Source organism: Desmodus rotundus, chromosome 13 (assembly GCF_022682495.2).
Source record: "Desmodus rotundus isolate HL8 chromosome 13, HLdesRot8A.1, whole genome shotgun sequence".
Classification (NCBI taxonomy): domain Eukaryota; kingdom Metazoa; phylum Chordata; class Mammalia; order Chiroptera; family Phyllostomidae; genus Desmodus; species Desmodus rotundus.
Genome location: NC_071399.1, coordinates 77314858 through 77459036, shown reverse-complemented (window position 1 = coordinate 77459036; position 144179 = coordinate 77314858). Strand labels below are relative to the sequence as shown.

General features: G+C 37.1%; 1 pseudogene; it reads right to left on the bottom strand.

The window, feature by feature from the left end:
- Positions 1 to 57800: 57800 nt before the first annotated feature.
- On the bottom strand, positions 57801 to 124306 carry LOC112310181 (elongation factor 1-beta pseudogene; annotated as a pseudogene).
- Positions 124307 to 144179: the final 19873 nt, after the last annotated feature.

Genomic DNA, 144179 nt, shown 5'->3' with positions numbered 1-144179 from the left:
CCTGACACATAGCAAATTACAAAATTCAAATTTCTAACATTAACCAAGGCATGCATATCTGGAATAAATGCATTTAGCTCCTGTCGAATCATCAGTTTTTTAAACAATGCTAATTTACTTGGCTACTTATTTGGTTAAAGGGTTTTTTCATGAGAAACGTGGGCCTATAAGGTTCATTTCTCATACTACCCAAGTCTGTTTTAGTATCAAAGTTATGCCAGTCTCAAAAAATTGATTTTGGAATGAAACTCTTTTTAAATTTTTTAAATTATTGATTGTTAGAGAGAGGCAGGGAGGAAGGGAAAGGAAGAGAGAGAGAGAGAGAGAGAGAGAGAAACATCCATCTGTTGTTCCACCTGTTTATGCACTCATTGGTTGCTTCCAGTTTGTGCCCTGACCCAAGATCGAAACTGCAAACTTCGCATATCAGGCCAATGCTCTACCCAACTGAGCTACACGGCCAGAGCCTAAAACCATTTTTTGAAATCCCTCTTTTATTTATTTATTTTTTATTGAATTTATTGGAGTAGCATTGGTTAATAAAATTATATAGGTTTCAGGTGTATAATTTTATAATACATCATCTGTATATTGTATTGTGTACTCGCCACCCCTAAATTCCATATATATGTATATACTTATATAATTCTAACATACATATAATTCTAACATATTAGAATTATTTCCTTAAGGCTGAGTCTCTTTGTTTTATGGATATACTACCAATTTAAAATCACTTTAGTTACTTTTTCTGAGCACATAGGAAGCCTGGATAAACACAAACTAAAATGAGGGTATACTGTTTTTCCTCTCCTCCAGCTGCCAAGGTGAAGACAAGTTTTAGTTGCTTTGCTGTTGATTTTGTTTTGTTTTGCTGTCACTTTGTGCTTAGCAGTTCTATTTCCCTTCTCTCCTCATGATGCCAGTGACACCGTCTCTAGCTCTGCGGGAGGGGTCCCTCGTCTGGGCCCCAGCCCTACGTTAGACATTGCATCCTCACTCTCATTCCCGTACAGCCATCGGAGCACGCCTTCACGGCGTTCAGTTTCTTTTCAAGCAGTGGTTAAGGAAAGCAGACTTTGATTGTTGTTTACCTTCTAGCTAGATAGTCTCCATTTGTTCTCTGTGGGATTCTCCTCACTTGCCACCTCAGCGATACAGCTATAAATGTGTTTAGTCTTCCTGCCACATGCACTTACACACACCTCCACACCAGCATGGGAGCTGTTTCAAGTGGGGAAGTCAGTCAAGGTATCAGGTGTACTTAACAGCCACAAAGAAGTGGCAGATGACTCCCAGTTCATCTCTCCTCTTGCTCCTTCACTCCAAGTCTCTGTCATTAGACAGGATCGATTATGTAACTTATTTGTATCTATATAATTAAATTCACACACTACTTTAACCAAAATGTTTACAGCAACAATAAAAAGTAAGAAAGAGTGAATTTCCAGGTAATTACTTCATTTGCATATTTTAAGTGAATATGTTGTCTAAAGAATATACCTGATTACATGACATAGCTTTACATACATCTTTCGACACTCTGTCAACTATAGAAAGCTCCTTCTACTCCTTAGCTGCACATTGAAAGAATCTCAAAAATGGCCCCAGTTGACCCTTCCATAGTTGTCTCTGCAAACCTTTCCCTCAATTCATGTTTCTCTGCATACAGTTTGGTCTACTGCCCAGAGTGGTCCCTATTACTTCATGAAAATTCCCATCATGTTTGTGTTTTGTCGCCTGCGATACCGAGATACTATCTGCATGGACTGGTTTTTATTTTTGTGTCTAACTACCAAAATCTTACTTACCCTTGATGTCTCCACAGCCATGCATAATAGCTCCCTCATCTACATTACCAAAACTTTTTTCAAATACCTTTCAAAATCATCTCATAATTCACATTGTAATCATTGTTCCACATGCCTGTCTCTCTAAACCCTGTCATTTCTGACAATAGAGACCGTACTTTGATCTCATTGGACTATCTCCCCAGGAATCTAGGACTTCACTCAATGTATTAGTCTATATATATATATATATATAATATTTTCCTTTCTGTTTCTTCTGTCAATATACACACATATAAAAAATAATATATATTAAAAAATATATTTTCCTTTCTGTTTCTTTTAAACCAAAGAACAAGAAAAACAGATTCCTAAAGTTATCCATGTCAGGCATTGGATATATTTTCCATTGAGACTTAACTTAATAAAATAAAATAAAGCAAAGGAAGACAAATAAAATAAAAAAGCACAGAGGACACTAACAAAACAACAAGGGCATTTTTACGAGTGGAAGGATTTAGGCTGAAAGGCAGGAATCTCTCTGGGCCTCTCAGAGCTATGCAGCTGTACTGCTGGCTGAGGTTTGTAGTTTAAGAGATATTTTCTAAGTCTGTTGTTGTTATTAATTTGAGGAGAAGAGGTCTCTGTAGAGGAAAAAAATCCAGGATTTTTTGTTTCCTTTTCCATCACTCACAGTCACTGTAATGTCAACACCATTTAGGTCAAATTTCAGGCATTCAAAATGTGCAGCTTCGTCCAGCTGCAAGAACTAAAAGTCTTCTAGAGCAGTATAGCCTGACCAATAAAATATGTCTGAGGGTGTTAGTAACAATTAACAGGTGTGGGCCTTCCCCAGAAAGCTTTCATATGACTTAAAATGTATAAAGTAGTATACTTGGATTTCATAACAATTACATGTAAGCAAATATGTATTTGTTTTTTACTAATGGATCTCAAAGAATTGTAGTTATTCTACCACATATATTAAATCACGTAAATACATGTTAGAAAAGGGCACCTCAGCGCCTCATCAAAGACTGTGCTTGCTGGAGAAGGTCATGAACTATGCTGCCCAACAGCCCGTCTCTGAATCTCTTTTCTTCCATTACCAGGGAGGTTAAAATCTTCTTCAAATTATTTAATCTATCCAACTTTTGGTTTCATCATATATAGAGATCAAAATACCACTGACGGTGATATTGTGAAAATTTACCATGGCAACCCAGGTATCAGTTCTGGCCCAAGATGAGCAATCATTAAATGTTAGCAATAGTTCTTAAAAATCATTTTATTCTTATTAAATCACAACCTCCTGGTAAGCCAGCCTCCTGTCTTTCCACCTCATGTGTTTTCCGCGTGGTCTTCATCTTCATTGTGCTCACTAGTAGCTTATTCATTTGCTGTTTTTCCTGGCTGGGAGCCACACCCTTCTTTTCCAGTCTGTCAAAATCCACACAATTAATCAGGTCAATAATGCATTTACAACCTACCTATGTTTTCCTCCCCTTGGTTCTTCTGTTATTTCCACTTTACCAATCCCCACATTTCAAATACTCCTATTGCCCAATTTCTCTTCCCATATTTGTAAACTGAAGCAAGTCACCAAACAACAATGACCGAGTCAACTGTTGTATCTCAGTAATTCTTTTATTTATCACTTGTTGACTCCCTATTGCATTCCTAACTGCAGCTGTTCCAAATGTTTCCGCTGTGCTCAAACCCCTAATCCCAGCCCTCCTCCCTTCCTTCTTAGCACATAACCTCACCTCCTACTGAGAAAATTGAAACCATCCCAACCTAAGTTTACACAATTTCCCTGCTCTTTCACTCCAAAAGTCTGTGCATCTTTCTCTCTTTGCCTTTGCACTGACATCATGAAATTATTCCCTCTGCAGGGAAACAAGATCATGCCCTGGTGGAGTGCTTTGGGTTTGGAGTCGGACAAAGTTAGGTACTCTGCGTTGACATGGTAGGACGTCGACAAGTTTTCCAATTTCACAGCCTCAGTGTCTTCATCCCTGAAATGGAGGTGATAATGTCTACATGTAGGGTAGCAAAGAATAATTAGCAGATTTTGGCAGATAATAAACATTTAAAAATTATTGCTATTACTATTTGAAAAGCCAAGACTCTTAAACTGCATTTTTGAAGTTATCTGCCCTAATAAAGATGATGATGGTGATGGGGACAAAGGTAACTAATCTCCACGCCTCTCCTATAGAGTTACTACCTCCATTATCTCTTTCCTTTCTTAATTATTTAACTCGATCCAGTCCATTGGACATTTCTTTCTTCCTCATACATGCTCAAGTGTTTCTTTTTCTTTAAAAGAAAAATAAAAGGCCAGCCTTCTTTTCAAGCAGTAATCCGATTGCCCCAACTTTTGGCCAGTATTCTTGGGAAAATTTTCTACCTTCGCTGCTTTTCTATCTTTTCCAAATAGTTCTTAAAACCCTTTAATATAACTTCCTCATCCCACTTAAAGTGTCCCTTTAAAAGCACCATTAAGCTCAGGCCAGCATGGCTTAGTTGGTTGGAGTGTTGTCCCATAAACTGAAAGGTGGCAGGTTCAATTCCAGGTCAGGGCATATGCCTAGGTTGTCGATTTGGTCCCCAGCTGGGCATGTTCGAGAAGCAACTGATTGATGGTTTTCTCCCTGTCTCTCTCCTTCCCTTTTTCGTCTCTAAAATCAATAAGCCTGTCCTCAGGTGAGGATTTAAAAATAAATAAATTAATTAATTGTAAAAAGCACCATTGAATTTATGCTTATCCACTATCATTTCCTCAGTCTTCAGCCTCACCTCTCTTGGAGCTCTTGTTCTGATGTATCCACTCCCTTCTTTGGCTGCTATAACTTTATACAAAGCTTATTCTCTTCTTCCTTCTCTATATTCTTTACTTGCTATCACTTCCTATTACAAAAAGTTAGGCATTTTTTTAATGTTTGTCCTTGGCTTCATGTCTGTATTTTCCCAGAGCAATCTCATTTATTCTCATAACTTTAATGAATAGATTGATTGTCATAGATAGGCAATTTTGTATTCTCTACAACATGATTTTTCAATGTTTTTACCAATACAAGACTAGTTGTAAGTATTTTCGGTTCGGTGTTCACCACAGTGTCTCTTTTTTCACGTTTTAAGTTTCATTGTCCTAATTACCTCAAAATATCTGTACTTGACAGTCCTATGTAAATTGAGCATAAAAAACCAGAAATTTATCTTATTTCATGGAAAAAGTCTCTGCTTTGAGTTCTTTATTTCACATTCAAGTGCACTAAGCTTGAAATAGTAGATATTTAGAGGGTTCTGGTCAACAATGTGATATAGGTAAATGTGGTTCTCGAATCCTCCCACAACCACATCAAAATTTCAACTAAACTACAAAGCAACCATCAACTAGGACCACATGAAACTAGCTAAACAGAAGACCTACAAGTAAGGATGTAAAGAAGAAGCCACCTCAAGAATGGTAGGAGTGGCAGAGACACAGTGGGCTGGTCCCACACCCATGTGAGATGCATAAAATCCAGAAGAGATATCTCAGCTGTAGAGGTTCTCCCTGAGGAGTGAGGGATCCCAGCCCTACACCAGCCCCACCAACCCAGGGTTTCAGTGCTGGGAAGAGAAGTCTCAATAACTTTTGGCTGTAAAAACCAGCAAGGATTGCAGCTGAGTAAGATGGAGCTTTTCTGAAGACTCAGGCATTTATCTTAAAGGGCCCATGCATGGACCTACTTGGACTCATTAGCTCTGAGTCCAGCACTGGAACACCAGGGACATGGGGAGGAGCTGAACTGTCTGGCATGGGAGCAAAAGCTGGAGGAGTAGTTTTCTCCCAGACAGAAGTGCTGGCAAAGGCCATTGTTCCTTTTTTGGGTCCTCCTCCCACATATTTGGCAGGCAGGCCTCATATCTGAGTTTCCACATCTGAGTCTCCAAAAATCTGACTCACACTGCCCCCTCCCACTATGGTGATTCTCTGAGACCCCATCCAACCTAACTTTCAAGCCCAACCCAAATCATTTCCAGTGCCTTTTCAATACTAATACCCTGTCTTGGCCTGTGCTTCAGACTTTCCTAAAATCTCTCAGACAAGCAGCATCTGCCTCAGTGTGCAACATACGTCTCGCTAAGTGGCTCAAGGCCCAACACTAGTGGCAGCTGGCCTTAGTTTGCACCTTAGTCTCTCCTGGGAACCTCTAAGCCAAATACATATAGTAGCCATGCTGGGTAGCCCCAGGCAGGACACAGGTGGTGGCTGACGTTGACCTATACCTTCTAGGACGCCCAGAGCCACCTCCACAAGCAATACACTCAAGGATCAGACTCAGTGGGCAACAGAGATCCCCTGCTCCATGGGCTTGGCCCTGCACAGCTGATCTTCCAAGGTGGTCCCAGCCAGCCTTTGCTGCCAATAGGCCTGGGGGAAATCCCTTCCCATCACCATGGGTCCTCCTCCCACAGATTTGGCAGACAGGCAATCAATGCCCAACAACAACAGAAGGGTGTACACAGCCCACGTAGGGGTGCACCCAGATTGCCCAGATTGGCTGGTCAGGGAGGCTGTGCCACTTGACCCTACAGAATACCTACCATAACAGGCCACTCTACCAAGCTCAGGAGACATAGAAGCTCTATTTCATACATAGAAACCAACACAGAGAGACTGCCAAAATCAGGAGACAAACAAACTTGTCCCAAATGAGAGAAGAGAACAAAATCCAGGAAAAGAACCAAATAAAATGGAGATAAGCCATCCACCAGATGTAGAGTTCAAAACACTGATTAAAAGAATCCTCAGTGATCTCAGTGAGAACTTCAACAATGAGATAGGAAACATAAAAATGGAACTAGAAAACATAAAAAAATAAGCAGTCAGAAGTGAAGGCCACATTAATTGAAATGAAGGATACATTATAGGAAATCAACAGTGGAATAGATGAAACAGAAGATCAAGTCAGGGATTTGGAACATAAGGAAGCAGAAAACACCCAAACAAAACAGCATTTACAAACAAAAAATCCAAAAAAGGGTGGTATAAAGAGTGTCTGGGACAACTTCAAGCTTTCCGTCATTCATATCACAGGGGTGCCAGAGGGAGAAGAGAGAAAGCAAAGAATTAAAAGTCTATGAGTAAAATATAATGACAGCAAACTTCCCTAACCTGGTGCAAGAAACAAATGTACAAGGCCAGGAAGCACAGAGAGTCCCAAACAAGATGAATACAAAGAGGCCCACACCAAGACACATAATAATTAAAATGACAAAGGTTCAAGGAAAAGATAGACTCTTAAAAACAGCAAGAGGAAAGCAGTTAGTTACCTACAAGGGAGTTCCCATAAGACTGTCAGCTGATTTCTCAACAAAAACTTTGCAGGCCAGAGGGAGTGGCATGAAATATTCAAAGTGACAAAAAACAAAGACCTAAAACCAAGATTACTCTACCCAGCAAAGCTATCATTTAGAAATGAAGGACAGATAAAAAGCTTCTCAAACAAGAACAAGTAAAGAAGATCATTACCACCAAACCAGTATTACAAGAAATGTTAAAGGGTATTTCTTCTTTGAGATGGGAGGGAGGTTTGAGGGATGGGTGAAAAAGGTGAAGAAGTTAAGAAGTAGAAATTAGTAGTTCCATATTAGTCATGGAAATGTAAAGTACAGCATGAGAAATATAGTCAATAATGTTGTAATAATTGTGTATGGTGTTAGATGGTAAATTTATCAGGGTAATAATTTAGTAAGTTATATAATGTTTAATCACTGGGTTGTACACCTGAAACTAATATAATATTGTATGCCAATTGTAATTGAAAAATAAAAAATGGTTTAAAGTAAAAAATAAGGATATTGAATCAGCAAGAAATGTTTATTGACCTGTACTCTGTAACAAATCTTGGTACATGGCTGTGAGCAGGGAAGAGTGGTTCCTGAATTCTTAGAAATTACAGTCTAATAAGAAGGCCCACATTGAACAATTAATATGTGTTATCAATATCAGAAAGAGAGAGTACAAGATATAATGAAAGTTTATACAGCAAGGAGATTAGTCTGGAAAGCCAGGAAAAAAGGCTGTCCCTGAAAGTTACCTGAAGCTATGCATGGTAGGGAAGCGGAGGAAGATGAAGGACACAGGCAGAGAGAAGAGGATGTATGCGTGTCCTAGCATGAGAACAACATGGGAAAAAGAACAACTAGAGAAGAATGATTTAAAAGGAAGTAAGCAGAAATATGATGTTAGAGAGTTTCTAAGCCATGTTAAATTTTGGCAATTTATCCTAAAAAGCAAGGGAAGCCATTAAGACTTTTATTGAAGAACTAAAAAGACCCATTTATATGTTTCAAATTTTTTCTCCAGCTTTACTGAGATATAATTGGCATGTAGCATCATTAAATTTAAGGTGTACAATGTGTTCATCTGAATATACTTATATATTGCAATATGATTACAACCCTAGCATTGACTGACACCTCCATTACATCACATAATTACCACTTTATATTGGTGGTAAAAACATTTAAAATCTATCTTCTTAGTAATTTTAAGTATACAATACAATACTGTTAAATATAATTACCATCCATACTCTATGCATTAAATTTCCAGAATGTAGTCATGCTATCATTGGAAGTGGATACCATTTTCCCCAACCACCCCCATCCCTTGGTAACCACCATTCTACTATCTATTTCTAGAAATTTGGCTTTTTTGGACTCCACATATGAGTAATATCATAGTGCATGTGTCTATGTCTAACTTATATCACTTAGCATAATGTCCTCAAGGTCTATCACGTTACCATTAAAGTAAGGATTTCCTTCTTTCCCGTGATTGAATAACTTTTGATTATGTGCACAATCTTCTTTACGTACTGATCGTGACAGACACTTAGGTTGTTTCATACTTTGGCTATTGTGAGCAATGCTGCTGCAATAAACATGAGAGCAGATATCTCTCCAATATTTATTTTATTTCTTTTGTATATACACCCAGCAGTGGGATTCCTGGATCATATTGTAGTTCTATTTTTTAATTTTTTGAGGAAACTTTATACATTTACTTCTGCATTTTTCACAACCTCCACAATACATTATTATTATGTTTGCATTACTCATCCAACATCTTTTAAATGAACTACCTTCATTCTGTTTTCCATAGTGGCTATCCCTATTTTCCAAGCGTTTCCTTATCTCCACATCCTTGTCAACACTTACCTCTGGCGTTCTTGATGATAGCCATCCTAGCAGGAGTGATGTAATATCTCATTGTGATTTAGATTAGTTTTCCTTAATGATTATTGATGTTGAGCACTCTTTCAAGTACCTGCTGACCATTTGTATTTCCTCTTTAGAAAACGTCTATTCAAGACCTATGCCCATTTTAAAATAGAATTATTTATTTTCTCATGATTGAGTTGTATGAGGATTTATATATTTTGGATATTAACCCCTTATCAAATATATGTATGATTTGTAAATATTTCCTCCCATTCTTTAAGTCGTCTTTCATTTTGTTAATAGTCTCTTTTGCTTGGCAAGTATTTTTTGGTTTGGGGGAGTTGTGGGGGGAATGCAGACAACTGTAATTGAACAATAATAAAATAATTTAAAAAAAAGATTCACTCATTTATTTTTGCATTTATTGCTTGTGCTTTTGATATTAAATCCAAAAAAAATTGCCTAGCCAAATATCAAGAAGCTTTTTCCCTATGTTTTCTTCTAGTTTTATGGCTTTGGGTCTTATGTTTAAATCTTTAATACATTTTGACTTAATTTTTGTGAATGGTGTAAGATAGGTATTCAATTTCATTTTTCTGCACATGGTATCCAGTTTTCCCAACACTATTTATTGAAAAGATTATCCTTTCCCCACTAAGTATTCTTGGCTCTCTTATCAAATATTAGTTGGCTTTATATGCAGGAGTTTATTCCTGGGCTCTCCTTTCTGTTTCATTCATCTATATGTCTATTTTTATGCCAGTACCATGCTATTTTAATTACTATAGCTTTGTAATGTAGTATAATATCAAAAAGTATAATTTCTCTAGTTTTGTTCTTTATCACAATTTCTTTGGCCATTTGAGGTCTTTTGTGGTTCCATACAAATTTTAGGAGTTTATTTTTTAAATATTTTATTAAGTTATTGGGGTGACATTGGTTAATAAAATTATGTTGGTTTCAGGTGCACAGTTCTATAATATGTCATCTGTATATTGTGTTGTGTATTCACCATCCTAAGCCAAACTTCTTTTCGTCACCATTTATCCTCTTCTCCCTTCTCCACTTCCACTTTCCTTCTGGTCATACCACACTGTTGTTTGTGTCTCCTAGATACAGAGAACAGACAGACAGCTGTCAGAGGGGAGGGAGGTTGTGGGACTGGGGGAAATAAGTGAAAGGATTAAGCAAAAATAATTATAGACAAGGGCTGTTTTTTAAAAATTTCTGTGAAAAGTACCATTGAAATTTTTATAGTGACTGCATTGAATCTGAACTGAGAAATTGTCTTTGGTCTTCTAACCTAACATGTGTTTTCTTGTGTGCACTTCTAACATTTTCTTTTTAGCCCTGGTTTGAGTGAATTTGGAAATTTTCATGTCATTTTTTTTCTAATATTTTTCAGCTACACCCCTTCCCCTGCCTTAGCCAATCATCTCAGCCAATTGCAATTTCTAATTGTGATTATAATCAGATTTTTTGAAGTTATCCCAAAGCTCTCTGAGGTCCTGTCTATTTTTTATATTGTGTATTTTCCTTGTGTTTCATTCTGCATACTTTCTGTTACTATATCTTCAAGTTCACTAATCACTTCTCCTGCAATTTATAGTCTGCTGTTAATAATATTCAATGCATTTTTCATCTCAGACATTGTAGCTTTCGCCTCTAGAAGTTTGGCTATGTTTTGATATTTTTTCCATAACTGCTTAACATATTCATTTTTTTCTCTAGCTTTTTGAACATATGGAATACAGTTGTAATAACTATTTTAATGTCCTTGTCTGCCAGTCTGGGTTATTTTCAATTGTTTAATTTTCTCCTCATTATGGGTTACATTTTCCTCCTTGTTTGCATGACTGATAATTTTTTATTGGGATCAGACATTTTACCCTGTTCATTTTACCCTGTTAGGTACTGAATATTTTTGTAATTCTATATTCTCCACCTTTGTTCTGGGACACATTTATGGTACTTACTGAGATATAATTCGAGAGTTTTGAGACTTACACATAAGATTTGTTAGGTGGGTCTGGAGCAGTGCTCAGTCTATGGCTAATTATTCACCACTATGGAGGCAAGATCCTCCTGAATACACTACCAAATGTTCAATGAATTATGAGTTTTTTCAGTCTGGCTGATGGAAACTGCTTATTCCCAGCCCTGGGTGAGCTCCAGTTACTCTATTCTAATCCTTCTAGGTGGTTCATTTCCAAGTCTCAGGTAGTTTTTCACATGCTTCCATGGATCACTGCTCTGCTGAACACAGGAGGGATTCCTCTCAGATCTCCGGAGTGTTTTTTTTTTCTTTTTCTTTTTTTTACCCATGTAGCTCTGTTATCTCCATACTGTTTTGTAAACTCTAGCTACCATGTTCTCCATGGACTATTAGTCAGATCTGTCTCCTCAACTCAGGAACTCTCCCAAGCTCTGCCTATGATTCTTCTCCTTGCTCTGTGACCTAGAAACTCTCTCAAGTTAGTAAACTTAGTCAATTACAGGCCTCACCTCATTTGTTTTCATTCTCTATAGAGTCAATATCCTCTGTTGCCTATGTGTGATATCTTGAAAAACATTACTTCATTTATTTTGCCCAGTTATTTGTTTCTCTGCCATAGAATGATAAAAACAGCCTTTGTTACACATTGGCCAGAAACAAAAACTTCTCTAAAACAAATATTTTAAAAACTGGCACAATCTCCATACTGCCTCTCCCATTCATGGAGTGAGAGCAATTTTGACCATAGAAAGTTGCTTGGATTAACCCTACATTTCCAAATTTTAAGCTAAAAACTATATTATACTCCTGGGAAAATAAGTAATGCATGCCTTCCTAAAATTTTTAAAAGATGCAAAGGATGAGATTCCTGTTACCTTCTCATTTAAATTACCTATTGGTTGGTACAGGTGATGATTCTCCTTCTATTTTAGAGTTATTAGAAGCTGAATCAGCTGTTTACTTGAATTAAAAGTGAACACATATGCCAGGACCTATTATAAATTTGTAGATCTTTCAAACACGGTTTCAATAATAATCACTGCACTTGAAAATCTCACCCTAGTTATGTCTCTTTTGATTTTAGAGTTTATATATATCACTTTGGATATGTGGTTCAAAACAAACCCATTTATCAGGTTGACCCTAAAATCTGCCACCCTTGAGTAGGCCCTGAGCAAGAAGAGGCCTTCCAGCTTGTTGAAGTGCCACTGTTCTGCCATTTGGACTTTTTAAAGTCCAATAGCACTTTCACATGTATTAAATGAAAAAGGACTTCAGCTTGTACATATATTTTTAAAAAGAAGTCATGTAATCAAGTCCATAATTAAATGCAAAAATTTTGTAAAAAAAACAGCTCAAAGAAATGGTAAGGAGTAAAACAGAAAAAAAAAAAAAAAGACGGCACACAGAAAACAAAGTTAAGGGTGAATCAGGAAAATAAAAAATAAAGGGACAGTGGATTTTTCTGGATGCACATTCCAATCGAAGTCATGCTCCAAACCCAGACTGCATCTGTCCATGTCGGTTTTCTGGAACACACTCCCACTCACTCAGACCTACCCACCCCTCACAAGCAATTCCTTCCCCCAGACATTCTTATCTCCCACGCTTAGAGCAGCATCACATATCACTGGGAACCTGTGGTGCTTTTGTTTTGAACATCACTAAAACATTTGCCTCTTAGGCAACAGTATAATCACTTTTCTCTCTGCCAAAGGATGTGCTTCTATTCTACAGCTCATCCTGCAGGAAATAAAATCCAGGACAGGAAAGCTGACACCACTTGCATCATCTCCAGGCAGCACGTCCAAAATGCGGACCTGTAGAATCTAAGGGAAGGATGTGATGGGGGGTTTTAATGGAAGTCAAGAAGTGAAAAGTGTGACCTTAAGAACCATTTACTTTAGATGATATTCTGTGAGAACTATTTGAAGGAAGAAAGCAAACCTGTCTGTCTCAAAGAGGTGCTCTTGGGAAAAATTGATTTCTTATAGGGATCTCAGATCTATTTTTTTTAGTATATGGTTAAATACATACTTAATATACCTAACTGGGTGTAGGTAAACATAAAACTTTATAATGACTTGCTCTACATTATTTTTATAATTTAAATAACCACTATTTTTTAAATTAAGAGCATCATTCAATAGGTAGGTAATATTGATATTTTCAATAGTGCCTTTTGGAGGTACAGACTGGTTAAAAGAAGGTGAAGGGATTAGCCAAAGAATATATATGCATGACATGTGGGCATGGACAATGGTGTGGGGATGGCATGAAGAAGTGGGGGTGCTGAATGGAGGGGGAAAGGGGTAAGATGGGACAACTATAATAGCATAAACAACAAAATATACTTTAAAAGAAACAAATTATAACAATAATTTCTGATATAACAAGATGAGATCTTGATCTCATAGTCTTGTATGTAGTGTTAACACTTTCAATATTGCATGATGAAAAAACAAAACATATTTTTATTCTTGTGATACATATTTCAATAGACATGCAATCACTCTTCTGGAAATGCAGTTAAATGAGTATTTATTATTGCTCTCGGTTTACTTTGTCATAAAATGCCATGGAAGGAGAACATATTTGCAGATATCTAGAATTTCTTTGTATGAACAGACCTGAACTAGTTGCTGAATGAATTTATTCAAAATGGACTCTCCCTCTGCTTCTATTCATAAATATTTCCAAAAGTATAATTCTCATAAGCTTTTTCTAAAGAACTGGACAGACCTGAGTTTGAGACCTAGCATCCATCTTTTTATTTTGTGATTAGAAAAAAATTGCATAAACAGTTCTGTTTATGGCACTGGGTGTAATGAGGTACCTACTTGATAGATTACATGAAATCGTTGGCTCATAACAACCAATCAATATATAAAAATTCTCAGGTTGTGCTCCTCTTTTCTTTCCCTTCTCCATCATCACTGGTCTCTCTCCATTCCTGTCTCCCTGTCCCTTTTGTAATCATTGTCATTGTTATCTTCAACATTGTCATCATCCTTTTCCTCATTACTTTTTTTTTTGGAGTATTATGAAAATAAATGACATAATGACAAACTCATCTACCTGTACTTTTTAAACTTAGGACATATAGGTTGTGCTGTGCGGGAATCCTATGGGAACCATTCAGGAGAGGGAATAAGAACCATTTCAAAGTCCTCGGGATTTCTAAGGGATGGAAGCGAACAGGTGGAAATGCAACTGCACTAGGGGAACACTAAGATCTCTGTCCGTATAAATGCCGCACAGGGAATTGGTAATGGGCACTGTTCAGAAACCATTTCGTAAGAAACATACTTACCTGCTTTTCTGTACCTGTGCATGTTTGAAATGCCAGAGACGTTCACTACAGTGAAACAACTCTTTAATAACGACCTGTTGGGGTCCCCAGACATATAGGAGGTTAACTAATCAAGCATGAGAAAACCATTATTTAGAACTAATGTAAGGAGACAAAAACTATAAAAGATGTATTGGAATTCTACAAGAGTGTTAACTAGTATCTCAATAATAGAGTGGAGAAAAAAATGAAGTTCTTAACCAAGAATAGCTAAGTTAATAGTTTTTATTTGGATGAATCCAGACTCTCTTTTGCTCTTTTCTGTACTTGCTGCATAGCCACCTCTGACCCCTCAGGTTCTTTGGAGTGTATTACTGCCACAAGATAAACACTCCATGAATGCCAACGCTGTTATTGTTATTTGAACTGCTGTATTTATTGCTGATACATTTTTATTTTCTGTGGTTGGAAACTATTTTTAGATACAAAAATACCACTATTTGTCTAGCTATTACAACTTAGGTCCACAACCACACCAGGAGTCCAGAAGGTTTAACTGCTCTAGTACAAAATGGGTTTGGCATAGGCACACCTACAACTGACTTCTAGGAAGTCTCTTCTAGCACCGAGCTGAGAGTTAGTTTTTTACTCCCTGGTTTTGGTGAAAATAAGATAATCATCCACATTCAGTATTTGGCCAGTGGGTTCCCAAATTTGACTATGCATCAGAATTGCACCACTTCCTGCTTCGCAACTTCAGAGATTCTGATTCTATAAGTCTGGGTACCCATACCCAGAATGGGTACCCATATTCACTGAATTTTTAAAAACATTTTACATAATTTTTCTACATGGTAGGTGCAAAGTGTCAAAAATACTGGTATGAAATTCAATTATCTTTTAGAAATAGGCCCTTTCCTACATGACTGCTTCTCATCCCTACATTCAGATGATCCCTAATTCCAAAAATTGTCTGTGTGCCCTTCGATGTTTTTTGGTTATTTCACACATTGTACTCTGGTAATTGTACACCTGAAATCAGATTTTCTAATAGCTACGCTATTTCTACCTGCATAGCTGTGAATTTACTGGGGAGTGTTTCCTCAATAAAGAGTACAGACAGCATTGCTAATGCTTCCTTGGATAGATTAGGAAGAAATGCATATCACAGAAATAAACATGCAAGTGGCTTAACTTCGTCCCAAGTTAGACAAGGCTACTCAAATGGTCTACAACACTAAGTGAATGGGATTTTTTAAAAAATATATATTGTTTGCAACAGCAATAACAAAAATATTGTTAAGGTTGATTTACCCAGAGGGATGTTCTGGGAAACCTGAGAACAGTACCAAGGAAGCAATTCATGGCTTTGTGTAGCTTTTTTCTTACAGTGTCAGGTTCTTTGTTTTTTGTTTTTAATTGTAATTCAAATACAGTTTTCTGCCTTTTCCCCCCACCCCAGTCCAACAGAGTGTCAGGGTTTTGAAAGAGCTGGGATATCAGTCTGACACTGTGAAAGGTTTGCTCATAACATCAGGGATCAGACTCGGGTTATCTGGAGGGCTGTTTCCTGCCAGAGGACACTGTCTGAGTTTTAACTGGGAAGATAAGGAGACAGATGAAGCCCACATGTGGATTTTACAGTAACACAGACAACAACATAGACCTCCTACTCACAGGCCAATGTCGTTGATGGCCTGGAGAGAAGCTGATGCCTTTGACAATAATCCTGGGCGGAAACAAAGAAAACATTTTTATTTGAAAACAGCTTGGTGCTCCCTGTTACATTAGCTCTTTTCCTAAATCTGAGGATTCCAGAATGCAGATTCTACCTAGCTCCATCCACCCAGGACACATTTCACCAGGGGACCATGTTTCCTTAGTGTGCTGAAGACTTTCTTGGGTAATACTTATCCCCACATCTTGGAATTTGTGAGGTGGTTTACCTAGACTTTTTGCAATTTGCTATTCCTATGTTTTATCACCTAGCGTAAGTTAGAAGGTTTGTTCAGATATTGAATAGATGGCCTCTAGACTATGCCTTAAAACCAAGATAAGCCTAGAAAAGTATAAAACTACCAGATAAATCACTTTGAAATAGAATGATTCATTTGAAGGTACATTGTTTAACATGATTATTGCTTTGATCCTGGCACAAGACTTCATGTAACTCTGGGCATTAGCACCTCAAGGTGGATCATAACTAGTGGGTTATTTTGATGCCACAAAAGCAACTCAATTCCCATATCAAGTTCTTCAAAGCTACAAATATTTTTAGTAACAAAAACCAAATGAAGTATTATAAGGGGTCCTCATATGTAAATAGGTGCTCTCCATAGCCTCTTCAGGACAACAATAGTTTAGGATTCTAAAAAGCTCCACTCTGGAAGAGAGTAACAAGTAAGAAAAGTAAACAAAGAACCTTTGTTTCTCTAACTACCATACTTGACTATTTTTCTCACAGAATTGTCTGTCTTAAGTGGGTGAATATTACTTTCTCTTTGGAATGTATATATATAGATAAACATATACATACACATACATATATACATATATATGTGTGTATATCTATATTATTTATATAAATTGTTTTTCACATTATTTGCAATTTAAAAAGAATAACAAAATTAATTTTTATGTGGCAGAAAATGCATCATTATCATTTACAAGGTTTTACAGTTATACATAATTCCCAAATGATGACTTCTCTCAAGAGCGTTAGCTCACTGAAATTCACTTTTACTTGATGGGAAATTAATATACATATAATGGCAGAAGGCCCTGATTGAAAAGAACCTGGATGTGATGTAGGTTCTCCTCCATTTCCTCTTCTGGGGAACTGATCTGGATTTTGGAACAGAAGGTATGAATGTATAACATGATGTGTGATTGAGCAACAGCTGTCAGTAATTGGATGCAGCAAAAATTGTAATGAAACGTTAAGTCATGAAAAATTTACTCGATTATTTTCTCACTACAAACACCAAAAATCGATCTAGGTTATTGAAACACCTGGCTCAAGTTTTTGAGTTTTTGCCACCCTGAAAACCCTATCTCAAATAGTTGTGTTTACAATGGGAGACCAGTCGATTTTTTTGTTCATGAAATTGTAGATTAGCTCCTCCAGTGATAGAATGTTATGTTGTTATGTTTTTATATTGAGATATTTGCTGCTCCCTGAAATATAGACCCAGATGATTAAAATTGTTTTTTCCCATGAATAAGTCTTTGTGAATGAAATGGCACATAAGTTTTTAAGAGTTTTAATATATATATTAGGATTTTCCTATTCTTAAACCTATTGCCATTAAATTTCAATATCTTTTCTCCAACCAAAAGGGGAATCTTACCTAATTGTTCAATACCTGTTAAAATTTGTTCAAGTGAGTCTAGTTTTAAGGTGTATGTGTTACTATTAAATGAAAAGTCAAGAGAGCTAAATTCTTCAAGGAAAGTTGACAGCACTTCCACATTCTTGCCTTATTTCTCCTTAAAAAATAAAAAGATTATCAGAATCAGAGACATCAAAATACTACAAATCTTTCTGAAATCATGTAAATATTTAACATCATTGTTCCCAGCTTAGAAATGAAAAGTCCCAGAATAAAGAAACAAATAGAATATTAAAACCCAGGTGTCAAACTTTTAAAGAAAGAATGGAATCACTGGGCATCAAATGAAATAAGTATAGCAACCTGACATTTTGTTAAAAATCATTGTTACATTCCTCAACTCATTCACCTTAAATAATTCCTTTCATAAGTGAATAGACATATGTAACATACATATTCCACATGGACTTATTATCTTTTGGCTTCTGGAACAGGAACTTCCCCCAAATTATTTTTATGGAGAAGATCACATTTAGATGAAAGTGCTTTTACAACATAAGAGCATCCTTCCATCTCAGCACTGAGGTTATAAGATATAACAGAAGCTTGGTTCAGGTAAAGACACATCCACAGAAGACTGTTTCTAAGAGATAGTCAAATAATTGCCAATAAGTCATCCACATGGAACAGGTTCCCTTGTCTCAGGTGGCAGGGGGTGGGGGGAAGCTTACAGGGTAAAGCAAGGTTTAGAACTGTTGTCTAAGAGGGGGCTAAATTCAGTACAAATGGAGAAGGGTCGCCGGCAAAAGGTTACGTATACAAAGAATGACTTAAATTTAATATAATCTGATTTAGTGCTCTGTTCTCATGGGCTATGATTTTACAGTTGGACAACTCTCAGGGTGACTTCCTTCATATAACAGTAAAATAATAGATTGGATAAGAATAGGTGTAACCACCCTGCAACACTGTCGACTGTAGTTGTAAACTGTGATGAATTACACTGTTTGTAAAATAAGGTTTAAAAAGTCAGCCCTTAAGCTTATTTTACAAAGTCACTCAGGTTCAGGGCACTTTAATATTTGTCCTATGTGTTTTGGAACTTATATAATCTTTTCATTGTTTTCCTTCCTGATTTACTTATTGCCATCTCTTTTCTGAGGTATCAGTAACCTAAGTCTGATGACTTTCATTTTGATGAAAAAACTTTATACTTTTACTGTATATCTATGCAGCTATAAACAAAGTTCAGCTTTACTTTGAACATTTTAAAACTTATACAGTATCATACTTAATATATTCTTTTAATCTTGCTTTTTGGCACTAAAAATTATACCTCTAAAATTTGTCCATATTGCTATACATATTGTTAGTTCATTTATTTTCATTGCTGTTCACTAATGTACTGCATTAATATTTCCCACATCATTTATCTTTTCTACTGTTGATAAACATCTAGATTATTACACATTTTCATTATTAAAACCAAACTAAAACTTTGATAAATGATTGTGCATTTTCATCCTCGTTGTTTGTCTGTCTTTTTGCAAATATACTGCAGCATTAGGGTCTAGTGTTTATATCTAAAAGTAGAAAATCAAAATAGGTGATATAAATAACCTCATTAACAAGAAACTGATAATCACTCTGAATCAACAATTCATAAGAGTTACTATTGCTTTGCAACAGGCCAGATTTATTTTTCTTTTATTTATCAAATGAGAGCAAGTTTTCACACTGTTTCAATTTGCATTACTTATGTTTAGTGAATGTTTCTTGGTCTTATTTATTTAATTTTCTAGGAGTTGCCTGTTCATGTCATTTTCCCAACTTTGCATTATTTTTTGTTGCTTTTGTTCTATTGATTTGTGTGCAATTGTCTCTCTGTGTTTGTGTGCACCTATATGTTGTAGCTATTTCTCATTGCAGGTATGAAAACCTTTTGAAAATCAGTTCTTGCTTTTTAACTTTTATGGTGTCTTTTCATATGTAAATGATCTTTTTCATGAAATATCTCTTCTATTCCATAAATATAGAATATATCTATTCAAATGAAAACTTTCAGAAATTATGCCTCTATTTTCAATTTTTAAGCTATCCTTATTATTTAGTTATTTTTTCATTTTTCAGTGTTGTTTTATTGCTTTAAAAATTTTTAATTTCAAATTGTTCATTATTATTCCAAGTCAATTTTGTATGTTAACTTGTTTTCTGTGGCCTTGCTACATTAGCTTCTATAAGCACATCATTTGCTACATTACTTCTATAAGCACATTATTTAGGATTTTCACATGGATGATTATGTCATCTGTGAGAAAATATATGATTTTGCATTTGCTTTTTCCATTGTATTTTTGCACTGCCTAGGATCAGCCTAGTTGGATTCACTGCTTGCTCACATAAACTCTTAAGAATTTTTAAATTGTTTACTTTTATAGATGTTGTATTGCCTCACATAAAAAAAACTACTGGTGAAGAAAAGATACATTCTAGGAACTAATTTTTTCAAAGTTGTGCTTCAACTCTTTAAAAGAAAGAAATACACACAAGAACAGCTGTTACTGCTGTGTCGAGATACTAACTAGTGGACCCAGTTGCTCCTAATTACTGATAGTTTACGACAGCACTAGCCTTGGCTTCTGCAAGAGCATGAGCAGAGTGGACAGCAGGAACACACCTGATTTATTCATTAGGAATGATCTATAGCTTCCTGCATTCAAGCTCTAGGCGCTCACGCTGTACCATGCTATGTCATTCAGCAGGACGAGTCTGAGACAGGAAGCACTTCAGCGTGTTTACAGAAATATCTTTTAGAGCAGACGGAACTACCAGACAACCCCCTTGTACAGGCCTCGCTTTAAGAATCTTGGGGAAAAGACTATCACTCCACACTCACGAGAATCAATTTCAGAGACTGACAGTTGTTGTAGACTGATGGTGAATTTCCTTTTCTTCATTGAATTGAATTTCCTGTGGGCTGTGAACACACTAACATTCACCAGGTGCTTTTCCCTGACTCTAACTAATGATTTTTTAAAAGCTATACAATATTCCCCTTATGTTTTTATCAAGTATTCTATGTACACAGCGGACAATGTTGTGATTGATAGTTGTTTAAGAAACCAACAATTGATGAAAGGCCAGCCTGATAACTTTTATACACAAAGCAGTAATAATAACATTAATGATAATATTGACTAACATTTATTCGAGTACACAGTGAATGTCAAGCATCTTTCCAGCATTTTAGATGCATTATCCCATTTAATCCTCAACAGAAATTCTCTGAAATAATTATTTCCTTGTTACCAATGATCATGCAGGCACTAAGAAATTTTGAGTATACTGCCCAAAGTGACAGAGAAATTCCTGGAGCAGTAATTTGACATTAAACTATTGGAATGCAAGACATGAGTTCTCAATCACTATGTTAAACTGCACTTTTATTTTTAGAATACCTCCCATTCCAGGAAATAGCACATGAATCCATCACCGGAATGACAGAGATCATTTCTATGGGAACGAATTCTAAATTCATTTCCAAATTTTAGCACCTTCCTAAGCTGCTAATCTATATTTCCCAGTGCCTAGAAATGCTCTGCCACACTAACACCCATTTACAAGCACGGTGCCACCCCCTTCACAGACTCGCAAATGCTTCACCTTTTCTTCAAACAAATTCAGGCTCCAAACATAACTTATAATTCATCTTCCTCAAGCCTCAGACAGAATTCTTTTCCTTATCTAAGAAGCAACCATCAAGAAAAGAGAGGAGATGTGGCTGTCAGGGGAAGTGACAGAACATGGTTTTGGTAGTGATAATGGGGGCAAAGTCGTGGAGGCAACGTCTCTGTCTACTCCCGGTCATTTTCGCACTCCTCTCCCAGGTCCCAATGCACACATAGGTGCTTTACTCTGGTGCATCATGCTCCCCCCCTTTCTACATTGTAAGCATATGCTCTTGTAAAAAGATCTAATGACAAAAACAAACAAATAAATGAACAAACAGTGGTACAAACAGCAGTTAACATTTACTTGCAATCCTGTCCTACTGTGTTTGAATTGTAAGAAAAGATTAAAATACGGTTCTAGTGATGGAATTTTATTAATCACAATGCCAATGGGTAGAGAGTTGACTGAACTAAAGAGCTCTTTGCTTATCTTATTTTACCCTCATAAGACATTGATTGATACTCCCTCATTAACACTTTCTCAGTAAAAGATTGAGCCAAAGCAGAGAGATTTAGATGTACGAGTTCTCCAAGGAGTATTGTACACAGTGGTGATGGATGCTATTTGAACAATGACTGAAAGAGCCCCTGGAATGTCAGAAGTGTTGTTCCTTTGAGAATCTCCAAATGGATGAATAGATTTGAAGTGGTTGGTGAAGGAGCAAGTGAAAAAAATTTGAATTCCCACTTCGTATTAACATCACTACTAACAAAAACCATTGATTACCAGGAATTTCAAAGAAGCTGGGAATACAATTGTGCATAGCATGACTTATTAAAGTTAGAATTTTAATATTACCATGCCTCAGCCCCTGGGCACTTCTTGAGAAATTCTCTTGAGTATACAAATTTGTGTGAAAGTGTGTGTCTATGTGTGTGTGTATCAACTCACCTGGAGATTCAATGCTTCTCAATAATCTTTGATTTCCCTTACGCAATTTTTTCTACTTTCTCAAAAATTATTTCAAACGTTAAAACTTTTCCACAAGTCTCCTCCTATTCAAGTGTCTTCCTCTAACCTATTTAATGAAAACCGTCTTGGAGAACACTCAGATGATCACTGTTTGAACCATTTCAAATTTCCACCCCAATTTTACAAATGCATCTACACTTACACTTATCATGCATTTTCTTTTACGACCTTAGAGAATGAGATATTCTTCTTGTTGTTTAAAATTGCCCATAAGTGTAATTCATCTTATACTTTCTCACCTGCTGTATTACTTGGCTTCATCAATTTTTTTCCAGTCACTATCCCAACTGCAACCTATTCTATTCTTGCTTGTCTACTCTGAAGTCTATGAATATAATAAAATCTTATCCTAAAAAAATTCCCCTTGACACATCACATGTCAGTCCTAACCTTCAGTACCTCAGAATCTGACTTTATTTGGAAATAGGGATATTCCAGATATAATGGTTCAGGTAGAATGAGTTATACTGGAGTAACGTGGCCCTCTAATCCTGGTGACTGATGCAATGGAAAGAAGACAGCCACTGTGAAGACAGCACCTCAGGAAGCATGCCATGTGATGACAAAGGTAGAGACTAGGGTCATGCAAATGCAAACCACAGAATGCAAAGGATTATCCAAAGAAACACTAGCAAGAGTACATAGGTAGGTAGAAAGATAATATATTATTATAATATTATATATGTGTGACATAAATATGCCATCTGTATTATTATATCTATTATACGGGATCAGCTCATGTGATTATGGGAACTGAGAATTCCCACGATCTGCAGCGAGCATGCTGGAGACGCAGGAAACAGTGGTGTAGTTCCAGTCCGTAACCAGGCAGGCTTGAGACCCAAGAAGAGCCAATGTTTCAGTTCAAATCCAAAGGCAGGAAAAGATCAATCTGCCAGCTCAGTCAGTCAATTGGGAGCAGCTTCCTCTTACTTTCAGTAGGGTCAGTCTTTATGGTCTATTTAGGTCCTCAATTGATTGGATAAGGCCCACCACCACATCAGGGAGGGCGATCTACTTCATTTAGTCTTCCAATTCAAATGCTAATCTCATCCAAAGAACCCCTAACAGACACACTTAGAGTAATGTTACCCGACATCTGGGCACCCCATAGCCCAATTAAGTTGACACATAAATTTATCCTAGTCATATACAAAGGACATACTAAGATAAGAAGTAATCGTTTACTGCTGAATTATATAATTAAAAGCCCTGAAAATCTACTTCTTAAAAAATAGGAAAAGATTGTTTAGAACAAAAAGTATTCCATATGTCACCTAACAGCTGATATCACACACTTTATTCTTGCCACAGTATTTCAAAATTCAATTGTTCACACCCCAGCCTTAGCCGGGGAGAAGTGAAAGTGCTGGACTAATGAGCCCATTTGACACATTGCTTAACTTGCCAGTGTCGGCTCACAACCAGGAACATCCCATTGCAGGTACAAAAATATATTATCTCCACCCGAAGTCATTTATGTTGCGAACATCCTTGTCTCAGTCGTATTAGAATCTGTAATAAATAGAATGGCCCGAGATTTTTGAACAATGAAGACTTCTCTACCTTTGCATTTTGTTATTAACACAATGACGTCTAATGCAAAAGCATCTGAATTAGCAGAAAGGCAGTAGAGTTCTGGTTACACTTTCACCAGCTTTGAGACCCCAAGTAAGTGAGTTGCTTCCCAGCAACCTCAGTGTCCTGCAGAGTATGGTAATTCTTCCCTCCCAGCTTCCAGTGTTGTTGTGAAAATTAGATGAGATGAGGTATGTGCTTCTACTCAGTAAGTTCTAAGCACTATGTAAGTTATGAGCTCATTCAACCCACAAGGTCTCAGAGTCTTCTATATGGAGGCATTGCGAGGGCTGCTGAAGGAAACAGAGTGAAGATAATGTGGTCTCTGACCTTTAGGGATTCGTAAATGTAAATGCAGGAATAAGTGGGTTTGGTTAAGAGCTGCAAATACTTCAGTGTGGGCGGAACTTGGCAGGTACCTGGAAGTGTGGTAGGAAGTAAAATTATAAATGTAATTACAGTCCAATTTGAAAAGGATCTTACACATCCTGAGTGGGAGTTTAGACTTTTCTATTACACTCGGGAGAGACATTAAAGTATTTGTAACGTGAAAATGACATGATCAGTCTTATGTTGCCAGGCACTCTGTTTGGCAGCCGCATGAGATATTACGCTTTTGAAGACTCAAGTTCAATGGATTAAGGAGTGTTAACCCAAACCTATAACAAAGATATTTTTAATTATGAACATGTATTTTTTATAAATAGAGGTAGTAATAAAACTATTCAGCCAAAGTTTTAAACCTAGTAATATTTTATCTTCACACTTGTCTATACCTGTGTTTCCTTTATTCTGCCCTTTATGAGAAAGTGTTCTTTAGTCAACAGGTGAGGAAAATAAATCAGAAAGATGTTGATAACACAATATGAGATAGCTGCTAGTCCTTTTCAGGGTCAGCAATAGAACCCAGTGTAGTTATTTTCCTAAATCTCAAAAACCAGGTAACGGCGGAGTATCTGCCCTGCCTGTACGCAACTAGAAAAGTCTGACTGGGAGCAGGCTGTGGTTCTCTGGTGTAGCAAGCTCTCCTCCTGCTCCTGCTTCATTCCTGACTCAGAGAGCAAAAGAAATGCATCTAAACGCATCACTAAACTCGGCTCCAGTCTCAGGGACATAGTGCTACTTCGTCTGTATCTCTTCTGTAGGAAAGGAGCACATCTTAGTGTTGGTGCAAATGGCCAGAGAGGACAGTGGAGCAGCCGAACTCCTACTAAGGGAAGGCATTCTGGCCTTGTAGATCTTGGAGGTATATTGTCAAAGCTTTGCAGTGTTGGGAGGGAGAAACTGTGTTTCTTACAAGTGATGTATGTGGTAAATACACAAGAGTAATAGGCTATATTCTAGTCATTAGTCATATGACTAAAACTAGCTATGCCTTAGGAGAAATCTGTACATAAATAATTGTAAAACGAAGACAGTAGTCATAAGTGAATCACATTTAAAAAGGCCAGTTAAGATTCTTTGAAAAATATACATACACATTACATAAAATCTGATTTAGAAGTAATAAAGTTCATTTTGTACCTCTAAGATCAGGAACACAAAAATATGAATAAATCCATAGTCCATGTATTGCCTTGGTTGACTCAAAGGAGAATATGTAAATGAACAAGGATAAGCCGTATTTGTGTCTCATTCATAAAGTGAATTGGGCCAGTAAGTCCCTCGGCCCCACCCTTCCCAGTGCTGCATCAGTGCTCAGTTCCAGGAAGTCACCCAGAATCATTCCACACAATATGTACACTACTGGTTGAATTCACGTTCTTAGAAAGTAAATAAATAAACACATACCTACCTACATGCGTACAAGCAGTTTGACATAGTGGCAAGACTGAAAATGAAGGAACTTGATAAAATTTGACTCTAACTCTACTAGTTATTTACTGACAAATCTTAGACAACTGATTAATTTACCTAAGTATCAGTTTCTATCATCTCCTTTAAGTGAAATTATTTTGGAACTGACAACCCACTGTATAAAACTTACCATCTGATGATATATGACCAGATGTCACTCTGTTTATTTATTCTGCATAACACTGCACTCCTCCATGAGATCGCAACTCTTCCTGTGTTTCTTAGAGTAAAGAGCATGCTATTAAACGCATGTATGCCTGACTTAAAGACTTTGCTTTTATCTTAGCTTTGTGTGCTACCTTTGCAATGACAGTTACTAAGTCAATATGCTCTAATAACACTTCTGGTTAGATTTCTGGTGACAGCATTTCTGAAATAAAGTCCAACTTTTTTCATAAGTTGAAAAATTCACCCTGTGATTTTCATGAGTTTCCTGTGATTTCTTAATGCTATATACTAACTGCTCTCATAAAAATATATATTAACTATTTGGATTATTGACTGTGTATATGTAATGTATGTGTGTATATATATGTATGTCATTACAAAATGTGGATATAAAATGTGCGATGCTTGTATGTTTAGTCTCTACAATTCCAAGGAAAACTTCCTCTAAAGAACTGTACTTCTCCTATAACTACAGCATGTAACAGGTTGTAATGAGATTATAAAACAGAAGGCACAACTGTGTACCCCCAAGTACCTTGAGGACAGAAGAAAAGGGGGGTGGCAGCTGCACTTCTGTCTCCACAGAGAAACACTTAATTTGCATGTTACGGAGAGGTGCTTTGTCAACACAATCTGAGTAATGAAGATAAAGACACAAAGTATACTTTTCAATAAACTTAACCAAAGTATTTTTTAGAGTTTCTTGGTAAACTGATGCATTTAACAAAATCCTCTCCAATAAAAATATATAAAATAGATTCACTTCAAGTTAAAAAAAACCAGTAAAAATCAGCTTTTTTTACAAACCTAAGTTAATTTCAAAGCCTAGAAAAATATTTAAACATGAATGTGTAATCCATGATTTATACCTGAGAAAGATAAAAACTTAAGCATAATAAAAACTGCACAGTAGATTTATATATTCATTTCTGTGGTTTCTGGACAGTTTATTATCTAGTTTTCACTAACCTTAAAAAAACAGTGCCTGTAAGAAACATCAAGTTTTAATATTAAATCAGAACAATAAACAACTCAGAGATAAGGATAACTTCATTAATGATAATAGGAAGCTGGCTCGGATATAAGTAATTTCCTATTCTTATCTTTTGTTTCAGTCTGAACTTCAAAAGAATGATGGGAATCAGCTTTTCCTGCTGCTGTTTCTTCTTACGTCTCCTTGTAAATGTACTGGGGAAGTTTTTGAGCACTCTGTAATGCTAAGAGGGTGCTTGGGAAAGGAATAATATTACTATACTTTGAAAGACTATTTACACTGTCTTAACAACAACATTAAATAATTGCCTCTAAAAGAAAGCCATGACCTGCCTCACTGTTCAGAAATTAAATATAAGAATATGGGTTTGTGATTTTCTGTTGCTATCATACATGTTTTAACCATAAGAATTAACAGTACAAAAATCTAGGTCTCTATTTATTAACTGTTAAGTGTAAAATAATTATTTTTTCACAATATTGCATTTGAAATGATTCATATGCCCTTGAGAATATAGTTCTGTGGCCAAATATGTAATAAATTTGGATAGATTTAAAATTAGAAAAATGTTTTTGCTGAATACTGTTAATGTAATATGAAATTATAAAATTGATTTCTGTTAAAGAGTTAATATTACACTTTTCTCTTTTTCCCTTCTCCTTCTCCTCCTTCTCCTTCTCCTTCTTCTCCTCTCTTCTTTTCTAAGGCCACTTCTAACTCTAAAGATCTAGGAATGGTCTGTGAGTTAGAGAACACAAACCCAATTCTTCACCCAGATTCACTAGTTCCCAGTGCCACCTCCTCTCATCATAAATGTGCCCCCTTCACATTGCAATCCATGTATCTCCCTCAGCTCACACCATCTCTTAGTCCTAGCTCCTAACACCTCAGCCCCAACACACCTGCACCCCGTCTTCCTCTACTTTTCAGGGTCCAGCTCTCCTTTAGCAGTCACTTCAAACATCACTCCCGTCATCGAATATCTGCAGATTCTCCCAAATAACACGGCGAATGCAGGAAACAAAAAAGATGTACATCTTGATATTCAGAGTACTGAGGATGATGTTGAGGCTGGAGATGCAGGCAGGAACCATGTCGGAAACAATTTGAGTGGCCAAACCAACTAACCTGAGCTTCATCATGAGAGTCATAGAGTGCATGGAGGACTTTAAGCAAGAACACAGTATACTCGTACAGAACAGTTCCTCTAGGGAAAATAAAGGATGGCTTGGAAACAAGAAAGACTGGAGCAAGGGGAAATCATTTATCTCTTTCAATAATTACATATCACAGAATAGACTATATATCTTTTCTTTTTTATTGAATTTGTTGCAGTGACATTGGTTAGTATTAATTATATAGGTTTCAGGTGTACAATTCTATAACACATCATTTGTATATTTTATTGTGTGTTCACCACCCCAAGTGAAGTCTCCTTCCATCACCATTTATCCCCCCTATATCTTCCACCTCCCTCATCCCCTTTCCCTTTGGCCATATTAGACTCTAATTTTTGACAGCATAGACTCTGTCATGTACAAAAGGATTTTATCACCAAGTGACACTGCCTACAATTTATAATTGTAAAAATACTAAACTTGGATGGCCTATGTAGAATTTTATTATATTTTAAAGTAGACAGAAACTAAACTGTTGTGGGTTTTTCAACAATTAATTAAAGAACTTTCCTTCTTAAAGACCTTAGTCTTTTTTGCTTACAAGGAACGTGGCTCAATGCATATTGCAAACATACCTCATCTAAACTCTATTAAATAATTCATGAAAAATCTTAAAGGTAAAAAAAATTTGCAAAAACATTTTATTAACCAAATAATAACAAAGCAAAAGGCATTTAACAGGTAAAAATTCAGATTTATTTCAACTAACAAAACAAGCATAAAGAATTCAGTAAATGAAAGAAACTATTAGTGATAGGTTTCAAAAAGAACAAATTGGCCCTGGCTGGTGTGGTTCAGTGAATTGAGTGCCAGCCTGCGAAGCAAAGGGTCACTGGTTCGATTCCCAGTCAGGCCACATGCCTGGGTTGTGGGCCAGGTCCCCAGTGGGGGGCATGCTACAGGCAACCACACATTGATGTTTCTCTATCTCTCTTTCTCCCTCCCTTCCCTTCTCTAAAAATAGATAAATAAAATCTTTAAAAATTTTTTAAATTATAAATTGTCATTTATCTGAAAATTAGTGCATGATTATATCACATAGCCATACATGTACACATAAATCTTACGCCTGAGTATTCTGCATATGTATACATATATGTGAATTGCTATCTCATACATCACAATTGTAAAATTCAAGACAAATATTGAAACAATGCCAATGATAGTTTTACTTTTCATTTTTCCTTCAATGTTGAAGGTCTTGCAAATTGATTTGGGTAAAATTCATTGGCAACGTCAGCACTGAACTAGATGCATTGAATTGCAGAATGAAGAGCAGGACCTGCTGGTGGTGCACATCTGTAAAAACGTCCACCAAACTAAAGCAGAGAAACAGAAAATTGGGCCTTTTAATCAGTCACACTTGGGTTCAAATTCCAGTTTCGCCACTCAGCACTGGGTAACCGTGAGCAAGTTTCTTAGCTTTTCTTGAACTGTTTCCCTATTTGTAAATAAAGATAATAATGCTAAGTTAAAAAAGTTGTGGTAGAGATAGAACGAGGTAACACATGAAGTACAGTTAGCACCAAATCTAAAAGCAGTATGTGTGCGAGGAAATGCAGCTATCATGTAGTTGAAAGCACAATTGTCAAAAAAAGAAAAAAAAAAGAGAGAGAGAGAGAGAAAGAGAGAGAAATTCTATTCAGAATACAAAATACTTAAGATGTGATTATTTCCGGAGGGGTGGGTTGGAAAGAAATAATGAAAGAAGGAAGATTTAGAAAAATTAACAAAAGTGTCCTCTGTAGCTAGTTAGAATTTTAATATACAAGATTGATGGAAAAAGAGATTTCAGACAGATAACAGTAGAAAAAGATGTCAAAATATTTGGATATTTTAATACTGGCAAGGGGTATCATTTGGAGTGGGTTTGGGTATATTCATGAAGTGTCTTGAACGCACCAGAAAGTATAGTTTGATCCTTGAAGTGCTGAAGAGAATTGACAGGTTTGTACAAGTAAATATATTTAAATAACATTTTTTCCTTATTTCAATTTTAAATCTAATGATCCTGGTAAAAAACACCCAACAACTCCACTTTGTACTCAAATGTGCAAATTAAGCAACCATATATATTACTGAACATGCATCACAAATCCAGTGACATGTTACAAAATGCTTGTGAAAATTATTTTTCTACCCTTACCATGTTATTTTAACAATTTTGTCATGAACATGCTGATGACAAGAAGTAGAGCCATAAAACCTTTTAAAAATGCTTTAAAATGCTTTATGAAAATATATTCCCTAATTTGAGGATGTGATGTTATCAGAGCCCCCAAATTTGTTTGAAGTTATGATCAACCGTCCTTCCTAACTTCCGTATTACTGCATAATAAACACAGGCTGATCCCTTACCCAGTAAACATTCAACAGAAAGAAAACAGCTGGTATATGAAAGAGAAGCTTGCTCACACATTTCAAGATAACTTCCGATTAGACTCATCCCTAGATTATTGCAACCCACAGTGTTTCTGGCCTGAATGTAAAACATATTGAGTGTTCAGGAAGGAATATTTGCTTCTGAAAGCCAGGCTCATTGTTCAGCCTAGCAGAAAGGCGTCTTATCTCCTTGGGCTCCCACGGGCTTGTGGAACAAAAGTGAGTTGTGCATCGTTGGTTTGCTGTGGTCTCTCAAGCCATATCAAACCGCCTGTGTCATGCTCTTCATTCAGCAGATGGAAAATATTGCCTTGTAGCTCAGTGCCAGGAAGGGAGGCTCATTGGGAGAGGTGAATAGAGGCCCAGAGAGGCGTACAAGCCGTGTGCATTCCAGGGGGGGTTAACGATCAAGCAAAGTCAGAGTTTACTGAGGCAAGACAGAGAGAAATGGCCAAGCTGCTTTTGTGATTGATGATCAGTGGAATGCAAAGGAAGAGAAAGTAAGCATTTCAGGATGGGACACAAGCATTAATAGTGACTATCACAACTAATTCTGATGATGATTTATAGCGTGGCTCTGAGGCAAATCCATCCATCTGGGGTTGCTCATAATTTGCAAGCCATGAGAAAACTCACAAAAATAAAGCAGTACATTACAATCATGAAAGTTCTTTTGGAATTTTGTTTCTTCTTTCGGTATTTTATGTGCTCACTCAGTATCTAAAGTCATCCATCTAGATGCCATTGCATGGTGCCTATGTGGAATCACAGATAATCTTGAGTGGCACCAGGCAGACCATCTGCCCACCCATCACTCACTCCAAAGTTCCTTGGGTTTATATCTCCTTCTGAAGCTACACTTTCATGTGGTTGCTTTTGTGTTTTCTGATTGTACTTTCCTCCCTTAGCATTCCATGTCATATCAGCCCTCCCAAAACTATACTAAGAAGTGCAGACCTAATGAAAGAAACAGTTTGTTTGATATCTTACACATAGGGCTGATGATGCTCAATAAGCATACTCAACTCCACTGAAGAAAAGCTACAGGCTTTGCACAGGGAGAGAAGACGGTGATTTGCTCAGCTCATGAAGAGCAAAGGTCTCAGTATGGCCTTAAGATGGCGGCTTGCACAAACCGTTTTCAGGGCAAAGCACAGGACAGGTAGCATCCAATCCAGGTGGCTGCTTAAAATATCCGAGTACTTTAATAACGCCCAGGGAGACATACAGGTTTTCTTTTGGTAGAGTGGTTTTGTCCCCTTCGAATGCCTTTTGTAACAAAGCATAAGTTAGATGGATGATGAATAGGTAGGTACATAGATAGATATGAAGATGGTAGCTGGATAGCTAGGTAGATAGATAGGCATAAAGATGATAGATGGATAGATAGGTAGACAGATAGAGAAAGATAATCTTTTCTCTCATAATACTGTAAGTTAACATTCAGTAAATGTTTACTGTGTATCAAATACCTTACATTTATGTTTCCATCTTTACAAAGTGGGCTCCTTTCTCAGCTACTTGTTTTTTGATATGGAAATGGAGACTCTTTCAAAGTCACACAATAACCATATGGCAGGACTGATCAACCCATTCAAGGAGAAGCCACAAGCCCATGCTCTTAACTGCTGTGCCAGGCAGCTTTCATCAGGTAAAAGGACTCAGAATATGAATCTAAGGGAAAAGGGTGGGGGACTGGCTGAAAAAGGTGAAGGAATTGAGAAGTACACATTAGTAGTTACAAAAAATTCATGGGGATGTAAAGTACAGTATGGGAAATATAGTTAATAGTATTATAATAACTAAGTATGGTGCCACCTGGAAATATCAGGAGCAACACTTTGTAAAGCATATGATTATATAACCAATATACCTGTATGCCTGAAACTCATACAAAATAGTATTGAATGTAAACTGTAATTGAAAAAAAATTTTAATTTAAAAAATAAGAATATGAATCTAAGTCCAATCACATTAAAGCCTCATGAAAGGGGCAAGAAGGACCTTTGCTCCCTTCTGACTGGAAGAATACATACTGTGTTTCTACAGGACACAATCAACAAGATGTGGCCATGGAGTCTGAGACACAAGAAAACTGTACCTTTTAGCTAGCGTTGCTCAGCCAAGCTCTCAAGGCTCAAGTCAACCCACTCTGGATTCACTCCCCCGCTGTAATAACCACCCAGCTAAATCTTTCCTCTTCGCCACGAATGGCTACTTTCTTTGTGGGTAGTTGCTCACTTGCTCCACCTCATCACAGTCAGTGTAAACAATTCAATCTTTGACCATAAGATATTTCAATCAAGCTCTGAAAAATGTGTGCAGGCTTACAGGAGAATATTTACAGGTCTGGTCCAATGTTGTAATGGGTAACTATTTCATTTTAAATTTGAAAACAATTCAAAACATACTCAGAACTGGAATTTTGTTAAAGATCTGGATTTGCCTTTGGTACACTCACCTATTTGTATACCCCACCATTTGGGGTGAGAATATGCACTCAGCAGTATACTGATACTGGCAACAAAATAAGTAAACATGGCCATCACTATGGTTGCAAGGAAGAATCTCGATTATGCTAGTTCAAGTAATGGCTGATTTTGCATCAGAAGCTGCATGGATAGAAGGAAAACAGTAATCGCCAACAGGGGGCCAGGTCTCAAAGAAACCCAAAGATTTAGAACCATGACAGGAGAGGAAAACAATGTTAAGGGGTTAAACCGGGATTCCAGGTGTCCTCACCTGGCTGGAGAACTTCTCTTGCTGCCAAGAGCCGGGATTTGCTGTAGTCGACCATTCTACCAAGTTCTACCAAGGCCATGTCCTCTCCTCCACCTCCATCCTGTTTCTGCTCCTGCGCTTCAAAGTCTCACAGCAGCTTGGTGCAAATTCCCTTCCTCTTCTAGTGTATCTCTTTAACTCCAGGTTATTTTCATATTTTATAAGTAGACACTGTCCCCAGCTTTATGTTATAGATGAAAAATAAGTATTGTAAACTCCCATCTTTCTGAAATTAGCCGGATCTTGCCTTTCTGACAAGCAACAGGAGAGATTCATCTTTTTAAAAGTGCATTGAAGAGACAATGACTCACCCAGAGGTAGACAAGCCCAGGACAGGTTAATTCAAAGTTCCAACCACACCCTGGTCCTTGCTTGGTCACTGTGACATTCTCAGTTTTCCTCAGCTGTTCACAGCATCCATTCTTTCACAACTGATAAAGCACAAAAAGAAAAGGTATCTAAATAGTTAAGTATTCAGCCCTGACTGCAGTGGCTCAGTTAGTTGGGAGTTGTCCTGCAAAGCAAAAGGCCACAGGTTCAATTCCACATCAGAGCACATGCTGGTTGTGGGTTGGGTCCCTGATTGGGCAGCTGATACAATAGGCAACTGGTTGATGTTTCCCTCCCTCTCTCCCTTTTGCCCCCTTTCATAAATAAATAAATAAATAAAATTTTACAAAATGATATATTCAAGCCTTAGTGAGCAATCTTTCAGAATATTACATAAGAACAACAATAATAAATATGCTTACTACTTAGGCATATTTTACTTTCTTAGCTTAATTTTGAAAAGTGAAATCCATGCTTGGATTGCTGATTTATGAAAGGATCTTAAATTTCAAATCTCTCTTACTCACTCACAGGAAACTTCTTTATTAGAAAATACTATGTCAAGTCGTGTGTTAGATAAAAGTGATTTCCTATTTTGTCTTAGAAACACTCAACTTGAAAATCATTACCATATTTTTAAATCAGTTTTAACAGTAACCTTCAAGTTTTGAAAAAAGGTCTCCATCTGCTTAGATGTCTGGAAGCAGGAAGGTGGATGAAACAAGAGAGAAATTTCATGGTGTGAACATAGCCAAATATTACATTTAACATTATTCCTTATTTGTATTTCTTGGCTGAGAACACCTAGATATCTGATACCAAACCCTATTTGCTACTCCTTTAGAGAATACAACAGTAATGTGGAATTGGGACAATATTCACTTGGTCAAAGTTTGTTGCCTACAACCCATATGTATAATAATGGATTTATTGTCTTTCAGATGTAAAGGAATCAAGCTTTGTTGTCCAATAAAGGAAAAGACTCACTAAGCATGAATAAAATAAATCATTATATGAACAATGGAGCATATTCAAGTTCCGCACTGATCCATAGCATCAACACATAAGCAACAACATATATTATTAATAAAATATTGTCATAAGTTTTCAGTGTAGAGCTTACCATAAGACAAATTCTCTCACAAGCTATCCTTTCCTGACTCCCTCTCCATGGAGTTTACCTCCCCACATACTCAAACACACACACACACAGACACTTTTGTACATAACTTCCATTTCCTCTCCCTACTCACTTATGTTTTGAATTGCTTCACTTAGAAAGAGAACTTTTTCAACACTCTACCTAAGTTTAAACTAGAAATCACTTGGGGAGGAAGTTAATAAATAAATTCACTGTCACGGTAGTAGTGAAGATAGAATTTTAAGATTTATGGAAATATTATTTGTAACTTTAAAGAAATGTCAGTAGATTTTTCCACACTCTGTTGTAAATTGTAGCAGGATTTTACCTGCGATTCTTGATAGAATGAGAGTCTGAGTGAGAGGAGGAAAGTGAGACTGAGCGAACTCTGTGTTCTCTGTACGTGCATTCTTCTCTAGAATTAGTTGTTTTTGACAACATTTTCAGAAGAAAAAAGGAAAAGAACAACGTTTCTGAAATTTCTTCTTATTTTGTTTTGTTTTTACTTCTTATATCTTTGCCGTACATAATGCTTTGTGTATATTGTCTCATATGTATAAATATACATATATATTTAAGCTAAAAATAAAAATAAGTTTGAAAATTTAAAAACAGATGTCACACCTATGTTTGTTTGACTTGTAAATAACAAAGTAAAACACAATGTATTATTAGCGTGTGTTTTTCACATTGACCATATTGTTTTACTTGTCTGCTCCTAATACTTTCCTATTTCTTTTTTTAAGCTGAAAACTCTGTGTGGTATTTGTGTGTATGCATAAACAGAAATCTAAAAGAAGTTAGCGACTCAAGATTCCATGCAGGAATAAGTATTGAAATAATTGCTAATAACTATAATTTTTAATCTACAATGAAGTATGGTAAGAATTAGAATTAATGACCATAAATTAAAAAATTATGGGCAGCAAGACTATCACTTACTTCCCTCTATCTCTTGACCTAATAGTATTAATACATTTAGAAAATGACATAATTAGAGGTGGACTAAATGACAAAATTCTGCCCTAGCAAAGCAATAGCAATACCCACTGCAGCATTTTGAGACAATACTCAGGGTTGGATGGTTCATTCACACCCTGTATGCATGGGTCCTCACTTCTTTCTGTCCATCTCTTTGGGTAGAACAACATTAGTCAGCTCTGGTACAGAAAGTCTGTTATTGGCAACGGATTCAATATATCTCAACTCTGCTACAGTGAACATGAAAAATAGGAGGTTGAGGCACAGTTTCTCTAAGACTTTCCCATATTATATGTTAAAACTAGTAACCTGGGATTATGTAAAGAAATGTTAAAATCTATGTGACAAGTGCATGGCCTTCTTGGGAGAAAAAGAAAAGCAGGCACTAACTAATATAAAATGAAGGCATTAGAGGCAGAGGTGACTCTTAACCACTTCTGAAGGAAAAAAAAAGGGGGTCACACATAGCAAAATTCTGGCAAGAGCAATTCACCTGTAAGACTACAAGCAGAGGAACACAGTTTAATTTAGAAAATGAATGGCGAGTTTTCCGTCTTTTTCTTCCTGGTGGAAACAGAATCAACATTATCTGCGATGTTAAAGAATAATAACAATGGTAATGATAACAAATTTAGCAGGATTCAAAAGCTCAATTAATAAAATTCTTTTAAAATAGTGTTCAGACCTTCTAAGTGTTGCTGTTGAACAATGGTGGTGGTGATACCTAAGCTAGAAAGAAAGACAGATTGTTTGATAAAACACCCAGGTGAATGTGGAAACTGAAGAAAGCATTACTATTAAATCTACGAGATATAAACCATTGACATGTTTACCCATACGTGTATTTTTTAAGAGAATTGTCTCACATTTCATATGGTGATGATGGCACATGGTTGGGTGAGTGGTGTCCAGACCAGCAGTGTGAGCGTCCTTTGGGAACTTGTTAGAAATGCCGGTTCCCAAACCCCACCCAGACCTACCAACTACAAAACTCAGAGGTGCAGCCCAGGAATCTGTGTTTTAAATGATCTGTGACGCGATCATTTAAACCATTGGTTTACAAAAAGCCACAAAGGAAACTAAATTATTATTTTCAAATTGTAAAAAAGAATGTTAAAATAGGGAGAGGCGTATTACAACACACACTTATTTTATGAGCTCATTTTATCAGAGTTCAGTAAGAATAAGGAGATACTGTGTTAAATAACAACAGCACCTTAATTTCAGAGTGTGTTTACAATACTTATAAAATACTTTTCCATGCGTTACCTAATTAACCTGCTCACACCCCCAGGTTACTTGTCAAAATATGTCTTTATAACAGGTCAATTTTCTAAAGATATTAAACTGTAAAAAGTGCTGAATATCAGGAAATGATGTACACAGATTATAGATAAAATGACACAACAACGAAGGAAAAATATGCAGTAAAATGAAAAAATGCTAAAAAAGCAATGCTACTTTTCAGAGAAGGACAAATCTAACTGTTGCTTTTTGCCTGTTCTATTCTTTTTTTATTATTATTTTTCTAGTCTTCATATCAGGTGACCTGCCTTTACACTCAGAAATATTGTGCAGAGTATAATTTTTCGACAATGAAAAAAAGTATTGTAACCGTATCGCTAATCTTATATGACCCACATCCTTCATAGGGAGATTTCTGAATGAAGCTTTAATGTTTGCAAATACTTTTAGCTCCATGGCCTATTCGTTATCCCTAGGAGGTGGGCATTTAATCTGTCAAGCATTTGTAAAACACCAAAAGCAGTATGGCCTTTGACCCGGGTCACTAAAGTGGTGCTCCATGCTGGTGACTTGTTGATTTCACCCAGCAGGGCCCATACATTTGTACTGTGCCGTTCGAAGCACTCAGGCCGAGCATGATCTTTGACTTCTGGCCACCTGTGTCCCATACTTTTTGTGTGAAAGAAATAAATGACAGGCCTGGAGATTAAGTCCAGCTTTCCTTTTTTATTCAGGTGTATTGCTAGCTGAGCCGAATGACCCATGTGGGTGCTTTAATTTATAGTATTTTTTTTTACTGTTATAACTTGTAGCAGTGCATGTGTTACTGACAAATTATTGTAATGTTCTGTGTTACGAATGAATTCTGTTCTTTGTGAAGTAGGTATATCAACCCCCCAAAATGTAACATATTGCATGCACACATACATATGCATCCTTAATTTCTGCATGTGTTTTCCATATTAATGTCATCATTATTGTTTTTAAATCCAGGGCCTTTGACATTTTGGAATGCTTTCCGTGGGCTTACAAATGGGTTTTATACATCACTAATCCAGAACCTATCCTGGGGATAACATTTGGAGATCCTATCATGAACATTTCCTTTTAACAGTTTTATGAAAATCAACTACAAAGGACCTCACTAATAAAGCATAAAATCTAAGTTCTCTTCCATTGCCTAACACTCATGCAAGAGATAATTATTGAATCTCTACTATGTACCAAGAATTCCGCCAGGCACTGCAGAAAATATGAAGATGAGTTTCTTCCCTCGAAGAGGCTGGTAAAGGACCTAAGACAGAATCATAAATAACTAGAGCATCGGGTCAGGTTGCTCAAGGTCCAAACCAGAGAGCTAAACAATAGTTTCTGAAGGTTTGGCTAAAAATAAAGGTGAGGAGAAGTGTTGGGGTGAGGATGGCATCTATTCTAGGATTTCAACAAATATAAATAGAGAGACAATATAATCCAGGGAGGAGTAAATAGCATGAATTATTAAACAGGGAAAAGAAAATTGGGCCTGTTGTGGAAATAGCATGTTGTCTGGCCTGAATCGATAAGACGACAAGTAAAGAAAAGTGAAAAATATGGAGGGAGCTGGGTGATGGAGAATATTGAAGGCCATGCTCAAAAAGTTCAACTTTATAGCCCTAAGAAATTGGGAATTGTCATATTTTTTTAATCAGGGGAATAAGTTTTGACTAGAAATTTTAAAATTAGATTGTACAAGCAGAAAAGACTCACCTTTTCAGTCATGTAGAGCTGATTTCTGTTTCCAAATTCGAAACTCGTAAGTGATGTGAATGAGCATATTTTTCCTTTTGTGCCTCAGTTTCCTCACTTGGAAAAACTGGGAATAATTACTTTTATATCAGGTGAGACAATTGATTTAGGAGGTGACGCAATGCATCTTATCAGAGCTTCTTGGCTACACCAGGTGCAGGGAAACTTAGCCATTTTCGACAAGGGTTTAATGAATAGGCAATTGCAGACTGGAATAAAATGTAAATATGAGTCAAGGTGGTAACAGAATCTTAATACTTTATTTTTAATACAAGTTTGCATAAATATAATAAGCACTTCATACAGACTCAGTTCATGTTTATAATATATAGATGTTGTAGAATTAGCTGGTCTAATTGGCCCTGCCTCTTTTCCCCATATGGCTGAAAAGTTTAAAGGTTCAATTTATATTTTAAGTCCTAAACCTTAACCATATAGATAATGTGCTGTAATATTCAATTAAACAGTCAAATAAATCTGCTTATTAACTACTTGGTTTGTATTTACATTTGACAACAGCCCATTCTACTTTCTCAGAATTCTTTTTATTTTGGTGGAAACTTTTTTTTTTTACTTTTTAAAATTGTTTTATTTGTTAACAATTTAATTAAGTTTACTGCGGTGACATTGGTTAATAAGATTATGTAGATTTCAAGTGCGCATTTCTATGATACTAGAACTCCATTTGCACTGTGTGCCCACCCCTGGAGTCAAACCGTCTTCTGTCACTATACATTAGGTCCCCTCCACCCTGCACCCCGGGCCCCTTCCCTCCGGCCACCACCACATAGCTGTCTGTGTCTGTGAGTTTTAGTTTTATTTCTCACATCCAAGTGAAGTCACGCGGTTCTTAGCTTTTTCAGACGGACTTACTTCACACAGCATAAATATTTTCAAGGCTCATCCATGCTGTTGCAAATGGCACTGTTTCATCTTTCCTTGTGGCTGAGTGTGTCCCATTGTGCATACATGCCATGTCCTCCTCATCCAGTGCTCTATCGAAGGACACTGTGGGGGCTGCATGGCCTGCCCACCGTGAATCATGCTGAAATGAATGTAGGGGTGCTTATATCTTTGCAAATACATGCTTTTGAGTTTTTCAAGTAGACACCCAGAAGAGGGATTACTGGGTCATCTGGTAACTCTAATCTTAAATTTTGAGGAACCACCAGACTGTTTTCCATAGTGGCTGCACCAGTCTACATTCCCACCAGCAGTGAATGAGGGTCCATTTTCTCTGCAACCTCTCCTGTACTTGTCGTTACTTGTCTTGTTGATAATAGCCGTTCTGACAGGTGTGAGGCGGCGTCCCATTGTAGGTTTTTTTTTTTTATTGTTATTCAATTACAGTTGTATGCCTTTTCTCCCCATCCCTCCACCCCACCCCAGCTGAACCCACCTCCCTACCCCCTCTCCACCCTCCCCGTTGGTTTTGTCCATGTGTCCTTTATAGTAGTTCCTGTAATCCCCTCTACCCACTGTCCCCGCCCCCACCCCCCACCCCCACCCTGGCTATTGTTAGATTGTTCTTAATGTTCATAGCAGCACAATTTACAATAGCCAAGTACTGGAAGCAACCGAAGTGCCCATCAGCAAACGAGTGGATCCAAAAACTATGGTATATTTACACAATGGAATTCTACGCAGCAGAGAGAAAGAAGGAGCTTATACCCTTTGCAACAGCATGGATGAAACTGGAGAGCATTATGCTAAGTGAAATAACCCATTGTAGTTTTGATTTGCATTTCCCTATAGCTGGTGAAGTGGAACATCTTTTCATGTATCTGTTGGCTGTTTTGTATGTCTTCTTGGGACAGGTGTCTGTTCAGGTCCTCTGCCCCTTTTTTAATTGGATTGTTTGTTTGTTTGGTGTAGAATTGTATGAGTTGTTTATATATTTTGGATATTAAACTTTTGTTAGAACTGTTGTTTGCAAATATCATCTCCTATTTGGTCAGTTGTCTCTTTATTTCGTTGTTGGTTTCTTTTGCTGTGCAGAAGCTTTTTGGTTTAATATTGCCCCATTCACTTATTTTTGCCTTTACTTCCTTTGCCTTTGCTGTCAATCTCATAAAATTTTCTCTGTGACCAAGGTACATAAGTTTAGTATGTTTTCTTCAATATAATTAATTGTTTCAGATCTTACATTTAGGTCTTTGATCCCCTTTGAATTAATTTTGGTAGCATAATTCTAAATATTTTTACCCTTTAAAAAAATCTATCTCCCCTCACACACACATACATATTTGTAACATAGTATTTTACATATTTTCCATGTACATCTGTAATAGCATAGCTAATTAAACCAACCTGTTAATTTGTTGTTAAATGCTATACTTCCAAACTCAAATTTGAACAGTTTGAAACATGCATATAACTTTTTTTTCATTTCTTAGTTCTCAATTCCAGAAATGCCTAAGAGTACCAAAATGGGTCAACATTCCTATGAATGAATAAATGTCCCCTGTCACAGTATCTGATTTAGCATTTCAGTTTTAGCAGCGGCACCAAATTCCTTTTTAGTAAATCATGCTGTCTTCTGAAGGATTCTGTCTTTAATAAATAACGTGACTTCAGATTCTACCAGTTTCGCTGTGTTTGCAGAGGCTACCAACCCTGTCAGAAGATATCATCCGGAGGTGGTTATGGGAGGGACACGTGGTGAGGAGATTTAAAAAACACATATAAATAAACAAGATTCTGAAACCTAAAACACTTATGTCTGGGACATGACCAAATCTGACGCTCCCATTTTGTTTTCCCCTACCCATAATCTCCTCCACTATGCCCAACTCTTCTCTTGTAAAAGTCCAAGATTGCAAAAGTAAGCTGGTGAGGGCCTGGGACCAGGACCTGAACCACAGAAGACAGCAGAGCAGGGACGGTGAGGGCAGCGAGCACAACTGAGGGACAGCAGGGCTGCCTGGGAAGCTCTCCAGGCTTCGTATGGGGAGACACATGACTTCACCCGGGCCCTCAGAGTAATAGCTCTTCCACTTGATTGTCAGAATGCTTTTACTAAATGACAAATAATTTTTGCCTCATTGAAGGAGAAAACTAGATAAGCTCCAGTCTACAGCCTACCACCCAGAACACGCCCGATCTAGTCTGATAAGCTCTGCTAAAGTATGTTTGTATTAAGAATACAAGAATACTTTTTTGGAGCAGTTATTTCAGCCTCCATTATTTCTAGTGTACAAATAAGAACTAGAGAATTCTATAGAAACTGGATGATTTGGTTTACAATAATATTATTAAATTGCTTGTGACATAATCCTGGCTTAATATCTGTTACCATTAAAAAGAAATGTCAGCAACAGGGAATTAAGGCATTTTTCTAAAAATACCTTATTTGGTACAAGAAATAGCATTGTGTCTTTGAGGTTAAATGCATCAGTAAGTGATATAAAGTAAATTCAGAAAGAAAGCTGAATAAAACTGTGGCGAGAACAGACTCATGGTTGTCAGAGGGGAGGGGTTCCGGGTGCGTGAAAAAGGTGAAGGGATTAAGAAGCACAAATTAGTAGCCATAAAATAGTCATGAGGACGTAAAGTACGGAATAGGGGATATAGTCAATAATATTGTAATAACTATGCACTCTGCCAGGTGGGTCCTTGAAACATCTTGGGGGATTGATACTTTGTAAAATATATGATTGTCTAACCAACATTCTGTATACCTGAAACTAGTACAAAATAATACTAAATATAAACTGTAGTTGAAAAATTAAATTAGAATGGAAACATAAAAAATGAATTAAAAATTGAAAAAAAAATATTGAAAGGCATGTGGTATAGTGGCGAAGATAGATTTTGTAATTGAACAGAACTGGGGTTAAACAGATTTAGAAGCTTACTGAATTTCTCAGATTATTATTTATTTTGATCATCTGAGGAAGAATGAAATGGGAAATATGTAAAAATGAGAATAACTGCTAACATTTATTATTTATTGTAGCAAGTGTTATACTAAGTAATTTAGATGTTTTACCTCATCCATTTATAAAGCTATCACCCAATGAAGGGAGTGCTGTTATTTCTCTCGTCTACACATGAGACTATAATTACACAGCAGGGCTAATCATCTTTTTCAAGGTCAGCAGACTTAACAGTGGAGAGATCTGGATATGAACCTAGTCCCTTGAGGTCCAGAGCCCAAATTATACTTCACAAACATAGAAGGAAAACGTCTTTTAAGATGAACTACCAAACAGACAGACAGCTGTAAGAGGGGAGAGGACAGGTGGGGACTGATTGAAAGAAGGTGAAGGGATTAGTCAAAGAATGTGTACGAAGGCCCCATGGACATGGGCAACAGTATGAGGATTGACTATGGAAGTGCTGGGTGGGCTGGGTAGAGGGGAGCAAAGGGGGAAAATTGGGGAAAAGTTTGAGAAATTTAGGTTCAAAAGACCCATCCAAGGAGGTTGGCATGGTTGCAACTTACTGTAAATTAATTTACTGGGATTCTGTACTCCATAACACTCTTGAGTACTTGGTTGATGGTACAGTAGGGCAAAAAATTTATCTCCCTTCTGTGTCAGAACCTTGAGCTGAGGCCATCCTGTTTTTTAACTTCATCAGGCTAACAAAAGTCACCTAATGAATAGACAGGGGGAGGGTAAGAATAGTATAGGAAATGTAGAATCCAAAGAACTTATAAGTATGACCCATGGACATGAACTATAGGGGGCGAATGTGGGAGAGAGGGGGTGGGCAGGATGGAGTGGAGTGAAGTGGGGGGATGGGGCAACTGTAATAGCATAATCAATAAATATATATTTTTTTAAATCTCCTGAAAAATAATTCTGGTGGACAGTGTCCACCATGGATGTCTGACATCAATAATAAGTGTGCTTTGCTTTTGTAATTACATTCAGTCTTATTTTGACTTATATTTATCATTGATCAGTGTATATCTATGAGCAAGTGTTTTATATTGACATGATTTATTTTGTATTTGGCTAAAATATATATTAAGGCTATTATGATAAAATAGAATTTATTGATAAAACATTTTATTGCTCACTGTAAAAAAAAAATAAAAGGTGAGAAAATCTTTCAAAATACCTTTAAAATTTGTGCTTCTAAATGAAAAGAACTTTCAGCAAGAATTTGTATCATCTTGTGTACAGTAATAGTGTGTTGCAAATAAACTTGTATGCATTCTTTTTAAGTTATAAAAGTGAACTTAGATAGTGTCATGCGTGAAGCGGAGTTCTGGGTGCTGGGGAGAGTACCTAAAAAAATGAGACAGCCAGTGTGGGACATAGGGCATGATGAAAAGCAATCTTCATCATACCATTGTTAGGACAAATCACTAGTATGAAAGAGTAAGTCCAGATGGGCTCAAGAAAGGATGGAGGTGGTGTTTAGACCAACCACTGAATGCTGACAATTCTCTTTTGAGTCACATTCTTGGATACATCTACCTCATCTATCTGATAAAACATTCTTCTACTTTGTATTAGTTAATAGATCAGAACCACGGTTTCAGCATCCCTGAGTCTGCCTAGTTTAGTCAATACTACATAGCTTCACTTTATGAGATAGGGTGTAGATTGGTATTTGTTTGTCTTTGCCAACCAGAATCAACAGGTATTCACAGGCCCACCTCCCTGAAAGGGCAGTAACATCTTCCATTAAGTGAATATTAAGGGTTACTAGTAGTGTCTGATTTTTAAAAATCTATCTAGTATTACTACTAAATATTGATTAATATTTACATTATAATATCAACAAGTAAAATTGTATAATTAAAATTCCATAATGTTTATTGAACTCCTTGAATCAATTGGAAATAAACTTGGTAGCATAATTTTATATATATGTGCTTTTAAAGTAATACTTAATATTACAAAACAATGCCTACCACATGGTGGAGACTCCACATTATAATCCACATTATTACCTGTTGGATTAATTAAAAATTACTTAATTACATACTTGATTAGACTCTTCTTGGAACCATTTTCTTCAAACAGCCTGCATAAGAACAGCAGAGGACTCAAGTGAAAGGCTTTGCCAGGAGGATCGATGGATTGCTCAGAGTCATGGTTGAAAGGGATGGAGTTGTCAAACACGATCCCTATTCTTATACCCCAAAAAGTCTGAATATGTACTAAATCCAGAACAGAGACTGATGAACAGGTGGATGAGAGAAGATAAAGTAAGTTTTTAAAAACTTGACTATGAGATATTGATAGGCCCTGGCAATGTAAAATAATTATCTGAAATCCATTGGAAGATATGTGTTGGAGACTGTCAATACATTTAGTGGAAACAAAGCTGTGGTGACGACTGAAGATAAAAGCCCTTCCTGAATGTTGTAATCAGATGACTTTGTAATACGTCAGAATGTCCAAGATGACTCCCAGCAGTGCCTTTAAGTCTAAACAATATAAAAAAGACACTGTTTGCTCAGAAGTGATTGACTACCTTCTGTTTTCAGGCATTTTAATCATGGCTAGAAACAGACTGAATCTGCTAAAAAGACAAACGTAATTGGCTTTGTAGGTGTAACTTCAGGGAAACGTAACAACTGGTGCAAACGCAGAAGCTCTGTCAATAGAAACCGTATGGGCCACACGATGTGGTCACTTTAAGTGAGCTCTGTTTATTGTGGATTCCAGAATTCTTAGTAATTACAGGCTAGCTTCTTGAATTTTTCTATTGATTGCCTTTTCTCTACCTCTCCACTGATCAGTTCATTATATTATTTGTATAAATATCTGGTTTATCATTCTAAACATTTCACCCTGATCCAACATTTGGATAATGAATCAATCCAGCTTTATCAATATTACATCGCATGCTGTACTACTTTTGCTATCCTAATTTAATTTTTTATTTTCCGATTCTGTACCTGCCCTTGTACTTAACCTGAAAATTCTTCATAAACTTTTACAACCTCCTGGTTTAAGGTTTTTTCCCTCATTTTGAAACAGATCCTTATGTTTTTATCCTTTAAACATAGCCCTGCCTAAGGGGGTCCCCTGTAACCTCTGGTATGTCCTCACTCCCAACATTGTTTTGACTGGAGATCAAAGGAAGCAGAGCCAACCTTTCTAAACTCTGATCTCCATCCATCTGAGTGTCTTGAAATTAGCATATTAACCCATGCTACTACCTATTAAGACTTGAGTATTTTATAACAGTGTAACTATTCCAGCAAAATAAAAACATTAAGTACAACAGATGAAGTGAAAATTTGTCGAAGACATAGAAATAATTTTTGTGCGCCTGTAATTTATTAAATGTTTCAATGTATATATTACCTTAACACCAAGGATATATTAATTTAAAGTATATCACAGAAAAGTTATAATAATGAAATTACAGAGAATAGATTTCTTGAGTTGACTGACAGATTTATCGGCACGTTTTCAACATTGTGCAATGAAAATTCTACTTCTTCTCATTGTGAAGGCAGTGGCACAAAATGAATGAATAAGTACCTAATTCTACCTGTGCTCCATAATGATGCTTCTATAATAAAGCAATTACTTTGCTCACTTTCATAGTTGATAAAAATCTTAGTCGACACAAGTTTCCTAGACAATTCTTTCACTGTGTCATTAACAGTCATAGTTCCTGGTTTTCTCTCTTTGATTCAGATGAAGCACTAAAAGCAAGGCCACAAACTCAGAAATCACATTATAGCAGGCAGCACGACTTGGGTTCTACAACTTTTTCCATGAGACAGGAAGCAATTGAATGTCTCCATGGCTTTATTGAGGGTTTTTATAAGTCTAGACAAAAACCTACACAAAAACAGCTTGCAACCCTGTAACTACTGAATGAATGTGTATGGAATGACTCTCCATGGAGAGTCAATAATTCCAGTTAGACTCCTGATCTCTAAAAGTAGGCCATTTATTTGTTTGTAGCTTAGTTATAATTCCAAATATTTTTAGGTCTTGATTTAAACCTCACTAAACTGGAAATTTCATAAACTATTAAAAAAAAACATGGTATTATTACTTCATTTTATACTTTACTCCACTTGTAAAACTGTTTCATAAATTAACATTTTGATGTTTTGGCTTTTTACCTACATGCAAACAGATTTTATTAACATTTAAATAGGATAACTATTGCATAGAAATACATAATATTTGAAATGCTTTTCATAAAATGAGAATTTTTTTTTACAGTCTATTGAAAAACTAGGACAGTGTTAGGCAATATCTAAGATGTCTTTGTAAATTATTGGTGCTATTGTTATAATTAATTGTCCATTTACATATTTGAAATTGCCTCTTAAAAAATGTAATAATTCAAATCTCTTTGGCTTCCAATAAAGTGTGGTTCAGTCTTGTATGTTGTATCTGTATTGCTCGGCCTGATAATGTATGAATGGATTATTGGAAGAATGGAAAGTTAGGTGAACTAGAACAAGTAACAGAAAGCACCAGGCCTAGCTTAGGTAGAAAGTGGCGATTCAATACAAGGACACAAAAATTCTCTTGGAATAAAGTCAATCTCTTTGAAGTTTCTACAAACAGAACATTGTTAAAAGTCCAAATTCCTCATTTCCCTGCACATCTCCTAGATATTTTCCCCTAGCAGATTAACTTCCTTTGCTTCTCTCATCCAAAGGGCATGTAAATCATTATTTTCCATGCTACAGGCCCAGCCTTGATCTTAATTCTAAATATGTGGGAGAGACTATTGTAGACCCTTCACTATTCCTTCTTGGCCCAATTATTGATGAAGAGTGGCCAAGGTCACATTATGCCCTAACATAACAGGGCAGTGTGACGTAGGGTGGAGCGTCCCATTGGATTGGAGGTGGTTTTGGACAAAAGGAGAATCACCGTAAACTGGGGAGGTACCCAGTAAAAACTGAGTCATTATGATTACAATTATAAGAACTTATGAGCTCATTAATGAAAGGGTTTTCCTTAAACTGTTTTGAAAGGCGCTCTTGTAGTACACAAAGAGCTTTCCTGTAGATAGAGAAGTATAAAGATTAGGTAAATATGGTCCGTATATGCAAAGTACTTAACAATGAATATCAATACTTGAGAATTTTTCACTGTCTGCTATGAGATTACCATATATTCATTGTACAAAGTGAATATTTACTACCTTAAAAAGTATTTACTTAACTTTTTAAGTGTATGTGTAATGTACACCTAGATATATGTGAATATTTGGTAAAAATGGTGTCAGTGGACCAAGCAAAGCAAAGAGCAAGAAGAGGTAAAATATTTAAAAGCATGGAATCATTACTTAGTGGGTAGTGTGAGTCCTGTTTTACAGATCCAGGTTATCTCTGAGATTTAAAAAACAAGTTGATCCAATAATCCATTTAAAAGGTCAGGAAGGCTGGCTTTTGGTAGCTTACCAACTCTTTTGTTTTTATTGTTTTGCACAATGGTTAGAAAATCAAGTCCATATATAAAGGGTTGAAGGCATGGGGCAAGTCACCGCAAGGCAGTGGCCTCCTGCCGTTTACCCTTGCTCTCACCTTTTAAAGCTTAAGTCAGGTCACACCAGCCTCAACCCCAAATGTCCCTGAGACTTCACATCTGGGAGTGAAAGACTAAGCTTCCTCATGGTCTCCATACCCACATAAGTTGCTCCTCCGTCTTGACTGTCTAAGCTGACCTAGAACTCTCCCTCACCCTTTTCCCTCCAACACACTGATCTTCTCACCGCCCTCCAAACCTCCTCTGAGCTTGCACACTTGCTGGCCCATTTCGCAAGAGTGCCCCTTTCTCAGGGTTTTGCATGGCTCCTTCCCTCACTTTCTTCAAGTCCCAAACAGCCATGCTTTTCCCACATCCCAGGCTGTTCTGTGCTCCCCTCTTTGACTATAAATCTGGCCTGCTGTGTATGCACTGCACCTGAAACAGGAGGGACAGCTTAATTACAACTTTTGTAATAAGGAGCATTTTGAGGCATTCTATAAAAACATAGGGTAGCTGTGAGTTCATATTGGGAGACCATTCAAAAGTGTTAGGGTGGGGGGACTTGTGGAGGGGGCTGGAGACGACTGTACTTGAACAGCAATAAAAAATATTTTTAAAAATCATAAAATAAAATAAAATAAAATAAATAAAAGTGTTAGGTCCTCACCTTTCTGGAGAGTTTATGAGCAATGTAGCCTAAGCTTAGCAAATGAATTGCAATTATTTCAGATGGCCAGAATAAGACAGACAAGTTTTGAGGAAGCCAAAGTGTTATTCCACAGGCAACGAACGGAGTGTGTGTGATTTGGAACCAGAAGAACAGAGTTCAGACATGGTGTTGCCACTTTCTCTGCTTGTAATGTTTGGCAAGGTCATAAAATAGGACAAAAGATATTAATACTAGAAGTTTAAAAATACGGAGTTGGTTTACAGTTGTATGTGGAAGAGTTTATTCTTGTATTATTGCTTATTAATTATTGTATAATTTTCCACACTAAGAACTGTAAACCTACTTTTGTTCCACCCTGTATATGAACCTTTTTAAGTCATGTATACTTCTTTTTTAGAGGGAACCAGAACTTGTACTGCCTAGCTCTTTAGTTGTAGAGAAGATAAAATAAAATATGAAAATGCTCTATAAGCTGATAATAAAATAATTTATATTACCTATTGTTATTCTTGGTAACTAGGAAAGTAATAAAGTGAACACATAATTGAAAAAATTATACAGTCTAATGTGGAGAGAGATACTGGTCAACACCTTGATATGCACAAGCCTAGTCACAATATCACTGTAAAAGTATAGTAAAGAAGAAATAATAGTAGTAATTCTTACCTAAGATTACTGTGTTCCAGCTTCTGAGCTAAGAATCTTACAGCAACATCTCTCTGAATAATAACAGCAATCCTATGAGTCGAGTGACTATTCTTGCAATTTTACAAATGAGGAAACAAAGAGTGAGCAGCCAAATTTCACAAATCTAGTAAATACTTAGGCAGTAACTGGAATTGGAAGTTTATTAGTCATTTGTTATTTTATACGCTCATATTGATATTATTAGTCTAAACCTGTAACAATATGTACCCTTGATACAGTCGATTCATATTTCTTCTTTGTAAATGGAAATATAAAAGGGAAACAAAACTAATTAACATTTAGGTGAAAAAACATGCACATTCCTTCACACATGAGAAAAAGAAAGCTGTTACAGTAAGTCAGAAAAACACGAAGTTGGGGCTGTTTGTATAAATTTGAAGTAACTATATATAATAGGATACACCCTCAGTGGCTTTTGTAAATTTTATTGTAGGATATGCATCTTAAGCAATTTGGAAAAAAAAAAAAGTCTTCAACAGCTCCAGCCCAGCTGGCCCTTGTGGAGCATGCTGGCTCTGTGACCCGCTGCTCCACCAGAGGTCGCTGCACCACCTGCCGGGCAAGGCCCTAAGGTTAACTGAGGGTGGGTCCTCCCTTCCCCAGGGGTGACCTCCCTGCACACAGTGACTTTGTGGGTCCTAAGGGAGGATGATCTGTCAATGTAAGTGAGGTTTCTATTACCATAGAATTCACAGAACATGAAAGAAGGTGATTAATTATCCAGGCCCTAGAAATTACAATACATTTCTTCTCATGCTTGATTATATGAAAGGGAGCAGTAGGAAATTTGAAAAACTATGCTTTGAATGTGGTTGAAACCCAAGGTCTAGAATATAAGACAATTGCCATTATCTTTGATTTCTTTCATCATCAGAAAGACTGGCTCTGCTATGAAATACTTTCAGGTATTACATACCTGCCTTTTTCTCCCTGATGTTATTTTAAAATTCAACATTGATAACAAAGACGAGTTAAATGATTTAAGGAAGGTGAAGAAAACGTATTTGGTGGGGAAACAGCCTTCTGATTGTGAACTAGCTCTCGCATATTAAGCAGGATCGTTTTGTCCCTTGTCTCATAACTATGGAAAAGCAGGAAGCAGATTTTGGACGGGAAAAATCAGAGCTGGGAGCAGGCAGGGATGAGAAGGTCTGGTTTGTCTATGAGACACACTGCTTACCGGCACCATGCCCAGAAAATTGTCCATGCCCCTTTGGAAGGCAGAGGCTGGATAAAAAGCTCTAAAGAGGTCTATGTTCTTGACAGAAGATGTGAGAAACAGGATAGTCAGAGCAAGTCATGAGGCTACCTCAGTCCTGATGGTGGGTTCTGATCGGGGCTGTGGGCAAGAGTGAGATGATGTTCAGAGAAGGCACCCACCATGAGGTTCTCGGAGAACAGGGCGGGGGGAGGGGAGGCAGGAGGCACAAATGGAGAAATCTGTTTTATAAAGTGGGGGCAGGCAGAACAGTAGAAGAAAACACCTGTTACTTTAAGCCAGTGATTAATGATCACACGGAACGGAAGATTTGGAGACTGAAAGTAAATGTGGTAATTTACCATATGGAAACAATGAAATATACATGAAGATTTAAGTACTAGCATTATTTATAATAGTAAACATTTTAAAGTGATTTGTACATCTATATCCTAGAAAAATACATAGTAATTAAAATATATTTCTTACAAAATTTTAAATCTGAAAAAAGTTAAAATATTTATAAAGCAGCACCTACCCATATACTCATATATGTATATACACATAGATAAATTACATATATACACATGTGTACAGATACAAAAGCAGGGAAGAGAATGAAAAAATATGTCAAAATGTCAACAATGATTTTCCTCTGGGTAATGGAGTTGTATATGATTTTAATTTACTTTATACTTTTTCAATGTTTTCAGATTCTTTACAATACTAGATTGCTCCTCTATATTTTATATTTTCTTAAATTTAAATGTCATTCATAGACATTTTTTAAAGTTTCCAGTAATGCTAAGTACTATTAAATAAAGCAGAACGTTCCCCCGCTCCGGTGCCTCTCCAACCCTCACACCTCTTTGAGTCACAGTCTCTCAGGTCACAGTCTCTTGGTGGCACCATATTCATCCATATTGAGAGAACTTGAGTAATCCATAATAACTGGGGATTACTAAAAATATGTGTACGTGCCCTGGATTCATCCCTTCCACCAAAAAGGGAAATTTTGAGTTGAACTCCAAAATCCGAGTAAGCAGTGGGAGCCCAAGGTATATGAAGCAGCTGGATCCTAATAAATTGACAATAAATATTAGAAAGTGATACCACAGCAGATGCTTTAGGAAGTGAAAATTGGACACAGTTGGACTGATTTACCCAACCCCTCCTTAGGTATATCATCCAGTCTTTGTCCATGATAAACTACTGAGCAAATAGTCATAGGCTCAGACATGTAGCAACCTGGGGGCAAAGGGTTTCCCAGAGTCAAATAGAAAAACGGGAGGCTTCTGTGTAATCTTCATGGTTAAATTCTGAGATAAGAAAATGAGTCTTAAAGCTCAAGATTTTACTGGAAAAAATAAATATGCAAATCCTACATAGTTTATGGTACAAACTGCCTGAAAAATTAATGAAAAAATTCATATTACCAACTAACACAGGCATGAGAAAACTTGTCCTGGAAGTTTAAAATATTTGTGTTGTTTCACCAAAGATAATATTGAACAAGCCTATCTTACTAGTTCTAAAATGATGCGTGATTCCAGCTGTAATATTCTCCATATGGGTGGTAATAGGATGTCATATATCACAACAGAATCTAAGTTGTTAAAGAAAGGACTGGTGTCCATGGGAGACGCAGGTGTCCACAAAGACAGCAAGTCCTCGGGCACCATCATACAGTGATGAGGGGTTACTCAGACTGTGCTGACAACTCATGTATAATATATAGACAAATATGTCAGAAGATGGGGAGTCACATGCTGCTCAGTGTGTTTTTTCTATGCTAATGAAGTCAAAATTTTGCCCAACGTATCTGGGGACAAGAGAGAGTGGAAACACTAATTTAGCCGACCACAAATCGCGGTATCACAGAGAGTTGAGAGAACTACGGCCCATCTCTTAGGGTTTTGAGGAATGAGGGCACTGGCCTAACCTCAAAGCTCAGTGTGTTTCCATATTGTTTGCCATAGAGCAAATAATATGGCCCAGACTCATTTTCTACTACAAATTTAGGAGTCTGCAGGGGAAGCTTTTCTATTAAATGAAAGAAAGGCTTTGACCTCCAGTTAGAACTGTAGGGACAATCTGTGCCAGGAGCAGGTAAGAGAAGATGGCCCAGAAAAAAGAGAGCAGAGTACAGCGAAAGAAAGCTTTCAGAGTTTAAGGTAACTACTTCACTCATGCCATTAATGTGTGCTTGGGACTGGAAACCAATTTAAGGTGTTACAGCGAGCCTTCATGTTTAGCTTATGAAGAGTATTCTACTCATAAAACAACGCCTGCCAGAAACCCCTCAGTCTGCCAGCTGAAGACTCTCAAAGAAGGAAACAATGCACTCACAGGCTGGAGCTCTTGGTTTCAATTCACAGAAAAGGTTCGAGCACATTTTTAAGGCTCACTCATTCACCATGGGTATACAACATCACACTAGCATACGAGCCACTACGTTATGGTTAGGTGCTCTGCCAACTTTAAGTTCAATGGCCTGAGAAAAAACAATATGGATACTGATGCTCTGTCCACAGGTCCCAAGCTTCCTACAGAACAGATAATATAAACTGTAATCAATCAGATAATTGAATTTAATGGCCCGATAGGGAGTACAAAAATAACCTGGAACATTTTCTAAAGGTTGTACCACTAATGGCAACACACCAATCCTCTGGGCTACGTTGAACAAAGTCAGTTAATGAGGGAAACTGACATACAGATAGTTCTGCTGTCTAACAGAAGAGAGGATCTCCAAGAGGACATAGCTAACAAAGTAACATTATTCTTACAGGAATAACACAAGTCCCAAGTGAATCCAGAGTAAATTTCCTAAAACTAACTCATGCTGCCTAGAGCTGCTGTTACCTATTTATGAGAGGGCTTCATGGTGACTTTGATTATTGAGACTGGACTCAGGATTGTATGCCCAACAAACCCTATAGATCCTCCAAAATAGTACATAAGAATAAAACATTAAGGCATTTTGCAGATACAATTAACATATAAGTGGAATAGGCAGCTCATCTGGAAAACATGATGTGTATTGCAAATCTCCATGAGACTCGAGTGACAAGAATGTAACCTAAATGTGCTCTAGCAAAAAAAAAAAAAAGGAGAAAAAAGAAGGAAAGAAAGAAGGAAGAAAGAAGTGAATTGTTTCCTTAATTAAACTGAAAAACCCAGGGATAATATCTTTTTTCTCTGCTTGGTTCTGTTCTCAGGCTGATTTCAACAATGACGAAATGGCTCCCAGCAGTTTCAAAAACCCTAGTTTAAAATATGACTTCTTTCTTAGGGACTCTAATGAAAGTTCCCAAACTGAGACGCCTTGGTTTTCATCAGGTTTCATTGCCATCTCTGAACTGCTGTGGCTGGAGGGATGTAAAACTCTGTCTGGGCCTGGAACATATTCCTCCACCTGAATGCAAAGGGGTTAGGATTAACATAAAATCAAAACGAGTAAGGAAATTCAGGGAATAAAAGTGAGAATGCATGTTATGCAGGCAAAAAGGATATAGATTTCATTCTCAACAAACGAGCAGAAATAACATGAATACATCTTCGCTGTGGCCTCTTCCAGGAAGCTCACGCTCCTGTCCTATTCCCTGCACATCTACCAACCAAATGAGCCTGGCTCCAGCCTCCTCCTCATTCATCTCTCTTCTATTGAGAATGGGTCATTGTCAAAGGCAGGAAATGTTTTTTGGCCTCAGTCCTAATGGGTGGAGAGTTTTTGGTGCAAAGTTAAAACCTGAATCAGTAGTAGTAGGATCTGCTCCCACACATTTGGCAGGTGAAACCAGTCTGGGGCCAGTTTTATCTGGTTACTGCCCGAGGAGGTGATATTACATTGGGATTCAGGGCAAAAGCCACACAGCGTTGAATAATAGGCCTTAGCCTGGCCTCACCCTCTGTGCACATATCTCTCGGGCATATTGCATTTGGAGTCGTGTGGGTTGAAGGAAGGATTCAAGTAGTTGGTAACCTGGGTCCTGGCCCAAATACCATCTCTTTTCACGCTTTAACATGATTTACATTGGGCTCGGTTTCTGGAGGTTGTTTATGTGCAGGGAACTTGAAATTAGGAGGAAAGTGCTCCAAACGAAAGAGTGAGACTCATGCTCTAGGAAAGGCCGCGGATGTTTATATAAAACTGCAAGTGCAGCTGCGCCTGCTGAGTAATATCCCACATGCAGCAAGCAGGATCTGGTGTTAGTGGGGATGGGGATTTATTTCTCCTTCCAGACAGGCTCTCTTGGGAACTCTAAATGGTAAAAGCAGTGAACTTCCATATGGGCTGGGGTAGGCCATAAGTAGTCTCTGCATATGGGATTTTTTTGGCCATGAGCCTCCTCACCTCACTTTGAACTCTGTATTTCCTTTCCTTTGCCAGCTGTAGCCCTGCATCCAGGATCAACGGTGGATTTGTGACGGGACTAACGGGGGGATTCTTGTAGCCTGTTTGAAATATCTCCAAAGAATCCATTCTGTCACTGGTCAGTCCATTAGATAAACATTCATCTCTGAAGCCTTACAGGGGAAGGTCAGAGAGAGATGTGAAAAGAAAACATTGTGTTAATGTGCATGACTTGACCACAGAAGAGCTAGAGCCAACCCTGCTCCACTCTTTTCTGTTAGAGATCCATACAGTGCATTCAATAATCCCTCAGCTCGGAGGCAGATTTCAGACACCTCTCTTGTGTATTCAGCCAAACTGAGTAAAAGATTTCGTCACTTGAAATGCGCTTCTTCTTGGAATAAGATTATGGATTGAAGCTGGGGCCAAGTACGGGTGTTGGAATCAGTAGTGATCAATGCAGACGGTACCTAACAAATAAAATCAAAGTAGGAATAGTTGAAGCATTTATATGTACTGCTCACACAACATACCTCAGGAGGAACACAGTCTAGGGCAGGTCTGGTCACTTCTTGTCCTTCAGGCACCCAGTCTCTTCTTCCTGATACCCAACAACATGACACCCAAACTTGAGATTGACTTTACAGTTGACAAGGGCCACCGGATCTCCAAGCACACAAGAATAAAAATGCCAGCTCTCTGTATCGTTCAAGCGCTTTTCCTACTTTCACTAGTGAGTGTCATACCGCCTCCTCGTGCTGCTAGCCAGCTGAAAATGTGTCTTCCATCCTGGTGCAATGGCAATGCCTATAAAGTGTTTTCAAACCAATAGTCCTTGCCACTCACCTCTTCCACTCAAGCAATACCAGCATTCCTAGTTCACTAAGGCATTGCCATGAAGTCTATTGGGTTAAAAGAGAAAAACAAAAGCTGAACAAGATACTGCCCTCTTGAAGGAGTTTAAGATATTATTTCACTTTGTTCTCCTTATTCCAATATTTTTTCCCATCTCCTCCAGAAATTTTTCTAAATCAAGGGAAAAAGTGTATTGGGCCACAGTGCTAGCGTTGGCTTTTGACAAAAAGAAGAATGGCTCTATCCTAGCTGAGGAGTGCACCCTTTCTCTGTGCTCTCTCCCTCAGACTCAGTCTACTCACTAGAGTAGGATAAGCTACTGTGCCCATGACCAATTTGCTTTAAGGTTCATACTATCTTCCCCCAGCTTTGCTACTTATTACAGGAACTACATTCTTCAGCTCCCTTCACCTCTGGATTTTTGATAGGAACAGACAGACGATTAGGGGAAGAGAAGCAGGAAGAATGGCAGATATCCCATCACCTTTGATTTCTATTGCATCTCTTTCTAGTTCCCACCAAATAGCCTTTCTGCTATTGTTCCGGTTTCTATCAGAAGGCCTCCCTGTAGTTGTAGCTTTCATTGTATGGCCTCAGCTCCTGGGTTAACACTGTCTCCTCCCATTGTCCTTCTATTCCATGGGTATCACCTTCTTATACCTAATCTCTGGGTTGCCTTCACTGTCTTTGGTTTGCTGTATATTTTCACATCACCTATGCAACCAATTTTCTGTATTAAATGTACTGCATTTGACCAATCTGAACTGCTTTCTGGCAAGTTCTTGACTAATAAAGTTATTCTTCAATAATCAACAAGTTCCCAAATCTCAGTAGCTTAACATGCAAAATCTTGTTTCTTATTCACATAGTACTGATGCAGGGCAGCCACCTTCCAAATAGTGAATTAGGGGTCCAGGTGGCTTTTAGTTTTATTTATGCCGTTTGTAGTATTTGGTTTTTACATAATTGTGGCAAAGGAAGATAATAAATAAAGAATTCAAATCTGCAATTGTTTGCTTGATCCACAAATGATGTGTGACAATCCCACTTTAGCCCATTGGCCAGGACTAGTCATATGGCTCAACATGATTACTGGAGACTATTGGAAATGACCCTTTTTGTACATTTATATATATGTTTGTGTATATATACCTGTATACCACACACATATATAAATGTTTAAACATATATATATACACATATACATGCACATATACACACAGAGATAAGCTAAGAAAGGTACAAGATTTGGGGAACCTGGACTGTGAATTCAAGGCAAGTATAATCCCCTGTATCTCTTTCTTAAGAACCCAACTTTACATGTGACAATGATTAACCAATTCAACTGATTATTTTTACATCTTTCTTACTCAACATCCAAAGTCTTCTACTGTAAAAATGTAGAATTATTTCTCAGTGTATGGAAAAATGGCACCTATTTTCTTATTACAGCTTCTGTCTTTCCCTCTCTCAGCTCTACTGCAACTTGTCAAAAGTCAATGTGAAATCTGAGCAACATTTGCCCCTGGAAATATGTCATGATTTTTCTTAAGAGAAAGCAAACAGCCCTATCCAAGTTCATAATATAATTACAGGCCCAAGTTTTTAAGAAGTTTAAAACCATGAAAACTTAATAGAAAAATAAATGTTAATGGGAAATAGTTATTGCATATAGTTGAATAAATTCCAGACACACCCAAATAAAAAATTCCCTAGAGTTCCACTCATGCTAACTTTTCATTGGCTTCATCCAAAGATGTAGAGTTTTCACGTGGAGACCTTGCGATGCAGTGTTTCCCTCTATATTTATGGGCCAGATCTCTCCTGTAACTTTTTTTTCAAGCTTTATCTAAGGGCCGTGATCCATGATGAATTTTTAGGTCTTGCTGAATGGGAGCAGCCACATCTATGAACTACATGTAGACTCCAAAAGCAGTGATCTTCTCCTCCAGCATATCTGTTCCAAGTTTATCTTCTTCTACTACACATTGTATTTGAAGTTTTTTTTTTTAAATTTCATACCCACTGGAACTAGTTTAGAGAGCCCCAGACCAAGCCAGCTGCTTGAATGCTCCTGACACACTCCTCTAATTTTACCAATCTGTCTAGTCCTCCCAAGGTCTCCCCTCTAATAAGATGGAAGACTGGGCAACGAGAGCAGGATTTTTAGCTTTCTTTCACTCATACTGTGCAAGGCGTTCTCCTAATCTCTTCACTTCCTTGCTTCCCTCCTCCCCCCTCATCGCATCCGGAGAGATCAATGTCATCATCGTCTTTTCTGTCTGTAGCTCCATGTGCTGTGGTGTCTTCCACATTGGCAGGGCCATACTTGCCCAAGCTTTCTTCACTCCTGGCATGCTGGCCTGTTCCTTTTCATAACACTTGATGTGATTTTACCAAGATAGGGCATAATACCAGTTGGCAGGTTGTGAGCAGGAGTCTGCTTCAATACTGCCATACATGCTTACGATGGCACAGAAGCCTCCATGTAGCTCTTGTCTGCCAGGTCGCCAGTGAGCACCTGGAGGCTGGCAGGGCTTTTCAGGCCTGCAAACCCATGGAGGCTTGTCCCAGAGCTAGCTGTGTTGTCACAGAGGAAAGAGGAGTGCAGGCGGTGGGAGCTGAGTGCTAAGTGGAACAACAAAAAGTCTCTCTTCTATAACTTTTGTGTATTATTCCATTGATATTTAGGGTTTCATTTTACATATGAATGAGATAAGAGAAGCACACCAAATGTAAATACCATATCATCTGATGCAAATCAAATAACAGCAAATGTTAGCCCTAATACAATGCTGGGATTACCCCCATTAAAGATAGTCGGGGCTTTTAATAAATGAATACATTACATTGAGATTAACATATAAATCTTAAAAATACTTGAGCTTATTTTTTTGTCTTCCCTTTCTGTTCTGAGAGTAGCCAATGTGCTCACTGAAAGCAGGTTCACCTGATACTTCCTTATTTAGTGTCTACTGTGAGCCAGCCACTGTCACCGGCACTTAGAGTTCAGTAGGAAAAAAGACAAACATGCTTCCTTCTCTCAGGAACCTTATATTTCAGTGAAGGATATAGACAATGAATAATAATTAACATGAGAATGAAAGGAGATCCAAGATCTTTTTGAGAGGGGAAAAAAAATAAAAAAGCTAGTGTTTCCAGGGCAAAGACTGAAATGGTAAGCTTGAAAATGTAGACACACGTAAGATTACACGTGGCCCTGATACTTTAGAAAGAATTTAGAATTTTATTCTCAGTGGAAAGGTTGTGGAGAGTTTTAAGTGTGACCTGTGTTTTTAAAAATCACCTTGCTTGTTAAGAACAGTGGGTTTGAGTTAGAAAGCGTAGAGGCAAAGGCACCGTTAGGAAGCTAGTAGTTGTTGTACAAGGGAGAGATGATTAGACATGGTTTAGATGGCAGTATCTTTTCATGTTTGAATATTGCCAAGAAAGTTTTAAAAGAAAAAAAAGGTAGGGTAAATATTATTAACTCCTCTAACAGGTAGAAAAACTGCCCTATGGAAAGGTAAAAGTTAAGTCAAAGGTCAAGTTTTTCTTTGCTTCCAAATTTAAAGGGTTTTTTAATCCATTTTATCCTGAGGAAAACAGTTCAGGAAAAGAGCAGATGTGGTGGCATATAAGTCGAATCAAAGCACATTGTGCAGGTTGGGTAGTATTTTATAGGCTTAGCCTATTGAAATATTTTACAAATCATAATGCATTGTATGAAAAGCATTATGAGACAAGGGCGAGGCTTCCATAATCACTGGGGCAGAGACTTCCACCGAGAGTTTTCAGATCGATGCTACCCTGCGTGGGTGCGGGTTGCTATGGGGCTCCAGCTGAGTGAGGCCTTTGCCACCCCCGCTGCGCATGGTGCTTTCCCGTTCTCCTGGGCCTTCCGACGTAGATGGGAATCTGCTCTTGCCCCACTACATTTTTTGATGAAAGAGTCATATCCTCTATTTCTAATGCCATTCTCGATTCAGAGTGGCTTTGAAATGGGGAAAACATTCTAGTAGGATTGTTTATTTAGAAGCTGACATTGTTGCCCAGGGTAGGGGTAAGAGTGGGGATTAACTGTAAAAGAATATGAAGAGTCTTATTGGGGTGATGAAAATGTTCTAAAACTGGATATGGTGATAACTTCACAACTTGGCATATTTACTAAAAATTATTAAATTCCATACTTAAAGTGGGAGAATTTAAGTATATAAATTAGACTTCATTAAGGTGGTTAAAAAAGAGAGAAACCTAACAGAAATAAAGGTACCTCAATTCACCTGAAAATTTGAAAATCGAATGAGAGGCAAATACTTACAAATTGAGAATATTTTTCCAAAATTCAGAAAATATCCCTCAAGGCAAACTGGTTTTAAAAAGAAAAAATGCTTTGAAACAAACATCAAACTATGTGTGGAAAGTTATGTATTTATTTGTGAATAGATACAAAGTGTTTACTTCTGTTTCTGAAATTTTCTGTGTTGCTTTTTATTAGTTCAATAATAGAGCTTACTTTTTAGATAAAAAATTATCTTTATATCATAAAAAATAATAAATGAAATTGCTGGGTTCATTTAAATAGGGAAGTTCATTTTCTGCTTGAGCCAAATGCAACACACCCATTACCTGATTAATACTGAAGGGTATTTCTTGACAGAAGATAATAAAGTGACCATTTATTAAACCCTATTCCTACTTTGTGACATAAATAATGTTAATCATTTTGTAAAGTGTCAAATTTAACTTTCACAAAAGTTTTATTAAGTTCATTTATTAGAGTGTTTTCATTTCAAGGGTAAATAAATATAGTCAAAAATAGTTATTAAAAATATGTTCTGAACTTCCAACAATTATTACCAAAGCTGAGAATTGAACCCAGATATCATTGATCTAATGCACACTCTTTATTCACAACAGTGTATACTGTTGTGTTTAGCAGATAAAAATAGGGGATAAGTTCTCTCACATCTACCTTTAAGCCAATCATAAATACGTGGCAGTCATACTTCTGAGAAATTACATTAGAGTAATGAGTTCCTATCTTTTGTCTAATTGGATTGCATCATTGTGAACTGAGAAAAGTTGAAGGTGAGACTGATAAACTGCTTTTAAGAATCCTTCAGAGATAATAAGAAATAAATGTGCTGCTAATAGGATATGTAATTTATTGCACGAACTAGGACTCTATTAATATTTTTTGGACAGGAGGCATAAACAAAGACTATCTTGAGCAAATTGAGACATGTGGTCACCTTTCTCAAAACTAGAGGACAATAATATACCAGAAATAGAAAAGAGGGATGATACTATTTCTTAAACTATAACACAGGCAATGTTGATGTAAAATTACCAGATAATTAGTACAAAAGAGATTATTAACTAGATGATTAGTAAAGATAAGCATAAGTTTCCAAAGACCAAGTTGTGCAATTCCAACTGTAACTCAGATGTCAGAGGAGATAATACCACCTGTTAATATAAAGACACATCTCCTTCAGTCCAAGTCGTGTGGAAAATCTCAAGCACCCAGCAAGGTTTCTGGGAACTGCAGAGTTTACACTATGTCGGTCATCTCTGGTTTCAGATTTCTGACTACAAACTTTTGCCTGCTAGGATCCTGTTTCTTTTATTACTTTTCAAAGTGATTCTTGATCTCTGCACTGGAATCCATGCACATGGAGAACTCAACATTTGCCTTAGTTTTAACCAAAATAAGCTAGCAAACCCAAAAATCAAGAATGCCAACACACCACTACTACTACTACTACTATTGCTACTAGTTGTTTGTAGAGTGGATGCTGAGAGCAGAGGAGCTGGAAGGGGATAACAGAAGAATAGGAGTGAAAAAATGGATAAGAACACAAATCTAGACTTAGGTTGTGTTACTGACTGCTTGTACGATCTTAGTAACATACTTGTAAAATGGTAACACAACCTCAAATAATTATAATAGAGAATGAATGTGATAGCACATGTTTCATTGACACAATGAATGGGCACAAGGTAAGAAACCAAGAAATATTAGTTACCAACATTGTTACATTATAGTTGAAAAAACAAACAAATTATAATTTATTCTCTGTTCTTAGAAGTCTTTTGGCCTATCTGCAATGATATTAGCCCATTATTTTTTTTTTAATTTAATCCAAGCTACTTTCTTCTTTTCCTTCACTGCATGAGAGGAAAAAAAAAAAAAAAGCTCTCTGTTTTCTTCAGCACCTACTGGGAAACCAAATTGTGAAATTTCTGTTACTCATTCTGAGATTTAACTGAGGCTAATGATGATATAAATACCCGTTTGCACCTGACTCAGTGTTCACACAGCACACCACCCTGGGCTAGCTATAGATGAGGTAGAAAAGGGTTTTTTCTTTTAGTTACATAATCTCACTTCTAAGATTCACAGGTTGATATGAGCAAGTTTTATGTTCACATAAAGATTTCAAGTGTCAAATATTACACTAGTTTATTCTAAGATTTCACATAAAGACAAAAAGGAAAGTAAATAATAATATAGTTTAGTAAATTCATTGCTGGTTGACTATGTCTAAAGAATATAATGATGAAATAGATTTATATGCAATAGTGGGTGTTTGGAGATTGATCTATTGACTCCGAGCCTATTGGAGAATGAAGACCACTTTGAGATTGGTTTGACTATATCAACAAAGGAATAAACTAATATGAATACATATTCACATAGGTAAATGAATATATCTATAAATGTATCTATAAAAAGTCACATGTGATACACATATATGCAGATTTTTAAGGTAATTCAAAGAACATGTAAAACTCATGAAGACTGATAAACTCCAACCTAAAAACCTAGACCAAAAGCAAATCAAGAAATGAACAATGATCTTCTTGGGTTCTGTCAGTGCAATGGACACTTTTGGCTATTACTAAATATTGTTAACAGGTTTTTCTAACAGCTGCCTAACAGTCCAACCAAAAGATACAGGGATGTACTCTAGCTACCAAAGTTCACTAACACAGTGTTCCCAAAGGAAGCCGAATAACTGGATGTAGATTTGTCCAGTGAGGTTAGATAATATTGTATAAGAGCAAAACATAACTTTTGAGTCCAGTGCACTTGCACTTAAATCCTAGCTCTGTTACTCGATACCTGAGAACTAACTTAAACAGTTTAATCTCCCCCCAATCAGTATTCTAATCAGTATTCTATAATCAGTATTCTAATTTGAAAGGTAGTATGTTGTAGAATTCTATAATCAGTATTCTAATTTGAAATGTGGAGGTCATGACAGCTAGAAGTCATAAGACCATCATGATTAAAAAAAATGACATGTAAAAGTTCTACTGTGCTTGGCCCATAATAAGTGCTCAGTGAATGCCTGTTGTTTTCAAGAAACAAGCTGCTGACTTTGCAGGCCGTTGTAGCACTATTACAATGTATATTATTATTATGAAATGTGAATACATTTATAATATAATGTATATTACTATAATTTTAAGGTATTGAAATATTTTTCTTCAACTCCATTGGTAGTATGATTTTTTTAATAGCTAGTAAGCGTTCTAGTAGTTTCTCTCTTACCTTAAAATACTTCCTCACTTCTCCAAGGAGGACATACAGAGGGCCCAGAGACATATGAAAGGATGCTCAGCATCACTAGCCATCAGAAATATGCAAATTAAAACCACAATGAGATTCCACCTCACACTAGTCAGAATGGCCATCATAAGCAAATCAACAAACAGTAAGTGCTGATGAGGATGTGGAGAAAAGGGAACCCTAGTACACTGTTCGTGGGAATGCAGACTGATGCAGCCACTGTGGAAAACAGTATTGAATTTCCTCAAAAAACTAAAAATGGAACTGCCTTTTGACCCAGCAATTCTACTGCTGGGATTATACTCTAAGAGCCCTGAAACACCAATCCAAAAGAACCTATGCACCCCAATGTTCATAGCAGCACAATTTACAATGGCCAAGTGCTGGAAAAAGCCTAAGTTCCCATCAGTAACTGAGTGGATTAAAAAAACTGTGGTACATTTATACAATGGAATACTACACAACAGAGAGAAAGAAGGAGCTCCTACCCTTTGCAACAGCATGGATGGAACTGGAGAGCATTATACTAAGTGAAATAAGCCAGGTCATGAAAGACAGATACCATATGATCTCACCTATAAGTGGAACCTAATTAACAAAACAAACAAGGGAGAAAACAGAACCAGTGATGTGGAAATGAAGAACAAACTGACAGCAACCAGAGCCAGAGGGGAAGAGGGAAGGGGATAACCATGGAAAGAAGGGGAAGGGTGGTCAAGGAACATGTATAAAGGACTCATGGACAAAGACAAGGTGTGGGGGAGGATTGAATGCAGGAGGTGGGGGGTGGGTAGGCAGGGGAGAGTGGTGGGGGAAAAGTGAGCACAACTGTAATTGAACAATAAAAAAATACTTCCTCAAAATCGCTTCACTCCCAAAGGCGTTTCTTTTATTTACCTTCTTACTTTATGGCCAGTTTAGAATGTCAATGTTGAAGTATTGAAATAATCATTCTATTTTTTGTTTTAATCAACACTCAAGAAAAAACAGGGTATATATTTTGAATTTTCCAGTGTGTGTGATGATACAGATTAGGATATATACCTAAATATGACAAAATATTATACTTGATTCAATCAAAATAAATCATACTTGCTATAGTACTTGGTAGAGATATTTAGGTAATTTTAATATATTTTAAAAATACAAAAGCAAAAAGAATACCACATGAAAACTAACATTATATATGAGAAATGAAATATGTTAAATTTATTTTTATTATAGTTGACATAAGACAGCATATTAGTCTCATGTTTACAAGAGAGTAATTAGATATTTATATTTTATAAAAAGAAAAGTAACAAAGTATGTCATTGTTTGGCATTTTGTGCCCATTGCCTTGATTGTTTTATTTTTTTCTGACCACCATTTCACTAATTTTTTTAGAGAACTCATTTATGTCATCTCTAGTGTGCTGTAAGGCTTTATAATGAAGGGATGGGAAGGGCCGTTACCTTGAAGTCAGGAGTCCTGTTTTCAAGTGGCAGCTTTACTGTTTGTCAATATATGACCATAAAAAATTAACTTAATCTTTATGCTGTTCAGCTTTTCACATATAAAATAAGGGAAAATCTTTTTGTTTTTTTTTGAAGTTTTAGATCCTTTCTAGCAAAAAAAAAAAAAAGAAAAGAAAAAGGGGGAGGAGGAAGAGAAAAGAAAGGAAGACTTGGTTTACATTTTCTAAATCATTTAATTGCCTGTTTACTAAAGAGCACTCTAACTGCTAAAATTTTTAACCATACTTCCTTTTTCTCAGAAAGGGGATCTTTGTTTTCTTACATATACAGCAGCCTCTCTTTCCAAGTTTTCTTCTCTAAAAATCATGATGGAGTTGGACATTCTAATTTTATGGCTGATAAAACAGAGTTCCAAGATATAAAATAATTCATGAAAGATGGCATAGTTAAATCTCATCAATGATTACATATATATATACATGCACACATATGTGTATATGTATATATATAATCATATAGTCTCTGCATTATTACAAATAGTCATCTCAAGATGTCTAATATTTTGAATGAAAGATATTTAAAACACAGATGTAGTGCTACATATTTCAGTGTAATTTCAAAACACTCTATTTATTATGCTAAAGAAAGTACTTGGACAGCGAGCATTTGTTATAGCATGACTTTCCCTGTAAAGTCAGAAGATTGAATGCAGGAAATAAATTATCAACCGGTTAGTGTGTATTTTTTTCCAAGTCTTACTCATAACTTCCTTAGCTGTCATTTCGTATAACCGTACTTTACCTGTAAATTAAGCTCTCCTTTTATCAAACTCAGCTGGGGGTTATTATATCAACTTTAATGCCCCTCTAAAACTGGTACTAAATGTGGATTTATATCACAAATGGAAAATCTGAGAGTGAAGGACATTTTCCATGTGGCAGTCTCATAAAACTATCACTTTTAACAAACAACTTGAATTCAAGAGAAATTTGCAAAAATCTTTTAAGCACATTCATGGTCTTAGGAGGAAATGCTAATATGGAGTCTGTCTGCTCTGCTGCAGCTGCTTGATTTATGAAAGCAAAAACAACCCTGACTCATTCTAGGGAAGTCATAATTACCATATGGAGTGTTAAATGTACAGACACTTCGTAAGGACTAATGCAGTAGCTTAAATTATAGTCATTATGCTATCCCCACTCTCAAATCTTGCTTTAATCCTTGCTGAGGAAAAAAGTCCTCTATTCATTACCTTTCACAATCAACTCCATTGCATCTTGAAAGTAAATATACATGAAGACATGTTACAAAACAGGTAGGGTAAGCAAAAACTGATTGACAAGGTAAGACAATTGCTACTTCCTCAAATGTTTGACAATGGCATTCCCAGCACCCCTATTTTGTGTGAGTTATGCTGCAGAGGGGCTCTGTTGATAGGAATAGGATGTGACCAGGCCCTTTAAGGTTGCACAGGGCAGTGGGAGATGCAAGCTACTAAACATTTGAAATAACTGTGATGTAACCATTTGAAATACAAGGTCTGTCCAGAAAAAGTCCAGCCATTGTTAATATAATGAGAATGGTTTGCATAACATCGATGTAAACTGGCAGCCAAGGACAGTGGGCTGGAATGTGCATGTGTGAACAATGATGATTTCGCTGTACTAGTCAGCGAGGGTAAAGGCTGTTAAGTGAGCATGTCTACTGTGTGGCCAGTGCAATAGAAATGACTGAGCAAGTAAAGCAACAAATCTGCATCAAATTATGTGTTAAGCACGAACATTCCTCCGCAAAAACTATTCAGATGATTCAGAAGGCCACAGCTATGGGCAACTTCATCACAAAAATGCACCCGCTCATGTATTACATCTCATGCAGAGTTTTTTGGCAAAAAATAAAATCGCCCAGGTGACTCATCCCCCCTACAGCCCAGATTTGGTGCCCTGCAACTTCTGGCTCTTCCCAAAACCAAAATCACCTTTGAAAGAGAAAAGATTTCAGGCCATTGATGAGATTCAGGAAAATATGATGGGGCAGCAGATGGTGATTGGGAGAACTGTGTGAGGTGCCAAGGTACCTACTTTGAAGAGGACAGAGGCATCGTTGTCCTGTGTACAGTGTTTCTTGTCTCGTGTATCTGCTTTAATAAACGTCCCTATTTTTCATATTACATGGCTGGACACCTACTGGACAGACTTGGTATGTCTCAGTGAAATCTTAAGCGATGTGCTGCTAAGAAAATCAATAGTAAAAGCACTGCTATACATACAATAAGCAAAAGCAAGGGTGCTTTTTCTTATCTATATTCCAGAGAAGTATTTATTAACATATCTATCAGTTGTCCAAATTGTCCACTTGGTATCTTAAATGGCAATTAATATTTAGTCAGCATCTTCGCTCATCCAGACTCTAAACCGTGTATGTTGCATCACAGTGTCTGTACAAGTCGCAAAGAATCTTCACTATTAAAGTGTCTTACAGTCGATGGGATCCCACCAACAGTTTTCATGCAATACTAGAAAAGACTTGTCTAGTGCTGAATGAGTGACAGGCACCATTCTAAAGGTTCTAAATATACCAGCCCATTTAACCCTAACAAACTGTATTGAGTCACTGTTATTCCTATTTTTCAGGTGGTTGAGCTGAAATGCAAAGAGTTTAGTTGCTAGAGTCACACACAATGGAATCAGAACTCAAATCCCTGGATTCTCTGGTTGGCACTACTGTAATTCTCAAAGAATAAAAATGATATCAGAATTAAACTTTCAGATGATATTGTAGCATCAAAATACATAAATACATATATATATATGTATTTAATAGGCACAAAACTGGACAGAGGACTACTAATTAAAGAAACAGTCATATTCCATAAAAGTAATACCTATAACAAAGGATATGAATAGGATTTCAAAAATTTGGTGACTAACTGGATCTGGAGAACAGAGGAGAAAAGATTAAAGCTTTGTAAAGTGGGGAGCTATCTTAACAGAAACTCACATGATTAAAAGAAAGTAAGAGTAGAAGAAAGACAAAACCACATTCAAACTTCCTATTACCAGGAAAAAGAATGCTCATCATGTATATACAAAGCAAAATTAGCCCTGCGATATAAATCAATGATCTTCCTGGTTTCCTAGCTCTCTTCTTTGTTGGTTGGACACATATTAGAAACAAATTTCACAAAGCATTGTCAGAGCTGTACTGCTCCTTTAGAACATTTTGCAATTGCATCTGTAAATATATATTTAACCTTAGGGAACTTACTGACATATAATGGCTTTAGGCTAAATGTTCAATAGAGAAGGGTCAATACAGCTTGTTGTCCTGCAGCATAATCCATCACATCCCTCTTTAATTCCTCTGCGCAAAGTCTACTGCTTTTGGCTTTTGGAAATTATTATGGGCTGAATAAGAAGCAAAGCTGAGTGAATCACAAAGGTGGAAAAACCAGCCATCAGAGCAGAAAACCCTGTCCAGGTAGCCAGGTGGTCTGCAAATGCCTGCTAGCACTTTTTCTTCCAGTTGGCACGGAACATCTGTTTCTAAAGTGAAAGGGTGTGAAGAAAATGACACAAGTGGTAAGCACTGACACATGCAGGGGAAAGGAAGTGATTTATTTTATATGAAGATTGTTACGGTTTCAAAAATAAAAGCACAACCTGAATATGTCTCTGTAAGACTTGTATAATATGTGTGTGTTTAAGAGAAAGATTGTATATTTTTATTAAATCATAACACAAAAATACAGGACTCTGAAAATCTAATTAGCACAATGAATAAAAACAGGAGGCCTATAAAAAATTATTTTCTGAAATAAGGGCAAGATTCTACCAAGAGTTTAGAAATAAGAAAGGTAGGACTGGAACCTAAGAAATTATAAACTATTTATGTGCATCAGCTAGAAATTATATAAGTGAAAGAATAAATCGATATTTACTAAGAAAAATGAAATTAAAATATTTTTAAAGAAATATTAATTATAAATTATCAGTGTCTAGAACCCAGTGTATTAAAGTAGGTAATTAAATAGTTACTTTTTGGGATTGCTGAAAATGATAGCATTTCTGACCGAAGTCAGTATCAATTATATAGCCTTATAGAATTAGGTTCTGGAAAATAAGAAAGGGCAGTTCATGGACTCTACGTATCTATCCCGTTCACACCCCATTTTTGTAAATAAGAATCACAGTGCCATGGAGGGGAAGTAACTCTCCCAAGATCAGTTTGGGAGATGTTTTAGCAATAATGCATGGAGACCTTTTTTGGACCTTTTTTTGGACCTGTGATAAGAAGGGTGTGGTATTGCCATAGTCCCAGGATGAAAGGGAACTGGGCGAAGAATTAAGCACGTGTGGAGGAGGAGGCTATAGTTCCTTTACAATAAAGGTATGGAGAGTGTACTGGGCCACAGAAAATAAGAAAGAACCAAAGTAGAAAGTGAAGAAAATCTCAATGAATCATCAGAAAGCAAATGTGATAAGTTCATGAATAATCTGTTAAAGTTCCTCTGGTAAGAACTAAGCTTTTCTGAAATCCACAGAAACACAGAGTTCGTCGGTACAACTTAATTGTGTAGAAACAAGCCAGGCTGCCAAGGAGGTCCTTCCAGCGTTCCTTCCCTTTCAGAATGAAAAAGACAACAATAAAATTTGAGTATGTGAAATAAAGTACTTTTGATATATTATTTTTAAGTATCTTGCCAAAATATGTATCTGGCAGGAAGGAAGAGATGCAGGGGGAAGGGAAAACCTTTGAAGGTATCATTTCAAAATTAGAAAACATGGAAATGAGAAATAAGTAGTGAAAAAGATATCAAAAGTGTTTCTTTACATACTTTCGCTTATGGCTAGGGAAAAACACGAAACAAAAATCTTCTTGTTAGATGCACAGGTTGGAACATTTTGGATAGACACTCTGGGGTCCCAAGTCTCCCTCGGGGCTCCAGGTCATTGGGTGGTTTCTGGCCCCTAACGTGCCGCCCACGGGGCCCTCATCCTATCACACGCCTGCCCCTGCCCCTGCCTTCTGTCATCACCGGCGCGTGGCTTATCGTGAGTACCTCACCATGTTAAGTCATGAAGCGTAAGAGTGCCTTTTTTTCATGAGACTAATACACATCTGATTATAACTGATGTCACGCATTTGTGATGAGTGGGTTGAGGCACTATTATCCTACAAGGAGACAGAGGCAAGAGGGAAAAGTTTTTAAGTACTGTCTTCAGAAGTAATGTTGCCAGAGCTTATGGAAGTGCTTTCAAGGTAGGGAAAAATAAATGAAAAGCAGATTTTCTCCCTAATAAAATTGCCAGTGGGTAAGGCAAAGGTTCAGAAAAACAGGAGGTTTCTAATACATTAACCACCCATTCAATGTCTGGCAGTAATTAGGAAAATAAACAGGATCCTGAGTCGAATTAACAGCACCAATTAAACTTTCTTGCAAATGCATTTATACTGATAACTGGCGGGGCAACATCTGGAACACTATCCACAAAAATGGTGTCTGATATTTCCAATATTCTCAAAGGAAACAAATAAAAATCAAAAAATTAAAAATGAGCAGGAGGTATGACTATGTATCAAAAGATAAACGAGTTCTGATTTTTGCCAGAATTTTAAACAAATATCAGAGCAAACTTGTTTAAACATTTAAAAGGTATGATTTCCTTATTAGTTTATTTCTGTAAGCAAAGAGCTGTTTCTAAATATGGGCTAAGTCATAGAAATTTTAAAACTATATTTAAGGTAGATACTAGAACCTTACAAAACTGAAAGTGAGGTAAGGATATGGCACTTAATATAACAGGTAGTTGCAAAACTTGACAGAAACAGTATTTATGAAATCACATAAAATCCTTAATATTTTCAGCAATTTTTTTTGTTTATAGAAGCTTTTGATGAGTTTTTAAATAAAGAATCCACTGTAATAAAATAATTCCCCTTTTATTTATCTCAACTGCATATCAGGAATCCAAGTTATGAATATGTTTTATTCAAAAGCTATTGTAAATCATTTTTTGAAGTTTGCAGAACATATCTCCATAGAAATCACAGTAATGGTAGTTTTGTTTCCAGAGCCCAGAGTTCTCAAATATCTCTTTAATCTCATGTGCCCGTAGATGTAGTATAAATTGCATTATTCCAATTATGCCTAACCAATATATGCATTTTTCCTTACTTGAAAAATGCATTCTAAATTCTAATTTAAGAGACTAGGAAGACCTTTCCTTCTCACAAAACACTCCCACTCACCTCCCAGAAAAGAAATACCTTTAATTAAAGATTTTATCACTAAATTTATTTTCAGAAAAGAAGGCACTTCTTTAAGACACTCTTTTACTGAGGGGAAGAGGGGAAGGAAGCAAGAGAAGATGGAGATAGCTACCTGGCTTGAACTTTCCAATGCAGTTGTTTGTTCAACAAACATGCATTGAGCTCCTACCAGGTAAACAATCACAAGGAAGGCATTATGTTACTCAAGAAAAACAATGATCAGTTAAAATGCAACATGACCTCCACAATGAATTCTAGCTGGGAATAGAGCAGATGTGTGCACAAATATTAGGATGTAATGTATCATGCCATAGGTTTTGGCTAGACAATGAAGCACCTTAAATGCAGTGCTGAAGAGATTGAAGTTTATTCTGTGGACATCAGGAAGACTTCAAAAGTCTGACCAGGGTTTGTTTGGAGGCAATGAAATGCCTGGAGATAGTGTTTTCAAAAAGTATTTTAAAAATCCACGCAAGATGAATTCCAGATGATGGGGGTGGTCGATGGGAGAAATTGATGCTGAGAGATCAGTTCTAAAATACCAAAATACTATGGCATAAATGAGATGGCAGAACATTGGATTTCAGAGATGAGTAGAATGTTTAAAATAATGGAACAGGAAAAGATGGACTAATTCTGACAGGGGGGCAAATGGAGCACTAAGTTAAATAAGGCGCTCAAGTTGAACACACACAAATAGAAGAATGCAGATAGAAAGAGTTGGTGTGAGTGGGAGAATAAGGTATTTGATTATGGAAGTATTTCATTTGAGATTCACTACTGAAATGGAGCTGATGATAATTACAGTGACTTTAGTTAAATCCTTAACACTGAGAGTAAGAGAGAGAGAAGTTTGGAGAAATGCATACATTTAAGGAGTTATGAAAAGGAGAGGTGAGGTGGATACAAAATGTCAAAGAAGAAGCACACGAAGAGTGTTTCTTCCAGGAAGCTAAGAGAAAAGAGTTCGTCCCAGAAGGTTTTGACCCCTGCGTAAAATGCTGCTAGATAATGGAGGAAGATGAGAAATAGAAAAAAAAAAAAAAAGAACCCTTGGAATCTTCAAATACAGGCCCATTCATATGTCAGGTATTACTCCCAAGCTTGTCCACATCTAATTTATTTTTTAAACAGGATTTATTTCTACCACCCATTTCACAAGAAAATATCAGTTTCATTTTGTTGATGAAATAATAACTCACTAGTTTTAATAAGTCAGCTTTTATTTTATTAGAATCTATATTTCACAAGTTTCTCCAGCAAGTTTTCCAGTGTCTAGCACAGGGCTTGGCTTGTAGGAATCACTGAGTAATAGTGTGCTGGATGAAAGTGTGATATTGGGATAGGTGATATGCAGGTATGTTTGGAAGTAGAAATGGAAGGGTTTGGGGGAACATTTATAAAATAGGGGAAAGACTCCATTTGAATGGTCTGGACATTATGTGACTACACTGTTTATTATTTATAATAATGATGATTAAGACATGGGAGTGGGCGAATGGAAGGTGCTTTGGAAAGAAATATCACACGTCTGCTCAATCTTACCTCCAAATTCACTAGATTCCATTGTATTCTTTACACCTTTCTCTGTTAGGTATGTTCACCTTATCTTATTTCATAACTTTTTCTGAAGTCTGGAATTCCATTTCATCGAAGTATCAATGTAAAAAGTCAATAATTTCTTTCAATATTACTGTGTTTTCAAATATAGCTTGGAACTTTAAAGATCTTTTGCTAATGAAAAGCCACATACAGTAATTTTGAAATCCTACCAAAAAATCCATGCCAATATATGCAAAATATTTCTACAGGTTACTAAAGCCACATTTAATAAAAAATGTAAATACAGTAAAAGTTTCTAATAATTTGGCTTAATTAAAATTTTATTCATGTATAATAAATTATTAGGAAATATTCCCTTATTTCTTCTTACCAGCACCTACATGGCATGCCTCTCTCCTCACCTCTGCCCCACTATTACCTTATTAATAATTTATTTGTGTTTCTGACAAAGTAAATTAAAGCCAAGTTTTTGTGTTATTCTGCCCTCCTTCTCACCCTTAACCTGAACTCATGGTATTATGACAGTTGGGACAGAGGGGGATGATGTCAGTGTTTTTATGAGCTTTGGAGTCCCTTCCTTTCAATTTCCTCTGGTGTTTCATCCATCTTTGCTCACTCTATTTGGCTCTTGGATTGAAGGTAATCAGCATGATAAGATAAATGATTTACATAAGGGGTTTAACTTTGATTCATTAAAACTCACACTTGTGCTTCTAAGGAAAATTTTGGAGCAACATGGGGACTTCCAGTGCTCACTACCAGTGAGGTGGGTGTAAGGAGTGAAGACATTACATATTTGGAATCTTCACGGTGTGTAGGAGTGTGCGTGTGTGTGCATGTGCATGTCTGTGTGTCTGTGTGTGTGTGGCTTTTCCTTTGGGTTAATCTCCTTTCTGTACACTTTCCCACATGGAGAATCCCTTAGAACAGATATTTGAGGTGGAAATTGGTGGTACCGACCTTCAGTGTTACTTGCATTTCCCAAGATGGTGGTCAAAGTCCTGTGTGGATCAACATGGATCGATTGTGCTTCTCCCTAAAACCTTTGATTTCCTCAAAATTTAAATACTGTAGGCCCTGAGAAAATGTTGTCCCTTTAATGACAAATGTTTCTCTATGCAAGCCATAACCTGTACTAGAAAAGCTTGACTGACCTTATTCGGAGATTCTCCTAACTTCTTTAACATGGTTTTTACCTTGGTCCTGTTTCTCTTTCACTTAAAGGGCAAATAAATATGTTTTCTCCTTGATCTTTGTTGGGTTTTTTTTGCAAAAGGGTTATCATTTCACTGCCATATCAAATCCTGTGTGTGAAGATGTTTATGCGCCTCGATGAAAGTTTTTACGCTTTCTAAAACCTTAGCAATCGTTTTTGGTTCAGTTACGAAGTCGTGAAGTCTATTTCCTAACTATAGTTTTCCCTCCATATTAAACCTGCCTCCCAGATTAGGATGGAGGATGAGCCCTTGCTGGTAATAATTTTGTTAAGTTTTTCCTCCACCTGATATTGTTCGGATGAGAAATCTTATGGAATGTGGGTCTGAGTTTCCAATTATCTTAGTATCTTAACTAACTCCACTCACTTCTTGTGTTTAATTCATTCTCTACAAGTAAAATCTTAATATTTACTGACCCAATATCCATAGAGAATCCTCGGTCATGACAAACAGCCACAAAAAAATGCATCTCTGGATGTTCTGAAGGCCAACCAAGTGAATTACTATGGTTGCAGTTTAAATATTTTTCCATTTACTTTCTTCTTCACCCTCTCCACACCCCCAGTTCCCAAAACTCACAAAGAGACAAACAAAAGCGTATGTGAAAGGACATTGTAGGGTTGGTTATCAGAGAAGTGTAGCATTAAACACTATAAGTTAATCTTGATAAAATTGTCTCCTTGCTCCTGTATGTTGGTGAAGATAGTGATAAAAAAAATTAGAGAAAAACGTGGAATAAGACAAAAACAAAACCACAATAAGGAATAGAATCAGGGCAGCCAGTCCTGCACCATCATCCTGTCTGGTACGATCTCTCTGAAACCCAAAAACATCCACATTGCAGCTATGACCATTTTAAGGTGAATTTGTGGGGACGCTAGGAACAGATCTCCTATACTCATCCAAATCAGACTCTTATTCATTAGACACCCTGGATTTAATCTACTTCTAGCACAAGGACCTAATTTCTCATGGTAAGGTATTGGTTTGAGACTCCAGAGTAAGTCTCTTTCGTAAACCTCATGGCAGGTCAAAGAAGGCAGGCCAAAGATGGAAATGACCAGGGTTATGAATTGGAGCCCACTGTGTGTTCTAATAATTCATGTGGGAAAGGTCCAGGCAAGTCATCATGTATCTGATAGCTTCGTGACCCACATGTGAACAGCACAACGTGTTCTTCACTGTCATTTCCTAGAGTTTCATCCTTGAATTTTCCATCCTTGAGCCCCCACAGGACAATAGGAGAGAAGAGGTAATGCAATTTTTAGATGAAATCCCACCTGACCTCACCACCCTGATAGATGCACATTATAGGGAGATAGGATGGTAGAAATCATAGACATGTTTATACAAATCAGTGTCCTTTGTTCCTTCCTAAATTCTAATGGCTCATTCAAGATAATGCTGTTTCTTCTTGGGTATTGTGAAAGTCCATGAAATAAAACAATATACATAAATATGTCAAATAAAAAGCATTCTGTTGTATTTGTCAACTTGATAAGATCGATACAGGGATGATGTAAGTATGTTAATTTTAGTATTAATTTCACTCTTTCAATTACCAAAACATTAATAATGAGCAAAAGGGGTCAATGTACAGGTAGGACCTTTCTCAAAGATCACAGAAACTGGCAGGAAGTGTATACGAGTGTCAGATTAAGGTAGGATTAATAGAAAGTAGGAAACTAAAAGGTTATGTTCTTCAATGCCATTTTATAATAATAAAAAGGGTTTCAAATAATAAAATTAACTAGTCATAGTTAAACACAAAGGAAGTGACAAAGCCTAAGTCTAATTCTTTTGACTTATTTTAAAAGAGATGCCGTAACCTCTTGTTATCATCTTGGGCTGCATTTTGCCGTGTCTAGGGAATCCACCGTCTAATTAGACAAAGTACATCCCCCATAATTGAGGTAGAAAATGCCAGACATTTTTGTAACCTTCCATTCAGCAAAGGCATGGATGCATAAAGTCAGCAGTCAATCACTCTCAGAACAGACTTCAAATAGAAACAAGCAAGTCTAGGAAACCAAGGGTTTGCAGAACTCAGTCTGGTGGAGGTAGTGGCAACAGTAGCAGATAAGGTCAGAGTCCTGACGTATCTGTCACATGGTACTGAAAGCAATGTCCAGAGCCTGTCTAACGACAATGGATTCATAGTGAAAGCTGTCGAATTTCTGTCCACTTGTAATGGCAGTGGTGTCTTCACAGGGCCAAACTGAAGATCTCATTTTGGGTGTGAATAAGATACAGAACAAGCAGAAAAACTGAGAAATAGCCCAAGAATAAAGATGTCACAGAGGTCATACAGCTTCCCATTTCAGCCCAGATACAGTGATTTTTCCTTTTTGAACAAGCCTCAAGATACCTTCAGCCTTAGTTCTCCCACAGGCTGGGGATCAGGCTGGAGCGTGAGATGAACAGCCATGGACTCTATCAATTCTTGCTGTATGGGGCTTGGTAAGGAAGATAAAGTCAATTAGGACATCATGGTTTTCCTTAATTCAGCTTTCACACTTGTTTCCTTTTTAAAATATGTATTAAAAACTAGTAAAAGTATGATGAGTTCAGATATGAAAGAATACAGGAAGGAAAAATTAATCGATTAACATCTGTCTGTCCACAAGCTATAAATCCAGGTGAGACAGAGAATACCAAACTACCTTAAGAGATTTCATAGTTTAGGGTCCAACCACTAAGATTCAGAAACTCAAATGGGTACTGATCACCTGTTTGCCATTTACAAAACCATTCCAAATAAGTAAACCCAGCTTGTTTAAAATAGCAGTTTAAAAGATCGGGGCATTGAATCAATCTCCCTGCTTTTTGTTGTGTTTTCTTGCTGTGCACCTGAGTAAGCGGTTGCCATGTTTCATGCAAAGGTGCTGATGCCACATCTCATGGGAATTAAAACTATTCTCTGTGACAGTAACTTCTGTAGCTTTCAAAATAACATCTCTGTCTCCGACTTCTCTGAGCTTTCCGAGAAAGTGACCTGTGATGCTGTGATTTATAATAAATTGGTGTTTGGTCTTCGTCCCTTTTCTGACACAAGGCTCTAAAACACTTAGAATTTCCTAAATGATGAGAGCCCTAAAGCTGTCTTTTGTTAGGTTAAGACGGTGGCTTTGGGGTGACAACTAAAGATGGCAGATAGTAACCAGAACCAACCAATCCATTAGAAGGTGGAAACTTTCAGCCCCACCCCTGACCTCTGGGAAGGGGAGAGGGGCTGGAGATTGAGCTCAATTGCTACTGAATTAATCATGCATGCCTCTGTAATGAAGCCTCCGTAAAAATCCAAAGGGATGGGGTTCAGAGACTTTGGGGGTTGGTGAAGCTTCACACCCTTTCTCCATACCTTGACTTATGCATCTCTTCCCGAGTTATATTCTTTTAGAAAAAATGCCATAATCTAGTAGGTTAAAGTTTATGTGAGATCTGTGAGCCATTCTAGCAAATTAATCAAACCCAAGGAGGGGTCGACGGAACCTCCCATAGCTGATTGGTCAGAACCATAGGTGACAGCCTGGTCTGGTACCTGGCATCTGAAGTGGGGAAGGGGAGGGACAATCTTGTGAGGCTGAACCCTTAACCTGTGAAATCTGACAATATCTCATGGTAGGGTGTCAGGATTCAGGTGAATTATAGGACACCCTGCTGGTGTCCAAGAATTGCTGGTTGGTGTGGGTGAACCATCACTACCCCATGTTGGAATTGAGTGTAAAACCTTTCAAATCTTTTGTTTGAAATGTGTGGCTTTCCTGCTCCACAGAACTAAAGGCCAACAACTTCTGTATGTGGAGTAAGTTTGCATATTGGCCTTAACAGAGCCTGTCTCCAGGAACACAAAACAAAAGAAAATCAGATTATGGCATCAAAAACTATATTAAAAACATGTGTGATTATAACTGCCCTCCTGTTTCTACAAACCCAGTAACTTTCCTTTTATTCTTGATTTTTGCTGATTTCAATTCTTAAGAATGTCTTAAACTTATTTTTCATATCCTCCACAGTTGCTAATATAGTATCTTATATGTAGGTGTTTAATTATCAGCAAGTGTCAATCAAGTCTTGATGAGAAATATCAATCCATTACCAAAATTATACTCAACTACCCTTTCAATTTAACAAATTTCCATTTATAAAATGCCAAAACAAGGAATACAATCAATGTTTGACAAATTATATATCCAAATTTTCTCTATTAGCAAGTTTAGAATGTAAAATGGGACAAATCATGAATATTTGCTAGTTTTTTACTCAAAAGAATGTCATCTGGAATTATCTTCCATAAATTCTGATGTTATATAATTTATTGCTCATCTTAACAATATTCTCCTTTATCTTAATATTCTGGCTTTATTTTACCTGTTTACAAATTTTAATTCTGTAGTGGTGTCTATTGGATAACTCAAAAATATATGAAATGAAAATTATTTCAACAATGCAAAAGAATATGTCTTATTAAGTATATTAAGAATTTTACATATCTTGATATCCATATTATACTTAGCATAATAGAAGGTAAATGATATTGTAGAATAAAAAATGAATACAATTATATTAAGTATATTATCAAACAAAAATGGAAATTAGAAGAGAGTATCATCACTTATTTATGATGAAACAACCACTATCTCAAGGCAGTTTTCATATATCAGCAAACCATCCCTAAGAGTTAGATATCAACAACTTCCCTTAGACTAGAGACATTAAGACTGTGTAAGATTTAAGCCTCACAACAGTAGGGAGTTGGGTAAGCATTCAAATAATCTTACTTTTTATCACTTCAACTATGACTTTGGTTTTATTGCAGAATTAAATGAAAATTTTATATATATGAACAGTTAATACAACAGTTATTTATTTTCATCCCATTAATACTTTTCGCCATTTTGAATTATGTTATTTATTTGAAGTAGAATAGAATATCTCACCTCCTAATCATTTAACAAGGTCAAAGAAAATTATCTATGCCCACAAGGACTGTAAGGTAAAAATAATAATAACAATGGGGTGAGTTTCAATGAAGAATATTCTATACCTGAATTTTTGCAAGAACAACACTTCCTCCAGGAAAACACTTCCTTTAACATAATGTTCTCTGGGCTCGCCCACAAGCCAGTCCTAGGATGACAAATATAAGAAATCCACATACATGAGGAACCCACTTATATGAGGAATCTATTAATAGCCAAACTTATAGAAGCAGTGGTTGCCAGGGCTGAGGGAGGAAAAATGGGGAGTTTTTATTTACTGAATATGAAGTTTCCTTTATGTTAGGTCCTAGAGATCTAACACATTGCCTATAGTTAACAATACAATATTGTGTACTTCAAAATTCATGAAGAAACAGATCTTATGTTACATGTTCTTACTAAAAATCAAGAGAAACAGAGAGGGTGGTAAGGAGAGAAAGAAAAAGGGAGAGATAGAAGGAAACTTTGAGAGGTGTTGGGTACATCTAACACCTTGACGGTGGTATTTGCATATGTACAAGTTGGCTGTGTGCAATTCTTTGCATACCAACTACACCTCAATAAAGCTGTTTTTTCTTAAGAAAGACACTTCCCCTTCACTAAATTTGTACTGTTTTAAGTTCATGTGATTTATGTATTTCATGCTATCTTCGCATTTGCTGAGAACAAAAAGACACAGACTTCCTGGGTACAAGACTGCTGGTGGTCCATGAGCCGCCGTGAGTCTTGACAGGGTGGCTGTGTATTCTAGGACCGACACAAGGAAGACAGGGGTCCACTCACTCAATGCATAGGGTACTTTACTAATTTGTTTCACATTAATACACGAATGTCCTCTTTTATCAGTGAGCTAGCCAAATACAGCTACCACAAACATAATGAGCAGACACTACGCTAATAACTCTCATCTAATCTCTCATATCTATTTGGTCTAGCAACTGGCTGTTGAGGAGCTGGCATGGAGAACTAAGACAAAGAAATATGATAATGAGAGCAATAATTGCAACTACAAATCAAAAAAGCTTAACATATCTTAGCAGTTGCCTGTCACTTCTGGTTTTCAGCAGTGGTCTGTGCCTGTACTGAACACTCCTCCTGAATCCTTAGGCCCTTTCCCACAATGCTCTGCCCCATCCTTATCCTGGCTTCCTTGTCTTGAGCTCCGCTCCAAACTTTGTCACTTTAATTCTTCGTTTCAACCTCCAGCTCCTTCAGAAAACCTCGTGACGTCTAGGAAAATAAAAACATCTCAGAAACTCACAGCAGTACAAATTCCAAAGTCTGAGTTTTGGAGTCTGAAATGGTAACACATGGTGGCCATGGCAAGTGTGAGTGGAGCCACCTAGTCCTCACTTCTCAGGGCCCCTCTACCACCATGCAATAGAGATGCTCCACGCCTCCCATAGCCTAATGTTCTTAGCGCCCTTGGACACACACACACCCATAGGACACATACACATCTCTAGAGAAACTTTTTGAAGATATTCTAATCAAATTAAAGTATAAATCAAAAGTTCCCCGGGAGGTACACAAATCTCTGAGATTTTTCTTGCCACAAAAGGTAGGTGAACTAATTACATCATTATCCAGGATAGGTTTGTCTTCTCTTTGTATTGATAGCTACCTTCAGATGTTGTCCCAGTGATGTATTAGTGCAAATAAAACAAACCCATTAATGTGCCTGTTCTGAACTCTTTAATCCAGCTACTCTAACCCCTCCAGAATGCAAGATAAACTGTGAATGAAAAATAGCTCTCTATTTTATTTCATTCTATTGTAAAAGAAAATGAAAGAAACAAGTTTGGCACATAATTCAACTTAAATATCTGTCTCCAGTTCAAATACTTTAGGATCACAGAATCCACTAATTTACTTATAACACTCAACCAAAAACTTAGAAACACATTTGATGACCTGTCTCCTAATTACCTTTCTAGGTTCCCCTAGTTAGTCTGAGAAAATTCTTAGAAGGTCCTAAAACAAGCTTACGAGACTGTTTTATATTCTGATTTTTCTATGACTTGATTCTCTACTCTTTTCTTACTCCACACCCTAGCAAATTATATTAATTTAAGCCTCAATTCCTATTATGTAGTCTCTACAACATCTAAATGCTCTTTTTTTACCCCATAGAAAAAGCTATTGTACCCCATGTGCCTCCATTGTGCCTGCAATGTCCCTAAAATGTTATTTCTCTTACCTGTTTTCATGTGTTCCTATTGGACTGCATGTCCAGGATTTATTGCAGGGTCTGGCACGTAGTAGGTGTTCAATACATATTTGATGAATAACTGATTAAAGAATAAATACTATATGACTAGGTTTGCAGAATTTTCGTGTTAGTTTGAGTTCACTCAAGTGTAGAGCTGGGAACATGCAGGGCATTTATGTGGAAGTGATCCCACAAATCAAAAATGAGGGAGGAGGGGCGGGTCTGGAGGAAAAGACCTGAGGTTGAGTTCTTTAGATCCAGTCTACAGGAAGCACATGAAACACTTCAGAGAATTGTCTCTCCAGTCTTTCACGTTGCATTTCAGGCTGAGCAGACTCCTGCAGGCTCAACTTCAGAGAAGGACCTAAGGTAGAAAATTAGAGAAATATGCGATGAACATTTGAAGAACAATGCTGTCAGCGGACATGGAATTTTTCACTATGGCTTCCGTTTCCATCCGAGGTGAACCTACAGCTGTGGCACAGGGTATCAAAAGCATCTGCTACAGTTTCATAAAAACGCTCTTCAGATATCCCATGCAAATAAGCAATGGCATCTAAGTACCAGGCACCAAACCACTGTTTCTGTCTTTTGTTTCACTCCCATCGTCTTTGAGATGTTCCATAGGAGTGTGCTTTCACAATATTAGAATGCTAATGAATCCAAAGTAACACTTATGCAGTCCTTTTTAAAAAGAAATTTTACTAAACTATATTCTCTAACTTATTTTCTGTTCAACCAGTTGTGATGCATTGTAGAAACACACAACCATAGGATGAGAAGTTAATATGACCTACTTAAAGCAACTAGCCTAAAACTGGTTTTAAAAACTCTGGAATGTTCTATTGCTAGTGGAATTATATGGTTCAAGTGTCTATGTTAGATTCTTATCAAAGTGTAAGCCAATCTTTTATTTAATTATTGCCCAATACTGTTCATAAAAATCAGAAAATAATGGTGATGTATGTTAATTTCTGTTCAGATTAACCACATCCTTGCTTGGTTAAGCAGAAATTGGAAGCTCTACATTCTTCATGTTTTATTCTGCTTGAGTAAAATAAACCATATTCTATGAATTGAAAACTATTGAAATTGGATTAAATTGTTCTCAGTTCCAGTTACATTGATTACAGATAATAATGTGCATTGGGCCCCTGACAGAATGTCCTATGCAGTGACAGACATACAAACAGCAATGGTATAACTGGCTCATAACATCCTATGAAATCAAAAGATTTCATCTAAACGTCAAGGAATCATACCCTCTTTTGCAATTCCAGAACTATCTGTCATTAGTTCCTCTGAACATGTGATGTTTATTTGCAGGAAAGTGCAGTTAAACTCCCATCACGTGTCTTCCGATACAGAACGTGGTCTCTGGACCAACTGCCTAGACACAGCCTGGAAAGTTATGAGAAATGTGGAAGCCCAGGCTGCCTCTCAGATATACTGAACCACAATCTACACCTTCTAAAAGATCATGTAATTTATATTCACTTGAAACTTGAGGAACGTAGCTCTACATGATGTTTGTTTTCTTTTTCTTTTTTTTTTTGTACTTCTGGATAAACTTTTTTTCTATCTTATTTGTGGAATTGGGGATGGGTGCTGGTAATGCTCTTTGCTTTATACCATTTAGGCCACAGCCTTTCTTTCCTTGGTGCAACTGAGACACAACCCTGTTCCATAGCTACCCAATCACTATTCCCAAGTTCTTCCCTTCCCAACAAGGCTAATGTCTCCATAAAAACTGAGGCCATCCCCAGTCCCATGGAGTGAACCATGGCTATTTTAAACCAATTTCATTATTTCCTTATTTACCTGAGATTGATTTAGGCTTGGGCATATGACCATATCCTAAGCATTTTTATATTAATCTTGTCATTGTGTGAAACTTATAGAAGGAATCAGGAGAGAAGTATAGTTCAGATCATTCTAAACCAGAAGAAATCAGCAAAGACCAAGAAAAACAATAACAGAATTTTGGGAGGAAATGATATTCAACTGTGAAGTACTGATAAGTTTTGCTATACTATTAATGTATATGGCTACTTATTTTCTGTTTACTTAAGAATGTTGGAGATCTAATTGACAGCATAGAGAGTATTAGGTGAATGTAATTTATGTAATATGAAAAGCAGAGACATTTATTGAAGAAGATACAAAAGACAGGAAACATTGTACATAGGACAATGATACTTCAGCCTCCTTCAAAGTATGCACCTTGGGACCTCACACAGTTCTCCCAATAGCCATCAGCTGTCCGCTCGTATTTTCCTGAACTTCATCAATGTTTTGAAATCTCTTCTCTTTCAAAGATGATTTTAGTTTTGGGAAAACCCAGAAGTCAGAGGGCACCAAATGTGGGCTGTAGGGGGACTGAGTCACTCAGATGATTTGACGTTTCGCCAAAAAACTCTGCACAAGACGTGATGCATGAGCAGGTGCATTGTTGTGATGAAGCTGCCAATCAGTAGTTGCCACAGCTGTGGCCTTCTGAATCACCCAAATATTATTCTGAAGAGGAATGTTCAAGCTTAACACAAAACTTGATGCTCTACTCACTCAGTCATTTTAATTGAGGTGGCCACACAGTACACATGCTCACTCAACAGCATCTACCACCCCCTCTGACTGACTAGTACAGTGACGTTGTCATTGTTCACACATGCACATTCCAGTCCATTCTCATTGACTGCCAGGTCATATCCATATCATGCAAACTGTTCTCATTACATTAACAGTGGCTGGACTTTTTCCAGGCAGTATATTGAACATTATATTATAAATTTCAAAGTTGCTAAGTGACCAGGTTTTAATTTTTTCACCACAAAAAAGTAATAATTATGTGAGGTAATGGAGCTGTTAGCTAATGGGAAGGTAGTAATCATATCGCAATATATAAATACATCAAATCAACATGTTGTACACCTTAAATTTACATAGTGTTCTGTGTAAATTATATCTCAATTTTAAAACATGCTTCCACCTAATGTCTCTATTACTCATAGAAAAATGTGTTATGAGGAAATTTATGTCAATCTTTCTTTTAATTTAAAAATATTTTTCAATTACAGTTTTTATTCAATATTATTAAACCTAGGGATAATATTTAGATTATGTTGAAAAATGTCTTCTCTCATATGAACTTGTGTATTTTGGAAACATTCACAAGATCTGGAATTGGTTAAATGAGAAATGTTCCCCTTAAGTATAAGAAACCCAGAAGGCTCTGCATTTGAAAAGGGGCTTCAGAGAAGTCCATTATCAAGACCTTGCTGCTTTATGACAGTCCTGGGGACAAGACAGTGTTGACTTGCTCTGTGAATCTTCTTATTCTATCAGCATAACCCAGGGAAATCAGGGTAAACATTTTACATCACCAAATTTCTAACTAAAATACCTGGGTTCTAAGAAACTTAAGCTCTCAACCCCAAAAAGAAATATCTTTCTCAAGGTATTATTGCTAAAAGTCAAAAAAGCCCTCCTGGACTTAGTAGGGAAAAACAACACAGTATTTTTAAAATTGAAAATTAATTTTCAGTGAGCCTTCCAGGTCCTAGCTCTCTACCAATAAATTACATTTAGCAACAGTTAATCCCAGATAGAATAATGAATTCTATGAAAGGATTTATTGTTTTAATTACAGGTTAGAAAATTTTCTAACTTGAGAGGACGTTAGCACTTTTTCAGACCTATGCTATAATTTTATGAGAAGAGAAATTGAAATCAGGGACTTCAGCTGGCTATCCCAAAGTAGCACCTAATTAGCGCTGGAATCATGACTAAAGCCCGTGTTTCTTCCCACTTACCTCTTACACTTCCCCCTGCCTCTTGCTCTCATGCTCACCCCATCCCGATGCATCAGTTGATGGTTCACAGCACATTCTTACTTTGCATTAGTTAGATGAAAGTGGTATGATTCCCTTCAGACTCTAGACATATACGTAGAAGTGAACCACACTAATATCCTACAGCTGTTTCCTAACAACAGGATAAGAAACCTCTTGTGTTGGATTCTGTACATTTTTGTTAGCTGGAGAGGTGTTACCTAAGTTTTTGATTGGTTATGGTATAAATGTGGTGATTATTTTACTTCTATTCACTATAAAATACTGTTGATTCATGTACAGTTTTTTGAAAGAAGTAGATTACAGCTTGTCCCCATGTACAAAAATTAATTCAAAGTGGATCAAAGAAAAATCTGAAACAATAAATTACATAGAAGAAAACATAGGTACTAAACTTATGGACCTTGGTCATGTGGAACACTTTATGAATTTGATCCCAAAGGCAGAGGAAGTAAGGCAAAAATAAATGAGTAAGACTATACTAAAATAAAAAGCCTCTGCGCACCAAAGAAACTGACAACAAGACAAAACTGAGGCAGCCAACCAAATGGGAGGTGGTACTTGCAAACAACAGCTCCAACAAAAAAGTAATATCCAAAATATATAAATAACTCGTAAAACTGAACACCAAACAATCCAGTTTTTAAAAAAAAGGAACAGAGGACCTGAACCGACACCTCTCTCGAGAAGATATGCAAATAGCAAACAGATACATGAAAAGATGTTCAACCTCACTAGCTATTAAGGAAATGCAAATCAAAACTACAATGAGATACCGCCTCACACCTGTCAGAATGGCTATCATCAACAAGACAAGTAATAACAAGTGTTGGAGAGGTTGTGGAGAAAAGAACACCCTCATTCACTGCTGGTGGGAATGCAGACTGGTGAAGCCACTATGGAAAACAGTCTGGTGGTTCCTCAGAAATTAGGAATAGAGTTATATATGACCCAGTAATTCCTCCCCTGGTATCTACCCATAAAATTCAGAAACTTGTATTTGCAAAGATATGTGCACCCCTACTTTCATTGAAGCATTATTCATGGTGGCCAAGACCTGGACATAGTCAAAGTATCCTTCAGTAGAGTCTTGCCCATAAAAAAAATGAAATCTTACCTTTTGCCACAGCATGCATGGATCTAGAAAGACAATCATCACGTGATTTCACTTATATGTGGAATCTACAGGAAAAAAATAAAGAAAAGTAAAAACAGACTCATAGATACAGAGAACAGAATGATGGTTACCAGAAGGGAGGAGTGTTGGAGGGCTGGGTGAAAAGGTAAAGGCATGAAGAGGTACAAATTGGTAGTTACAGAATAGTCACGGGAATATAACTTACAGCATAGGGATATAGTTAATAATATTGTAATAACTATGTGTGGGGCTGGGAGGGTACTTGAAATATCAAGGGGTGGCCACTTTGTAAAGTATACAAGGTCTGTCCAGGAAAAGTCCACCCATTGTTAATATAATAAGAATGACTGGCCCAATATCAATGCCATTTGGCAGCCAAGGAGAGTGGATTGGAATGCACACGTGGAACAATGACAACTTCACTGTACTAGTCAGTGGGGGCGGTAGACGCCATTGAGTGAGCATGTGTACTGTGTGGCCGGTGCATTCAAAATGACTGAGCAAGTAGGACAATGAATCTGCATCAGATTTTGTGTTAAGACTGAACATTCCTGCACGGAAACTATTCAGATGATGCAGAAGGCCTCAGCTTTGGACAGCCGCTTGATTGGCAGCTTCGTCCTGACGACAGGCCAGCTCCTGCAGAAAACAATGGGGTGGATGAGAGTGGGATGACGGTGGGTATGTGGGATTGGGGGTGGTGCAGACCTAGTACATGATGACAGAAGATGGTGGGACTTTAGGGGGTGGGCACACAGAGCAACATGCAGTTCTAGTGTTATAGAACTGTGCGCTTGAAACCTGTGTAATCTTACTAACCACTGTCACCCCAATGAGAGAAAAAGATGAAGAAAGAACTACGCTTTTTAAAACTCTAATGACACAAAATTGTAAAAGTCATAATTGACCAATGTTCAAAGGTCATAATTTGTTTTCAGCAAAAAATAATCCTTCCTTTTAGCTAGTCTGGAAATTATATAATCTCTAGGTTGCATTGTTATTTATTCATCTATTTTATAGTTGAACACTTTTAATTGCTACTATAACTGATAATTTCAGATGTCAGATTATATTTGTATCCAAAATATTTTCAGTCTCTATTTATTGTACTCCTGTGTTAATGTTATTTCTGATAGTTTTACGTGTGTAGTATTTTGTCAGTGTTACATGGTTGCTACTTTTATAGTAATTGGCATTTACCCCTAACAATTTCAGAGAGTCGACTTATCTGTAGATGTCTTTTTAGCTTAACAAGAAATATTGTAATCATGAAATAGTTTAGCTAATAGGAACTCTGGGCCCAGGTTATCTCGCCGTAGGCATCATCCTCTCCCTAAACACCTGAGAGGTGGCTATCACAATCAGGTTGCTTCCTGGCTCTATCCTATTCAAATCGTTAGAGAACTGTTTGCTCATGTGGAGTTAAAGTTTTCTCATTATAATTTCAATGCATTGGATTTAGTTTAGCCTTTTGGAGTAACACACAATAAGTCTACCATTTTTTCAAAATGTTGGGGGGTTTTGTTTGTCTTTAATATTAGGCATTAGTTATCATATTACACTTCCTTTTTCTCTTTCTCAGGCCCTGAAATGATGATGATAATAATATCTGATATTTACTGAGCACCTACCATGGGCCCGATCCATAGTCTGCCACATGCTTTAGCTTCAGTCCCCCAGTGACCCACAAAGGTGACACAAGTATCCCCACTTACCGTACGAGAAAACTGAGGCCCAAAGAGATTGCACTGCTTTCTAAAAGCAAAGCAGCCAAAAAACTGCAAGCAAGAAGCAAACTAACTCTCTGACTTCAAATCCAAGGTTTTCCTACTACACCTTGTACTTTTTACTGTATTTCATGTTTCTTTATCCAGTCTTCTTGTGACATGATTATTAAACTCCTTATCAGCCTTTCACTTCCGACGTGTCTAGGTGTTGAGATTATTTTTAGTCTTCCTGTATAACCCGTGTTTATTACATTAATGTTGTTAAGTTCATAAAGGATTCCATTTTTATAAAACTTTCAGCTTTTCACACAAATTTGCTGTTGCAAAATATGAATTGCTGAGCCCTGTTCTTTGATCTAGCTTTAAAAATGTTTAAATTTTAGTCATCATTTTATACTGGATATATTTAAGTAGTACTTCCCAATGAGAACTCCCATCCTCCTCCAAATGCCAGTGGGTTACTCTGGAGACATAAATGTAAACTAGGAAGGGATCAGGCCACTAATTGATACAGACAGTCAATTACTGCTTCAAAGGAGCAGTACTGGCTCAGTATTTTACACCCAGCAAACATGGGAGAAACATTATAGTTTGTTGCGGTGTAACTCTGTTGCTTCCTTGCGGACTAAAGCTATATATGCTACTAGATGGTTTCTACAGAAATTAAACAAGTTTCTCACTGGTTACTCATAAGTGGTAGTGTTCTGAGAAACACTGCTATCGTGTGATTTGAACCCATTAGCTTTCCCTTTTTCAAGTTCCAGACTGAACCGATTCCGACTCTGTTCAGGTCAAAAGTCTTCTTAATCTCTGTGTTATGCTGATCAAACCTCCAACTGTCGGGTCAAATTATTTCCATTGGGCCAGTTCTATTTGTGATTAATTAAAATTTCTTCTTGATTGCATACAGTTCTTTTAAATGTATAATCCCTTTATTGTGTATCGAATTGAGAATATGGTCCTAATTTAAAAACAAATACTCATGAGTGCCTCTCAGTATGATGTAAGCCACCAACTTCAGTAAAGTGAGGAAAGAAAAATAAAACATTTTACTATTTTTGCATGAGTATGTGAGTACAGTAACCAAGAGAAAATTGTACCTGACTTGCCTATCATTACAGATTACAAGAATCGATTTCAGGGAGAAAATGCTTTACATAAATAGAATGTATATGCAGAAAGTCTTGATTCCAGATTTTTATCCAGAGGTACTTTAGTTTTAGAAAAAAGAATCAAAAGCTGAACTACATTGAAAACTTTAAAAGGTGGCAGACCTCCTCATTGGATTACTGGAATTTGAAAATTCAGGCTAATTTTCCTTAAGGATATTCTATCATTTAAATGAAGAATTTGCCTGAAGTTTTATGATCTCTGTGTATAAATTTATGGTTATTAACTACATAATCTTTTATGCTGTGTTTATTATGAGGAAACAGGGTGCCTTTTTGTTATTTTATTCATTTTCTACCTGCTAAGAAAACATACGAATTTCATGGGATTGAAAGCTTAGCACACAAATGTTCTATTATCACAAAGGTAGTGAAACATCAACCCTTTCCAAAAAGAAACTACTTTTCTCACCATTAAGGGCTCTCCCCCAAACATGTAAATAACGTAGTTAATGTACGCAGTGTAGAGTATTGAAGGGTATCACTGAGAACAAGGCCCACAACGGACCAAGTGCTGAATAGCCACCCCGTGGAGAAGGGCAGTGAGGAAAGAGAGGAAAAGGGGGAAAGGAAAAGAGGCGAGAAGAGGTGGGCAATAATTTCTCAGACAGGGCCTGGCAAACAAAGAAATACAGGTCAGAGTAAAGGAGGGCTCGTGAAGGTGGGCGAGCTCTAAGATGAAAGAAGGGGTCTGCTGAGCGGGTGCCTTAGCGAATCTCCTGCCTGCAGCCGCAACAGAAACCCAGAACCGAGGCTCTGCAAAGAGCCCTACCTTGGGGCTGGCCAGGGCGGTCACTGGTTGGGAGCAAGGTGACTAGAGGATACGAAAGGAATGTCCAGGACATTTGTCATAAGACATATCAAAGAACACAGTCTGGTATTTTAATTAATGTAGGTGCCCCTTAACTAAGCTGAATGGTCTCACAGCCAACAAGGAGCCATGTTTCCTCAAAGCCTTGAGGAAAGGGTATGAATATACTCATAATCTTTGTATCAAGACATCGCAGGGCTTCATAAGGTACAATATATTACGTAAGAAATTGTGGGGGGGGGGGGTTGGTTTGGCTAATGGACACAAAGAAGGCTCTGCCACTTGTTAGCTGGGAGACGGTGGAGAAGTTACATACCTTCTCTGTGCTTTTGTAGGCTCCTCTGTAAAATGTGTATATATGATAGTGCTTACTTCCTAGGGTTATTAAGATGATAGGATGAGTTAATATTTATAAACATTTAGAGAATAGTATGGCACACAATATACCATTCAAATTCTTACTCAATTAAATAATAAATTTTTATAGAATTAACTTCCCTCTTATTTCTCTATCATTTACATACTTGTGGAAGAAAACAACTTTCCTCACGAGAGAGCACTATGCCTCTCTCTCTCTTCCAAATTATCGTGCAAGGGAACTATCTGGCCCTGCCCTACCCATTCTTAAAAGAGAAAATCATTAAACAGAAAAATATTCCCAAAATATAAAGTCTTAAGAAATCAACCTGTATGGCTGATTTCAGCCTGATACCAACATAAAAACACTTTTCTAAAAAATGAGAAAATCACTTCATTCTTTCTCCCAGGTGTGGGTTCTTCTACAGTATCTTTTTGCTTTTGTTCACTCTCTACTATCTTTGGATAGTTTCAAAAATATTCCATCCAGAGTTTTATAGTTCGTACATCAGTGGGAAGTTGGTCCATAGAACTGTCTCTGACCTCAACTGGGAGCAGAGCCTCTACATTCTATTCCAATGGGATGGGGTGGAAGGGGAAAGAATCAGGCTCCTTCTTTCATGTGAAACTTTTCCTCAAATGTCTGGGACCCTTTCTTGTTCATTTATATACAAGAATTAGACCTTGAAGCTGAATACAAGTTCTAAGTGCATGGAAATGTTGTCAGTGGGCTATAGAGTGATGTGTTTCCTGCCGAACCTAGCTGTGAAAACTTCCAGACATCAGAATCTGGGGGGATTTCTCTAGAGAATAAAGTCTTTTTGGAGAATCATCATTTAGTTGTCTGCCTGGGATATTGTTCAGCTACAGCAAACTTGACACTGATAAGGGAAGCGGGCTGGCAGTCTTGTTGTTCAGGTATGTTGTTATGCATGACCCCTTGTTTGTACTTGAACCTCCGGGTCTATCTTTCTGTCTGTCTAGAGAAAATGAGTCTGACTATGATGAATTAAGTTTCTCTGGAGAACATACATGGTCTCCCAAGGAAGGAGCAGCAGCAACCTCAGTACACGGCTTCATACAAACTGTCAAACAGTTCACCTGTCTCCACACCTTCCCCCAGCTTTATATTTCAAGCCCATTTTGTTTACCATTTCATTTTCTATGGTTTTGAAGGGAATCAGCTGCTGGTTTGCTTCTCCCTCTCTAAGCATTTGATGTTGACCCTCCTTCAATTGGCTGGATCATTTGCTGTTTCCTGGTCTGATTACCATTTTCACACATTTGGAAAGAATTACAGATTATGACAAATTATAATAATGTTATTTGTGATTGTTCTTTTTTGCAAAGGAAGGTTTTTGAAGAAGATGGTGGGTAGATTTTCACCCTTTTTATGAATGCTGGAAATCTCTTTCTGGCATGCTTTTAATCAACAAAGCAGTTGATTTAATAACCTGAAGCACTTTGAAATGTTAAATGAATAAAATCCTAGTGTATCATTATTGAAAAAGTTTTTAATAAATATCAAGTTTTTCCAGCATGAGCGTCTTACTATATTTAGTATTTATACACTCTATTTCCTGGCCCAGGAACATTTAAGGATATTTTTCACCCACAAACATACACTGGTTATGATTTCAGGAAAACATCAATTTAAATTGGGAGAGCAACCATGGTAGACTGCAAAACAATGTATAATCTTATTTGACAAGAGCAAAGGTGATATAAAGTGTTACCTCTTAGAAATGCTTATTTCTTACATTAAAAATGGGGGATCTGTACATAGTTTTAATCACTGACAATGTAGAAAAGTGAAAATGTTTCACATTAAACATCTTGACTTGATCTTGCTTGAAAAATCAGAAGGTCTGTCACACTCGCTCTACATTCACAGACAGCAGTCAGTAGGCACTGAGTACAGCAAATGGTCTCATCTTCCTCTGGAACTTGGGCTTTTCATCCCACCACAGTCTGTCTCTCCCTGGAGAGTCTCTGAAACCCAGCCCAGCTTAGATGGTACACTCTTTGCTTCCTGCTTATACAGTAAAACCAGCATCCTAAAGCTAGTTCTGTAATTGAACTTTGTACTTAGGATAGATTTTCCCAAGAGTAAACGAATCAGCAAACATTGCAATAGAATTGTATCACTACAACAACTATTATGTTAGCAGTTTTCAAAATATGGTGGACAGACAATGAATATTAAAACTCCTCCCGATTGTGTTAGCTCATCTTGGAGATTAGGTATTTACATGATAAAAAGAATTGCATTTTTCTTTCTGGTATGAATTAATTATCATGTATTTTACTTTTTATGAAATTTATTGGGATGACATCGGTTCATAAGATTATGTAAGTTTCAAGGGTACAATATTACAATACACAATTTGCATATCACATTGTGTGCTCATCACCTCAAGTTTAGTCTCCTTCCATCCCGTATCTGCACCCCTTTTCCCTCTTCAACCTCCCATCACCCTTTTCCTTTAGTAGCCACCACACTGTTCTCTTTCCGTGAGGTCTTTATTTGTTTGTCTTGTTCATTCATTTGTTGCTTTCTGTTTCATAGCCTGCATATAAGTGAACTCATATGATTCTTCTCCTTTTTCATCTAACTTATTTTATTTAACATGATGTTCCCAAGTTCCATCCATGTCACAAATGGCAGCGTTTCATCTTTTCGTGTGGCTGGGTAGCGTTCCATTGTATGTGTAGCACACCTTCTTTCTGCAATCATCCGTCAAAGGGCACTTGGATTGTCTCCATGTCTTGGCTACTTTGAATAATGCTACAGTGAACATAGGAGTATATGTCATCTTAACAAATAAATGTTGCCAAATTTAGGGGGGAGATACCCAGAAGTAGGATTGCTGGGTCACAGGGGAGCTCTAATAAGTGTATGTTTTAGAAAAATCATATATCACAGATTTAGTGTTATATCAAAAAGAACATCGTTAAATGAAGGTAGGTCATTATTTGACCACCTTAGCAGAGAAAAACTAAAGCGCATAAACCCAGCAAGCGTAGAGAAACACCAAGAATTGATTACAAAGGGAAAAAGAGAAGCCAGTTATCCAGGCAAGGCGTAGTCTGGTAAGTAGTGTGCGTGAACAGCAGTGCCTCTGAGGGAAAATAAAAAGGATGAGCAGATTGCCAGAAGCGTTCTAAACCTTCCGATACACATCATCGGTCTTTATTTCGCTTCCCAGACCCATGGGCTTTCTTCTCAGTTTTGCCACGAGCTGAACATGTGAACAATGACGTCTACTGGTTCGGTTTTGTGATCAGCACAGTGTACGTAAACTAAATGTATCTCATTAATAGAATAATAGCATGGGAAAAGTGCCTAGGATAGTGTCCAGCACATACTGCACATGGTTTTCAAAAGATATCCATCCCTTTCTCGAGCCTTCTAATTCTCTTTATGTTTTCTCAAAGTTGAATCCACTCCTTGAGCACCATTTGAATCATTCCAGTCCAACATTCTCCCAGTGTGAGAAGGTACTCAGTGCTGTCCTTCCTTATTTGGCAATCTGATCCAGGATATGGTACAAGTGTGGATACAGGAGTTCTATGATTATCCTGAGCTGAATCTCTGCCCTTCCTCTCGGAGAGGGAGCTATCGAATCTGAGAGTTTTCCATGCTGAAACCCACCCCCCACCCACCACACTCTTTTTTTAGTTTATCTCTGTTTCAACTCCTCAAATTAGATCTCCTCCCATCCTCATTTCCAATTATCAAATGCTTCAGTGACCCCAGCAAGAGATAAGTGTCTAAAATTCTCTTTAACCATTTAGGGAGAATTCTACCCAATAGACATTTTTCTCCAACCCATAAAGGTGTCATCAGTTTTAAGTAATATCTGAAAAGCTTAGGCTTCCCAGTGCCCTTAAGCTCTTGGCAACCATCATTGGTATAAAATTTATAAAACCAACCTGTGCAAAAATGGTATTAATGAATAATGTATTTTTTTCTTTGAATCTTTCATAGTTTCAAATGCAATTGATGCAACAATGCTTCTTATTTCTCAGGGGGGGTCACATGCCAGAATGCCCTTGTTTACTGACACTCTGGGTTGAAATCATCAACAAAAAAATTCAGCTAATTTTTAAAAGCTAATATCACTTGTGAGGCTAAAAATCCAAGTAATTTTTTTCTCTCTTGTTGGCATTATTGAGTTATAAAATATTGAAACCTCTTTAGTGTTTGGAGCCTCAGCCCAAGTGGCATCAGAAGACCAGCCACAAACAAGCAATGTGTCCTCCTGATTTGCCCTCCATAGAGGACCTTGCTCCAAACCACGCGCGCTTTGCTCTCTCACGCCTACTTCCACTTTAAATAGCTTTCACCTGTGTGCTCAACCTTCTCGACAAGTTCACATCCCCTCCTTGCCAAAGTGTCACTTTCTTTAGAAAATGTTAAACCCATGTTCAACACGTGTCTCTCTCAAGGGGCATTGCTTGTTCTCATGCACTCCCCATGCCACAGGGTTCAGATTTTGGAATTAAATGTGTTTAATTTTGCATTGAGACAGCCAAGCTTTTTGTCCTAAAGGGCCTCTGAAGGTTTTGATCCTGACTTACTGGAAGCAAACTCCTTCACATTCGTTATTGACACCTACTGATTTTCTGTCCACCCGCCAGGGCCCTTTGGCTTTTTTAAGGTTCATGTCATATTCCACCATATGCCACTCATGATAAGGAGGCTGAATTTACTTCATCTTTTTACCAATCTGTAAAAGTAAAAATCCACATAAAGCAATTACAAGTTTCCCAAGGCTGTTGTTACACAGAGCAGGTTTCTCCACAGTGAGTCTATTACCATTTGAATTAGACGATCCTTTGATGTAGGAGACTGTTGTGTGCGTGGTAGGAGGTTCAGCAGCATCCAGGTCCTTTAGCCACTGGACACCAGCAGTATCTTTTCCCCAAGTTTTAGTGATAATTAACAATGTCTCCAAACGTTGCCAAATGTTCCCTGGTCATGAAACTTGTCCCTGGTTGGCAACCACTGTCACAGAGGAAATGATTTTAAAAATTCAGTTCATCATGGAATTCATAAACCTGAACTGACACATTAATTCAGAGTGCAGCTGCAGAGAGGAAGGACAAGAAACTATTAAGGAAGAAAATGTAAATACATAAGCCTAGAAATTTGCTCACAATGAAATTCTGAGAACAATAGATGCATTAAAAATTTTTAGAAGTCTCTATTCAAGTCAGTGTGTCTGAAACTAAGGAATAAGTTCATTTCATAATTATATGTTCATTTAATTTATGCTTGGAATTACAAACGAATTTGCTTTGGTTATAATCATTTTTAAGATACTATAGTGGAGGAAAAAATGAGAAAAAAGCACAGACTTTTTAAATAGCTTCAAACATAATAGATTCAGAAAGAAATAATTGTATTCACCTGCAAAAGTAGATTTAAAATGTCATAAGTATCTGCAATTGCACCATTATCTTTTTTTACTATGCCATTTATACTTAAAAAAACAGCTATTTATAGTAATCTACTTATTTCATGAAAAATAACAATCCCGAAATCAAGATTTGAATCCTACTTGAATGTAGTGTAGTTCCAGGTACAACATGACAAAAAAAAACCATAAATGTCAGTTGATGAATTATGATGTCAAAGTAGCTAAATTGGTACCAAAAACATAATTATTCTTTTCTTTTATTATAATAATTTTCAAAGAAATAACAGCTATTACACTGGAATTGTAAGGCTTACCATGAAGTTTGAATTTTGGGCTACTCAAATCAATTTCTCAAATATATTTATAATTTACAAAGCATGTTAGAATTATTTTAAAAATCACATATTCTGAAGTGTATTAATGATGCCAGCTTAGTCTGCAGCTGCTCCAGCTAGAAGATTTCTCTTTGGTTTTCAGTTTTCTATTGTGTAGGAAGATGGATACGCTCTTCTGATTATGGTGGTGTCCACAAGACAACAAAATATCAAGAAAACTAATTTTTTAAAAAGTTACACATATATTATTTTCTTTTCATCACAAATATAAACATGATTAAAAGCAAACATTGTACTCTTTAAATTTATAATTCAACTTACATAGGGCCAAATACATGAGTCTCATACTCACTACGAAGTTATATAAATGCGCCTTAAATTACACTGCACTGGCTGGGTAGTTGGGTTGTACAACACTCACTCAGCAGATATCAAGAAGTCGTTTTTTAATTGTCAGACTATTTCTCCATCGTTTTAAATTGTTTTGTTTTTAATTAACCATAACTGATTGGCCTGATATTTAAGTGATATTTTTAAAAGATAAATAGGTCTTCTAAAGAACATACTTCCTTTTAATTTTAGAAGCTAATAGAAATGATTCAGGGTTTAATTATTTTTGAACAAGCAATGACTCCATCTCACAGTGAATTCCTATTTGTATGAAGAAACTTGATTTATCTAGAATTTTAATTTGACCACAGGAAGATATTACTTGAGTTAAATTCTCCGCAGTTAGAAGTCTTCAATATAAAAGGAAATGTTTCATGGTAGTTTAGAACTTAACTTTCGAGTTAAATCTGTATTTGAATCTTATTTCCACCATTTTCCAGATGTGTAGACTGAGGCAACTTTCATAACCCCAGTATTCTCATTTGTAAGATGAAATAGCATCTTGGGTCATGGAGAGAATTAAAACAAAATAACTTTTTAAATTCGCTCAGCATGGTGACTGGCACAGAGGAAATGATCAAAACTTATTCACCTGTATTCTAAGACTCAAAGCTGTTTTAGAATGATGTTATATTTAAAACTACAAAAGGAACCCCAAGAAGTTGAATTCTATATAAATTCATTCTGATGAAGAATGTATTTTGTTATAACAATTTAAACAAAATTTAAATAATTGCAACAATTTTAATTTTAGCAGGATGGTTAGAAATTACATTGTTTCTTTTTTTCTGAGTTTAGTTACTTTTCCCCCAGTGCCCTAAACATACTCAATAACATCTTACCCAATGTAACTATTAGCTTCTGTTACGATATTTTAAATTTTATTTTTTTATTTTTCACTGCTCGTTGATTGTTACCATAAAGGAAGGTTATTATTTTGTATGTATTTATTATATGATGAGGTCTGTCCAGAAGGTATCCAGCCATGTTATAGGAAAAATAGAGATATTTATTGAAGAAGATACAAGAAAGATTGTACATAGAACAATGATGCCTCAGTCCCCTTCAAAGTTGGCACTCTGAGACCTCACGCAGTTCTCCCAGTTGCCATAAGCTGCCCCATTATATATTCTTGAATCTCTTCAACTGTCTGAAATCTCTTCCCTTTCAAAGGTTATTTTTGTTTGGGGAAAATTCAGAAGTCTCAGGATGCCAAATCTGGTCTGTAGGGGGCTGAGTCATCTGGGTGAGTGGATGTTTTGCTAAAAAACTACTCAAGATGTGATGCATGAGTGGGCGCATTGTGACGAAGCTGCCAATCAGTAGTTGCCCATAGCTGTGCCTTCTAAATTACCAGAATAGTTTCCGCAGAGAAATGTTCAAACTTAATGCAAAATTTAACACAAATTTGTTGCTCTACTCTTTCAGTCATTTTGAATGTGGCAGCCACACAGTACACATGCTCTCTCAACTGTGTCGACCACCCCCACTGACTAGTACAGTGAACTCATCATTGTTCACACATGTGCATTCCAGTCCACGCTCCTTGGCTGCCAGGTTACACGGATGTCGTGCAAATTCTTCTTGTTATATTAACAATGGCTGGACTTTTCCTGGACAGACCTCATATATAATGTTATAAGAACCTCTTACAAATTTTAAATGAGTAGTAGTTTTTCCTCTGAAATATTTTAAAACATTTTATGAGGTTTTTCTAGACATAAAATTATATATATATGAATTTTAAAATAATCTTATTTCTAATCATTATATTACTTCATTTTCTTCACTTCAAAACCAATTTAATTTGTCGAGCTGACTTTATAACAATATTTATTATGCTAATTGCTATTGGTTTGTTGTAGTCATTATATAATATTCATGGTCTATTCTATTTTTCTTCACATAGCCTTTTATTAAAAATCAGGATGGGTTACTAGTTTTACCAAATCCTGCTTCAGTTTCAAGTTATGTGAACATACTGACTTGTTGTAAACTGTTCCTGAAATAAATTATGACAATAAATAGCTAATATTAGATAAATATTGAAAATTTGTGAACATTTTTAAGTTTTTGATCATTTTCATTAAATTTTAGATAACATAATATTGATTTTGAGACTTTTCATTGCTCCTCAGGTTTTTTAAAGTATACTTTTTAATTTTAAGTTGCTAAAAATTTGGTACATGTGCATTTAATATTGTTTTACTTAATTTCAAGTGATACTGGCTTATGCTGACTCAACGTAGCTTGCACCTAATAAAATTTATTGAAGTTTTTTGGAGAGGAGATCAATACATGACCAATTTAATGCATTTTTAAAGAAATAAGAGGTAAATGTTTCATCTCCACTTTAGATCTTTACATCACAAAACTTACTTACTTAGTTTTCATTATTATATACATGCAATAGGGCTTGTTGATTTTGTTATGTGACATTTCAAATTATTTTTTTTCTTGTTTCATTTTCTATATAATTCATTAGTACTGAGGGATATATATCAAATTTCTCATTACAACTGTATTTTGAAAGAACTTGTATTTCTAGGCTTTTTTCTTTATGAATACAAAGCTATAAAACTTCATGGAAAATTTTATTATATACACAATGTGAATTATATTTTATTATTTCGATACTTAATTCATCTTCTATAAATATTGCATTTTCTTTCATTTTATTTGGAATTTCATGATAATACATTGATTCATCTCTATTTTGGTACATTTGTTTTATTGTATATACCAAAATACACCTTTAACATTTGCATGGTATTAAGTAGGAATATAATTTTATTTTTTTCCCTTGTGGGCAGGCAGTGGTACTAGCACTACTTTTTAAAAATTACCTTTCACTCGCTGTTTCAATCATTTTCCTTGCTCAGTTATCAAGATTGCACACGTGTGTGGGCTGTGTCTGGGTTCTCTGTGTTTGCGTTTGTCTATCCCTGTGCACATACAGCATTTTACAGTAATAGAACATGCTTTGAAAGCTTGGAAATCCAGTGCCTCTCTGTGGTGGCTTACAGAGGGACGCCATGTTTTTCCTCTCCTCCTTCAGAGAGACGGGACTTCTCCTGAATCAGGATGGCCAGAGAGAATTGACTAATCAATGAAACGCAAGGAAAATACAAATTCTGGTTCTCCAGAATTGGGCATAAAAACCTTGCAGGTTCCCCCTGAGTCTCTTGAAATACTGTCTCTCAGAGAGCTCATTCTCAGAACACAGGTGTCCTACTAAGAGAAAGCCAAGCCACGAGGTAAGGTCTTGTGGAGACAAACCACTAGGCAACCCTAGTTGAGCTCCTAGCCTTCATTCAGCATCAGCTGACAGCAAGGTGACCAAACTGGAAGTATTTGCAGCCTAGGTGAGACTTCAGATGATTACAACCCTGGTAAACACTTAACTGCAGCTACATAAACTGCGCCCCCCAGGCAAAAACCACCCTCCCAAACCCATTCAATCCACAACAGTGAAATAATATTAATAAATTATTCCTGGAAACCAGTTAACTTTGAGGTGGTTTTATCATACATCAGTAGATAATCTGGATACTCTTTTTCCTATCCTAAATTCTTTTCTATTGTTGGGTTTTCAGTCTTAATTATTAATTTTAGAGTCAGCTTATTTCATTTTCAAAAATTAAGGATGTGAATGGAGTTGATGTGCAGATCAATTTGAAAAAAATCATCTTTATAAAATAAATAGAAAAGAAACAGATCACAAGACTCCAGGTTTGGAAGTAAGTCAACAAATAAAACTGAAGTAGAATCACATATATGTTTTCCTGTCAGGCAAGTTTGTTGTTGATGAACCCAACTTTACAACAGGACCCAAACGAAAATAAAATTTTAGAAATAAATCCTATAAAATCCAAGTACTTTTAAATATATGCGTTTTTAAAGATTTATGTCTTCAATTTAAGAAAAATTTTAAAGCTCTACCCCACTACCACGATTTCATAAAATGTAATGCACAAATACATGTGCATCCCAACGTGTCAAAAGATTATTTTCATATGTCGGAAGATTTGATCCATGCCTCTCTTAAAAATTTAGAACTCGTTTGTTTCTAAGGCTGAATGGCTTTTGGAATAGTAAGTTTGTGTTAGCTACAAATAACAATCTTTTCCAGCCCTAGCAACCAGGCTCTGCTTTTAGCAAAGGCCTTTAAAGAGTTTCTTTCAGTGTCTTTGCCCCTCCTCCTACACACACCCAGGTCCCTACCAATCCAATTAAAGTGAGAGAGAGGGAAGAGAGGGAGGGAGAAAAGGAGGAAGAGAGGGAGGGAGGGAGAAAAGGAGGAAGAGAGGGAGGGAGGGAGAAAAGGAGGAAGGGAGGGAGAAAGGGAGGAAGACGGAAGAAAAGGAGGAAGGGAGGGAGGGAGGGAGAAAGGGAGGAAGAAGGAAGAAAAGGAGGAAGGGAGGGAGGGAGGGAAAGAATGAGGAAATTTTGGGTTAAAATGGGGTAGTGCAGTGTTTCATAGTTTAAAATTTTATGAAAGTCAAATGCACACGTATTCTTCTTCTTAACACGCAAGTTTTAGGAAATAATCCTTCAGCAAACAACAAGTTTATTGATTATGAAGATTCCAGCAGGGCTTTCTTGCCAATGTGTGCTTTTTTGTGTGAAAAAAAAGAAAAAACAGTGATTTGGAAATGAGCCACCTTTATTTTAAGTTCCGCAGTCAACATGTTGCCACAGCAACCCAAGTTCTTGCTATCCGGGAAAAGACAGATGCCTTTGCTTCAATCAGGATGCAAAGCTTAGAGAAGGAAAAAGGGAAAAGGCAATGAAAATTCATCATTTCATTATTTTCAGTGTGAATTCTCTAGAGTTGGCTTTGGGCCATAGTTTTTATCCACAGTATCCTTCAACATGTATTCACACCCCTCAATATTGCAATACTTCATTTCCATTAATTAAATAATTATATCCAACACTTTATCATGATTCAGTTAAATTCATTCATTGCCAAAAACAGTCATTTTTCAATGTAAAGTAGTTCATATTATTATGCAACATATTGACCAAGATGATATTTAACTGTACATAGTAGGAGTAGTTGTATCCAGAGAAGAAAGAGATGGGGACTATGAAAGGCAACCAGAGAGAGACCAGAAAGCCATTTGCATTTTTAGTTAAACATGGATGTTTGCTATATGTGCTTATTCCTTCTCACCCCTGAAGCTTTGCTATAATGAAGGTGAGCCATTTTATGAATGTTTAAATGAACAAGGACAAAAATAAGAGATGAGAATAGATAATATATTACAAAAAGTTTTTGAAGGTGGAAAAGAACTATAACAGTAAATAAATTAACAGAATAGAGGAAGGTTCAACCAAGCTGTCTGGCCAGAAGGATACTGGAGAACAGTGAGCAAATTTAGATAGAATTACAGATAAACTCAGGTTCAATATCTGCAGAAGGCAGTGTATTAAAACAAAACAAAGTCAATAAATTAGTTTTAAAAAATCTCCTTCAAGAAAAGTCAAAGCTTTCAGGCCCTTCCTCTTCCTGAGAGGATCATACCAAACGAAGTCGAGAGGGAGGGTCACAGCCAGGTCTCAAAGCAGGAAAGTTAATAAAAAGTTTACATATCGTACATCACTCTACGATTTCATTTAATTTAGCATCTGCATGTCTTTATTTTTCAGAACAGATTTAGGGGCAGAGAAAAGTTGAGCAGATAATGCAGAGAGTTTTCATATATTTCCTCTTCCCTAAACACTGTTTCCCCTTTTATTAACATTTTGCTTTATGTGGTACATTTGTTAAAATGGCTAAACCAACAGTGATACCTTCCTCTTAGCTAAAAGCCATAGTTTACATTGTCTTATTCTTTGTGTTGTACTGTACTATGAGTTTGCCAGATGTGTAATGTCATGTATCTACCATTAAAATATCATTCAGCATAGTTTCCTTGCTCTAAAAATCCCTGTATTCATCCCCCTCCCTTCCCATTCTGCAGAACTGCCCCCAACCACTGATCTATTTACTGTCTCTATAGCATTGCTTAACCAGAAAATGTCATGCCATTGGAACAGCACAGTAGGAAGCTTTTCACACTGGCTCTGTTCACCTAATAATATGTGTTGTTAAAGCCAAGCTGCCTGGGTCAAGTGAAAATATACATGTTGGTACTGAAAGGAAGATAATATCACACTTTTGGACACTGAGTTAAGCCAGCAGTAACCCACACAAACGAACACGTCCTGGGAGCAGACGCCCACAACAGATCAGCACCATGAACTCTATTAATGGCTCTATCAATTCTGTCATTGAATTTACCATTTACACATGCTCAGCTCCTCCATTTAATTAGTTAAATTGTTTCCATAGTGAATAATAATAATGTTGATCAGGATAAATGCTGTAGATTGTCCAGTTATTCAAATGTGTTTTCTCATCTGGTTTTCACAAGCTGCATTGGCCAAGGGACAGTCCCAGATGGAGTGTCTTCCATAACTGCAGAGTAGATCAGTGGCTCAAGGTGCACCAAAGGGTTGGGTTTCATCGTGAACCCCGTGTTCTCAACAACTGAGCTACACCGTACAAATGTTCGGCTCAACATGGTAGAATATGCTTCTTGGAAATAGTTTTTTGGATGGCTGGTTTCTCCACATAAAAAGCACAATTCCTTTCCATAATATCTGACTATTCATTGACTTTTTTATCATTGAGGATGTGTAATAAACGGAAAAGTTTATCACAATTCACAATCATACGTATAGCCTCAAAGTTCACAATGTAGTAGATCATCTGCTTTTTACACATTGGAATGATCTGTGTCTTTATGGAAATAATTTAATAACTTACCATCTGGCTATATTTTATCACATATGGTACACTTAAATAGTTAAGCAATATTAGTCACCTGTTTTCTATTAGGCTTGTATTACTTATTATACAAAATATGTTACATAGATCATACTTTGTTTTGACTATTGAAAAACTATGCTTACTATGTTTACTGTTGTAATTTAGTAATTCCATGAGAGTTCCAGAACCCCTTGGGAATTCCTCATATTGACATGACATCCCAAATTGCCAGAATCTACATTTGGATACCTATTTATAATTTTGCTTAAAAAATATGTTGAAACTCAAACAATTATCCCTTTGGCTGTTCATCAGAGGAGTCTCAGGAGACTAAACATTTGTATTCTAAGGCTGGGATGATTTACCATTTGAAAGAAATGTAAGCAGGCCCTGGTCGGGTAGTTCAGTTGGGTTGAACATTGTCCCAATATACCAAAGTTGAGGGTTCCATTCCTGGTCAAGGTACATACAAGATTCAACCAATGAATGCTTAAATAAGTGGAACAACAAATCAATGATTCTCTCAAATCAAGAAAATTTATGTACACAGACTTTTAGTGAAACAATCAAATGCCTCTTTAACATCTACAACATGCGAGGAGCTATATTATTATCTACATAAATAAATAGTTGAAAGATCTATCATAAGACTCCCTTGAGTCACAATACCATCTTTCAGCAGAATCCAATGAAAAGCCATTTTGCTTTAAAGCATTGCTCCAAGAAAATTATTCAAGAAATTCCTCTTAAGGCACCGGTCAGATCATTGTTATGCTCTAGTTTCTGACTCTGAGTCTGTTTTTGATCATTCCTAATGAAAAAACGAGTATGGATGATTACTAATCTGCACAGACTTTGGATTGGCGGGAATACCATTATCGGGTAACTTGTAACCCTTCTGATTTTCCATGAGTCCATCTCAAATCATTTCCTCAAAGCTTTCTGAAAATCAATCGTGTGGAAAGGTCCATCTCCTACTTCCTTATTTCTCCTACTTTATACAACACAATAAAAATCCCTAGCCTTATTGTATAAAGCAAACACAAGAAGACTCTGAGAAACAAAGAAAAGAAGGAAGAACAGGCAGGGCATTGGGACCCAAGGAATGACATGATAACATGTTCCCTGGGTTTTCTTTTTACCTCGCTGGCAACCCAGTAATGCAAATGAACACAAGCCAAAAATAGAAGGCGCCCTAGTGAGACACACACTTAGACAATAACTGCTCTGGTCCAGACAAACACCACAGAAAAAATTGGCGGCCTAACGCCCATCTGCACTAGCAAAGGTAGAATGGAAAGCCTAAATATCCACTCCACCTGAGAGTAATAAGTTGTCCCTCCCTCCACCTGCTGGGGTCGTATCACAGAAGCCTAATGGAGACTTAGGATTTTAGCCTGCTGCTACAGATAGGGGACCCACCCCCTCCATGGCATCAGTAGAGGGGTGTGGGAGCAGTGAGGAGGCATTCCTAGGCCTTCTCGCCAGGAGGATATGAGTGGAGGCCTCATCGGGAGCTGGACATCCCACATTTGTCCGGCAGTACAGATGAACCCTTTCCTTACATCATTAGGCTGAGTAGGAAACCTAGATTTCTATTCTAACCAGGCAATAAAGAGACTGCACTGATTCCCTGTCTCCTTCTATCTCTGCCAGAGTAATGTCAAAAAGAAGTCAGCTAAAACAGAGGTTAGATAAGATCCAGAATTTCATAATATAGACCAGAAATTTGCCAGTTTCAATCACAAGTTGCTTGTTACACCAAGAAGATCTCAAACCTAGAAAGAAAAAAAAAACAATAATCAATAAAGGAACATACTGAAAACATAGAGGTGTTAGAATTATCTGACAAGACTCAAAACCTACCATCCTAAAATCACTTCAAAAAGCAATTATGAACATGTTTAAACCAGTTAAAAGTATAAATACGCATGAACACCAATTCAAAAGAACCTATGCACCCAATGTTCATACAGCACAATTTACAGTAGCCAAGTGCTGGAAGCAACCTAAGTGCCCATCAGTAAATGAGTGGATCAAAAAACTGGTACATTTACACAATGGGATACTATGCAGCAGAAAGGAAGAAGGAGCTCCTACCCTTCACATTAGCATGCATGGAACTGGAGAGCATTATTCACCAGGCAGTGAAAGACAAATATCATATGATCTCACCTATAAGTGGAACCTAACAAACAAAATGAACAAGGGAGCAAATAGAACCAGAGACATAGAAATAAAGAACAAATTGACAGTGACCAGAAGGGAGGGGAGAGAGGGATAATGGGACAAAGAAGGGGAAAGGTCGTCAAGGAACATATCTAAAGGGCCCATGGACAAAGACAACAAGGGGAAGGGTGAGGATTGAATGTGGAAGGTGGGGTTGGGTAGGGTGTGGAAGAGTAATGGGGGGAAATGGGGGTAACTGTAATTGAACAACAATAAAATTTTTTTAATAAAATAAAAACATAAGTGCTCAACAAAGAAATCACAGAAAATGAATTTTAAAGAGATTTTCAAAGCAAATGGTGCCCTGGCCAGGTAGTTTGGTTGGTTAGAGGATGCACCCAGGCTGTGGGTTCGATCTCCAGTCAGGGTGCATACGAGAAGCAACCAGTGAATGCATATATAAGTGGAACAACAAATCAATGTTTCTCTCTTTCTCTCCTCTCTAAAAATCTATTTAAATTTTTTAAAAAATAACAAGCAGGAATTTTAGAACAGAAATCTATAATAAAGGCTGAACTAAAGAAACTCCGTGGATGGCTCAAGACCAATGAAGAGGGAAGATGAAAGAACCAGTGAGCTTGAAGGTCGAAAATAGAAATTAGCAAACCTGAACAACAGAGAGAAACTAGACAAAAAGAAAAACCGAGCAGAAACGCAGGGACCTGTGGGACTATGACAAAAGCTCTAACGTTTGTGTCTTCAGGGTCCCAGAAGGCGAGGGTAAAGAGGAAGGAGCTAAAAAATGTACTCAAAGAAATATGGCAGGAAGATCCTCAAATTTGGCAAAAGAAGTAAACCTACATATTCTTTCAAAAGCTGAATGAAACACAAACACAATAACCCCGAAGAAGCCCACACCAAGACACACCGTATTCAAACTTTTAAAAAGAAACATCTTGAGAACAGTGAATGAAAAACCTCACATCTGTAGAGAAATCGTCAGCATTAGACCTACTTTGTACATCAAACCTTACTTATCTGACTCAGGGGTGCTCTCCGTGTCCAGACCCGAAGAAAGCCCCCCTAAACAAAGGGAAAAGTTTTTCACCTGCTTATTGAAAAGGCACAGAAACTTTAAATATTTTATGCATCACTGTAAAATTGATTGTATACATTTATGTTTCAATTAAGAATAACATTTTTAAATGTTGGTTTGATCACTCTTAGTTAATCCTTTATTCGATCCACGAAGTGTAATGCTAAATAGCCCTTACTGATACTGCTACAGATGGCTTCCCACATAACTCTTTTGATCTATGGCACATTACAAATTCTGAGACCCAGAGTGGCCAAACAAGTTAAATCTTAAACAGTGCGTTCCCAAATGTCAGGATTCAACACCTGTTCCATAGATTTAAAAAATACAATTAAAAAACACACAAAATATTAGCACAATTTAATTCAGGTTTGAAGTAATATAATTTATTTCTTTCTAATTTTTCCTGCTATCTTTAAAGCACACATTTGAATTTTGTAAAGAAAAAACTATTAAATTATTTTCAAATTTGATAAATATGTTTCCCATTCTCAGACTCAGAGTCCAGTGTACAAAACATGTGATGTGTAAGTAAGTATTTGGCAGTGCAGGATATGATTTGGGGAAATCTGCCTACATTATGATAATCTACTTAGGGTGACTCCTCTTCTTCACGGAGACTCAACTCTTTATTCTTTAATTTGTTCTTTCAAATCGTCTTCCATCTGTTATTTGTGTGCCCTTCTAATACCATTTTGCCTGATGATACTGTGTTTTGTCTGTGTTTCCTGTAATACGGTCCTAATATTTACTATCTCTCACAAACATATGTGTGGATGTGTGGGGGTGTCTGTGTGTATTTGTGTTTGTGATTGTGTACATGTATATGTATGACCATATGTGTACTTGTGTGGTTACATCTATGTATATGCCTATGTGTGTGTGTGTGGTTAGGTGTGCATACAGATCATGTATGTGTTTGTGTGTTTATATGTGAATATTGCTCTTTATTTGTCTCTCCATCTGCCTACCTTTAAACTTTTATTACTTATCTACCTACCCAGTTACATTCCTCTTATCTACCTGTAGTCCAAAGCAAAAATCACTTCATCCCTTTTAGAATATTCTTTCACTTAAAACATTCGAATGACAACCTAGACAAAAATATATGTTCAGCACCTAAAAATGTGTGAGTGACAATGCCAGTGACTGGGATTACAAAGTTAAAAAAGGAAAATTTCATAAAGAGCAGGGTGACAGCCAAGGACAGGGTGGGGGGCAGAGGGTGGAGGGATTGAGCAAAAGGAAAAGGGACTCATGGACATGGACAACAGTGTGGTGATTGTGTGGGAGGCAGGTAGAAAAGGGGTGAATTGTACTGGAATAAATAAATAAATAAAAAGTAAATGGAAAAAAGTACAGTTTCTGCACTTAAAAAACTTCTCTTAACAGTTTTTAGAAAATCAAGATTATGGATAGGTAACTAAAATGTAACTTACTTTCATCATTGAACTAAAATTATATAATCCTACCTGAAATTTTTCAACATTTCATTGAATGAAAGCTTAATGTCCCTAGTTTTGTATGCTGAACACTAATAACCTCACTCAGGTGTTCTTTCCAGCGCTCCTGCCGATGTCCTGACATCCAGCTGGTTCTCGGACCTGAGTAATTCACCATTCCATAAACACCCGCTCCTCCTCTGCCTCAAACGTTAAACACGCTCTTTCTTTGGGGCTACCTCTTCCCCTCTTCCAGTTCCACAGCACTGAATCTGAACCACTTTCCAAACCAGCACAGATTCTGTAGTAACTTACAACTCCTCCTCTGCAGCCTTTCTTTAGACTGTATCTCTCTCGCAGCAACTTGCATCATCTACATAAACAGTCAACAATATACAGGTAGTGGGTCAGCAATGTGCCCATTACTGTGTTAGGCACTAGGGATACAGCCACTAACAAAAGAGACAAAAAAAAAAAAAAAAACCTCCCACAGGGCGTTTAGGGCCAGCAGTCAAGGTGGACTTTTAACAAATTGTTTAAAATGAGTACATAATGAAGGGCGAGTATGTGGAATTACCCACAGAACACTGTGGGAGCATGGAGTAAGCGGGTGGGTATCATTTATGTGGAGGAGCATTGCTGGATGGCAGATAGACCTCCAGAGTGACCTGCGCACGTACGAGACATTCAAATATTTACTAAATAGCTAAATAGTTTTAAAAATACTTAAAACATTTGTTCAGTTCATAGTCGTAAGTGAAAAGCGTAGTTGTACAAGTAGGCTGCTTTTCATTCGTTTTTTTAAACCATATTATGGCAAGCAGATAATAAGGTTCTAATAGAATGTTACCACATCTTCTTTATTTCAGTCACGTGGATGTTCTTAGTATACCATACAAACCACTGAGAAATCAAACTGTGATTTTTGATGATAACCACAATTGCTGTTTTGTGACTTCAGGAGTAAAATAACAGATTCTCAGATTCTCTAAATAACAGATTCTCAGGGAATAAAAAAGCTTGACAAGTGTACTTAAAGCATTGAAATTGTTCTGGGATTAGAATAAGTCACACTAATTAAACAAACATCACCAACTCACCAGTGCCTGAGTACCCAATAGACCAGAAATCTCTCTGGACTCAATCTCAACCAAAAGATCATCCATGGAAAAGCGCTGCTACTTGGAGACTGCATCAGATACCACCATTTCTGAAAATACACTTCAAGTTCAAGTTCATTATATTGCATTTCGTATTTGCCTTAATATTAACACAGAAGAAAATCTGGTTCAAGCATTCGTCTTCTTTAAAGATTTCATACAATCACTGCCTGAATGTAATGAAAGTGTTTTTTTAGGCTCAACTAATAGTGACAATATACTAGCAGATGGGTAGAAAACATTAATCACCAGACTAGTAATAATTCGATTTCCTGAATCCAATGATTTAAACTATGGATGTATTCACTGATAAATTAGGTGTGAAGTGAAGAACATGAAGTCTTAGAGAATAATTACTTCCAAGGCCTGAGTTACTATGTGGCTTCAGGCAAATATGGGCTTTCGCCCGCTTCCCCGATCTCTTCTATTATTTCCATGTGTTCTGTTGAACAATTAAAACACTGGATCTGTACCCTACCCAACAGATTCTATTGCTTTGCCTCAAAGGCCCTTTTCCTCAGTATTTTAAAATTATTGAAGAGAAAAGAATTTTGATGGGAAATGAAATCAAAAAGGAACTTTTGATTGCATGTTACCTAAGTAAGATTCTTGAAGTATTTGAGGCAAGAGATTTGTCTTTTTAAATTTTTTTATGATTTAAGAATTTATGATTTTGAAAAAATGGTAAAAAGAAGATATTCAGTAAAGGAAATTACAAAACATATGGGAAAATATCTCATTATCTATAAGTTACTCTTATTACCTTACCATGGATGGCATTTCAGATATATATCTACACTACTATGTATAGATAGATAGAAGAATATAAAAATAGAAGGCTGCATGAATGAATAGCAGATGGATGGATGGGTACATGGTTGGATGGACAGATACAATTTTTTAAAACCTAGAATATATTACATTTGTCATTATAGTGAAAAATTAAACTTTAATTATATAATATTTAAATTAACAGCAACTTCGTAGCAATTTTATTTCATTGGACATCTTCCATCGTGGAAATACCAGTGCTTTATCCTCATTAAAAGACACTGAGAACAAGTATTTGACTCTTATGCTTGCAGTGCTTCTGCTAACACTGTCGTCCACGAGTTTGCTGCTTGCTTCTTAGGGTCTCAGTGGTTTCGACATTGAATCTTATGTAGGGCCAAAGGCAGTGAGGCAATACATTTCTAGCCTGCAGTCTATTTACCCAATAGCTAGTCTGAAAAACATGCTGAGTGGTCTATTGAATATTCTATCATGGTGCACTCTTGGTGGTACCATTTTGAGGGCTTGGTCCTTCAACATGGGATATATACTTTGAGACAGCATACGACGTACTTCTGCATATCATACGACATTATTCTGCATATCAATCAAAACTCATTGCTCTCAGGATTTCTCTAGGCTTAAACCAAAAGACCCTTTCATAAGCCATTTCTTCCCTTCATCCAACTTTGTCTTCAACGTGTGGAGAAAATATCAAGGAAAATGCTTGTGCTAGGGAATATAATGGCCACAACACTGAGCTGGGATCTGAGACTACCACCTGGTCATTTTGAACTTATCGTGTAACTGAGTCAACAGGAAAAGAAGCAGGTCACCGTATTGGCCGAGGCTTTAGTCCTGATTGTCTTGGAAAGTAGGCTGTGGCCAGAAACGGAACACAAAGAAGCGTGTCAGAAGACCTCAGATATCCTATTTTGTGTTTACTTTATTCAGTTTATCTTAAGTAATTTCAAATCTACACAAAATGCTACAATACACATTAATCTATATTTATCAATTATTAATACTTTGCCACACTTAATTATCTTTGCACAGATGATAAATAGATGATAATTACACAATAGGTTAGAGATAGGTAGGTAGATAGATGTTCTGCTAAATCACCTGGAAGTTGCAGACCTCATTGCCCCCAGAACACTACATACTTCAGCATGTATCACCTAAGAACTAGAACATTGTCCTACATAAGCATAATGCATCATCATCCCTAATGTATCCCCCACATTCAGATGTTTCAATTGTCCCCAAAATAAAACAATAGAAGAGTAAATAGCCTTAAGCTGTGAACCTACTGTATTCTACACCTGAAGAAAAGCAGGCGAGGCTGGGAGTAGACTCCTACGAGGTCACAGAAATGTATCTCTGGATCCCCAGTGCAGGGCAAGATCTTAAAACAAAAAATGTGGTCTCTTCTCTCATGCAACAACATTATACGTTTAACATATCAAGTCACGGAAATGAGAGCAAATTAAGTTTCCCATCCTGCTGGTGATTCCTGTCTTACTTCCTCTCCTGTCCCTAGGCTCACCACTTTTTAAAACCCATAGAAGCAGAAAGCAACCAGAAAGGTTTTTTTCAGGTTCCTTTCACAGGTGGGAGGTGGGAGCAGTGCCAATCAAACGCCTATATTCATGCAGTGAACTTGGCTCACTGTCTCCACAGAACACTTACTTCATATGACCCTGAAGGGGTAACTTCCTGACTGCCACAGGATTCTGGTCACACAGCACATCCGTGAATCCATCTTGTTCATGTGCATTTCTGTTGAATTTATGGCCATGGAGAATTTTATGTTCTGCTTGATCCTACCTAAGACTTTTCAGTTTTCCTTTCCATACTTCATGTATTATCATTATGGGTCTGTCACAGAAAATACAACATTGAAGCATAAACTGTTTGTAATGTACTCACTGGAAGTAATTACCAGGACCACTGCGTGTGGTTGTGTAGTTTCTTTAAAGCACAAGAGGGCCTAGCCTGAGAGTGAGCAGGGGCAAAAATCAAGCCTGATGTTTGACACCACATTGCTTGTCAGGCAAGGAGCTGCAGGCACCTATAGGACAAGACACCTTTTTTCTGATTCACACAGAGGAATTGTTTACCAAGATATACATGATCAATGTGTACTCGGTGAGACAGGACACCTTTCCTCTAATTCACACAATGACAGCCTATGGGCCGACAATATCTTTGGTCATTTTATTCATTTAAAAAACCATTCCTGAGGACTCTGGAAAGGTAGTGGTAGAGTTTTTCAACCCCCACCTAGTATAGACAGAGAAACTAAATGGCAAAACCCAAACCCCAAATGATAAATGGGTAATTCAATGAGAAGCTATAATGATTCTAAACATGTACACATTTAACAAGAGAGCTTCATATTATACAAAGCAAAAAATCACAGTGCTGAGTGCGCAATTACAATTGGAGACTTCAACACTCCTCTCTCAGGAACCGATTACATATGTAGGCAAGAAATTGAACTAATTGACATTAGGTCACCCCACCCAACAGCAAAATACACATCCTTTTCAAGTGCATGCAAAATAATCACCAAGATAGACTGTACTTCCTGCAAAAAAGAAGAAAAGAAAAATGCAACTAATTTCTAAAAACTGGAATCATACAAAGCATGTGCTCTGATTACACTGGAATTAATGTTTAAATTAACAATAGAAAAGTCTTAAGAAGTACAAACTGACAGTTACAAAATAGTCATGGTATGTAAATTGCAGCTTAGGGAATGGAGTTAATAATATTGTGATAACCATGTATGGTGTGTGATGGGAACTACAGTTAAGGGGCTCACTTCAAAAGTTATTAAATTAATTATGGGAAACAACAGGGCTTCAGTCAGGCCCTGTTCCTTACATATCCCCTGTGGCCCATTTTTTCTGAGTTTCCTAGAAGAACTGGCCTTCCTTGTATATTCCTCTCTTCCTCAATTACCTGTAAATCGCCCATTCTCACTTCTGAAAGCTAATACCCAATCCTCCTCTTTTTTTCCTTTGTCCAAAATGTTTTATACACCTAATGATGAAGACTGATGCTTACATATGCACAAGAATTATTTATGCTAGAGGAGTAAGATAAAACATGATTAATAGGCAGAGTAAATGCATCCTGTCTTCACATGGAAAGTTTAAGTCAGAGGCGTAATTTAATTGTGATATAAAAGTAAGTGTTAAAAAGAAAGTAAGTGTTATAAGAGAACTACTGTTTTAGTAAGGTACTATTTTCCTTATAATGGATGAAGATAATATTCATTTTTTATTTCACAGCAAAGTAACATATAAAAAATCATATCATAAAAGCGATATTAGACAAAGGCTACATAATTCTTATTCTTATATTATTTATTCATTTGTGCAGGCCCTTTTTCCCCTCCTTTAAACATTTACTAAACAGAGCTGTTGTGCTTATAATTGATTTTGCTGTCTCAGCCACATTAGGCTGAAATGCTTTTTGGCTTTCATCTAAATGAACAATTTTCTCATTAGACACACTGGGTTTGCAGTTGGGTCAATAAAAGCTTTACTGTGTCCTTTCTCTTTCCCCTCAGAGCTCACAAAAGAGACCTAAATTCCATTCATCTTTTCACTTGCCACATTGGAATCTTTAGCAATGCAATTATGGCTTGAATGAAGAAACATAGCAAGAAATTGGCAAAGAAACCAACAGGAATTCTCTGTTTCCTACTTGCACCCCTGAAGATCAGTTACTTCTGGGCGTGCATGTAAACTTGCCTACTTTAACCATTTGTCTTTGCTATCCTTTGGGAGTGAATATACATCATTATCAAAGGTTTAGTGTATTCCTACTGAATCTCCTGTGGCTAACTCTAAAGGTATTTGCAGGGAATCTAAGTTGATTGGATCCTGGTATTTAAATTTAACATATGTTGAATGGATTAAACCAAGGAGTTTTCTTCCCAACTTTGAGTGGTGTCATTCAAAATCACCAAGTATTAAAAAGTCTGAATTCTTAATATTCATAATCCTTTATAAAAATTGTTTTTGACAGCATTAAAATAAAAAGAGAACCGACAGTATGGGAAAACATATTTGCCAATGATACCTCAGACAAGGGCTTGATCTCCAAAATATATAAAGAACTCACACGACTCCACTCCAGGAAGACAAACCACCCAATTAAAAAGTGAGCAAAGGACTTGAACAGACACTTCTCCAAGGAAGACATACAGAAGGCCCAAAGACATGAAAAGATGCTCAGCATCACTAGCCATCAGAAAGATGCAAATTAAAACCACAATGAGGTACCATCTCATACCAGTCAGAATGGCCACCATAAACAAATCCACAAACAAATGTTGGAGAGGATGTGGAGAAAAGGGAACCCTAGTATATTGTTGGTGGGAATGCAGACTGGTGCGGCCACTGTGGAAAACAGTATGGAATTTCCTCAGAAAACTAAAAATGGAACTGCCCTTTGACCCAGCAATTCCACTGTTGGGATTATAGCCTAAGAACCCTGAAACACCAATTCAAAAGAACCTATGCACCCCAATGTTCACAGCAGCACAATTTACAATAGCCAAGTACTGGAAGCAACCTAAGTGCCCATCAGCAAATGAGTGGATCCAAAAACTATGGTACATTTAAACAATGGAATTCTATGCAGCAGAGAGAAAGAAGGAGCTCCTACCCTTTGCAACAGCATGGATGGAACTGGAGAGCATTATGCTAAGTGAAATAAGCCAAGCGCTGAGGGACAAATACCATATGATCTCACCTTTAACTGGAACATAATCAACAAGAGAAAAAAGGAAACAAAATATAACCAGAGACATTGAAGTTAAGAACAATCTAACAATAGCCAGAGGGGAGTGGGGAGGGGACAGTGGGGAAAGGGGTTTTCAGGAACTACTATAAAGGACACAGGGACAAAATCAAGGGGGAGGGTGGGGGTGGGGGGAAGGCGGGTTCAACTAGGGTGGGGTGGAGGGATGGGGAGAAAATGCAGACAACTGTAACTGAATAACAATAAAATTTTTTAAAAAAATTGTTTTTGAGATACCTACCCTTATTTTACAGTCTGTGATATAAGAACCATAACATACGTCATCATTTTTATCTGACACATGTAAGCTGAAAATAACCAGTCCTAAACTCTCAGCAATGAATGAAAAACATGCTGTGGAATGAATATAACTACAAAAACATTGGTAGTTCCTAAAAAGAACGTGTGGCTGTTGTGTCACAAAGTCCAACGGTGACTCCACAGCTCGAGGGCTAGCAGATTCTCCATCCCACTCCACTTCACTCCACTGAACTGCCGAGGCCACGCTGAGTCCCTTCTGAGATGGGCAATGCTCTTCAGCTCATAGATTTATTGAATCTTATCAGATGCTTTCTCTGCACAAGACATGGGTAAAATATAGATTTATTTTCTCTGTTCCAAGTTCCTTTTAAAATTTTTTCTAGTGCCATAAATAATGAAAAAGCCCTGGAATATTCAACAGAGAGAAAGAAGAAAGAACCAGTTAGAAGAATGGCAGGGAAATGTAGAAACAAATATAAAAATTTAATTCATTAATGGGAGAAAGATGATAGTGGCGTTTAATGATCAATATACAAACACATGCTCAGAAACAAATGGAAGTAACAAAAAACTAAATTAGTTTATTAATTCAGCAATTGTTTATTGTAGAGCTATTCTATATCAAGTGCCGCTCTAAGTTCTAGGATATAACAATACAACAATTAATGAACAAAACAGTCTCATGCCCCTGACTCCATGCCCCTTACACGACAATGAGGAAAGTCAGACAGTAAACAAAAATGAGCAACTATTCAGCATGCCAGATACTGACATGCATCACAGCAGGGGGGGCACATAGAGGAAATGGGCGGGGCTGGTAGAGATTGGCGCTGAACTGCATGCTTTGGTGCTCATTGAGGAAAACACCTGACTGAGTTTATGCCTAAATATTTATTAGAGGTTGAAAAATGGCACTTGGTATAAATTTTATCATATGTGTCAGTGTAATGTACCAACATTGGATTATATCCATGAAAAATGAAAAATACAAAGAGGAAAATGTGGAACTCTTGGCTGAGAGGTAAAATTTAATATTCCACTTCTACCATATCTAGGACTATAAGATTGCTAATATGAATTAAAATCCCCCCAAAAAGACAATGCATGTTAGGGTGAAAATTATAGCCCAATGAATATTAATTTCATATTTAGTAAACATGTGGAGGTTATATTAATGGATGGGCAATGAAACAAACATAATACGTATGATAAAGACAAATAGTTTCTGTAAAAAAAGAAAAAGTATGCGTAAGCTATGTAAATTCATTCAGAAAGAACTGAACACATGAGTGGGGAGAAATCACTGAAGAGGACTTAGATCTATAATATGATTCCATAGGAAAGATAACATTACAATGAGAAGATGTAAAAGGGAAATATTTTTTCAGATTAAGAGTTGACTTGGAAACATACTGAGGGGAGAAGCAAGATAGAGTTTTCTTATGAAATAAATAACTAAACGTGAAAGACCCTGAAGCTTGTACAGCTAAGGAAGACAAAGGGTGCAGCACAGTCCCCATGCAGTCAGGGCACATCGCTCTTCTAGGAAGTGAAGTGTCAAGTGCATGGAAATAAAGCCATCAGTTCATAATGAGTCACAGTTATTGAGTACCTCCTGTATGCAGGGCAGTATACTGAGTATGAAATTACAAAGATATTTTTAAAATAGTGCCCCTGTATCGATATAGTCATCAGTCAGGTGGTTAGGACTACAGTGTAAAGAAAGAACTATAATGGCAAGTGCTGAGCACATAATATAGGATGCCTTGAAAACATATGGCAGGCGGGGTGGGGAGAGATGGTTCTCACACCAGACACTGCTTCAGTTCAAAGGCCATGCGTCTCTTATAGGAGCAGCTGAAAGTGCACAGGGAGGGCGAGTCCAAGGACATTCTATTAAAAGACAATGGCTTCAAAAATGGGACAGATTTTTAGAAAGAAGAAATATTCGCACAGCCCACATTAGTTCTCTGAGACCCTACTGTGTGCCAGGAACTCTGCCAAGTTCGTGAGATTTACAAAGACGAATGAGACAGTATTCTAACTTTGAAGAAGCTCATCAGACTAGGAGGGCAAAAAGAGAACAGTACAACTATTACCACGGCTAATTGCCATAAGCATGTTTATGAAGAATTGCCCTGAATATAGGGGCAGGCAAAAGGGTGAAATGATCATTGCTACTTGGATAATGTGGCTAGGTCCCCAGGGTGTTCTTGATTTAGGTTTGGAGAAATGACTTGGGATTCAAACATGTAAAGGCAAAGGGAATATTTCAAGGAGCAGTATTTTGCAAGAGGACAAGCAAATGAATCGTCCAATGGCATTAGAGGAAGGGTAGATGGTTTTCCGTGGTTGGGGCAGAGGGAGCATGTACTGCAACTGGACAGCGGGACCTGCGGAAGGCGGTTCCTGCCATAGTAAATATTCCAATTTGCCTGGGGCAGAAATTTTATGCAAAGGAAGTACAGAAGATACCATTGGAAAATTAATGTGCATCAAATGTCGAAAAACCTTAAATACTAAAATAATTATTCAAAAACATTATTTGGGAATCAAGAAGTATTCAGTGTACTATTTTGATACAGAACGTTTAGAGTGATGCTTTAGGTAAAGTTAGTTGATGACAGTGTCCAGAATAGTTTGTAGGAATAAAAATGGTTGCACCCGTAAGGAAAGAATCAAAGGAAACTTAAAGTGGTAAAGAATCAAAATTAAAATGTTTGAGGAAGGTGTCTAAGATGACGTCGAAGTTTTGATCTTTGTTTAAACTAAAGGAAAAAACAACTGTTCTTATCAACTTAGATTACAAGAACTAATATTAGAGAAGAAAATATTACAAATACTAAGAACAAAATCCTGCTTACAGGCTATTTGGTAAACATTTACAGAACAAAATAATTTCACTTTTCATTATGAAGTCATTTTTATTTTATATTTTTATAACTTTATTTTCTGCTGCTATAATTTCTCTCAGGAAGGCCCTGGAAGTTCCAGTCTTTAAGCAGCTCTTACATATCCACTTTTGTACATTTGATCATAAATGTCATAGAAACAGACTCCTTGCAGCTGGTGCTGGTACCTTCACAGCTGTCCCTTCTCCGCTCACACCTCAGGATGTGGTCCTGGGCAACAGACCAGTCTCGGAAATAGTCCTTACTTCCGGTGATATTAGCTCTCCTGATTTTAAGAGAAGAACAGATGTTCATCAAAAAAATAAAAGCATGCTTCCACGCTTAAACTTGCTCACATGCTCACATGTTCCTTCACACCAACCTCCACCGCAGACAATATTTGCCTGCTCCAGACAGAATCTTCATTCTAGAGCGCTCACAAGCAACACACACTCACACACACAGAGGAACCAGGCTTCTTTTATTGATCAATTAACAGGTAAATGTAATCACAAGCTGGCTCTTTGAAGAGTCTAATGTACTAGAGAATTTTTTGCTGTAAGCTTGAGAGTAACATAAATACAGATGTAGAAAAGATTTCTTCTGCTAAAGAAACACAATTTTAATTGGAGCTTAGAATAAACACTCCAGCAGAATGACTATATTCAAGAAACAGTTAAAGATAAGACAAAAACAATTTAAAATAACTGTAATAAGTATTTACAAGGAAATTTGATAAGATTTAACATCCTTAAAAGATCGTCATTAAGAAAAGAAGTAATCAAAAAATTAGATTACAAAAATTATGCTAAAGTGAAAACATTATAAATAGAATGCATTCAACTAAAAACTGAAATGGTGAACTGATGCTAATGCCAAAGAATCCCCTCAGAAGGCAGTTGAAAAGAATCAAGAGTCAAATAACAGGAGAAATGGAGGGTAGGCTCAATTGGAAAATCAATATAATAACAGTTCCCAAAAATAAGAACAAAGAAAATGGAAGAAAGAACATAAAATAATCGTTCAAATAATGTACTAGAAAGCTAAAGAAGACAGATTATTTAAACCAGACTCATTCACGCTTTGAACATTGCCAGAATATGAGCTGATGGAAAATAAAAACAAAGAAGACCCAGAATAAATTTATCCTTTCTAACTCGTAAAACACAATTTTACATAACAGTAGGATTACAGAGAATAACAATTTTAAAATTAGAGATTATTTACAGAAACACAACATGCCAAAAATCTGCAGAACAGGACTAAAGTGGCACTCAGTAAATTGCATAATCCAAAACACATTAGAAAACAAAAAAAGTTCTGAAAAATTAAACACTCACTTCAAGGATTAAGAAAAAATAGCAATAACACTTAACTCACAAAGGAAGGAATTAATAATGATAAAAATAGAAATAAAAATAAAACAAGGAGAGGACCTATAACAGATTCATAAAAGCGATCGCTGGTTCTTTGAAGAGTCTAGTACAACAAACAAAAAATGGAAAACTCCAACAGCTTTAAGAAGGGGAAAGTATTGATAACATAACTACATTACACTTTTTATCTAAAATTCAAAAAAAATGAAAAAGAATGAGTTGTGAGGAAAATATGCAATAGCCAGATTGATCTGATAGGAGTGGAAAATCAGACGTTTAAAACATTCTGTCCCTGCAAAATGCATCAAACCCCAACTGCCTTATTTGCAAGTCTTCCAAAACCATCAAAGGGGAGTTCAATCCTAAACTATAGATTGTTTTTTTAGAAAGCAGAAAAATAAAGAAGGTGTCTCAGGGTTGCAAAATCTTTGTGGCAAAATGCAAGTGGTTAGCATTACAAAAAATTCTAGTCTAATCTCCTTGATAAAAAAAAAGACAAAAGTATAAATACAATTTAAAGTACAGTTCGGTTACAGATTGGAATACTACTTGTCATGAAGAACATTTTTCCCCAGAAATTCAAAATTGCTCATCTCTAGAGCATCTCTGAATATTATCAAGTAGTTTAAAAGATTTAACTAAAAAGGAAAGGCTTTTTTCGGCTGATGCATCTCCCAGACCTGAAGACCCTGTAACTCCCTGAATAGTGGCGAGTCTGGAGTGCTGATAGGATGAGGAGGGGATGGGCATCTGAGTTCCCCATGGTCCAGTCCAAGTTTGTTTCCTTCATCTTTGCCTGCTGCTACACTCGTGTTTGGGACAGTTGAAGATTATTCTTTTGCTTGGGCCCCCTGGTGCAATGCAACCTTAAGAACTGGCAGAGTTCTTATTAGAGCTGCTTTCCCAAATCTTACAATTTTGGTCAAGGTTTGGGAGAGGGAAGGAGGGAAAGAGAAAGGGAGACAGGAAAGGAGAAAGGGAGGGAGGGGTAAAATAAATAAATAACTAAGGTGGGGTGTCAGGGAAAAGAATAGGGAAGAGAGAAAAGAAATGAGAAAAAAGCAAAGGAGGCATGAGTTGAATCAGGGATATTTAGGTATTTTTTAAATTTTTTAAACTCTAAATGACATGAATAGATATTAAGATGCAATCCATGAGATCATCTAGAGAAATACTGAAAACACATTATAAACATGAACTTTAAAACCAATTCTTAGCTTGTTAAAATATATCTACCACAAAATTATAGCATTTTTCACATATCACACTTCACAGATAAACACTTTTTTAAAATACAATCCCATTAAAGTTACTGATAAGACCAGGTCACCCACTGTCTTTTGGGCATCTTTTGCTTAGCACTGTTCGTCTCCTCTAGGAAAAGCAGCCCGCTTCTGCGGGGAGCTGCTGCCCACGGCAGCTCTACTCTATGGTACGGATGCAGGAGGCCACGACTCCCAGTTCACTGTTTAAAGTTGAACAGGTGACCCAATCCAAGCCAATCATTCTTTTTCAGGTTGCTTACATTTTGTTTTTCAATCTGAAGCTGAAGAAAGGGATTCTTTTCCAACTAATGACAGAAGATTCGAGATATAAAACATAAAGCTCTCTGCCTCTATGGGTGCTCTGAGTGAGGAGGCATCGATAGCTGTAGAAAATGAGGCCCAAATGAAGGGAAAATATAAAAAGAGTTAGAGAGAATGAGTCCTGGCTGCATTTCAGCTATTGGTTTAGAGTGTCCTTCGGGCCAAGCTGCACTGACTTCAGGCCAGCTGAAAGCTGTTTGAATCTCCTAAAAATTTCCTCTTTTTACCCGAAGTTTCTTCAAGCTAAATGTATTGCTATTTGTAATAACAATACAATAACAAAATGTTATTTGCAACAAAAAGATCCTGATGAAATATCATCACAACTACTCAATATTGATCTCAGGGAGTATGAGGGGAGGACGCAAAAACCCCTGAATTTCTTGCTTTCTTTCTTCTGGAGAGTGGGCCCCTTCTAGTACAGCCTTCCCCACTGTGTTCTGTATTAGTGCACCAGATGGTGTTGTTGTGAGAGGCTGCGTTCAACTTCAGTGAATTTTTTTGGAAGACTCTTTCAAGCATTTGCCCATTTCATGTTGGGTGACTTACCAGTGCAGCTGCCCACGATGCGCTGAGTGTTCAGCAGTTTTTGACCAAATACAGCATGACCTCCACTCCCATCCTCCCTATTCATGCAATCTCACCCTTGAGCGACCATTTTTTTGTTTCCTCAGATAGAAAAAGTTCTCAAAGGGAAATGTTTTGCCAATGTGCAAGAGATAAAACAAAAAACATCAGAAGTACTAAAAGGCATCAAAAATGACGAGTTCAAAAACTGTTTTGAGCTGTGGAAAAAAATCTTGATAGGTGTATTTCATCAAATGGAGATTTTTGAAGGTGACCGAAGTTTAAACATGTAAGAATAAATACATAGTTTTTTTATAAATGAATTCTGGTTTGTGGGAGGTCCCCTCTTATGCAGTGAGAGAAAGTTAACAGGAGGACTAAACATTGAATATAATGATAATGTAATTATGTGTAGATAGCATTTATATCCATCTAGAACACAAAAAGATTCAACTTAGAAATATTTTTAAAATATGAACAGCTGATAATATTGCTCACGGTAAAATTACAAACAAATTCTAAATAACTTCTTCATGATTAGCAACAGGAAATTGGAAAACATAATAGAAAATGATTCATTTGCAGCACAAACCCTCTGTTTCTGGATGGGAATACACATATTGAGATGTTTATTCTTTTTTAACAAATTTTGCAAATGAAACATCCTAAACTTCTTTTGCCTTTGAGCAATAAGTTTGAGAAAGAAGGAAGGGAAAGTGAGAAGTGAGATCTTTATCCTTTAGCTTGTATTTTTTTAAATTAATTATAATCATGTGTTCATGCAGAACTTTGTAATCAAAGAAAACAATGGTACAAAAATATTTGTTAGCCATAATGTTACAAATAATGTAATTATTTTACAAGTTGAGTAGCCAGAGAAGTGGGTGGATAGTCTGGCATGAATCCTCAAAGAATATTAATCAGTTTATATAAATTACTATATGCTCCTCTCCTTCCTCAAACTGGAGGTCCATCAGATGGTAAGTTTCTTGAGAGCAAGAAAATGTTTCACCTTTGTACCCTAATTCTCACTGCCAGGCTGCTGCGCGGTGGTGTGGAGTAAGTGCTACCACATTTTTAAGTGAATTGTGGAAAGGGCGGATACAGCCATTCTGGAGAGGATGCACCCTCAGCACAGGGCCATCCGCTTTCATAATGCAAAGAATCACCTAGAAGTAAATGGAAAAATCTTTTCTGTTGAAAAATTAAAGTCTTTAAAGACCTCTTATTATCACTTCTCAGATGACCTTTTGCTGTCATATAAGGAAATACAGCATTTGGGACAAAGATGTTGATTTTGTTACCTGCTACAACTGCTATGAGAGGCAGGGCGAAGTATGCAGGGACACATCCATGTACCAACAGTAAGGAAAACACAGCTCACTTGTCAGATTCCAAAATTATACATCTACTTTTAAAATACAATAGATAAATTATTATTAAAGGAAAAAGTTATTCCCTTATTAAGCAGAATGCCCCGCAATGTTCCTAGGAGAAGGATGCAGCCCTGAGTAATGAAGCGGGCCAGTCCAGGCCAGTCCCAGGTGCATGGCAGTGAGTGCGGCACAAGGTACAAGGTCCCCTGTTGTCCCAAATGGTGGTATTTTTTTCTTAGGACTGAGTAGCATCCCACTGTGTACATGTACCACTTCCTCTTTATCCAGTCCTCTGTCGCAGGACACTTCAGCTGTCTCCATGTCTTGGTCACCGTGAATAATGCTGCAATGCACAGAAGGGTGTATATATCTTGGCAAATACATGTTTTCAAGTTTTGGGGGTAGATACCCAGGGGAAAGATTTCTGGGTCATATGGTAACTCTACTTTTAATTTTCTGAGCAGCCACCAGACTGTTTTCCGCAGTGGCTGCACCAGTCTGCACTCCCCCACCCGTGAACGCAGATTGTCTGTTCTCCACAACCTCCAGCACTAGTTATTACTTGTCTTGTTGGCCGTTCTAACAGGTGTGAAAGGGTATCTCATTGTAGCTTTGATTTGCATTTCCCTAATAGCTAGTGAGGTTGAACATCTTTTCATGTATCTGTTGGGTGTGTGTATGTCTTCTTGGGACAGGTGACTGTTCAGGTCCTCTGCCTAGTTTTTAGATGGATTGTTTGGTGTTGAGTTTTATGAGTTATTTATGTATTTTGGATATTAGACCTTTGTTGGAGCCATTGTTTGCAAATATCATCTCCCGTTCAGTCGGTTGCCTCTTTGTTTTGTTGTCAGGTTCTTTTGCTGTGCAGAAGCTTTTTAGTTTGATATAGTCCATTCATTTATTTTTGCCTTTACTTCCCTTGCCTTTGGGGTTAAATTCATAAAATATTCTCTATAACCAAGGGCCTTATGTTTAGTCCTATGTTTTCATCTATGTAATTTATTGTTTTATATCTTATATTTAGGCCTTTGATACACTTTAAATTAATTTTTGTACATGGGTGCAAACTGTAATCTAGTTTCATTTTTTATTTTTTTGCATGTGGCTTTCCAGTTCTTCCAGCACCACTTGTAGAAGAAGCTTTCTTTTTTCCACCGTGTGCTTCTAGCTTCTTTGCCAAAAATTATCATCTCATATACATACATGTGGATTTAAATCTGAGCTCTCAATTCTGTAATCTCTGTGTCTGTTTTCTGCCAATACCATGCTATTTTGATTATCGTAGCTCTGTAGTATAATTTGAAGTCAGGTAGTCATATTACTCTTTAGCAATTAAAAGCTTTCAAAAGCAAATTTCCTCCAAGGAGCACACTAGCTCAGAGATTTAGTCTACCCCTCATCATATTCCTCCCTGCTGTAACTTGGAGAGACTCCTAAGTCGTGTAGATGACTCTTCTCAAACCTAACGGTCTCAACTGGAATGACTTCATTGTCACTAACTTCTGCGACCACTGCCATCTTCAACTGTCACTGCTATTGCACCTCAGCAAACAGAAACTCCAATATCTTTTTTCTACAACTATAATTTTATGCTGTAATTTTTTTTTACTCTGCCAAATAAATCTCCTGATATCACTCACTTTCCTATCTTTGATGCTTCACCACCCTCTACCCCGCTCTTTCTCCCCCGCTCTTCCTCCAAAGTGTACCTCTGGCAAAACAACAGCTGCTAGGATGCCAAAATAGGCGGGAAAGTGTGCACATAGAACTATGTAGAACCATTCCAACAAGACCTTATATGGTATACATTTTCTTTTTCTTCTTTTTAAAATATATTTTATTGATGATGCTATTACAGTTGTCCCATTCCCCCTCTTTATTCCTCTCTGCCCTGCACCCCCCTCCCACCAACATTTTATGTTATACATTTTCATCTGAACTCTCAGAACGACTTAGCCATCCAATTGTATGTTCTGAATAAACTCCCTCGCACAGTGCCTCAGTGGTCCTTCCAAACGTCCGCCTTTGCTCTCATGCCCTCTGTCTCAACACCTTCTCACCTCACAGCAGACGTCACTCACACCATGAACACACTCCTGCATCCCTGCCTCCCTGCCTACATGCACCCTTCCCTGTCTGCTTTACCCTGTCCCAGAGGACGTAGCATCCAGCCTATTCATGGATCTGAAGCTGACACCCTACCCCTCCGTAACTGTGATCCATGGGTCATCTCGTCGTTCCCATGCCTGTAATCTCACTTTCTAATGGCTCTTCTGCATCAGCATATAAATATTCCCTAGTCACTCCTATTAAATTACAAAAAAAACCTCTTCCACGTTTCATGGCTTTACATGCCTTTCTAACTACTTCTTAGAGCTTTCTTTCCTTGAAAAACCAAGCATCTAAAAAGAATCTCTCCTTATTGTCCCTACCTCAATGCCCTAAAATCCAGCATCCACCTCCATTTCATAACAATGACCTTCATGTGACTACATCTCATCCCTCCTCATCCCTGACTTTCCCCAATGCCCTTGAACTTGATTAAGTTTCTCTACTCTGAACTCTCATAATATCCTGTGCTTATTTGTATCATTAAATTTAATAAACCCCTTTATAGTTATCTTTTCAGATATTATTCTCATTTACTTTATTTCTTGCCTATAACACACCAACCATATCTGCTGATATTTTTTTTCTAAATATTACCTCTGTACACTGCCTCATTTTCATCCCAGTCCAATTCATGCCATCAGAATCCTTACCAAAAGAAATTGATTTATTATAATAGTTTATTTCTCCTTCTACCCTTACGGCACAAAATAAAGTTTCCCTCCAGAACAAACTTTCTTCCAAGTAAAGTAATCACATTGAGTGATTGAACATATACATCTGAATGTACTCCAAGTTCGCCAGTGTTCTCAGAAAAACTGAGGTAATACTGGGTAGGTCCCAGAAACCAGAGCAAAGAGGATTAGAGAAACGGACAGAGCCACATCCCTGGGAAGGGGCTGTGAAACTTGCTGTCCACTCCCCACAGAGGAGGCATCGTCAGGTTCTCGGATGCTCCTTCAGTGAGCCCTGGCCGGCCGTCTGAAAACCCGAGACACAGAGCAGAGAGAACACCTCATCACCAGTTCTCCAGGCCCATCAGGAACCTAAAAGAATGATTGTTTGTGAGATCTCCGAAATAAAAACATCCTACAATATATTTTTTGTTGTTGTTTTTCTGGGAAAAAAAATTAAAAAGCAACCACAGCATGGTGTTGCTTTGATGAATCCTGAGTGTAGCAAGCATATGCCAAGTGAATTAGCACGCAGTATGATCATCTCCCTTCCAATGAAGACCAGTGCCTAGTCTTATGAGGCCAATTTCAGACCTTCATTTATATTTGCTAGGAATTAGGACATGAAGACAGTGTTAAAAACAGTTATAATGTCCCTGCATAATGCACTATTTCTTAGATTTAATTTATTTTTAAATTCATGAGCTTAGATATAAGACATGGTCTCATAAGTTTGCTTTTTTAAAGATAAGCTTTTACTGTGTAAGACACTAGATATCCTAAATGCCCTGAATTATAAAGAGTCATTATTCTGATGAGTTTTATTCCAGATTCCACAGTTTTATTTAATGTTCTATAGTTTGGGCCACAGGCCTGAGATTACTTTAAAATGGTTGCCACGTAATATGGTAACATTTTTTTAAGGGGGAGGAAATTTAATTGTGGTGAAGGAAGCCGTACTGCTGTTGGAAGAACCATTTGAATATGAGAAGTGAACTCCTGATTGTGCAACTTGAATTTCCAACTGCAGGTGCAGAGGAGAGGGCGTCGTTCTCCACAAACACCATCCAGACAGCACAGAACTGATAGAACGAAGGATAAAGTCATAGTTGGCACTAGCCCTGACCGCTGAGACCGCTAAAATGAGGTTCCACCAACTGTAGGGACCACCTTCCCTGCATGACACTCTCATGACAGAATCACAGCTGGCCAGGACCTTAGGGACATAGAGGCCAGGCTGTGACCCTGTGTAGGAATGTCTTACCCTGCCTCCCTCACAGATGGCCTGCCCAGCTCCAGCCTTAGGGAGAACAAAAAAACCTGCTCACTTGGACATTCACAGTGGTCAAAAGGTCTCCCTCAACATTGTATCAAAATTTTTGTTCTCGCTAGTTTGGTTATTCATCAGGGACCTGAAAACTTAGTCCTTTGACAGGATAACTCTTCACATATTTTGTCACGTCTATAATACCAAGCCTTCCTTTCTTTGGACTAAACATTCCCAATTTTTTAAGCTTTTTCCTATTTGGCATGATTTTCAAAATCTTCACAATCTCTATCTTCCTTTGCCAGATCAGTTTAACTTTCTGAAGCGTGTCTTAAATTGTAGTAACTTTAGCTACACATAATGTTCAGGTGTAGTCTGATGTAAAAATGTAATGAAACTATTAATTCTTATATTTTGAAGTGTTAGCTCCATTACACTAAAAATAGAAAGGACAAGTCTTCTATGTTTTTAGTTATTATCTGTTCATTTTAACTTACAAAAAAAAAAAGCAGTATCTTTTGCACAGAAATGATTCCAAGTACAACTGATTTTTAAAACCTGTTTGCCCTATAAATTTAAATTTCAAGCATTTAACTCATATTTACTATAAAAATAATAAAATAGTTTGACTTAAACAAGTGTGCCTGAGTACATGAAAAAAAGTACAAATTTTTACTGAGGTTGATTAACAAAGCGAACATAAACTTATCTTTCTGTTTGGAAATGCTAAATATTGTAAATATATTAAATTTCTAAAAATATATGTATTAAATGAATATACCTCGTATAATATTTCCTATGGAAATTTTTAAGGACCTTACCAAGTGTTTCTAAAGTTCATCAAAAGAGTGTGTGGCTAGAAGCAAACAGGCATTTCAGAAAAGGAAACAAGTGCATATTCATACTACCAAATATTAAGATATATAATAAAACTCCAATAAGATAAACAGTGCAATCAATGTCTTGTATACACAGAAGTCTGACTTCATAGCCTTGAAGCAATATATTGTATTAGAAGAAATTATATATAAGGTTTTTCATCACAAATCCAGTGAAAGGGACAATTATTAGTCCAGGTAATAATTTTTGACCTCTTGTTTTTTCTTTTGGTGGGATTATAAGATTGGCACAAGTTTTCTAGAAAAAAATTGGCAATATTTTATATCTTTATATGACAAAATCCTGTCTAGAAACCCTAAGAAAGTGATCCGATATTTGGACCAAGAACAGTACAGAGTAAGTTATTAATGCAAGGGGAAAAAGGCAAAAAGAATAAATTTTAGAAGTAGAAGGAGTAAAGAAGTCATGAACCCTATAATGATGAGTGAACATTAGTTTCTGTAAGAAGCAACTTCCAGATATAACGCCTCAAATATGAAAGAATCTGATTTGCATAAGTACAAACCAAGTGTTTCTGGTTACTGATGTTTTTCCTCTAATTCATAATTCAAGTACCTATGCTCTTTCCAGCGTGTGGCTTTGCCATTTTCAACTCAAAGTTGCCAGTGGAGCCAGTCTCATTGTGGAAAAGGCAGAAGGCCCTGGAGCAACACATGTATGGCATGTCACTTTCCCTCCACATTCCATTTGCGAGAACTCATTCACAGGGCCGCAAATAACTGCCAGGAAGGAGGTTGGTAAGGAGAGCTGAGCTGCATGCATGTCATGAAAGGAAACTATGTTTAGTGAATAACTAAGCTGTAACATCAGAACCTCCCCTTGAAGTTCCAAATTGCATCTTTCTTTCCAAAGAGTACAGTCACCACCCCATCCTCCAGGGAGGTAACCAAATGCCCATCTCAAATTTCATGATCTCCAAATGGAGGAGTGGGGCGGTTCTCTCTATCAGATCTGGAATGAGGTTCCTTGTGGTCCAGTGGCCTGGAACTAAAAGGACTAATTACTTCTTGTTCCACAGATAACAGTGAGGGGCAGGGGATGGGGACAACTTTTGGAAGAACTTAGGGGAGAAACAGAGCAGTTGCTAGTCTGGAGCAATGATGAATCTTCCTGAGTAGACATTTGAAAGACCCAAAGATTGTTTTAAGGCTTAAACAGTGAAACATAGTTTTTGTTTTGTCCAACCAGGTTCATACTTATTCATCAAATCTTATGAGGTTTTTGTTCCTTCTTTCTTCTCCTTCTTTTTCTTCCTTTTCCCTTTCTTCCCCTCCTTCCCCTGCTCCTCCTCCTTCTCCCTTTTTTTTTTTTTTTTTGAAGATATAGTAATTACCCCATCCAAAGTTCTTATCTACTGATGGATACTTGGGTTGCTTCTAATTCTTGGCTATTGTAAATAATGCGGCAGTGAACAAAAGGGTTCAGATATTCTTTCAAATTGGTGTTTTGGGATATATTATCAGAAATGGAATTACTGGGTCGGGCAATCTATGTTTGATTTTCTAAGGTAACTCCACACTGCTTTCCACAGTGGCTGCACTAATCTGCATTCCCACCAACAGTGCATGAGGATTCCCTTTTCTCTACAGCCTCACTAGCACTTGTTGTTTGTTGATTTATTCATGATAGCCATTGGGACAGGTGTGAGGTGATATCTCATTGTGACTTTAATTTGCAATTCGTTCAATATCAGTGACATTGAACATCTTTTCATATGTCTATTGGCCATGTGTATGTCCTCTTTGGAGAATTGTCTATTCAGGTCCTTTGCCCATCATTTGATTGGATAGTTTGTTTTGTGGTACATTTAAACAATGGAATACTACTCAGCCATAAAAAATAAAGAAATCTTACCCTTTGTGATGGCATGGATGAACCTGGAAAGCATTATGTTAAGTGAAAAAGCCAGTCAGAGAAAGACAAGTACCCTATGTTTTCACTCACATGTAGAATCTAACGAACAAAATAAACTAACAAACAAAACAGAAACAGACTCATTAAAAACAGACTTACCGCTCTCAGAGGGGAGAGAGGTCACAGGGCTGGGTGAAAATGTGAAGAAATTAAGCAAAAAAGAAAAAGAAAAACCTCATAAACACAGAGCAAGAGGTAGAAGAAGGACAGAGGGATAAATGGTGATGGAAGGAGACCTGACTTGGAGTGGGGAACACACAATACAATCTACAGATGATGTATTATAGAATTGTACACCTGAAGCCTACATAACTTTAACCAATGTCACCCCAATAAATTTAATTCTAAAATACTATTATCTAGTTGCTGTTCCTCTCAATTAATTTCATTGTGGCTGTCTTGTGACCATCTGAAAAGAAGGGAGTGTGGCCCAAAGATAACATGCTGTTCGATACTGGGCTCATTCAGTGGAGTGAGGAATCTATTACACCTGTTGTTCAAAACATTTTTCAGTTTGTCTTTACTATTTGGATGCAAAGGTAGTAACTTTCCAATTCTGTAAACCCTCCATACCTGAATCTCTGTTTTTTTGTTATCTCTGCTTACACCTTGTCTAAACTCACTTCTATCACAATACCTTTTACTGCTCCTTACATTGTGTTTTTCTTGCCCTTTGAAAAAAAATCTCCTGTCTCCAGTGCTTAATTAAATTCCACTCTTGGTCCTTCAACGCTCTGATTGTTTATTGCTATGAATTTTATCTCTGGAGAGCTAAATCTGTGTCACATATTTTTTATAATTAGCATGTTATCATCTTTAATTTTCTGAATGTTTTAACCGAGAGGAAATCAAAAACAGAAAACATTTAAACATGTGCAAGTAATTAGATACTTGTTTACTTCTAATTTTGCTTTTATTTTCTAGCATTATTATAATTTACTCACCTTCATTTTTATTATTTCAATTTTTTAATGTATTTATGCTTTTATTTTTGGCTGTTTTAAGTTCATTATTTCTGCAAATGGAACAAAAGCACTTGCAAAGAGGATGCACTCTCTGTTGAATACAATATTTACTACCAGCCTTTACATAAAGCTATTTCATTCAAGTTTCTTTTCAATTACTGTTTCCATCAATATGTCTGTCTCTAAGTGATTTTTAGAAAGATCTGTGTTATAAGTTATTGACCAACTATAAGTACATTTCCACTTCCTTTACATGTATATGACTTGTGCTGCTTCAAACTTTTGTGGTCATACAAAATAGTCTACAGACACTGCTCCATGTAATTATGAAAATGGTAATGACTTCAGTGACCAGCTTCTTCAGGTTGGACATTTATGCAACTATTTCTACATCATAGGGATCTAAAAATGTCATCATGATATAACCCCTTTCGTGCCTCCCTCCATTTATCTATTACTTTCTATCCCATTGTATTTATCTTGTTATTCTTATTGTATGTAGTTACACAAGGTTTCTCTCTTATGACTGTCTTTGATACCAGTGAATCTGATTTCAAAAATATTTTTCCCATATCCATCTGCTTTTAATATGGATTTTCATTTCCATAATGGTTTTCTTATTTTCTACTTTTTCTTTCCTAGTTCAGCTCCTTTAAAATTCGAATTGTACTTTATCACATCATCTTTCTATATTTATTTTAACAATATATCTTTAAGTAACTCCTTTATTTGATTTTTTAATCATGTATAAAAGGTGTCTTGTTCAAACTTTTCTTGTTCCTGATGCCACTGCTAGTTTTGTACCATCTTTCCTTTTTCAAAACCCTTTTTATTTTTTTAAGTATCCATGTGCAGATCTCTTGTTGGATTTATTCTATTTATAGTTCATCATTAAATTACCATAACTCTTTCTAAAGTTTCCACTTGCATAAGAATAGTCTGGAGGTCTTTGTCTCAGGTCTTGTCGATTCATTTAATTGTTTGTTTTATTATTTCCATACAACTTAAATTATAGGTTGGACTCTTGGTAGTTCTAAGTCTCTCAGTTCTTTTTTTTTTTTTTTTTGCTTTGTAGAATGTTTTAAATTTCCTAATTGTGAAGCGAAAAGTTAACAGGCTGAAGATACATAGAAAGTCTAGTTTACATTTGGCTGATATCTGGAAACTTACATTTGGGGAGGGCTCCCACCACTCCCAGAATTGATAAGAGTAGCCCACTGTGCCTTACCAGTCTGTACAGAAAATGTGGCTTATGCTGCACACTTTCTAGAAGTCTAAAATTTTGGTACATTCTAGTCAGAGGCTGTCTACATGACCAGAATGATGAGTTTCTCATGAGCTTTCACTATTGGCAGCATTTCACATGTGTTATCACAACTTATTGCTGGGGAAATTAAGCATGTCCTCTGTGACTTCAGTGAGAGAAGACCCTTGGAGCTGTGACTTCTTTCCCCAGGGCTTTGGCAAAGACTCTCAGTTCTTTGGCTACTTGGGGGCAACTGAGGCCAGTGGGTTCGAGAATAACTGAACAGCCTGACTCAGTTATTCCATGTAAACAAATGTGTTCTGCCCAATTCAGTAAATTCATCTTCAGACTGAAGCTATTGCTCCCTACCAAGCAGCTCTCTCTGATGGAACACCCTTCGATGGTACAGCCCCATACCTCACAGCGAAGACCTGGAACACACTCATTTCTGTTTTATATTTGCATGTTAACTTATTTCTGCTTAAGAACATCATTCAGTAGCTATAAAGCTGATTTCTATGTTGATGCTTCCCCTAAAATGTTTTTGCATCAGCACAGGTCTTGACCATTTTTTTCAGCTCAAAGCAAGTAAAAATGGCACGTCCTTCACTAAGCCTTCTTTTCCATGATGTCTTGTAGTGAGGAATCGTGTACTATACCCTCCAGATCATGTCCAAATCCTCACCTTCCCAAATGAAGACTTCTTGATTAGGGCCCTTTAAGATCCTCTGACTTAATGAAAGAAATTTACCATTTGTGTTTTTTCTGCGAAGATGTGCATTCGTTCTTGTTGCCCTATTTCATTTAGGTCCATGTTATCACTCTTAGAAAATATTATTTGCTTTGATAGTGAGTCTCTTTCTTAGTTTATTATAGTTGAGGTTAATTTTCACTTTTTTATCCATTTAAGTAATTTCAGGCAGAAATGTATTTAAAAACATCTTCATTCTCTTCTTTTACCAGCACTACCGAGTGTGCTTTCTAAGCCCTGGCTTATCTAAAAATATCTTTTTTGTTGCTTTCAGGCATAAAGATTATAATCATTCATTCTTCCGGATTTGAATGTGGGCAGAGAAATCTATGGGTGTGTTTGCTGTGTGAAATCTCTCTTTTTCTTTCTGAAGTTCCAGAGAGCTAGGTCTTTTCAAAGTTTGTAGTTCACAAACTGTGAGGACATATTGGGGCCCGAGAACATGTGGCTGAGCATCTCCTTCTCTCCTCTGAAGCACAGAGTAAGAGAGAACTTGCGTTTATGAATAAAATCATGGAAATCACCGTGTTGACAGTCACTCTGAGAACCCAGGCCATAGGCAGAGTGTGTAGATGAGGGTCAGGAAAGGCGCTTGAGGCCAACATGCTAATTAATTGTCTCATCTTAGGTGACCATATGAGTGGGGCCATCTCAGCTGTGGTGCTCATACCCCATGAGGGATGGCCTGTCAAGTTGGCAGGTGACGGTACAATAAATTGGGCTGAATTTTGTAGTAGGAAATAGCTCTCTTCTGTGACAAGAGGGGCCTAGATGTCTTAGAGACACAGTCGAGAGAGAGGTTTCAGTAAACTCTCACAAGGTAAGTTCCGTCTTAGTGGGGACAATGCTGTTCCTACATCAGGAAAGAGAACTGATGGCATGAACTCTGAACTCTGGCATAATACTTCACAAATCAAGCAAACAAATGCACACAAAAAAACAGAATACAAGTGAAGCCATGAAAACATGTCATTTTCTATCTGGAATTACCTATATTTCCAACACCTTGTCTCAAAAGATTGTTTTTTAAAAATCAGTTAAATTTTTGGATTGGTGTTTCAGGGCTCTGAGGGTATAATCCCAGCAGCAGAATTGCTGGGTCAAAGGGCAGTTCCATTTTTAGTTTTCTGAGGAAATTCCATACTGTTTTCCACAGTGGCCGCACCAGTCTGCATTCCCACCAACAATGTACTAGGGTCCCCTTTTCTCCACATCCTCTCCAACATTTGTTTGTGGATTTGTTTATGTTGGCCACTCTGACCAGTGTGAGATGGTACCCATCAGCAAATGAGTGGATCCAAAAACTATGGTACATTTACACAATGGAATTCTACGCAGCAGAGAGAAAGAAGAGCTTATACCCTTTGCAACAGCATGGATGGAACTGGAGAGCATTATGCTAAGTGAAATAAGCCAGGCAGTGAGGGTCAAATACCATATGATCTCACCTTTAACTGGAACATAATCAACAGAAGAAAAAAGGAAACAAAATATAACCAAAGACATTGAAGTTAAGAACAACGTAACAATAGCCAGAGGGGAGGGGGGAAGGGATAGTGGGGAGAAGGGTTTTCAGGAACTACTATAAAGGACACATGGACAAAACCAAGGGGGAGGGTGGAAGCAGGGAAGGTAGGTGGGTTTGACTGGGGTGGGGTGGAGAGGTGGGGAGAAAATGCAGGCAACTGTAATTGAACAACAATAAAATAATTTTTTAAAAAAATCAGTTAAATTTTTGAATCTTCAGAACAAAATAGTTCACCAGGAACCAGGAAAATAAAACTCAGGAAAAAATATAAAAGCAAAGATTTATCCTCTGAAAGGGTCGTAGAGGCTTATTATTCCTCTCTGTGCCATCCTCAGTTTCTTAATTGAATAGGCAAACACCAAGTGGGTGTTGAAACATAGTGTAAGTTATTTCTCAATTGGAGCTTAGTCTCACATTGGCTGTGTTACAACTTCTCAAAATGAATTCTTCCAGTCAGTTATAAATGAATAGCTGGAGACATCAGACCTTCCCCCAATGCAATGGAAATAGAGAAAACAAATTTCACTTTTATTATTTCACCTTCGTCTTGTAGGCTGGGTACCTACAAAAGAGGAGAAGCAGCAGAATACAGGATCACAGGTGGGCAATGATTTTTCCATATATTTCTAGATCCCAACAGAGGACAAAAGGGATTCCAGACTGTAATTGCTCTATGTAGATTGCCTTTTATTGAAGAAGAGGGAAAAGGGACATAGAGAATGGCAGAAACTATTACAAAGTGCTTCACTAAAATACCACATGATCTCACCTTTAAGTGGAACCTAATCAACAATACAAACAAACAAGAAAAATATAAGCAGAGACATTGAAATTAAGAGCAATCTGACAGTAACCAGAGGGGAGGTGGGAGGGGAAAAGGGGGAAAGATTTTCAGGAACAATTATAAAGGGCACATGGACAAAACCAAGGGGGATGGAATCGGGGGAGGGAGGTGGGGATGGCTGGGGTGCAGGGGGAGCAGTGAGGGGGTAAATGCAGACAACTGTACTTGAACAACAATAAAATATTTTTAAAAGAAATAAAACCTGATTCTCACATTGAAAAAAATGACAACAGTGTTGGTTGGTGTTCTTATTTTATGGAACCATTCAGAAATATGATGACTGGAGCGGGTATATTTCCCTCTACCATCTTGGAGTCTTGAATTTCAAGTACTCAAGCACACAAAAATAACAGATCACGTTCCAAGAGGGCAAATCTGCTTTCCCACCCAATGCGCAAGTGAATTATTTGTTTCTATAATACATGGCTCAGTTAAATTAATCTACATATCAAATCCTTGGGAGGGAGGGAAGAAACAGCAAATAGATTGCTCTATTTTCAGTGAATATCTTGCTTGTCCCATTTCCTTTCATGAAGAGAAGCAAGGTAAGATCATTTAAGCCTGGGTGGTATCCTCACTTTCAAAAAGATATAGCAAACATATGTCTTACATTATTTTATGTATTATCTTTTTGCCAAGCTAAATGTAAATTAACACTGATTTGACTAATTTTACTAACAGTTCTCAGCATCGGACAGCATCTGCATTGCCAGTCACTATTCTAATTACGTAATTTCATGCCAGCAAAATGTATTGGTTCTCAACACCAGACAGGTAATGAATCACTCAGTTCAAAGGTGCTGGACACTCTACACATGGAACAAGTAGTGCCCCAAACATGGGCATTATCTGAAATAGGCTTTTCATTAATGATTTGTGATAACAAGCCCTAGGTATTCATAACTGAAATATGAAAGCTCAGCAAAATATAAACAAAAGCTAAACAAATGTCACTCTTTCCAGCAACCCACTAGGACATGGCTAAGACGGCGTTTTTTCATATTTGTAGATGAAAGTCAATTAGCTATAATAAGCTGTAACTAGGCATTGCCTGAAGGCTGGAAGCAGTGCTACCACTGGGGAATGCAAGGGTATTTAATGAACATCTCCAGATCCACTATAGCAACTCTCAGCCCAAGGGCCATTTGTATTTCTTGTTGTACATGTTGATGTAAAAGAAAATAACATAATGAACTCAAGTGTTTTCCCCCCAAAGGAACTTGACCTCCTTAGTTGTAAAGGAAAGAAAAAGAAGAAGAAGTAAAATAAAAAACAGCTGTTTGGCCTAAAGGAAGAAAAGGATTCCCCAATGACAAATTTACAATCAAGAGGAAATCAGGTCCAAAGAAACGAAATGAAGGCAGCCAATGTGGTTATCTCTAAATTTTTAAAAAATAGTTTGGGTATCAAAGGACAGGAAAGAAAAATGTCTTCAAAGAGTCGAACTTCACAGTAAATCTCCCAAAAGAACAAGAGGGGGAGGGAAACAAAATATAATACTTATATATGTACACTATGCATTTCTGATTTTTCTTTAAAGCTCTACAAAGTTCAAGCTTATCTTTAGCATATACTTACCATAACTACATCAAAGGTGGGCTGATGCGAAGCCCTAACTCTAGGCACACCACAACCTGCATTTCGAATACAGAGATATCACATACGTCCTGTAGCAAGAAATAAACATTTCTGGGATGGTTGGTAAATGGAATACAAAAAAATAGATTAATAATATAAATCTTATTTCTTTAGCAATTAAATTAAAACCAAAGCATATGGAAGAATTAGAATCAGAAGTGTTCATGAAACCTGGGTCTGCATGGATCAACTCAATCCATGCAAAACCTGCAAACTGACTTTCTTCAGACACACACAAAATTATCCTATGTGAGTGATACAGATATTTTCAATGTGCCACTCTTTGCTCCTGCAAGGAACAGCCTGAAATCCTTATAACGTGTGCCAGGTGCCTGTGCTATGCTTGCAACCCTGTCATTAACTTGTCCCTTCACCTGCCACAACTTGTGCTCCCTTCTCAACCAAAAGGAAATTTTGCCAAACTATGCTGTCAAAGGAGTAGCTCGAAGGCATATGTAAGTCATAGGATAAAAACTTCTGAGATTATTTTCTCTAAAAAAATATTCAATTTTTTTTTAGTTAGAAAAGAGTTCCAACTTGTTAAGATTTCCTTTAGTTACCTCTTCATGTTTTAATAGTATAACCAGTGCTTGATGCTCCATAAAGATATTCGCAAATATACAATAAAAAGCTCGTATTTGGGAAATTAATAACTAACAGGAAATTCATTTTCAAATATTTATGTTATTGTCAATGGCCATAATAACACACACACAAAATGGAAAATAACTGGGCCCTTTTCCCCAACATATCATACTCGTACTAGAAGAAAAAAGAATGATGACCACATCCCCACTCAGTAGAAAAACAGAACTGCAGATGTTGTGGCTCCTCACCAGAAGAGGCTGGACCTCTGAGCAAGGGAACTCTCCGGTGGCCAGAATCGCTGAACACACATCCTGAAACCAAGAGACACTAAAGCTTAATGAGAACTCTGGAATGCCGGGAGAAGCCAAACAAAGCTTTCCAGATTGAAAAGTCACAGAAGTTTCTCCATGTGCTTTACTGAAAAATTATTATGTATTACAGAATTGGGAGTCTTTCTGGCTACGTTGGGGAAAAAATAGCAAATAATTTTCTAAGATGACTGAAAGAAAGTTGCTTTTCTTTCATTGTGTTGACTGGAATGAATGTGCATAGACAAACCCAGGGAGAGAGCTTGCTAGGGGCTTACAGATGGTGCATACAGGAGAGATTTTATCTAAATGAGGATCTCAAAGGAAAACTTGACCACACTCACAACGAATTAGCCACAAACGCAATAAGCTGTACAGACGGTTCTTCTGGCCCATGTTCTGCCAGCCACAGGGGATGAGGGGCACTTTTTGAAATTTATGAAAGAGAGTTTTAACCTACAACCGGGAGCTTTACTAAATGTTCTTACATATATTCAGATTTTCTGCCTTTTGAAGACACCGCTTCCAAAACGTTTCCAACGGAATTTATGTTGCATTTTTTCAAGAATAATTTATTTAGTGGCTGTGCTTATTAAGCAAACATATTGCAGATATAGATATACATGTATGTATACAAATACAGCCTCAGACCTCCATAAAATGAACAGCCTCATAACACAGAGTTGATAGGACTCCAGCTAAATGTGAAAACATTTGACTTGACATGTAATTTTTCCCCTCTCATTATCAATAAACACCAAATGTTCCTTGTGTGTTTTTTAGTCCTGAAAATAGTCTGCAAGGGCTTACCCTCTTGATGATTGTTTCCTTACCTATCACCTTAAATTCTGGGAATGCACGTTTGGATGTATTTATAACAAATCTTTAACAGGTTCAAAAGGATTTCATTACATTTCGAACTGAACTGATTTTAAGAGGAATCCAGTTTGTCTCCCATCCCTGAGGTAATGGAAGGAGATTTTACAAAGACTTCAGTATTTTGTTTTAACCAAGTCAAACAGTTGCTTTGACAGAAGCTAATAAAATCTTGAGCTCTATCAATCAAATGTGCCTTCCGAAATGAGGAAGCTGAGGACCCCTCTCTGCTCTGCTAAGATCACTGTTGAAACAAATGCCCATTCTGGAGACTGTGCTTTGAGAGGGACATCAATGAACTGGAATTTTTCCAGAAAAGAGTGATATATTTGATAAGGGAATTCAAATCATGCTCAAGGGGAACCATAGGATGAGTCATACAAAGAATCTGGTAGGCTCAACTATTCTATATATCTGTGAATAAATTAAAGTTAGATTATGCATAACATTCTTATATGATGTATGTAAAGTACATTGAAGTGAGAAGGTCCATGTTTCCTTTTTTTAATTTTTTAAATTGATTTTAGACAAAGAGGAAGAGGACAAAAGAAGAAAGAGAGGGAGAGAGAGAGGGGGAGAGAGATTTGTTGTTCCAGTTATTAATACATTTATTGGCTGATGTTTGTATGTGCCCTGACCAGGGATTGAACCTGCAACCTCAGCATATTGGATGATATTCTAACCAACTGAGCTGCCTGGCCAGGGCCCTATGATTTGTCATTTAAGGTTATAAGTTGAAATCCAATGACTTAGTAAATCAAATTTGAATTCATAATCAAATTATATTGCATATAAATAAATGCATGTTATAGCATCATTATCTTTGGTAGGAATTGTTTTATTCTTCTTTCTCTATAAAACATAATTTTAACACTATTATTGAAACTTTAAATTTTTATAGGAACTCAGGCTTTCTATAGCCTATCAGTGCCTAGATTTTACAAAGCAAAATCTACTTGTAGAATATAACTAAAAAAAGACATTTTATCATATGGGAAAAAAATAAATATTTCAAGCAAGGAGTATGACAGTGGAGTTGGAACGATGATAGATTTCAGGGTCTTATCCACAAAAAGACAGACAGGAAATATAGATATGTAGATATATAGACAGAGATGTGTACACATGTACGTACATATACACATATATAGACATATAGGTAGATACAGATAGATGTAGACATATCTATATATAATATATATCTACATGTAGACATATATCTATATATAATATATAGAGAGAGGGATATTAATGAAAACACTTCTCCCCAATTTTAAAATCTAAGATGAATGACCCAGTGTTTTCAGAATATTCTGCTAGAACCTCTGAATATATACAGCTGGGACATCCCCCAAGGTCTTCCAGGGAGGACTTGCCATCCCAGGAGAACACCTTTTCTCCCCTATGTCACAAACTTACCATGCTGTCCCTCAGACAGAGCACCTAGTCCCTTCTCTCAAATATTGACCTGAGGCGCCTCAGCTGGAGTCCTACCATCCCCGGGAAGACACACCTCAGTCACTGAAGGGGAGCAGATATTTTCATGTAAGGAAAAGAGGAAGGAACTGCTTCATGTGGAAATAAGAAATGTTACATTACCAAAACAAAAAGATTAGAAAAGAGGATTATAATAGAGAATCAGTAGAGGCCAAGCCCTGTGTTTTGCCCTCCTCCTAGCTTGATTGGCAGAATAAATCTTCCCTCTTGGTAACACAAATTCACTCAGAACTGATTGCCTAAGTGCTGAGTGTAGCAAAAAACTTTCTCTGGTCACATTTGCTAATGTCTACATGGAAGTTATTTGTACCGTAACTTCTTTAATGTAAAACATAAATGACATTCTCTTACTGGATGCATTCACTGTAAGGGCAGGACTCAGTGATGATGTGAATGACACATGTTCTATTGTCATTGCAAACATGAATTTATTAAGCGTTTATAGATTTATTTCCTAAGAATGAAAGGTCGTTAGGCTCCTTTCATTCAAAAACCACAGGGTAGGAAGCTTTCTACAAAAGAGCAAGCTATTGCAAAAGGAGAAAAAATGTTCTGGAATTGAAAAACAGTGCAGATATTTGGAAATACTTAAATATATAATGAACCATGGAAAAGTATCTCTAAAGTGAAAAAGTGAATGAAGAAATTAATTAATGCATACTTTAGGAAGTGGATCTTTATACATGACTTCTTAGAGTGCTCTTATAGAAGTTTAAATCAAAGTGCAGCAAACCCTAAAAATCTTGTCTGTAGTTTATTAAAAGTCATAAGGCCCATCAGAGACCAATTAGCAGTTCCAGAACATTTCTAGTTGCATCGCTAAGTGGAGACAGAGAATTAATTGTTCCTTTGTGTATAAACCACTATTTTGAAGGAAGAGGATTCTGTTTGATCAAAGTTCTCACTAGAAAAATTATCTTTTCACTTCATTATTAGGTGTGTGGTCTAGGTTCTTGTTTTTTAGTATGTTTTCATATCAATATTCTCTAAAATTTTCTTTTAAATAACTTAAAGCATTGCATGTTTGTCCCCGTTGTGTATCTTGCCATCGTCCACATTGGAGAGGAGTATGATGAAAAGCAGACTGAGCCACTGAGAGAGGACACCAATGTTACTGCCCTAAATGTTACTGCCTCTCCTTCCATATACTCTGCCTTCCAGACTTCCCAACCACTCTCAGGGTGTGAAAACCATCTATTTGCTGATAATTCATAAATCTACATCCACAGCCCCAGATTTTCTCCTGAGCTCCTGACCCTTACCTTCAACTACACACAATCCATCTACTCCACAGGCATCTCAAAATCACCTTGTCTAAATACGCACCCATTACCTTTTCCCATTAGTCTATTCCACTACTGTAATCCTTACACCAGGAAATAGAGTCAGCTTCTATCCCATTGCACAGTCTGCTGATCTGGGTACATTACTAGCCACCGCCACTGCCGCCGCCACCCCCCCACACACACAATCATCCGCTTAGTTGTCACCACTGCTATCACTTCCCTAATCCTTTTGCCTAAACTTTAATTTTCACAGTTCCCTAAATGTGCACCCTGTTTCCTTCCAATCTGTCATTCACATTACAGTGTAATCTTTCTAGAACTATTTCTCAATAGGTTATGATGCTTCCAAAACATCTCTTTGCCATTTGAGAAATTTCAAACTCCTTGGCCTGGTTTAACAATGGGTTGATGATCAGAGCCCAGACTTCCTTTGTCACTTGATCTCTGCAACCTTCTCCCTACAAAATCCAACCCCCACCACAGGGACCTTTCTCCAGTTCCGTGGAATTGCCGTACAGCCTCCAAGTCTGTTTCTCCATATTGCCCCCAGTGAAATATCCATGGTCCATTGCTTATGCAACCAATTCCAATTCATCCTCCAGGCTTCAATTTTGTGGTTTTCCTGCCAGAGTCTTACCGGATCCCCCTAACTTAGATTTTCATATCACCATACAAATAACACTCTATTGGAATTGAGTTTATTTATCCAAAAGTGGCGTATTGGCTCGGAAAGGACAGGGAATGTGTCTGCCTTCAGTATCACGGCACCCTCCCCCCGCCCACCACCACTCCTAGAAGCCAGAGTTCTTGTCAGTTAGTAGTTATTCAATGCCTTAGGGCCAAACAGATGAAATTTTTAGAACAGACAAAATCCAGAATATGCATTTTAGTTCTAACTATTATATTAATAGGTTAGTTAATTAAGTCAAGGATAAAACAAGACTGTTTTTAAACATATAACCAATGGATTTTCAAAATAGGCTTACATTGGTTTTGGTTTTGTTGTTTTCTTTTTCTGGAGAGAAACATCAATGTGTGGTTGCCCCTCACATGTCTCCCACTGGGGACCTTGCCTACAACTCAAGCATGTGCCCTGAATGGGAATTGAACCAGTGACCCTTTGGTTCGCAAGCAGAAACTCAATCCACTGAGCCACACCAGCCAGGGTAACGTGGTTTTTAATCATCGTTCTCCCTTGGCAACTTAGAAAGTTCAGATAGCAACTGGTAGAAGGCTTTTCCACATCAGAATTGAGAATATCTCAAAAAATGTCTTTCATCTCCTTAGTTGTCATTGTCCCCTATCTTAACAGACATTAACTTGCATTTTAATTAAATTTTCATTTCTTTCTGTTAATTAACCGGTTGGTTTGCTATTGCTATTCCTGCTTAGACTCTTTGCCTGATAAAGACTGACTGACTCAGCCTTCCACCTCTGGAGATCTGGACTCGGTTTACTGGCAGTTTCCTGGGGCAGGGCCAGTCATCCGTACGCACTGGACACAAGCAGCAGTAGCTGTGTGATTTACAGTTGTGTTCGTGCTAATTTACTGACGGAACTGGAGGGCGGGCTTAACGTTCTCAGGAGAACATGGAGTCCGATCTAACAGTCAAGCCCGCCACAATCGCGTATCCCTACGTCGTATTTCAAACCTTTTTGCTAACACCAGAATCTGGGTAAAGCTATTCAATGCAGCGCACTGAAGTGAATGGCTGGAGCAGTGGCCTCTGGTAATAAGGGGATTTTAACTTTGTTTTTCCTCTCTGGTTATTGCAGATTCATTTACAGGATGTTTATAACTGATTATAAGCTGATTTTCAGTGCCTCTTTCTTCTTGGACAGAGAGATATGGATATACAGATTTGATGCTGAGAAATGGAGATAGATACATAGATAAATACAAAAATAGATATAGAAACATAGATATAGTGTAGACCTAGATGTAGACAGATATCAATATAGAATGCTGTTTTTTCTTTATTTTCCTCAATTTCCCTAAACTGTCAGAGTGCTTAATGGTATCCTTTACTTATATTTACTGGTAAATATAAAGTTTTACTGGTAAATATAAAGTGCTTAAAGTTTTTCCTTCTGAGTCAATATTAATATTAAAAAACATTACTCCTTTGATAATTTAAATATTTTTAATTCATAGGTACAAATTTTTTTAATGGTTTAGAAAATCTCAATGCAAAACCTTATATAAAATTTTTGCTTTTGAAGTAACAGTTTCCAAAAATAATACTTTTTTCAAAATGTGGCCTAGGCCCTTAATTTGTAGTATTAAGGGTGTTTGGGTTTTCCTTCAGAAATAGCAAGGAAAACCTGCAGTTCCTTTTCGTAATGTTCACTTACATAGAAAGAGAGGCAAATATATATTTTAGTGACCTGGACTTTTACAACAGCTCATTAGCGCCAGTTAGCATGTAATAGATATTTTGGCTAAAGAAGTTTATGGGTTTTACAAATAATTTCTTCCTCCCACACACCAAATTTAACAGTTTTATAGTCCTTTACAACTTCCACCCCATTCATGCACCTCGTCATTATACCAAGAGCCAAATTTTAATGATTTTTGTTGCCTCTAGCACAGAATGCATGTTCAGAAATGATGCACCCCAAACTCTGATTAAATGCCAAACGTTACTGATGAGAACCAGGCCCACTGAGTAAGCAATAATGATGAGTGAGATTTCATGCTGTTTTACTGCCAACAGACCATCAGAAAGGGAGTTCAGTTCATATAAAAACAGTCCCCTACCAAACAAGGCAGGATGGCTGGGAGCCTTGGTAAACGTGTAAATGAACTTGATAACCCTCTCTCTTTGGAGAATTCATGTAAAGTACTCTCCTGCTTGCTTTATTTGGCTTGATTTAAAATGTCGGGGGATTTGCAATGAGACCGATGGCATCTAAACTCTTAAATTAACTAAATGTGCATTATGATGGCTGACTAGGACCTGAAGTATGATACGCAATAACTCTTGAGGAAACCTGAGA